The following is a 121,896-nucleotide window of genomic DNA, read 5'->3' as shown; positions in this document are numbered from 1 at the left end:
CAATGTTACTAAAACACATTTTTATCTCTTTGACATGTTAGCAGTGAGATACCAAAGCTTACCAGAAGACACCAGTCTTCCCAAACAGCTGACCGATGTTTTTCATTGGGAATTTCATAACTCTATCCCCTAGCTGATGTTGAAGAGTTCACCTTGCTAGAAACACTTTGATAGGAATTGAAGTGCCTACCTGATAAGAGAGGAGAGATCAGGAGGGTGGCCAAATTGTGGTCTGATATCAGAGTTGCATAACTGCAAGTAACAGCATGGCGTTCCTGAAAAATAAATTTCTAGGTTAATGAACACATCCCACCAGCCAATCAGCTTATACAAAGAAGCACAGTGTTGATGCTGAATTTAGTAATAATACCCAGAGACTGAGATAAATGACCTACAATCTGCCCTGCTTTAAACAAGGGATAAATTTTAAATTCCTGTCATGCAATAATGTCACTGTTGCGCGCAGGGAATGGCGAAAATCACGACATAAGTCTAGGTCAGATGATATGTCTGAAGTGACCTCGTTTAATCACCCGTACCTTTTATAGCACGGTTCGCAAAAGAGAAATTACGATTGGCCTATTGACCCATCACCTCTCAAGGTGACAGGTTGAGCAGTAAGACACCCATTTCCAAATATTATTCTCACAAGACTGAAAAAAATTCCACTGTTCTCACAACAACTTGCAGGTGTAGAAATGGTTTACATTCTCTCAAATTGTTGTCCATCCAGTTCTCATGAGAACGAAAGCTTTCACAGAGAAGCTGTGAGAAGCTGAATTTCTCTAACTGCTTTCTTATGAGAAAGAAAAGTTTTACAGGAAAATTCCTCTGCTAGCCCTTGCTAGCATCCACACAATAATATGATATTTTGTACATCAAAAAGACTATATGTGGGACATCACAAAAAGTACTTTTTAACTTGCAGCTTTAATTAATGCTTGATGTTACATAGACAATCTTCAAACCATGTAGAAAAATTTCATTGACTGTGCTTCTGCCCCTTTGGCAAAAACACCAGAGAGTAGCACATCATTTGACGCAGCAACTAAGAGAAGCTATTCATTTTTCCTTAGAGAACTAGTACCTGTGTGCTTCAGAGAAGAAACTTGAAGTTGCCAGAGAAGGCTGTTGTGATAAGTATACATTTCTTCCCACCTGAAAATCTTTCACCAGTGCTCAAAGTGCAAGTCTGTGAGAAGCCGTGGGGTCAACAAGACCTTGCTGGACATCCACAGTCAAACTCCTGGAAGGCTCGTGCTGCTTCCAGCCTTGACTGACGCAGGATCTTCAGTGGCTGCTTTGAGCCATAGCTGGTACACTTCTCTTGTTCTTCCAAGGTCCTGGCGACTGGGGGCAGAAGCTGAATGACCCCAATGTCAAATATATAGCTAGGGCCAGAAGGCTTGAAACAGAGAAAGGAGGATGAGACTAACACTGTAGCTTCATGATTGCTTTAAGCTGACGTAAGCTGGCTCCTTGACTGGGAGAAGCCATCCCAGCTCTCATTTCCCTGGTCACACATTTCTGCTCTCTTCCTCATCTGCCCACGATTAATCTTTTATCTTCACAGTGACTGAGCAACTGATTCTTGAGTGACTTTTAACTCAAAGGATTTCCATTATTTGATTCACCAGTCTACTGCACTAACATTAGTGCTGGCAAAATTCAAAGAGCTCCAGCTAGAGAGAGGCTGGATTTCACCTGTTGCCACTGAAGCTGTAGGTGTGAGCCATGAAAGTAGAGCTTTAGTGCTAAGGTGGTCAGTGTAAGTAGAATCCCAGCTGAGCGAGCATTCAGCCTGCTTATTCATAGCTCGGTCTGCCTTCTCTTGCAAGCCTCATTCATCACACACTGTCCAGCTCCTACAACAGATGAGGCAGACAGCAGCTTCTGGCACTATTTCATCCCAGAGCAGGTTAGACAAGGCACTAAGTGGTACCTTATTGGAAGAAGCAGAGTGAGACTGACTGACTGCAGAGAGAGAGGAGTTTCACAGTGCCTCCCCTCTGAGTGTTTAGTTTGTAAACTCAATGCCAAAATTTTCACCAAAAATAGCGTGCAATGTACATGTTTACAGTGTATTCACAACCCTTTGAAAGTTGATAGATAGCAAAGAGAAATGTGGTCCCATGGCTAATTGAAGTGAGCTGGATTTCAAGCTCTGCCACCCACACAGTTCTCCAAGTGACTTTTGGCAAGGCTCAGTCTCTCTGTGCTTCAAATTTCCTACCTACTCAATAAGAAGAACATATTTTTGGTTTGGGGATAATAAATTCACATTAGTGAGACACCTGAGTGCCAGAGGGATTGGAGCAGGCCTCAGAACAGCTCCGTTGTGTGCACATAAATGGAAGTGTAACTGTAGAAGGTTGTAACTCTGCAACTGCACTTCCCAGAGCACTGGGAATGCTCACAGATGCTGTAAGCATTCCATCATTTTCTGGCCAGGGAGAACATGCTGGAGAAGCCTGAAGTGTGCTGAAAGCTACACAAGGCATGTCATAGTCATCCATGACCTAATGACTAAATTGTGGCTTGGCAGTGATAACTTGTTCTGAGCAGATGCAGTTTGTTAAGTTGTCCTGATCACTCAAAGCTTTATTTTCTTCCCCCCAGTTAATTCTTGTCTATGGTTTAAATTCTTGTTGATTTAAAATGCATGGACACCTTTTCTTCATCAATTGGTACTATGTATTTCTCAAGACAGCTATTCTTATGAGATTACTAAGTGATCATCAGTGCTGTAAATCACAGATGAGATAAATACCAGTATCAATGACTAAATTAATTCCCAGCATGTTTTTAGGTTCAGTGGTGTTACACAAGAGTCATCCTGGGTCCCACAGATCACAAGTAATGACATAACTGCCCACAGAGTACCGGAATAAAATGAACAATGTTATTAATCCTAAGTACTTTTTAAAAGGAAATGCAATAAGATCATCATATCATCTAAGTAAGCTTTTAATGAAAGTATTTAATTGTTGAAGATATAATTTTTAAATTATATGTTGAGTGATCTATCTGAACATTTCTGGGGACATCACGAAGTGGCTCTGCTGTATATGACAAACCCCAAAGCCAGGCAATTACTCTGAATTTCATTCAAGACTACACATCAGATATTCCCATGTTTTAGTTACTGCAGTGCTGACTTTCTGTGAGCAAATGTTAAAGCTATCAAAAATTCGTACAAAATATAGTTTGGCTAACCCCTATACCTGCCTACTCTTTATCATCACTATCCAGTGGATCAGTTGACAATCTTTGTTGCCCAGTCTTCAGACATTTAACAGAAAATCAGAACAGAAATCCAACTTTATCCTAACATTATGCAAGAATAAAACACTGTTAGGTATGAACTAGAGATTTGTATCAAGTAGTGTGTTTAAAGTAGTCACTTACTCCTGGGATTTAATTTCTCTTGCTTGTGAGCTGACTGAATTCTCTGCAAACATAATACATCAATCACATCCCTTGAATACCACAAAGCTATGTGCAGGTGACTGCAGTGACAGCATTTTAATTCCACTGAAAGAGCTGGTAAACAAAACCATTTACAACCCAGGCGGCACTAAACATGGGCGTGTTCAGCATGGATGAGTTACATCGGGCCTTTTGCCTAAAACGGATGGGTTTAGATTGAATTCAGAACCACTTTTCTGTCCTAAGTATTTTCTGTTTATATGGTTAAATTTCCCTCTTCTACCTGTGGTTGCTACTACTACAGCACAAGCTGAAAAAGCGCACTGGAAATGGGGAAAATACTGCTATTATCCCCACACAATGACACATTTGGTTTCATAACCAACAGTATGAAGCTCAACAAGACCAGATGCTGGGTCCTACACTTTGGCCACAACTCCATGCAGTGCTACAGGCTGGGAGAGGAGTAGTTGGGAATTGGCCCAGTGGGAAAGGACCTGTGGGTGCTGGTCAGCAGCTGAACATGAGCCAGCTGTGCCCAGGTGGCCAAGAAAGACAATGGTATCCTGGCCTGAATCAGCAATAGTGTGGCCAGCAGGAGCAGGGCAAGGATTGTCCCCCCTGTACTTGGCACTGGTGAGGCTGCACCTCGAGTGCTGTGTCCAGTTCTGGGCTCCTCACTACAGGAGGGACATTGAGGAGCTGGGGAAGGGTCCGGAGCACAGGTCTGAGGAGGAGCAGCTGAGGGAGTGTGGGGGGGGGTGTTTAGCCTGGAGAAAAGGAGGCTCACGGGAGACCTTATTGCTCTCTACAACCACCAGAAAGGAGGCTGTAGCCAGGTGGGGGTTGCTCTTCTCCCAGGGAACTGGCTTCAAGCTGAGCCAGAGGAGGTTCAGGTTGGACATTAGAAGGAATTTTTTCACAGAAAGGGTGTTTAGATATTGGAACAGGCTGTCCAGGGAGGTGGTGGAGTCACCATCTTTGAAGGTGTTTAAGGAAAGACTGACGTGGCACTCAGTGCCATGGGGTAGTTGACAAGGCGGTGTCAGGTCATAGGTTGGACTCGATGATCTTGTAGGTCTTTTCCAACCCAACCGGTTCCGTGATTCTGTGTTACTGTGATTTTGAACACGCAGAGCCCGGCAGGGCAGGACCAGTCATGTGCTGGAGCTGCAAGCTGGCTCTCCAAAGATAAGGTGGTGCCGTATCGGACTCCCTCCCGAGGGGTCTCTCCCGGTCTCCCTCCCGCCGCCCTAGCCGAGCGCGGCTGCGTGGCCCTTCGGGCTCGCCGTAGCTTCCCCGCCTCCCCCTCAGCTCCCCCGCGGCCGGGGCGCGGCGGGGCCCGTGACGTGTCTGGGGCCGCGTGGCGGCCGCGCGGTGACGCACGCGGAAGGCGTCGCGCGGCGCTGGCGGCGGCTGTGCCACGGCAGCGGCGGCGCGCGGAGGAGGTGTCGGCACTGCGCGTGCGGCGCCGCGATGGAGCCGTGAGTGGGGGCGGGGAGGAGCGGCGGGCGCGGGGGGCGCCGCGAGCCTGAGGGGCGCCGCGAGCCTGAGGGGCGCCGCGAGCCTGAGGGGCGCCGGTTCGCTCGGGGCTGGGTCCGGGTCCGGGTCCGGGTCCGGGTCCGGGTGAAGAAACTCCTTCCTCGGAGGGAGGAGCTGAGTGTTGTCATTCGCAGAATCACAGAATGGGCAAAGCTGGAAGGGACCACAGTCATTGGCCGTCTGGTCCCACCTGCCTGCTCAAGCAGGGTCAGTCCCAGAGCACACGGCACAGGATCGTGTCTAGACGGGTCTTGAATATCTCCAGGGAGAGAGACTCCCCAGTCTCTTTGGGCAGTCTGAATCTAGTTCAGTTTATACACGTTATCCTCGTTAAGGAAATCAGCCCGCTGAGGGTTAAGTGAATGTTTCTGAGGCTGTGGTTCGCCACTCAGAAACCCGAGTGGTGACTGCCCTTTTCTTTAGAGGAACGCTGTAAGTTTCCCTTTCCTGTGGTGGATAAAACCTCCCCCCATCCACGGTATGTCCACTCTCAGATTGTTTGTTAAAAGAAAAAGAAAAACTTGTTTTCCCGGATATCTCTTTGCGTGGATAGAGCCATAGCCGTGACTAATTATTCAGACTTAAATGAATACAACAAACTGGAACTAAAAAAAAAAAAAAAAAAAAAAAAAAAAAGCCAAACCCACCCTGTGCGCACATATAGAGGTAAAGCATGGCCATGGTTATCTGTCAGTTGTCATATAGCAGTTCTGTATAGTACTGACAATGTTAATTTTATGCCTCTTTTTATGTAGTCATGTGCTGCCTCATTAGCTATTAACCGTTGTGGAATACATCTGCAAGAAGAAATTCAAGGTCTTCTGAGGGACACCGAAGCAAGCAATGTCTTTAAACCATGAGCAAGTGCAGGGTGTATGGATAGACCCCAGTACTGTGAACGTAGGTAGCATACATAATCATTCAAATCAAAGTGGGTTTGATGGTTCTATTTGTGAGTGAGCCTAAAATAGAGAAGAGCAGTTGGAGGCAGAGATGTTGAGGCTAGGATTTTAGAAAAACTGCTGTGCATAAAAGCGAGTTATTTCTGATTTTAATATCAACTGTGCCTACCTACTGCTTAATCTCAGTTTCGCCACAGCTTTCTCTTCTTTAAAGTCAGTCTTAAGTGAAGACTATTGTATAACAGGGTCTGTTTTTCGTGATGGTCTTCATTAAAGACTTTGTTGTACAGTCATGAGAAGTGATTTGAAGATGAGGAATATCCCGAGAAACATTTTCCTAAACCTTTTGAGACAGAACTTTACTCCAAGAGCAAGATGTAACTCACCTTTACATCTCATGTATGAATGGCTACTGAAAGAGTGCAGTTGTTATGAGTGTGCATTTCCAGATTTCACTCTGTCATGGGTTGCACTAGTGCAGTTTAGTTTTTATTGACTGCTATTTGAGATGTCTAAGTATAACATTTCTTTGTTTGTATCTTAGTGCTTTCTCCTCTTTTGCAGTCAGTTTCAGACATAAGTTAATTATAAACAGCTCTGAATTAGGATAAAGTTGAGTATAGGTGGTAAAAGATGCCTGAAAGAGTTGCAGACACTTGGATGGCTAGTCCTGAGCTTTTGACTGCTGTGGTTGGGCTGATTAAAGCATCTTCTGCTGGTAAAGCAAAGCACAGTTCTTTGCTTGTTTGAACAGGTGCTTCCAGAGGGAGGAACCTTTTAAAATTTTCTCATAAATGTGTTTCCAACATTTCATCCTTTATTGGGCCTTTCAAATGTAAGAAAGAAGCTGTCAGTGGGGGATCACCAACTTGCACTTATGTATATTCATAAACTTTATATAATCTCTTTCCCAAAGGCGGGTGTAAACAATGAACTTATGGGAAGGTGATTTTATCTGCTTTGTATATCAGCTGGTGATAGGTGCAACAAGACACTTAAATCTACACAAGAAGGTTCTGTGACTGCGGCAAGGGGCAACGAAGCGTGATAAAAATGCTATAAATTGTTGTTTGCCCTCTTGAGAAATGTAGTTAAGATTTGGCTGAGTTCTTACATTTGCTGTTAATAAAAGTGTCCATGTTGCCTTACTGACCTCTAAAGCAGCACATTTAGTCGGTGGCTTAAGTGAGACTTGAGGAGTACAGGTATGAATGAAAGGAAAACGCGGGGTATGTCCCTCCTCTCTGTGTCTCCACTCTGTGTTAGGTACCAGCGTCCCTGTTGGTAGGTAGGTGTACACCTACCCATTCTGACTGCCAGGTGTTGCACCATCTGGAGAGCAGCTGGAATAAAGAATGAGCCAGTGTCTGGAACATGTTTCTTCAAAAGCTCACAAGCACACATACTCTGGCATATGAGTAAATCAAGGTGCTAATTGCCAGTGATTGTAATACTCTGTTGGCTGGGTGGGGAACTGGTGACTGTCCTGTAAGGAGTGTGGAGAGGGAGCTGCTTTTCACGTTCACATCACGCATTTTGAAGTGTCTCCGAAAACTTTGAAATTAGGAAACTTATCAAAAGAACCAAGAGCATGCACAGCAAGTCAGAAGTATCCTACATCAGTCTGTAGCTGTCAAGTGGATGTCCAAATACACTTGTGCTGTTCTGAACAGCTTATATGTTATGCTTTACTGCAAACGTGATACTCTTCCAGTTGTCAGCTGTGCTCGACCCATGGACTTTCCTGTGTTGCGAGATCCTCAGTATGTGCTCTGCCATGAAGCATTTGGTATCCACTTGAACTCTTATAGTTAATTTAGGCGTGTCAACATTTTATGTACTGTTTTTATAAATCAAGGATTTTCTTGTTCAGATTAATACTTAGGTATCTCAAGATAGTATCCCATACTTGGTGTACTTCGGTAAACAGGGAATACCAGGTCATCTGTGGAACTGAATGAGCCCTGGAGCAGATAGAACAATGCACCTTAGTTATTTTTGTACTAGTACGGATTTAATAGCTTTCACATGGTTTAAAGGCATGAAGGCTGGGGTTTTAAGATATTGATTTAAGAAAAAGACTGCAGTTATATCCCTGCTAAAGTTGTGCAGACAAGTTCTGGTTTGAAATGCCTGTCTTAATTGGTGTTTTTAAAAGTCAAAATCATATTTGTCTGTGAGGCTTCTGTGCAATGATCTCTGACGGAGATCTGACGCTGCTTCTGTGGTAATTGCTTGGTAGTTTCATGTATGATTTGGCTTTTTTGGCTGTAAAATAAGCTGTTCTGACGTCTAGACTGATGCAGAGTTTCTGCTGTGGGTAAAGTATCTGCTGTATGGCAAGTATTTTGCAGGTGCTCTGCCTGGAGTTCTTCACGGCCAGTTTGTGCAGACTCATAACATTTGCAGTTACTTGCTTGCAGTTCTCATTACTTCTGTGGGGTTTCCCCCCTTTCCCACCTTCTTTGTGTGTTAATAAATTAAGATTTGGTTCTCTCAAACTTTACAGTGAAGGAATAATGTAATTTTTTTTTTTTTTGCTAGTGCTTCATTTGGAGAGAATGTAGTGATTCTCAAAGAAAACAGGCTGTTATTATTAAATCTTTGTACTGGTTTAAAGTGAATTGTTTGCTTTGCTTTTAAGGGCTGCCATGCATGCAGCATGTGGTACCTGGTCCCAGGGCTCAGGCTGGGCGTATGGGGAGGATTTTACCACCTTTTCTGCAATTCTTCGCTGGTGTGGTGAACCAGTAAGAGCACCATTCAGCTGGTGAAAAGAAGTTGTTTTATTCCAAGCTAAAAGGGAGCACTGTCATTAAAGTCTTACAGTTTCATTTCTTGCCATGATGGTGCTCATACACCCCATCAGCCCCTCAGTCCTACAGCTTTCCCATATAAACTGTACAGATTCCTATGATCATACCTACTGGAACAGCAGTAGAAAGCCAGGTATATAGTGGCTCACTTCTGGTGTAACTCAAGAACTTTTTGAATTGTGTGTTTAACAAAAAGGAAGACATAGGAAGAATACCTTATCTAGGATTAATTATTTGATCATGCTTCCCTTAGGCTAACAGAACTGGAAGTTACCTGTTCTCCAGGGAATGCAACTGGTATTTTGAATACACCCTGCCCTCCCCCCCTTCCATTTTGTCTTTAACCTAATGATAACCACCAAAGCATAGTGCAAGAGATGACATTGTTTGTACGTGTATTTGTATTTTAGGTGTCCAACAGTAAACTTAAGTTCAGGTTTCTATTTCCCAAGCTTTGGTGGGGCTCAGACAAGAATTCAAAGTCTGAGTATGCACATCTAGCAGATCTGGAGTTCTGCCCTACTCCTTGTTAGGGATGATCCTGCAGGGGTGAAGTATATTTATGGGGTATAGACAACTCTTCAAGATCCTGTGCAGGTAACTGGGTTCTTAGTGATGTCTGTCCCTTTAGATTAAGCTGTCATTGCAAGAGACATCGTGTCTTGGATGTTTAAATTATTTTATTTAATTATTTAATTATGTACGAAATAACAAAACCACAACTTTTTCTCCCTCTAACAAATGTTTTCTATTGCTCAAGTTTTAGGACAATAAAAACCCTAGCATAAAAAGAATGGGCAAAATTCATACATTGTGGCACAGATACTTATGCACATACATATGTTTAATAATTTGTGCTGTTAACCTTGCTCTATGAAGCAGCATTAATATTATTTTTCTTAGTGTTACATGTTACCTCAGAGTTTGGTTTAATTTTATTTGTTGAAGAATGAATGGAGTCTATTTTCTGACCCTTTAGAAATATGACCGACACTAATTCTGTGGTTTCTTTTGCTTCCTGTAGGCTGGCCCCGATGCGATTGTATACACTGTCCAAAAGGCATTTTGTTCTGGTCTTTGTAGTATTCTTTATTTGTTTTGGTCTGACAGTCTTCATAGGAATAGCAGGTAAGGATGTTCTCTTTTTAAAAGATTGCAGTTCTCCTACATTTTGTCTAAACCTGTTGGTATTTATGGATGTATTTAAGTGCTAATGAGCTTACTGCTCCTGAGATGTCTGAGCAAGGGACAGGGAAGTGTTTCTTCCATCTCACTTTTTCATGGGAGTACTACCTACAAAGAGTTAGCATTTTCAACTGCTTTGCAGGGGAGAGTCAGTAAAATGAAACAAAACAGCGTCATTGTAACACAATTTTTCAGCAGACTGCTACATTAATTCTTTTTCTTTGTATTTCTATCTGTAAAGTGGTGGTGCTAGTACTTTCCCGTGAGGACACTGATAACTGTTCATAAAGCCTTCTAAATGTTTGGGTGATAAATGCCACAGAAATAGAAAATATTTTAGTGTAAAACTACGAACTTCACTTGTCAAACGTGTGAGCTTAGGTCTCTGGTTTCGAAGATCTTTGGAAGAGTCCTGATGTGACCTGGGAGGCTAAGCAGTTAGTGCCTGGGTGCTTTTCCTGGAGATCAGAGGGATTTATGGTAGTCTGGTCAACAAAGATGCAGTGTCACTAGGGAGCTGAAAAGCGAGGGAGCCTTCTTTATTTCATGCCAGAGAGCTTTTCCAGGGCTAAAACATTCTTGAAAAATAAGTCAGTTTTCTGTCATGGCAGTGTTAAATATACTAATATTGTGCTGTCAGGAGAGCTTTATCAATACAGAAATGACAGACAGGTAGAGAGGAAAGGAGGGACTGCTAGTGATGCCTTAGGTTTTAGTTTTTATATTTTTCAAATCTGTACTGCCTAGTGTGTAACTCTGAAGTTTCTTGTGGCCTGCTAACTACTGTTCTCTCATGCTGGTTAGACATAACAGGCCTCTCCAAGCTTGCTCTCCAAGGACACCCAGGTTGTCCTAGGCCCAAAATGTGTAAACCAACGTCGTAAGAAGGGGAGTAAACTTGGGGAAGTTACATCATTAACTGAAGTTGTAATTGGAGAATTGATCCTGATATGCAAATGGACCAAACTTATAAAAGTGTGAAGAACTCGTGACCCAGGATCCATCTTGGGTGTAGCTTTTTGACTGCCCGAGGTGTACCTTTGAAGGCCCTTCAAATAAGTACCTTTATTCCCTTATCCTTGTCTAGTCTCTGTTTTTAGGTGGCCATCTCAGGCATCACTAGTCAGTAAGCAACCCACTCCCTATATAAGAATTACTTTAGGTTGTTATCATCTTCCCCTACTGTACTGCTGACTCCCACATCACCCAGCATGTCCAGTGTGTTTTCCTGTGCCTCTCTCTGACACTTTTTGACCTGTCTGTTGTGTTGTCTCTACCTCTGCCCTGTCCTTCACCTCCTTTAGAGTGAGAAGGGCTGCCCAGGCCTGGGAGCCATCCAGTCCTGCCGGCCTTGGAAAGAAGGGCAGATTAATTTGAGACAGCTGTTTGGGCTTTTTATGCCCATCTGTGCCTTGTAGGGAATAGATTTTTCATAATAGCCTTAAATAATAAAATTTTTCTGTGAAATAAAACCTTCTTTCCTGCTGTTTGATTTATTATAGCAGCCTAAGGCCTAAATATGCTTTCAGTTCATAAAGGTTAACTGCTGATATTCCTGTGACTTGCTGAAGGATGCTGAAGGGCATTATTTGGCCACTAAAATACTGCATAAACACATTTGCAAAAGCACATTTTATATGAATCATAAAGGGAAAAAAATGAATTATTTACTTTAGTGTAATTTGGCTTTAAAATTGAACCATATTTGTAGTTGTGTACTTATAATGCCAGGCTGCAAGAAATTAAAGAAAGTTGTTTTATGTAAGACTATGAAAAAGCAATGCTCCTGGAAGACAAAACGGAGTGTTTTGTTCTTAATCAGTAGCAGAACCTGAACTGGCATGGCTGTGGGATTCTCTTCCTTGTAAGATTGGTCTGCTGGATAGTTTGGCTGACATCATTCATTATAACTTAAATATTTTTAAAAGAATGCTGTTTACCTTGGGAGGAGACTCACAGAACAATTACTGTGATATTCCTCATGGCTTTTCTTGACAGCTGCTTGCTTCCTGTGAATAGGAGGGGCCCTAACAACAGAATGCTCTCTCATTAAAGGGTACAGTCTGAGAAAAGTTCACCAAACCCACTAAGTAAATGCAAGTGTGGGAAATACCCCATATTTTCTGTGCTACCTGAATATGCCCCTGACTACACTCAACATCTCTACTTGTAGTTCAGGAAGCCTGGCAGAAATCTTGCTTTTCATCTGAGAAATCAAGACAGTTCTTGTAACCCAAGACAGACAGACTTGTTTGGTCTTTTTTCCAAGTCGCACTCACTTCTTTCCCTTTTCCCAAAGGGTCTGTGTTATCTTTGGGGTGAGACAAGTGCAAAGGAAATCCAAGGCGCAGAACTCATTTTCTATAGCTGTGCAGTTCATCACCTCAGGGTGGTTCTTTGCCTTTGTCTGTGATTCTGTTAAGTGAGCAAGACTAAAAGAAAAACAATAACTATTTAAATTAGTCTTCATTTGTTAGTAACGCAGCCACAGCATCATTTTGGTCAGTTGCTTTAAAAAGCTTTTATATATCATTTTCTGGAGAAGTAGCAGTTATAGCACTAGAACTTCATTATTTGCTTGGTTGTTGTCCTTAAAAATTTGACTGTGATTTCTCTGTTCCAGTATTGGTTCCTATCTTCCGATTAAAAAAAAACAAACCTTAAAAAAGGCTAATTCTATTTGTTTTGTCAAGACTTAATTTCTAACATGTGATGACTCACCAACTGTGAACACCTACTGAAACTCAATTATGCTTTTTAAAACAAAAAATACCTTTCAAAAATCTGGTTTATATATACTTGAGAACTGAAAAGTTCAATGATGCAGAACTGATTTTATAGGGGGTGGCTGTTGGTGATGTTGCACTGCAAATCTAATATGAAATTCTGTCTGTGATGGCTGAAATTCTTAATTTTTCCTTTTTAGTCTGTAAGATGGTTAATATTGTTATTAGAGTGGTTGCAGGAGCCCAAGCAGTGCTGCACGTTTAGAGCTGTCATGACAGCTGACCTAAAATACTTCTTGCACAGTGATCCCATGTTGCTCATTTATAAACTTCCTTCTTTTCCATTGTTTCTCCGTAGTGACTTTGAAGTTTTTGGTTTTTGTGAGAAACTGCTTTTCTTGCATAATTTTTGTAATACTGAGTTTGTGATTGAAAGAGCATATTTTGAGGATTAATAAATTCCGTTAAATTGCCAGACCAAATATATACAGGGAGAGACCATTTGGACAGAGGGGTCTTACTGGCCCAAATACAGGTGTTTATGTCCTGCTCATGTCAGGAGAAATTGCTTATACAGCTCCCATGCAGTTATCCTGCTATACATCATTTGTGTGTGTGTTCACAACTTGCTGTATAGTCACAGATCTTTGCCTACTCTTCCCTGTCACTTTCCTGGTTTAGTCCTTTCATGTTTTGTGTACATAAAAACATGTGTGCATTCTTCTCCTCAGTACCACATGCTCCTGCAGATCAAAAGGGAAATTGGACCGCTGTCTGGAACCACCTTATCAGGGGATACACACAAGATGGGGCTTTTCTCAGAGGTGCATGATGATAGGGGGAAAGGCAACACAAGCTGGAACACAAGAAATTCCAGTTAGATATTAGGAAATTTTTCTCACTATAATGGTGGTTAAATACCATAACAGGTTTCCCAGACAGGTTGTGGGAGTCTCCGTCCTTAGAGATGTTAGAGACTTCACTGGACATGGTCCTCAGCAACCTGATCAAATTAAACAAGGGTGTGAACTAGATGTCCTCTGTATGTCTCTTCTAACATAAATTATGATTTTATTGCTTCCCCTTTACTGCATACAGTAGGGTGTGAGTGAATGTGTTGGTCAGTACATGCAAAGTGTGTGTGTGTCCATATCCAGAGTGATTGGAGGAGTGGTTGCAGAAAAGGTCTGATATCGAGCTGAGCATCTCTGACTACAATTGGACATGAAATTATTTATTAAGCAGATTGTCTTCTGCAGGAGAAATTGCTTATACAGTTTCCATGCAGTTATCTTTATTTATGTGATGATACACATAATATATGATAGCCCAGTTTTCTGTAGAAAAGGAAGGGGCCAATCTGAGTAAATTGAGAATTGTTGCTAAACAAATGTGATACCTTGGCTTAAACAGACCAATGCAATGAAAATCCATCATTAGTCAGAAAGTGCTGTTACTGTGATCGTATAGGCAAGTACTACACGTATTTAAAAAGGCTTTAGCATCATGCACCAAATACAATGGGATGCATTTGCCCTGGTGCCTGAGCCTTGAGTGCAGTGCATTACGGACACTGTGCTCCGTGTAAGCCAGGCAGTGCTAACAGTTTGGCCATGGAAAATTTGTACTGCTATTCACCATGCAGTTTTTTCAGGTGTTTTCTGCAGTCCTTGTTGAGCTTTGAGTTGCTGTAACAACAGAACCACTGGTGCTTAGCTAGCTTTTTCTGTAGCTGAGTGCTTTCATGACTGCACTCCCATAAAAACCTTGGGATATATGTATATAAATACTGTGTGGTTTGTTGTAGTAGTTTAGAGTACACGTTCAGGCTTCCGACATGGAGTTCTTGATTTATAATTTACTTCCAATTTAATCATTCCTAGAAATACTATGGCAGAGATGCTTAAAGGAACATGCAGGTCAGATTTATAAATTATATTGAAATATCCAAGCGCTTTACCCTTTATCCAAAACATCTGAAAAGTGGAATACTGTTTACCTGCTTTGCAGGGAGGTATTTTGTACAGTCTTTTGAAAGCCTGTATTTACATCATTATTTATCAGTAATATGTATACTTCAATATTATTTTCTCTCTTCCTTCTTATATACTGTAAAGGTCCTAATGTAATTGAAACTTCTGTAGCAAGAACTGACTTAAATAACAGCCTAAAGGTAAGAGTTAATAAATACTGTTGGATTATATGAATGGATTTATTTAATGTTAGTAATGTTAAACATTTCCCTCCTTTCCTCCAGTTATTCTAAATGTCTTAGTGGTGCTTTCCAGTTAGAAGCTGAACATGTAATATTGTACTACCACTGTGTTACCTCATGAGTAGCCCAGCAGCAATTTCTGGTCTCTTCCTGTTGCGAGCAGGTCAGGTGGAGAATTCTAGGATGTTTCTGCACTAGGCAGTTTCTGATAAAGAAATGCATGAGTTTTTCCCTGGTGAATTAATGTTGGAGATTCTTGTAGGGAGTTCAGAAACAGAAATTGAGAACATGCATTGAAAAATAATACACTCAGTGGCAACTAATGATGTCTCTCTTGTGATTTCCTGTTCTATCATCTGTAAAGAAATACTTCTTTCTCTTGTTATTTGTTCACTATCATGTGACCAAGACATGGGATCTGGCTTCCTAACAGGAAAATTCACATGTTCTTAAATGCTTTCATATTTTGGTTCTCAGTTCTTGCATTTTTGTTTGTCTGGCTCTTCACTATCAACCTAATATCTAAAGTATTTTTTGTGAAAGCACTAAAAAGGTTTTGTTGTGGATGTTTTTAAAATACTCTGGGACATTTCTTTTTTTTAACCTATTAGTCACTTCTATATATTTGGATTGATACAGTACTGTGGGTGGATTTTATTTTTTTTTAAATACATCTTGATTTCATATTAGAGAAGTCTTTCTTGCATGTAGGTTTTATCTTTAATGATGTCTTTCATTCTTTTGAACTGAATGTGGGATTTTTAGAAAACCTAGTGGAAAACAGGGCTTTTTTGTAATTATAGTTGAACAAGTTTAAAACTGTGTAGCAGATGAAGGCCCACAAATCTGACTTTTGATGTAAAGTGCTAAAATTATTTCTTATATTCAGGCTAGGCCTCAGGATTTTGTTTTTCATTTCTGAATTCCTGTTTTATTGCTGCTGCTTTGATGGGCTTTAGGTAGTCATACCTTTCCTTACTGCAGTACTGTGCAAAATAAATGTGCTGTTTAAGCTACTTCTCTGTAAGACTTCTATGTCAGTTGCTATCACACTGTCCATGGAGTAGCACATATAAATCTCTCCTCAAAAACATTCTCACAAACATGATTGACATGCCTTTCATCGTTGTAACTACAGCTATGTCATGTAACAGTGTAAAGGCTGGTGCTAACCTTGTGGGGTTTTTTACAGCTGAAGCCATTTAATTTAAGTTCGCCACCACTGTCAACTTACAACCAGCAGCTGTGGCTGACCTGTGTAGTTGAGTTGGATCAGCACGATGGTGAGAATCCTACCTAATTCTCAGGAAATTGCTATAGCAACCTGTCTTTAATTTCATCTGTTACACATGATCCTGTTGCTTTCTGGCTGTGGTTGGTGGGTTTTTCCTCTGATATGCTTTTCTTCCATTTTACCCCCCTCCTTTGGTGAAGACATGGACAGAACTGATTGACTTGGAAGCAACAGGAGTCGGGGAAAAGTTGTTATTTCTGTGAAAACAGTAGTATCTAAATAATCTATGTATCTCCTTCTTCATTTTGGGGGGAATTAAGTGTGTAGATTGTAATGATACTGATTTTTCAATAAAGCTTCCCTGAATATATGTGAGAAATACTGTATTAGTAATTGTTAATCTGTCAAGATTCAGTAAAGGGCTTGTGACTTACTGCCTACATATAAAAATACCCCACTCCAGTAATGTATAACTGAGTAAGTCTGAGTAGTATTTGGATAGCATATGAATTTTAAATGATTTTGGAACTCTGTGTGAGATTTCATTTCTGCATGTAGCAATAGATTAATGTTTTCTGTTTTAATTCCAGTATCCCTCAAGAAGAATGTGACTATGACAGTCAAAGTACTGGGAGTGGTGAAGGATGGAAGCACACCATATGTTAACAACCAGGTTCATAATCGGACAAGATTACTCAGTTGTGCCCAAGTATGTACTTGCTTAAAAAAAAGCTCTGGTGTACTGCATTTTCTTTAAATCTGTGTGTATGCTACTTACACTGCAAATAAGAAGAATGTGTCTGTTGAACACATCTCAGGAAAAAGTCTACAGAACAGCTTTATTTGTAGGGGCAATGTTGGCAGTGATGCTGACAAGACAGCTACCTGTCCATCACTTTTCTGTTTACTTCTGTGACTTCTGTCTATTGCCCGTTAAAGACCCCTTTTTCTTGTTAGAGTTGCTCTTTGTCAGTAAATCAATGGGTCCTGTTTGGTCACCTAAACAGATTTAGCAGTACTGAAGAAAGGAATTTTGTAGCAGAAGACTGGCTGTGAGCTTCCAGAGGAGAGAAAAATTCTTCTCCAATACCTTGTAGAGTCTGCTTGAAATCAGCTGGCAACTGTGTTCTGAAAAAGCTAAATTTTTTTGTCACTGTGAAGAAATGTTTGGATATTTTAATGTAATTTGCACTGAAATTTTTAAGATTAAAGACATCCAGACCAGCTTCTCCAGATGCAAATCCTTGAGGAAGGCCATAGCTGAAGTTTTTTATGATAAGCGTATCTAGTAAATCAAGTGTTTTGTTTTTATATAGATATATGCTCATATCTATGAAATTTGCAGAAATTAATTACTAGTGCTCCGTTAGGTTTAATTACACGGCCAAGAGAGCAATATACTTGGCTTTTATCTTTCCTCTTATTAACTTTTAAAAATGAATTGTACAGGATAGCCCCATCTCTTCAACTTGACTGACAGAGTTATTCAAATCCATCCTGGTGCTGAAAGCAGTTGCTTTCACCAGCTTAAGTGGAAAGCTGGCCCTGTGTATTGTTCAGTCATTGATCCACCTGACTGACTTTATCAGTATCTTCTGCTCTCTCTGGTATCTTTCAAGAAAGTCCTGATCAGACTGATTGAGATTGGTGAGATATATAATAAATATCATCAATATTGAACCATTTAGAAACAGATTCTCCAACCTATACTAAGAGCACATGTTCTGGAATAATTTGAAGCCTTCTATGTACTATTACTATTCTCTGTGTGTGTTCACAGAAATGCAGTGAAATCATTGTTGCTCATCTGGGCTACCTGAACTACACTCAGTACAACATATTTGTTAGCTTTGAAGATCTAAACAAGTTAACGTACACCATCCAGAATATTACTTTCACAGTAAGTATAAAGCTTTATACTAGTAAAAGAAGTCTCTTTAATGCCGTAGAAGTGTGCTTTAACTGTAACAAAGAAGTATCAGATTTTTGAAGATAAATTAAAAAATGCATCGTAATTATTTTTTCTGTCACTACTCATGTCAGAGCTGTTACAGCATTTACTGTTGATAAGGGTCTAGATCAATTTTTTAAACTCTGTAAGGAAAAATTCTTCTCTCAGAACTACTATGTTGCAGTGGGGATACTGCAACACGCCTATATCAAACCAGGAGTCCCGTGGAAAACAAATATATACGGACGGATTCTTGCTAGATGTTTCAGAGATGTTTATTTCCCCAGCCACATGGCCGGGCTCTGCTGAGGGACTACTGCAGTCAGGACCCGAGCTGCTTTGCCCGCGCAGGGGAACACAAACCAACCCATGGGGAACGAGGCTGAGCAGGGGCAGGGAAAAAACCCCGTGTGTCTGTGCCCTCAGGGCCCCTCTCCCAGGGCTACATGGCGGGGGAGGAGACCCCAACACTACTACTGCTGTTTTCTGTAACATAAATTTAGTCTGAATGCTGGGAGATACTTTCTACAATAGGCAAGCTAGATTAGAAATCCAACTTTCTGCATTTGCTTATAGAGATGTTGCCTGTCTGAAGGATGGTATTTTTGTCAGCCTCTCCAGGAGGTATATCAGAATTACCAAAATTTTCCAGACTTCATGAAAGTATGGGCTGGAAAGGTTTAACAAAGTCAAAGAAAAATGAAGAGATTTTTTGGGGGGTGCTGTGCTTATGAGGAAGAGAATTTTTATTTTTTTTCAGCTAACATAAGCAGGTTACTAAAATAACTCACTAAAATGACCTCCAGTGGAATAACTATCTCAGTTCATAGTGCTAAAGATTGCTTATAAAACACTTATATCATGTGTATTGATTGACTCCAGGAAGAAATTTAGAAACATTTGCATTGGGAGAAGAGGGAACTGAACCAAGTTTATAACACAGCTTACTATGGTATATAGCATTCAGTATGTGAGAGCAGGTAGCAATCAAAAATCTTACTGTAAAGGAATATTTTTAATATACTAAATTAACTTTCTAAATATTAATATTTTTAATATTCTAATGTGTAAAGCACATAATTAAAAATAAGCTCTAGGGGGAAAAACACCCCTAAGCTCACAGACTCTTTATTTAGTGCCAGATTTCAAACAGAACAAAGTGTTGGGGCATTTGTAGTTGTACATTTTATTATCTTGCTTTGCAGGCTGCCTTTAAGGCAGCCCTGTGTGTAACCCCAAAACCACCCCAACCCAAACTTTCCCGCAGCAACTTACATTGTCATATTTATTTCATTATTACAGTTTTTTAGGGTGATCTCAGTTGAAATCAATGGGCTGCCTTTTGCATAATAGGTTTCTCTACATATAATTTTCATTCTGCATTTACAATTTAAAAAGACAAGACAGAGGTTGACAGATTTAATACATTAAAAGGTAAAGCTTCTTGTTCATATGAGCATAGCATATATTGTGCCAGGGATTTAATACATTAAAAGGTAAAGCTTCTTGTTCATATGAGCATAGCATATATTGTGCCAGGGAGTTTACATTTCAAAAATGGCTTCAGAAGCATGCCAGGTATGAGATAAATTGTCAACAGAGCAGAGTTTATGCAAACTGACGTTATAATTAATATTTATGCCCTTCTAATAATTACAGTAGAAGAAGGAGTCTTTCCCCCTTAACCTATGTGAAGATTTCTGTGTTTGTAATAAGTTATCCTTCCTTTAACTTCTGAGACAAGTGAGGAAGCTTTAAGAAAACAAACCCCTTACAGAAGTACCCCTGTACCTTTTTGACCTCTTCATAATCAATTTATGCATCTGACCTTGGTAGTACAAAAGAACACACTGGATGTACTCATTTATTGGCATTCAAACTTTGATTGAAAGTGCAATTGAAATCAATGAAGACTATCTTTTTTGTCCTGAGAGTGCTTTAACATATGACAGCACTGAGTATGTTATGAAGTGGCAGGATAAAAGAGAAGCACTGCCATTAGGCTGCTTTGCTTATCTTTTTATCAGATAGTCCTGTGAGTACAAATTTATCTTTCCATGGTGACATAGTGGAATTTGGTTGTACCTTTAAATTTTGAAAAGCCACAGAACTTTTCAGTATCTGCATAAAGCGCTAATTATTGATGTCGTATGTAGTCTGTCAAAATACCATTCATTGGGCTCTTCTGTTTTCTTGTAGTGGAAGACCTATAATCCAACTTTTTCACAAGTGGAAATATGGTTCCGATTTGTCTTTGTAGTTCTTACTTTTATGGTCACGGTAAGATTTTGTTTCAGCTTTTCTGGAGTTTAGTATGGAGGCAGCTGCTCTGCAGTGCTGTGTTTAGTAATTTAACCCCAGGCAGCAGAGTTAACATATCACTGAACGGCTGTAAAACCATTTCTGAAACACTTAACGTATTTCATAGTTGCTGCTATTATGTTTTTACAAGTGGTATTGAAGGGACATTAAGAAAATAGGATAAATGGGAAAACTTGTTTTTCTAAACTCTGGTTTTGGATTAAACAGAAAAAAAAATTTGCTTAGACAAAGGAAATTGTGATGAGATGCTAAAGAAAAGTTGGTTGTTTTTTTTTTTTGCAGTGTAGGTAGGCTCAGACTTTGGAATAGGATGGCCAGAGTGTGGGCTCTTTGTCTCTGAAAATGAGCAAAACTCAGTTGAATATGACCTTGATCTAACATTAAAATTATCACTGCCTTGCATGTGAAGATGGGCCAGATGACCTCCAGCGGTCCCTTACAACCTAAATTATGCTATGATTTAGATGATGTATCCTTTCTAACCTGTCTTGCCTCCTGGAGAATAAGTGTTTGGAAAAAAAAAACCAACATAAAATCTAAAATCCAGAATTTCCAGAGTAGGGACACCAAAGTCCTGCACACTTGCATAGCATTTTTCTCACATAGATGATGCTGCTCGGGAGGTAACTGAATATAAAATGCAGTCTGCTTTGTAAAAAGTGAATTCAAGTGGAAGTTGTTGATAGTGTGTGACCAGTAACAAGGCAACATTTTGTTTTTTCCCATAATGTTGATTTTCATGTACTGGCTGATTTACTTCTCAGTTTGCTTGAGGAATTAAGCATTGAATTTGCATTGGGGTCAGCAAGCAAACTTGAAGTAGAAACGAGGAGACCTGGCTCCTGTTTTACAGTGTCCTCAGTGGCAAAGACCTCATGAAGTAGCCTTTGCAATGTGCTGTGCTCTCTCTTAGCTCTGGTTAAACCATTGAAGGCTGTATTCCTTCCTTACAAATTGTTGTTGTTGTTTTATAGTGTCTGTTTGCACATTCCCTGCGGAAATTCTCCATGAGAGACTGGGGTATTGAACAGAAGTGGATGTCCATCCTACTTCCTCTATTGCTACTTTACAATGGTACTTGTATCCTGGAATTTCTAGAAAGCCTCCTTTTTAAAAAAGAAGTAGAAAAAAGAAAGAGAAGGCAAAATGAAATTTCTCCTTGAACTTAGAAGCAGCTGTTTGTATGGCTTCAGAAAACTAAATTTAAAAAACCAACCCTTTCCAAGTGTAGCAAATTCAAGGGCATAAGGAGTAGGTTGATTTTGTTCTTCTCAGTCACATGAATGTCAACTATTTGTTTAAAGCTGTGATTGGAATAGGTGCCTACCATACTGAACCTTTCAATTTCTGTTTGTCTGCTGTCTTACTTCTTCATTTTTTAGATACTCACACTTTAGTTAAAAATGGAGGCTACTTTTAGTCCAGTAAAACACATCAAATTCTAGCACTTTCTATCAGTGCTATTCTATCAGAATATTTGTATCTTAGTCATGGTATGGTAATTTTTAGGTCATCACCTTTAACAGTGGTTTAGTAGAAAGTCTAATAAAACCTGACATCTTCTAGAAATGCTGGCAACCATTTGAGTTTCTACAGCAGAGCGGGTTGCTGCTGAAACTTCAGTTTCGTTTACTGGTGTAATTTGAAAAATCTGTAATTTGAAATTTTTTTGTTCTGCTGTAGATAGATTCTGCTTAACTTTTCATAACGAAAGCTTTTTTTTCCTCTCTGTTTAACTTCTTTTTTTTTTTTTTTTCCCCTTATTTTGTTACAGATCCATTTTTCCCCCTTTCTTTTCTGGTGAACAGCTGGTTTCCTGGAATGCTGGATGATCTATTCCAGTCACTGTTTCTGTGTGCATTGTTGTTGTTCTGGCTTTGTGTCTACCATGGTATAAGAGTACAGGTAAGGGATGCAACACTGTCTTCTACTTACTGAGGAGACAGGACTTGTTTTGTTCAGTTCTCTCAAAAGGTAAAAAAAATGAAACCAAATTCTTACAAAACAGACATTTATTTTATTCCTAAAATACAGTGTGGCATATGAAGCTTTGGAGTTAATGATTTATGGTGAAGTAGATTATTTTGAGTCTACCAAGCCTAAATGAAACAGACGGGACAGTCATCAGAATTATGATACCATTATGCTTTGTTCTTGCTTGAAGAGTTTTGATGTTGTATGTTGTAATTGATTGGTTTTTTAAACTACTTTAAAATACTGCGTAAGAGAAATAGGAATTCTGGAGCCTGGTCGTGTACTTGCATTATCAGTGAAATATGTGGGACCTTATAAATAGGATGCTCCAACTCTACTTCATCTTATGAACACAAATGATGATGCAATATAATGTCTTCTCTAGTCACTTGTGCAGGATAAAAATACAGAAGATGAATCTCTTAATCCAGTTTGTTGAGTGACACAAAGATGATAGTTATTTTGTTCTGTCAAGAATGAATAAAATCTCAAATGTGGGTTCACACCTTCACCACACTATTGTTTTCTTAACAGGGGGAAAGGAAGTGCTTAACTTTCTATCTGCCCAAATTCTTTATTGTTGGACTGTTGTGGCTGGCCTCTGTTACACTGGGAATATGGCAAACGTAAGTAATTTAAAATTCTGCAAATTGTGACTGATTGAAAACAGTTCTCCATGGACAAGCTAGTAGTAAATAATTTCATAAATCTGAGTGCGATCTAGAAATCACTACTTTATCAATATGTTGTGGCTCCCTACAAGGATCACTCTAGTGCTATGTCTCAATTTATTTAAATTTTAGTAGCTGAAGCAACAGTTTGTCTGTAGTTAACTATGACATAGTTTGACCAGACTTTCTGGACTATTTCACCTGCTCAGCTGGTACTGACATGGCTCAAGCTCTGCTCTCTTTACTCAAAACTCTGTTCTTTTGCTTCATTTAGTGGTTCTCCTTTTTTTCCAGTTTGTTGTGTCAACATAAAGGTGTCACTCTTCCCCACCCAGAAAACTTCATCCATTTTAGTACATTAATTGTTTCTATCCTGTTTTAGTCTCAAATGTTTGCCTCTTATTTTATCTCTCAGAAGGGAGATACCTTCTAACCTTCTCCTAGCCATTGTACCTTGTTGAAAGCAGTGCAGTTGCAGGAAATGCTCATGCTGTTAGTAAAATTGCTGTGAGGGAAGGCCTCATGCTGCAGTTTCCTAAGGATAAAATGTAAACACTGAATCCTGAAGACTTGTAGGAATCCTGAAAGTTTGTTGGAATTTACAAGACACACATTTTCTAAGAAACAAGTGGGGACATTAGACATGATCACAATTTAAATCCTCCATATTTTTTCAATTTTAGTTTGCTATATATGGTAAATTGTCGTGACTCCATTGGACTTAACGGCATTGCACCAACTTACACGGCCACACCCTTTTGTTATAAACTCTGCATAGGAACCTTAAACCTTTTCTTTGTGAGTGGGTTTCTTGGTCAGTATGTCTTTTTAACATTCTCTGGAATTGTGCATGTACCCCCTTTTAATTTTGAATCTCTTCTAGCGTGAATGAAGTACATGATCCTACATATCAATACAGGGTTGACACAGGTAATTTCCAGGTAAGTAAAAAATGTCTTCTTGCTGTCCAATTGTCAGGTGCAGTTAGACAATACAAGGAGATGGGGTTTGTTCTTCTATAAAAATCTATAACACAGTTTAGATGTGTTAGATGTACTGGTCAGATGGTCTTACTTTGACTAGAGTACTTTTGTTTTTGCATTAGATCATGCATAGACCATATTGAGATCCATCCCATTGAGAAAAGTAAATTGTCTTGCAGATCTGGAGACTAAACACCACAAGTTTAGTCACAGACTAAACTGACTAAACTGACTGTTTGGATTGAAAGAAAAAAAATTAAGTCTGTTGTTAAGTCAGTTTTGTACATCTTAACTCCTGCCAAGGTCCCCTACCCTAGTAAATTTCAGACTTTCTTGTTTTAAAGGAAAATTTGATGTACGTGGGTCCTTGTATTGTTCTTGGGAGCTGTGTTTTTAGAAAATTACTGAGATTCAGCCAACTCTGAACTCAGTTAACAAAATCTGGCTTCTATTAAGTTTCCTTTCTTTACATTCCCCAAAAACCTACCTGACTGTATTACCATCCTTGTTTCATGAGCCTACTTTCCCTGCATAAATGGACCATTCTGTGTTGTGCTTTTGGGGACTAATGATTTCTATTGATGGAAGAATAGATGAAATCTTATTAAATAATAAAACCTAACACTTTTCTTACAGGGAATGAAAATCTTCTTCCTTGTGGTGGCAACCACATACATTCTCTACCTTTTGTTCCTGATAGTGAGGGCATGCTCAGAACTTCGAAACATGCCTTATGTTGGTAAGGAATATTTCTTTTGATTCTTCCCAGTCAGGCTTGCTTCTCCTAGATGTAGGTGTAAATTCACTGATAACAACTTTTCTTAATCTTTTTCAGATCTCAGGTTGAAATTCTTGACTGCATTAACCTTTGTAGTGCTTGTCATTAGGTAAGGCTTTTCAAAGTACAATTGTCAGTACTGTAACTTTTCTAACCTTTTTTCAGGGCTTTGAATACATTTTGTTGCTAATAAAATAGTCAGTGAAACTGAAGAATGCCTTTTGATATTACTGTGATGGCAAGCATTTCCTAATTTTTTAACCCTTCTTGGGGCTTTTTGAGCCTACTTTATGTTATTTCGATTACCATGGCCGTGCACAAGATTTAGTTCACTTGGCAGAGCTCTTCTGGAGCTTTGTAGGCTTCACTTAGTCAAAGCAGAAGTTAAAACTTAATTTCTTACATTACTGTTAATATCTGTTTTCCCCACACCAAGCTGTTATTTCAAATAGCTGTTGACTATTGGACTGTCTGTAGTGGATGAAATCTAAGGATTTCCTCTTTTCTCAGCTGAGTACTAACTTTTAATCACAAACGAATCATTCTTAATTTAGACCTAGCAAAGCAAATGTATCTTAAAATAAATGGTCAGCATGTTAACATAATTATTCTCTCATACACTCTTCTATCAACCTGCTGTTTCAGTTTTGCAGCCTAAGGACACAGTACATCTATATGCTTTATTTTTTTCCCCACAGCATTGTTATACTGTACCTACGCTTTGGAGCACAAGTTCTACAGGACAACTTTGTTGCTGAGCTGTCAACTCATTATCAGAATTATATCCTTGTGTTGTGATACTGCTCAAGTGGGAATGTTAATCTGTTGTCATGCAGAAGGTACTTTAAAATGATGTACCTAGGACTGTGACCTTTGACTTCTAGGTGGACTCTTGAATCTGAGTCTGTTTTGTTTGAGATTTCCTGTCAGCATTTTGTAATGGCTCTTCGTAAAGGTTATAATCTAGAGAGTCTCAGTCTAGTGTGTCCACTATGGACACAATGAATCACAACTGGTTGTGATACTCTCCAAGAGGAATGAAGACTTAGATATGCATGCCTGGTGCAAATCTATCTAATTTTAATGAGATATTATGGCAAATTTGGCTGTATTTGCTGCCTTAGTTGTTTGCTCTATATTTACCAGTTGTCATGCAGCATACTAAAATATGAGAAATTAATAGTTTTGAAGCCACTGAAAATGCATTTGTGTATTGGTCCAAGTCTACATGTGATACAGGTCACAACAGATAATTTAAGTGCCTTGGGAGAGACTATTTCTGATGTCTGTTGACAACAGGATTATGACCTGTATTCCTGGCCCTGAACCTTGAGATCCTAATTCATTCTACTTTCTGAGAGTGCTTGTGTGACTGCAGCTGGTCTGGCTACTGATCAGCTTAGGTATGAGTTGGGAGGTAGGAGAAAACAATATGTAAAACCTTTAGTACTTACCCAAAACAGTGGCAAGAAGCCATCTTCAGAGTTCTATCCACCTGTAATCCTTTCTCCTTCCTTCTTCATCACTGTGCTAAGGAAGAACTTTTTAAAAAATAAACCAAACCAAACCCACCTGAACATCTAACTTACTCTGCTTTCTTTCAGCATTGAAAGCAGAGCTATTTGACTGATCATGCACTCCACTGCTCAAGAGCAGACTGTACTTGATGTTACTTGTGTTAAAGCTCTGTTTTCAGTGGGAGCTTTACCTTGAAATAGCTTGAGTACATTAGTTGTCACTGAATTTAAAACATGCAGTTTTGTTTAGCCATTCATGCTCTCAGTAAGGTAAACATTCTTTCCATTGAAACAGCCTGTGTATGGGTTGGGTCGTTTCCAAAGTTAATATGTATGGAACTATACTGAGCAATATCCTTGACACTTACTACCAGCAGAATTCTTATCATTTTACGGTTTATTGAACTTTTATCTCTACACATTAGCCTTCGTGTATTCTCCCTCCAAGAATGCACTGTATGGTAAGTGTGAGTCATTGTCTGGCAAATGTGGATGACAAGAGCTGCCATATTAGCAGATGCAGTGCAATGTCTTTGTATTTTGTTTGTCTCATTACTGTTCCGGTTTGCTTTGGGTTAACATAAGCAGAAGCTGCACTCACTGCTCCTGAGCAAATTAGTATTGGAAATATGAAGGAACACATAAAATCTAATCAACTGATTAGCTAGTATGATGTTTGCCTGTAATGCTTTGAGTCACCTTTAAAGTGACTCACAGAGAGCCCTTAAGGAACAACATCACTTCATTTGTACTTCTTTCTAACAAAAGTTAATACATTGGCATGCTGGCAAACTGGACTCTGAAATCAGTAACATGCTGTTGGAAAAGTAGGAGTGAAACTGATCTCTAATATGGGAAGAATTTTGGAGAACTTGCTGTGGGGTGGGCTGCACAGGGCCCATATAAAGTGAGATAAAGGATTGAGTGTCACTTCTGGTTTTTGATTCCTATGTAGAGGATACAGTCTGACTTACATGATGATTATAAAGCATTTCCCTCTCTTAACAGATAGAGATCTTTAAAAAAATATTTGTACTGAGTACATTCTCTGCTTTAAGCGTTCTGTTCAAATACAGAACCAAAGAAGAGCCCAGGTTGGAAGAGACCTGGAAAGATGCTGTGGCCCAGCCTTTCATGGGAAAGGAGGCTAGATGAGATTATCTAGCAGCCTGTCCAATCATATCTTGTATGCTGAGAGCCTGCAGGAGGAAGGCACTGAATAGTGGAGCTGGTCCTTTCTCTAAACTTATTAGAGTTCAGATGGACAGAGTTGTTTCAGGAAAATGCTATTTTTCCATCCAGAATGGAAAAAGAACTGGCTGCACGCAGATAAAGTTGAAAACCGTCTGCTGGGTTACAGAAATACTTGGTCATAGACAGCAGAAGGTAAAAGGCTGCCAGGAAAAAGATGCTATGGCAAATTGCTAGATTGGATTCCACTTGCATGTAACTATGAACTGCAGCTAAGCAGCATAGATTGTGCAAGAAATAAAGGCCTTAAGCTAGAGGGAATTGTCATAAACAGCAATTGGAAAGTACGTGTTTCTTTTCATCTCACCATAAATGTACAAGTCCTTCCTTCATCTCTTACAAGGATAGAAAGTAACTGGATAATCACTGACTTGCAGTCAAGGGATTCCAACTTTGGTCTGCTATATTTGTAGCTTAGAAATAACCAAGAAGGCTGTGCTTTTTAAATATCTATGACATTTCGATTAAGAATAATCAATTTATGTACAGGTTGAAATATGACACAAGAAATTGCACAGGGGAGGAAATGAACTTATCCAACATGGAGAATATCTGTCTAAAAATGAGATAATTATGTTGTCTCCTTAACTCTTAAGAACACTATAATTATGTGGCTGAATGGTAGAGAATTTAAAGGAGAGAATTCCTATTTGGATACAGTGTTGTTGAACTGTGGTTGTGACTGCCTTGGAAGTTGTTGTGTCTGTTGCTACAGTGTTGAGTTAGAACTACAGTAACATATTTAACACACTAAATTAACCCATATTTGTATTTTCCAGAATCACAGTTGAAAGACAATCCTGCTTTTTCTATGCTGAATGATTCAGATGATGATGTGATTTATGGGTAAGATTATAAAATACCTATGGAGAGTTACTTCTGGTGTGTTATTTTTGTAATACTCTTTGACATATTCATTAAGTGAAGGGTTTGTTAGTGAAAGTTTTCTGCCTAAAGAATAGAAATGTAGCCTTTTCTGAGACAGAAATACAATGAGAATGCATGTTTTTTCTTCTTTTTGGTTTCTGAAAGGGATTGCCGTGGCACTAATACAGACAGGTAAGAAAGTATTATGATGCTGGTAGGTCATGGAGTGAAAGCAGCAAGAGCTGTGAAAGGAAAGGGCTTCCTTTTTACACTGGGGAGGACAGCAGGAGTCAGACGGAATTAGCAAAGAGGCGGCTCACATGTAAATGCTTCAGGGAAGGAGAGTGGTGCTTCTTAAGTCTCCAGCACTTACTGAGTTACGAATAATCAAGTCTAGCAAAACTTCCTTGAATTGTGTGCTTTTGTGTAATACGAGAATTATAGTAGCACTTGAAACCCATTCCAATCAGGTGTCTCTGTGCTAGACAGTGAAACACACCCATGATGTTTTCACCTCTTACCAAAGATGCTGAAGTGACTGGAACAGTGAGGATGGGACCAACACTGCACTGACCTGAACAAGTTCATGCTGGGATAGCTTGCCTTTGGTTACTTAGATGAGTAGTGGTAGTGCCAGCTTGCTTCTGTGCAAATCCATGTGAAAAACGGCTTTCACTGGAATAACTTTTATTACGCATTGTCCTCTGGAGAAAAATCGTATGTTGTTCATAGCTCCATAAGGAAGAAAAACAGATACCAGCTTCTTACCCAAGTAACAATTTGATGCCTCAATGTAGTTTAGAACTTTACTGTTTATTTTCAACTTCTATCTGAACACCATGTTCAAAAGTTTCAACATGTGTCTGTTTCATAGGAGTGACTATGAAGAGATGCCCCTTCAGAACGGCCAAGCTATTAGAGCCAAATATAAAGAAGAGTCAGACAGTGATTGATTGAATAGCTTCAATTTAGACAGACTTGTTCATCTGGAGTTCAGCCAATTCTGAAGTTTTCCTAGATGGACAACTTCCTTGGCTTCCTTACAGTCTGCTGTCATCCGAACACCAACTCCCAGGAAGGACATCCTGCTTCTGTTTCTGTTTACAAGGATAAAACTGAGAAAACAAATGCTGTAATGGTTGTGGTGAAAACTGAAGAAACCAAAATTTTTACATGTCTTAAAAAATGCCTGATAGCAGGATGTCTGTGGACTAAAATCTTCATCTATTCCCATTTAAAAGTCTCACAGAGTATATACTGAGTTTCAAATTGCTTCCTTACTGCTTGGTTTTGGTTTTTTCTTTTTTTTTTCTCTTTAGGGTGATGTACAGCATACTGCCATTCATCTGTGGTATTTGCATTAGCTGTTTTGTATATTGTCTACTGCGGTATGAAGTGCCTCATTTCCCTTTCAATTTTCTACCTTAACCTTTTGGGCTGGAGGCAGGGAATGAAGTGGTCTTTTTTTTTTTTTTAAATCAGTGCAAGAAGACACAAGCTTTCTATTCTTCCTTCAAATAAGTGATATAGACTTAAGGCCATTTTAAAAATACATTTCAGTAAGTTTACTGGATTTATAAGTGCAAGATATGGGCAAATAGTCAAGTTGTAGTGAGCCAAGAAAGTCTCAGAGTGCGAAATTATTTGTATAATATATGTTTCATGACATGCTTTACTGCCACAGCAGAAGTGTCTCTACTGGTTTTTTTAAACAGCCCTTTCAAATGGAAGTATTTCAGCAACAACAAATCTCAGAAGGAAGCCAGTACTGGCTTCTTACTGGTCTTGTATGCTGGAGGAGATTGTTACTTGCAGAGAATAGAGTATGAAAGTTTTCTAAGGAATTACAATTTCAAATTTCCAAACATTTCATTTTTAAAGTTCTTTTTTCTACATGAATTTTCCCTTAAGTTGTATTAATAGATAGTTACTCTCTACATGCTAGGAACAATTGTGGTTGCTTGTGTATTGAACGTGCCTGAGAGTCAGCTTGTGAACTTGTTCTATGCACAGTTCAGCTTCTTTGTCATACCAGTCACCACCTGTATGATGGGAACTTTCACTAGCACATTTTGTGATTATCTGTATTCCAGTCTGTGCTGGAACAAAGTTATATGGGAATTAAGTATTCCTTGTACAATGCTGCTGCTTCTCCACTTAGAAGTTGTTTTTCTCCTACACCATTGTTCGGTTCTTTATTTAAGATATTTGTTTGTAACTACTTTTGTTTTCAGATACTTGACTTTTCTAAAAGTATCTCCTTTTTTCATGTATCTGTAACAGAGATTTACTCTTGTAAAATTTCTCTGGCCTGCTGCTGTAGAAGACTCTCAAAAGCACTGTTAATCTACTACAACATGGTGCTGGGTTGCACTAAGGAATTGTGCTCATCATTAAAGTAGCTTAGGCAGAATGGTGCAATGAAATCCTGCTAGACTTGCTGAATCATACTCGAGAAAAAGGAGATTTGTTGTGCTTTAATGCAACAACTGCTCTAGACTGTGCCCATTGCGATAACCTCTTGGTGGCTGTTCAAGATCATGAAGGGGAGACTTCACAAGGCAGCAACTCAGAGAGGACCAAAGGAGCTGCTTTATGTGGTTGTGCCCTTACTATCATAGAATAGTTCAGACTAAATCAGTGCTCTGATAAAGATGTGTCTTGAGACAGTGTGTGTGTGTGTGTGTGTGTGTGTGTGTGTGTGTGAGAGAGAGAAGGAAAACTTTCTAAAATTATGTAGAGCTGTGAAATTTTAGGAGAGTATCTGAAACCTTTTTGTGCCAGGGATCATTTCTTTGTTAGAAGCCAAAGCACTGTTGTATGGCTAAAGCAAGGACATTGCTGGGGAGGAAGAGAAGGTTTTTTCCCTTTAACTTCTTAATTGATATTACTTTAGAAGAATATATAGGAAAACATTAAAGAAGTATTTCAAGTTAGTAGTGATTTTCTTTCCAGTGAACTCTAGTAAAATGTATCCTCAGAACTTTATACAGTATTTTCATAGGGTATGAGAGATGTTCTGTATCCTAAAATTGTAGAGTCCATTCTCATTTTTACTATTCCTGAGATAACTCTCCCTATTTGAATGTGCAGAGTTAGACTTGGGAACCAACTTGGCACTGTTTACATAATCCAAATCCTTTCAAGTTCCATTGCAGTAACAGTGCGTACAGGAAGTAAGTTTTCAAAAACTGATACTTACACGATTCTTATATACTCAGATATTTTTCCTCTGATACTGTTCAATTCTCTCCTGAATTGTTATGAAGAGATAAAATTTGACCAATGTGCAAAGTACACTTAAGTTTCTTATCAGTCTGGTTGTTAACTGGTTGTTACGGTTAACTCTGAAACAGTGCTATGCTTTGGGATTTCATTGACTAAAAAGCTTATTTTTAATCTAACTTGGAGATTATTTTTTCTAAGCTGTTTTCAACCCATTTCTCTTGCTGTTTTGTTTGAATAAACTTCACTATGTAACTACATTTGAAGTGGAAATAGAAAAGCCAAGAATGGGAAATGTGTACTTAAAGTAAGTATCTTACTATGAAAATAGTGAGAAAATAACTTACTGTGGTCATTTTTAGAGATTATATTTAAGCAAGGTTTGCCATGCAAAATAGCCTTCTATTTTGGAAGTGCTACAGTGTTATGGTAGCTTGGTTGAATCACTGTTGCATCAAATTCAATACACAGTAAGATGACAGAAGCAGTGAAGCAGGTGAGGAACTAGTTTTGCTAGCAAGACTCCTCTTATTTCCATGATTGGAAAGCAGAGACAGTATTTGAAGAATATTCCAATATGGATTGTAAACAGCTGAGGAGTAGGTGGCATAAATTCACCTCTGAGTAAAGTATTGAAGTCTCAGGGTCAAACAGAAGAAATCTGTTTAGGAAGCTAGCCTGGCTTTTCTTTTATTTCTGCTAAAGTAGTTATTTCCATCACTACTGCAACTGTACAAAACAAGACAAGTACACGAAAAGGCCCCACAGCATACAGTGATCCTGCTCTAAAGGAGGCATCATCCATCAAGTAACTGCAAGACTTCCATGTACACAATGATTGCAAGGGACTTTTAAGAAATCAATAATTGAGCGCAGGCCAGTCACAGCAACTACTTTCTGTAGTACTTGCTTTACAAACACAAGTTGGTGTTGAAATTGGTGGAAAACTTTCCTAGGACTGGCAAAGAGGAAGCCTTAAGGCTTAACACCAGTGAGAAGCAGGTAGTGCATTGGATCTGTGGTACCAGTACTGGGGAGAATGGTTCCAGCTAGGAAAGACTTTGGTTTTTCTCTGAGCCAAATGACAACAACATTTTATCTATAGTCACCTAATTTCCCCACCCATTTCCTTTTGCTTATGCCAGTAATAACTTCTGCATTACTGTAAAAAATTTTTTAGGAGTTTGTAAATATGTAAAATGAAAATATGGAAAAATTGTGTACCAAAATGGTATAAAAATGTGTAAGATAAATGCTCTGTTTAATGAGAAGCTGTAATAAAATGCTACTTTGAGAAGGTGTGCATGAGGACATGTTAAATATTCAGTGTATCTGTAAGTTGTGCTAATAAGAGCAAATTATCCATTTATGTTGTAAAACTTCATGCTAATGTGGAATATGAAGGAAAACTGAGTATTTTACTTCAAGGAAGTTTCTTGGAACACTTTATGTGCATAATCATTGTTAAATATGTTCATAATAAAGTTTTATATCTTTATATTGTATCCTAGGTTTATTTTCCTTCTACTGAGTTTTACTTCTCATAAACTGTTTTCATGACTTACACATATATTTTCAGTTTACATGCATTTTCTTAAGCATATTTAAATTTGATTAATTGCATAAGGATGGGATCCAAGAGGCTGTGTCATCACAGATGTTTTATATTGTTTGTTGGGGGATTTTTTTATTACCCTGCCTGGAGTTCAAGGTGGAAGGACAGGTTGCTAAGTTTCCTAAATACACCAGCCAGGTTCCATAAGGGACCTGGCATTTTCAAATGGCTCAGTGGCTTTGCAAAGCCTGCTGTGGCCATGCTGGCAGTGAGAATTCTCCTGGTGAATGTTAGTGCCAGTAATAAAAGAAAAGGTTTAGAGATGGTGAAGATGCTGATGTCATTCATCAACTTCTTACAACTCTGTCTTCCAAAAGTCTGCTCATAGCTGGTAGACTGCAGAAGTGATGAGCACATCACTTGCTGTTTGGGGTGACACCATTTCTTGTACAAACTTGAGGACTCGAGACTGAATCTCTGTGCTGAATAAAATGGCCACAAACCTCTGTGCAAAAATGGATATGCACCTTACTCCTGGCTGGAGTATCAGATAGGGTAGTGCTCATTTAGCAGCAGCAGTTAATCCTGGAGCCATTTCCTTAGGTTTTACTTAACACAGGTCAGACTCCTCTGTGGCCATGACAGTAAATGGCTTCCCCCTTCCTCCTCCTCCCCTGCAGACTGGGGCTGCCATGCCCCCCCTTTCTATAGCTGTAATCATGTGCAGAGCCATGGCAATAAGCGGCAGACAAGAAAGACTGACTTTATAATTACCTTGAATGCTCCAGCCCACAATTTGTGGGGGTTTTTTTTAAGGCCAATTAATTACCTAGAACAAGGACTCTGCCAGCTCTTCACCCAAATGCTTTACTTTGGCACTGAGATGAGCTGGCCATCAGCCTCTGGAAAAAGTAATTAAAACTAAGGTGTTTGAAGGTAATGAAAAATTTAAATTGGTTCAGTAGAACACTGAAACGGTAATATGCAATTGCTATGCAATTTTAAAGAAAAGCACTATTTTAATCATGGGAGGGGGACACCAACACCCAAAAATCCACAACCTCTAAACCCCTTTCTGTAGTCCTAAAACTTACATTGGAAGTACTGGTTATTGCTCACATAAAACCATCTATAAAACTGTAGCTACCTTTCTGCAGCTCAATTGTTTTAATGCAGCAAGGGTTTCTCCTGCCATGCAGCCTTTACACTGACAAGCATCTCAAACATTTGGTTTTTTTTTTTTTTGCAGCTCATCATAGGCATCAACAAACAGCAAAGAATCAAGGGATTTGCTATTATTAACATGAACAAAGGACAAGGAATGGATGAATGGCTTGACCAAGAAGCAAACCACTCAAAGTGCACAAAACTTTATTTTACATGTAAATAAATAGCTCAGTAGGTGCTACACTGCCAGCATCATTCTGGTAGGATGGAAAGGAGATAAAGTAGCTAAACTGAAAAATTTCCTTAGCAACTCTAGAGGTCAAAGATTTATTCTTTTCATGACAAGTTTCTCTCTGACCCTGATGACTGTTTTAGGTATGTTATTCAATCTGGTTTTAATATTTTATTTTTACAGGTGTTGTATCATTTCTGACTGAAGACTGAGCCCATACTAAAGCTCTCTCCTACAGCAATGTAAGGTATGTGCTCCTCAGGCTAAGGTACATAACCTGTAGTGCTCACGAGGACATATGTGAGAAAAATGAAGTGGCTTGTCATGAAGGAAATGTGTTTACAGAGCTGTTTTGAAACTGGAATGTCAGCAGAAATACAGAATCCTTACAGCTCTATTAGAAGTCTCAAATCTACCAAGCCCAAAGCTGCTGGTGCATACACCTGTTTTGCCCTCCTGGCAGCAGACATGGATAGGGAGGAAGAGGGTCCAAGCCTTGCCTAGCACAGGGCTTTCCACAGTCTGACTACATTGAGCAGAGTTATCACAGAGCACATAACACTATGACAAACAAATCCTCTCCTGTCATTTGAATTTGCAGTATTACATCTTCCCAGCTCGTGGAATCATATTGCTACATTAGCAATCATCTCTCTCCTAAACAGCTCTAGCTGAGAGCCAGATTCTGAAAACATTAGACAGGGCTTCCTACAAAGAAGCAAATCACAGATTGCTCAGACTGACTCCAGCCCAGGGATACTTTCCCACATGGGTTTGTAATTCTTTCAGCTTCATTAGCAGTGAGCTACTGCTTGCAGAAGCAGCACAGCCATTTGCAGAGGTTTTCTGAAATTCATAGCATGCTCCCCTTTCTTTAATTAGCAGACAAAACAGTACCCAAGCCTATGCTGAAAACTTGTTTTACTTGTTATTCTTCTGCAACTTTACACTAGAAGACAAGAGACTTACTCATATTTAGTCACATCACCTCAAGGCGGTTTTTCCCTTTCAGAAAGGATCATGTTTCATCAACTGCCAGAACTCATCTCCCTCACCATCAGCAAAATTAACATGGACTGTAGCAAGTAAGTTCAAGACCTACTTAACACATATAACTGGCTGCAGACCAGGTGTAGCTTGCTGAGCACTTCCAGAATGTGAAAAATTTCTTATCTTTGTTAAATGAAAATTTTATGCCCTAAATACCACACAAAAAGATTAAACAGGTCCCAAAAATGCAGCCAAGTTGCTTTTTGATAAGCATATTTCTTGCAACTTTGTAGTGACTTTGGCAAAATTATGAAAGCACTTTGTTTTGCGGTATGCACCTCGACTATCTTGAAGAGAAGTGAAAAAACTGAAACTTTTTCCCCAATAACAGAAGATTTAAGTTTAAATGAATCACACCAACGGTTATGAATTTCAATAATTTAATGATAACCAAAAGTACAAAGTGTGAAAGTCAGTGTCTCATTTATATTGGTCTTAGAAAAGAAATCTAGAGAAAGTGTTTACACTGCAGCAGATTTCAGTATTAGCACCTTGAAGAGAAGTTTTGAAGTAATAGAAAAGTATAGCAAATACTGGTATGGTACTAGGTACAAACATAAAACATGTAACAGCATATTTTCAAATTTCTACCTTTGAAGAAAAGTTATTTTAAAAATGCATTAAAAACAAGTTGTTCAGGTATTCACAGTTTGAGTGGAGATGGAATCAAGTGCAGGAATAGAAAAGAGAAGAATGAATGATTTCAAGGCAATTATAATGCAAGTCCAAAGGCACTGACAATACAGTACATGGTCTTATTCTCCCATCTCACGGTGCAGGTTCCTGCAAATACAAAAAAGGGGTTCAGAAACAGAAGGAAGTTACAGTGATTAGATGCATGCCCCTATATGCATTTTTATACTTGCTTCCTTTAAGAATCTTAAGAATGAAGCTTTCAGAACAGTCAAGCATTTCATATGTAGCCCAGTTAGCATCACAGCCAGATAATACCAAAATATACCAAAAATACCAAATACAAAAAAATACCAAACAGTATGCTATTACTCCAAAACTACAGCACTTGGGGGAAATAAAAGTATGCTGCCTAGTGTTAAAGAGACTGGCATTAAGCTGCAAGTTGGAAAATCCAAGAGTTGTGTTCCTTACCATCACTGGAGTTGTCCCAGAAGCAAGAGCTTGCTGTATGTAGCCCAGCACCATTCTTTTGCATAATCACACAAGTCACTGTTAGTCAGTAGAGAAGCTTTGATTAATTTCTCGCTAACATTAACATTTAGCTCCATTTTTGCTCAGCTTAGCACACACACACACACGTAAATATGAATGCTTGTGAGCAGTTTACAGACAAGGTTCTTCCTAAGATCCTCCCCCACCCCCCACCTATCGGTGCACTTGACTGTCCCAGCTTTCACAGAGAAGGGGAAGCTGAGCTCACCGATGTACTTGAAGGGCTTCCCCAGCTTTGTGAGCTGGCTCAGGGTTTGTTCCACCACGCTTGTTGTCCACTGGTTCACTTTGCTGTGCTGGTAGGCATTGCCACCGATAGCACCCTCGATGGCCTGGGGGGGACAAACAGGTAAAGGAGCTGCACTGCTGTCAACTGCAAGGCACCCATTAACCTTCTTCAACATGGACCCCATACCATAGAAAAATCCTAAATACTGCTGGTCCACACTGGCTGTGGGAAGTGTTTTCAATTATTAAAAACATGCAGGTCAGAGTCTGAGCCAGGCATAGGGGAAATCACCACAGATCCCATGCTCTGTTCATTTTGTGATATTTAGATTATTTGTAATGTCATACAGCCAGAGTTATGAAAAGGGTCCTGCATTTAAACAGTCCTGAAGAGAATTTTAAAAGGCACAATAGTACAATAGCTCATTCACACATATTCTTCGACAGAAATGAAATTCAGATTTTTGAGCAGAATTGGTTTTGGGAAACAAACCCCCAGATTAAAACAAAAGACCCAGGTAGTACTGGTTACTAACAGAGCAGAAGCCTCCAGCCGAATAATCCATTTTACTTATGAGGATAGTTTCCCCTTTAAGATAGCAATAAAAGTATGTTAAAGTTACATGTTTTTCATTGGCACATTTTTTCATCACAGAAATTATTTAAAAAATAACCACAAAATTATTCTGAATTTGGAAGAGACAGGAGCATGTATTAAGGCATGTGTATTCAATTTACAGAGTCTGACCAAAACAGTTATTTTGCAACAAGAAAAAGATTATACTAGTTTACAAGAGGAATTCCAAATCCCACTGGAAATTTTCTAGACAGAAAATTCAAGTTTCTTAGCAACAAGAGTAGTTCAGTCATTCCAAACAAACAAGAACTCACTTTGGAGAAGGGCATCTTGAAAGAACACAGTTACATGCATATGCAATCTATAAAACACTCCTGTATTTTACTAAAATACAAAATCTATTTCTATGGGGTTTACCATAAAATATCCCCCTAGAAATTCTAATAGGGATGCACTGCAACCAGAGAGGGGTGTATGAAATTACTTTAAATGTGTCTTGGATTTGCAATATAAATCGCAGCTAAAGCTTGGTATCATTTCCACTGAAGTCCACACACTGGTTAAATCAACATTTAGCTGTACGTTGAGAGCAACCTATCTAGAAATCTATTACGTATCAGTTATCGTATTTTACTGAATGCCTTTCAGTACACAGCAGACAACATCTGAAATTTCACATCAACAAAGGGAAAATGTTTAAATTACCTCTTTAATGATGCTACTGACTTCATCAACAACAAAGGCAGTCTACAAGAGAAAAAGTAGAATTTTAAATAATCAGTGGACACATTCTTCTGTTTATGATGTTCAAGCTCTCTTAAGAATATGCACTCAAAATTTAATTTATGCTTGTCAGATTTCTGGCAAGTCAGAAGATACCAAGTCTGCCTTCATTTGCATATATACATACTCAGGCTCCTTCTGCCCAGTCAAGTTAACCTTCTTAGAAATGTAACAAAAAGTAAGAAATGAACTAGTATTGGCTGGCCTTTTGAGTCAAGAAAGCTTCCCAATTTTAACTTGGAAGCATTAATAGCATGTATAGCACTTGTGTACATATATATTCCCCTTTCCCAGCAAGCACTAATGTCCGCACATCACAGTGGGCTCACGGAGATAACCTCAGCTTGCAGTTAAATGGAACCGACATCTCCAGGGCATCGATGTGGACAAAATATCAATTCAGAGCTGAAGGAAAAACTGTCATGACAATCTCAGCTGGGGATAAGAATAAAGCTGCCCCTTGGAAATCAAAGGGGAAATGTAGCTAGCTGACCTTCAGCCTTCAGGGAACACAGATTAAGCACGTGGAATCAAGAGAGAGAATGCCCCAACATCCACTAATCCCAAAACTCCCAACCATTTACATGTATGGTTAATAGTTTACATTTTCTTGTTTTATTCCCTCTGCTCCTGCTGCCTCCCATGTCAGGGGGTTAGAACAAGCTGCTCCCACTGCTGGGGTGGCCACTCAGGGCCAGAGAGCACTGACAGGGGGAGCCCCACGAGGTGCAGCAGCAAGTCAGGCACCACCCTGTCACTGCTGGTGTCTCAGAGTCTCACCTCACAAACTAGGACAGAAGAAGAGCATGTAAAGGCAAACTGATTAATTTCAAAAGACCAAATAAGAATGCAAGAATGAACCTAACCAGGTGTATGTTGACTGGGTTTTCACTGAGAGGTCAGTCAGCTTCCCCAGCTGACAAAAATGAACAATAGCATAATTCATGTGTGCAGGCAGGATGCAGTGACACCTGCTCAGGAGAACTTCAACATCACATTCATAAACCTTTGGCCAGAAGGTCAACAGTCTAGCCAGCTTCAGTGACATGTGACATTCAGAAAAATGAAAGCAACTGATCATTCTCTGTGACAGAAGAAACAGCACACCCTGGGAGACATACTGGGCAATTCCTTTTCTATACCTATTTGGAGGCACCAACTTGCTTGCAAAATTCAACATTTTTAAAAGCTTTTATGTGCTGTGGCACATTGCCTTTTACTTTCACCTTCTTGACTTTAATTTTAACATGCTTCGCTTATTTTCATGGTACTACCTTTTACAGGTGCATACATTTTAAGGTGCACCCATGTATTTAACAAAACAAGGGCTACAGTTACCAAAAAACATTCTCCCACAGAGCTTAAGTTAAGAATATGCATTCCAGACATGCTATGCTGGCAGACATGAAGACTGCTGTCAAGCAAGAAGATAAACCACATACAGTTTTATTCTTCATGAAGTCTGCTCAGAAATGCCTTTGAGTGAGTACAAACATGGTTCACACCAAAGTAAAATGACTTAAAGTCAACCCAGGTTCTCAAAGGTGTTTCGATATCTAATTTGTACTGAAACAATAAAGAGATTTGAGAATTATCTTCTAGGGCTGCTGTTACTTTTCAACCTTCTTCCTTTTTTGGAATGAAAAAAATGAACACAAATTCCTGATATCCAGATTTGGGATATATGTGCTGTAACTGAACTATGAAATAATACAACACTACCCGTTTTATCATTATGTCATCTTTTAATAAGATGGCATAAAAACTTTTTTTGGGGGGGAAAAATAGTCGGTTACTTTACAGCTTCCCTGTGGTACCTCTCTGGCACAAAGCAAGCAGACAATGTTTCCAACACCTTGTATAAAAGGGGTGCTCCCAAGGCAACATATGCCAACTGCAGAGCAGTACTAGTCTTTAGTAATTCTGAAGACGTTTTTGAAAACAGCTGTAAAAATTACGTTCGAGCATGTTAATTGCGTATTTAAAAAAAAAAAAATTGTCTGTGACCCTAACACAGGCCAGGCCCGGCCATCAGGACGAGGCTTTTAGAACAGGACAAGCCTGACACACCTTCGCCCCTCTCGCTGCTTCGCTATTGTCTCACCCAGTCACATCGCGGCCGTGCAACAGTGTCACAGCTCACAGACACTGTCCCTCTGCAAAAGCAGCACTGGCTGCTTCCTCCTTAGCGGGGGGACATCAGGGGGTCATTCGGCACGATAACTGATTGAGACCCTTGATTTATCGCACTCGGTATCTTGTGAACGGGGTGTGACGCCCCATCAGTGCGCCTGCAGCACGCAGACCAGAGGCTTGGACTCCTCTTTCCGCACAGCAACAGCTTGCTCGAGTCTTCCCCTGACCTCAGCAGCGCCGGCCACCCTCCCACCACGGCGCTCGGCTCCTCCGGCGGGGGCAGCCCGAAGCCGCGACACCACACCCCTCACGCCTTTCCCCCGAGGGACCTGCAGCGGCAGGAGTAGAAGCCAGGGTCGAGGAGCCCAGGGAACACCCGGACAAGGGGCCAGCTCCCGGAGGGCAGCAGAACAAAGGCTGGGTCCGTCTCCCGCCCGTGCCCAGGACACACGGCTCCACCCTGGGGGAGGGCGACAGGGATGGCGGCGGGGGACGCCGAGGGGTGAGGTCCGGGGCGGACGGGCACCGCCTGAGACCCTCCGCCGGCCCTGAACGGCGACGCCAGGCGGGAAGCTGTGCTCCCCCTGCCCCCCGTCCCGTTACCTCCTCTCCCGTCTGGAATTCGTCCATGTTCCCGGCGGAGCCGCTCGCGCCGCCACCGACCCCCAGCACCGCCCCCGCGCCGCTGAGCCCCTCGCCGGCAGCCGCCCGCACTGCGCCTGCGCGTCAGCGCCAGCGCCCGCCGGGGCTGGGCTCGGCCCGGCGCCCTCCAAGATGGCGCGGTTCCCGTAGCGACAGCGGCCCGCAGCCGGGCGGGAGATGGCGCTCCAGGGGGCCGCTGCCGTGGTGGTGTTAAACATCCCAAAGCCTGTGGCTGAGAGAGGCCGCGGGCTGCTTGTCACGGCTGTGCTTTTCATGCGGATAGCTTGGCATTCGGGTTCAGCTACCCAAGAGGTCCTTCCCTGCTTCCCAAGGAGGGAAGGAGAATCTGCATCTTGTTTCTGGAAACAGCTTGAAAAGAAGGCCTGCCTATGTCACAAACTGAAAAACATGGAAAAAACTCTCCCTGTCTTTTCATTATATTTCCCCCCACCTCAGCCGGAGGGAAGTGACAAGGCAGATTTGGTTGGCATCTGGCATCCAGATAGGGTCAACCCACCACAGAAGAAAATCTGAATTCTTACAGTTCTAAGCAGATCACATGATTTTTAGCAGACATAGTAAGAAATTAAAGGGCACACTTGTCACAGTTCCTGGATGTCGTGTGTGTGCAGTGTTTACACTGTTGTCCAAATCACTGATGCTACCAGCCCCTGAGAGCTGCTCTAGGGAGTTGAAGACACTGTTCACACTCAGAGGGGCCTGGATGAACTGCAGAAAGAGTCTGGATGGAGGAAGAAATAACTTACTGAGGACAAGTGCAAAGGGCTATATGGAGACAGGAATAACTAGCTCTACAAGTGCAGAACCAGCTCAGTTGGTAGCTGTTCCATAGACACATAGAATAGGGAGGTGTTTAGGTAGAATTTAATCTCAATTTATCATATGGTGCTGTTAAAAGAAAAAGACAAAAAAAAAGACAGAGAACCTGGAAGCAGTATTCCTATTGCCCTCTCTGCAGTAGGGCTGCACAAGGAATACCGTGTCCAGTTTTGGGCATTGTATTTCAAGAAAGTTGAGGGAGTTACAGCTCCAGGGCTTGAGGGTGCTGACCGATATGGTTTGATGTTGTCTCCAGTCTGCTGTCAGGCTCTGCCTCCTGTTTCTCCTGAAAAAGGAGACCCTGACCAACCACTTCACTTTGGGGCTCTGCAGGCACCCTGCGGGCAGCACCAGCTCCCCTCACCCCAGAGGGATACGGTGGGTCTGTGGCTGGATGCTGAGCACATCCTCAGCCCCATTCCAAGTCTGGTGTTTGCTGCTTCCAGAAAGCAGAGACAAATAGGTAAGGGCTATGGGAAGACTGACAAGTGGTACTTGTTTGAACAAAAGCATAAATGGCTTTTATAACCATATATTTGGTTATATTCTTAGCATGTATAAAATATCTCAGCAGTTTTTCACGTCCAGGGATGAGAGGGAAAAATACAAGTTACATATGTGGCAATTAAGTGTTTGATTAAATATTAGGGGGAAGCTGATAGTAGGGCTAATGTTCCTCAGCCTGGATTTGGGATACAACTCATCTGTCACTGTGGGTATTTATAATCTTCAGGTTATTTCTGGCCTCTTTGTCAGTTAAAGTTTTGCCTGAAATTGAGGCCCACATTATCCAAATATGGTGCATATCTGCATAGCCCTGTGCCCCACTAGCAGTTGCTTCCTCTTCCATGATGCAGCTGAAGAAGGTGATTAAACTTGACATACACAGGTAGAAATGTTTGAACCTATTTAGCTTAATGAGGTTATAAAATGCAGGCTCTTAAACTTTGCCATGTGAGTAGAATTGCAGTGCTTTGTTTAATCTTACTAGAAATCATGAATCTTAAAACACCTGAAACAGTTAAGAAGGGCTTTTGTGCTATATGCACAGTTCGGTAGAGCCAGGAACAAGAAGGGGATTGAACTGTAAGAGTAGCCTCTTCCCCCCCCCCCCCCCCCCCCCCCCAGATTTTGAAATAATTGGGATGTGATTTTGAACTTTATTACCCACACTCAATTCTGTAGTAGGCTGACTTAGGATATCCAATCTGAATAATGTTTTAATTTTCAATTGTTATGTGAGATCAGATTTCCAGTTGTGAGGTAAAATAACCTCCTCCTTGCAGATGTATAAAAACATAATTCTGTGTAATTTTTATCTGTACTAATTGCTTTATCATGCAGACCTCAGTAGAAAACTGTTCTGTTTCCAGGAAAGAACTGTTTATGATACAAACCAAGGTTTCTGTGCAAGTCCTGGAGATATTGAGGTTAGAAGCATTTTCACATTTATGGTGTCAGAAAAAGAAACTATATAGAACTCAAAGCCACTTCTCTTCCTGTGTGTGGCTTGAAGACTGAGCATATTTTGGTATATCAGTCAGCTTTTTTAGTCTCCTGTGCTGAGTCTCCTTTTTATGTTAGAAAAACAAATATCTTTGCTTCTGGCTGGTAACAAAACCAGAGACCTGGCAAAAGCTGTTGTAACACTAGAGCTCTTTGTTAAGTGCATTTGCTTTCAGCTGCTTTGGGGTGCTCCTCTGATCTGTGGTATCGGTGCCCAAAGGAAGGAAAGGGGGTGGAGAACAGCCACCAGTTTTCTTTAAGGAGAGGTAGTTAAATAATTAGAGTGCTACTCATCTTTTATAAGCAGTTTGCTTCCTGGTGTCTCTCTTTGATGGCTGCTGAAGAGGTAAGGATGTCATTTTACTCTATTCTGTATGACATAGCACAGGGGGATGCATTTTTATTTACTGGCATGGTGTTTTTCAAACTGAAAAATATTTAATGAAAAAGTGACACCTGCAACTTAATTGTTTGTGTTGACCTTAGTTGTTTGGTTTTATTTTTACTTTGAATTCTGGGGTGGGATGTTATTAATATCACAGACTTAATTTCGGTAAAGCATTATCAAAGAACTTAAATAATTTTCACATGCATATGCAGGGATGTGAAAGTTAAACTGCTGTAGCCAGGTAGTACAAAATAACACTTGTAATTTTCTTAACTAAGAATGAATTTATGTGATTGGTCTCAGCAGAATAGAAAATAGCCGCAAATTGGAATAGCTTTTGAGACTGGTTTTACTCTGAACTTCCTTAATCTGTTCCTCGCTACTCATGTATTACATCCATCTCCTGGGTTAATGGATGAATGAATCCAATTATCTCAAGTAAATGAAGACTGCGACTTTAGAAGATCTGTTAACTTATAATTATTTAATTGTCATTATTTTGCTAATGCTTAAGGATCGGAAAGGATTTTAATAATACATTACAGGTAAAGTTGCTTTGAGGAAAAGCTTGCTAAGCCAGGCTTTTTAAGTTTAAAAACTTAAAAAAGTAGCTGGTTTTGCAAACTTAATCTAGTGTTAGGTAGGCCTTTTGCTTGATCTTCAGTAACATAACTGCATACTATTTTATCCTGACAGAAAAAACCCCTGGATTTTTGAGGTTGCACTCTGTGCGTGCACGAATCCCTCTCCTGAGGCATAGCCACACTGGTCATCCCTGCTCCCTTACAATGGCTTTGGGATTTCTTGCGATATTTTCAAGAAGTTACTGATCCATCTGCAAGGTGCCTGACACTGCATTACTTTAAATACAAAATGTAATAATAAATAATGATAAATATATAATTTAAAATAATGCTTGAACAGAATATTTTTTGCAAACTTTGTGCTGAAAAGGAAGAAGTGTTGTGGTATTTACTAAAGAGCTTGCTGCTGCTTTTGATTTTACATAGAAGATGCTCAGTTTTGAGGTTAGCTGACTGTGTAAAACAGCTTGCTAGCTGGATTCAGTGGGTGACCATGAAAGGAGGGCATCTCTGAAGGTTTATGAGGTTGTTTTCCTGTCTAAGAAGGTCATTACTGAAAACACTTCTTTATTACTGCGAAAAAACTACTCTAGTGCAGACAGCTTTAGTGTAAGAGAAAAGTTCTTATTTCACAATGGTAGAGAGCTTTTCAGTCCAGTTTGAACACCTCTGTGAAATGATTACAAGTTCAAGTTTGTTGTGGGGCCAAGGATTATCTCCCATTTTGGGAGTTGTAATACTTTTATAGTACATTATTTATTCTTACAGCTACCTCATCATTAAGCTAGATTTTGAGTTTTCTTTGGTTGTGCAAGAAATACTGACAGAACCCAATGATTGTCAGAGTTGAAATCTTCATGAATGTTAAAAAAAACAACTGTAGGAGTATTCAGGTGCAATATTGCTATAGTTGCTGGCTGTGTGGTGTATTTTAAGCTTTACTGTCTGCAGTGTATGATCATCTTGCTCAGTGATGAGAGAGCCATGAGTGGCTTTCCCCCTGTCTGCATAGTGCAGATACTGTAGGATAGAGGACCCCCGGCACTTTACTCTGCAGAAAGTTTGTTCTGTTGTTTAGTAGCAGAAGATGATCCATCCTTTCCATCCTTGTCCCTGTTGGCACTCTACTGCTGGCATTAGATTCAGTGCTTATGATTTATCACTCAGAATAGGGCATGAAGTGTAGCTAGTTTGAAGTGTCATCTGAAACCCATTTGCCCAAACAGACAGGCTTGATGTATGGAAATCTTTGTGCTCTTCTGTGAAGAAGAGAGGTAATCCTTTTTAAAAGAATTTGAAGGAGACATCAAATAGCAATTCTTTCTGTGCTTGCTTAACTGCAGGTATTGCTCTTTGTAACTGTTTTACTGTGGCACATTCTTAATAGCTCTGTAAGACATTAATGTATTTTCTGTAAGATCACCAGAGCAGTTTTATTGGATCCACTTAGTATTGACTGTCATGCACTTGCTAGCTTTTACTGATGCTTTAGTGGGATTTTCTGATGGTGTTTGAGATATGCCAGAATCTTAGGAGTTTATGGCAAATGTACCTTGCCCTGTAGTGGATGTTTTGGTATCCTGTGTAGGGCAGAGTGGCCAGAGTTTGTGCTGACTCCTCTTTAGATTATGTTGACTTAAATGGAGTTGATGGCTTTAAACATGCTCATCAATCCCAGCAGGTATTCATAAGGTAAAAGATGAAAGCATGTGAAGGATGCAGAAGCCTTTGAAATGACATATTGTGTTAAAAAAAAAATGCTCAGGCTTTTTATGTTTCAAATGAGTAATTTCCTGTGAAACTGCAGTTGGTAAGGAAATAAAATATGATTATGCCTATCTCTGTCTCTTTTGTTTCCACAGGAAACCAATCTTTTTTTTTTTTTCTTGAACACAAGCTTCTGTGAAATGCTTTGTCCTTTTGGTGTCTGTTGAAGGGTTTCACAAAAAAAAACCCATACACAAATGGAATGCAACCTGTTTATGTATACATACTATCATCCTCTGCTTTTTCTGGGGGAAAATTAAGTAACTTAATTGGGGTAAGCTGCATGTAAAGTAATTCCCTGCACTGACAAAAGTACAGTATCACTATATGTCTGAAGTTTTAGTGGGTTCTTTTGGTGGTTTAGGTTTTTATTTGTTTTAAATTTAAAACTTAGCATTTGAAAATAATGATCCGGCAATGCAGATGGTCGATCAGATTCTCAGCTGACGTCCATCAGTGAAGTGTCAGTAACTGCTCTGGGAAAGCTTTACCCTTCTGTCCTAGTGTCTACACCTGCCTAGAGCCTGACTGTGTGTATCTACTTCAGATTAAGTTTGAAAACACTTAACTGGTTTCCATATACACACCTTTAATATTGGTATACCATAAGTGGAATTGTATTGCAGTTCTAGTAATATGCACTAACATGAGACAGTGATGTTGAAAATTAATGTTGTGTGTAAGCTGGTTTAAGTTGAATAATCTTCTTTCTCGACTTTGCTGCAAAGCATATTAAAATTATTTTATATTTTAGTGGGGGTTTTGCAGAAGTGAAGGTCACAGAATATATCCAAACTACAGTTGTGGTTCTGTTTTAATTTTAGACTTCTCATATATTAGTATGTTAGTTTTATCAGTTTGGGACCAAAATTGTTAGTGCACTCAGCTGGAAATAATATATATATCTTAACTTTTTAGTGTTTCTGTGTATTAGCAAAGATAATAGCATTATTTGGTGTCAAACTGTTTATCTGGACTTAACAGACACAGGTGATTGATGGAAGTGACTCAGAGGTCTTTTTTTCCCCTCTTAGTCTTGTGATGTCTTGTCTTTTCAATAAAATGAGATTAGAAAGGGACATTTTTTCTCCAAAATTTTGTCTCAAGCAATATGACAGTCGTGGGGTCTGTAGGCCTATGTTCAAAACTAACTTAAGCTTTTTTATTGGTCGTTTTATGTTGACTGTATGAAAAATGTGAAGGTATGTGCCTGAGTGCAAATGGACAATATGGTGAGCCTCCCTGGAGAACAGGACTATCTTAAAACCTCTCCTGTGTCCAAATTACTGCATGAAAGGTTTGAGTGTAACAAAATATATCCTTCACAATATATGCAATGTCTTGAAGAGATAATGTATTTTTTTTTCCTTAGGCACAGAAATCCTACGTCTACAAGACCAGATAAAGAAACCCAAACCATTTCTGCCACTCCTTACTTCATCTCTTGACAAATTGTCCCTCCATCTGGTGCCAATTCAAGCCCTATCTGGGACATTGCTGCGAGCTCTCATCTGTTTTGGAGCAACTTTCAGTTGAGAAAAGAAAAGGAAGTTAAAAGACGTGAAAAAGTCAAGACTGCTGTGACCTGGATAATTGTTCATATTCCCTGGGTAGCAGAGAATGATGATCTGTGCAGAGACAGACAAAGTTACTTTTCTTGTCAATGGTATGACACTGTGAAACACATCAACAATCAAGTAAGAGCACAGGCATTTAGGAAACACCCAGACCATCATTCTGGATGTAGTGGAACCCATAGGACAGGAGTCTTATGAAACAAGTGAAATAGTGGAATTTGGCAAAAATGGCCTGTGAATTTAATCTGAACTTCCTGAAGGAATTGGAACGAGAGGCTGTTCTGGAAGTCCTATACCGTGACCAGATGGTGAGAAAAACAGAGGAGGAAAGAATAAGGTATCTGCTGTTCCCCTATTCTGTTTTCTGTTCTTTTTCTTTTTTTCCTTCTCAATTACTCTTCTTCCACTTTGTTGTCCTTCTAAATGTACTCCCCTTTTGACTTCTTGTTAGCTAATGCCTTTGTATTCTCTGGGAAATCTAAGGTTATCCAGAGCCTCCTGACTTTGCCATTCTATTGACTCTACACTAAAGATCAGCAAATCCTGTTCACTGAATAATCTACTTGGTGAATTTTACTTCCAGCCTTCATAGAAAGTTCAGTTGCTGGCTGTATTTTTTCTCTTAAGGCTTTATGGCATTCTCATAATGTTCCTATGTATGCATGTATAGTCTTGGTAACATGGAACATGTTCAGATCTTTGGCTGGCTTGTTTAGCTTACATTGTTCCGAGACTGGAGTTAAGAATCATTGGATACTTTTTCATTGTGCTAAATCCATCACTGTCCTTTCTCACACACAGCAGGTGGCAAGCACACCGTGCTGCCTTGGAGGTTGTTACTTGTGTCAATAGGTGTCATTGGTTAGGAAAGGATTTTATTTACTAACTTCACACTGTGCAAGTATCTCAGCTAGGGAGGGTAAAGGATAATTCTCCAGCACTTTATTTGATTTATATCTTGGCTAGGACAAGGATTTCCTAGTACCTTGTTTCCTGCTTTGTGATATTGCATCCCCCTGGAAAACTAGGTATTGGTGTGGATAAGATATAAATTTTTAAATCCCTTAAATATGGAAACTTAAACTTTGTCTACATCAAACATTTATGTAAGTATTACGGGACATATTAAATAAAAATAATAATAATAATGTGTAGGATTATATAGAAAGTCTGAATTGGTTAGAAAATTCCTTTCAGCTGGCGATGATGTTACTAACAATTAAAAACACAGGTCTTGATTATTGGTACATGCACTGGAAGCAAAGTTAACAACAAGGAGAGATTTTGTTAGTTTTGGCTGGTGTGCTTTTTTGTTTTGGTTTGGTTTTTTAGCTTTCAGATGATGCATTTGTTATGATTTTTTTTTTTTTTTACTTGGTGGAATATTTAGTTCTTGGATAAATATGATTAAAAAACATCAAATGGAAGGGAGCACTGTTTAGTCTCAGTTTTTGTAAGTGAATGCATAATCACTTACATAAAATGATTTCAGCACCCTGCCCTGAGTGGGCCTGAAATGAACAAAACCCCATTTACACTTAACTATTTCTCTGTTAGTATGCACAGTTCTGGTCACACACACACAGTCACTGCAAAAATGCTGTGTGTGGATGTTTTCAAACAGTGCTCAACAGAGGTCACACTTGAGGGCATATCTCCTTCCCACTAGAAATGGTATTGCACAACCAGGGTATTATTAACTTGTGCTTTACATGAGGATTTTGTCTTCTGTAATTTTTTTTTTCTTTTCCTTTCTTACCCATGGGATTAGGAAAATGAAACTGCAGCTGCAGCAACTTCGGTGGAAAGGGGCAAAAAATGCAAGGCATGAATACCAGGAGAGATCTTGTGCTCGCTGTCAGAAGTCACTGGGCATGTTGATGAACAGAGGCGCAGTGTGCAATGGATGCAGTCATCGGGTGTGCTCGGAATGCCGTGTCTGCCTGAACCCCTGCCTTTGGAAATGCACCATTTGTTATGCTCATGGGTAAGGAATTTTGCTGGTTTGCACCAGTCATCCAATGGATGCCCACTGGTTTTGTGTATCTGTTGCTTAAACAATTAATGAAACAAAGCCATTGGTGTAATGAAAATGTTGGCTGAAGTCCTGGTAGTGATGAAATGGTTGAGAACTTCGTGTGATACTTCACGTAGTCGGTATTTCCCTTCCTGTGTTTAGCAAAATGAATCCTCAGGGTAGGCCAGAGGTACTGTGAGTGTGATGAAGGTGAGAACAGCGAAGAATAGAAACAGTCGTGAGTTTGAGCCACACAGAGAACTCCTTCCCCTGACTCAATGTTGAACCAGTGCATCCTCACAACCTGCTGAAGGCACTGTGCTTTGATGTAGTATAGCCAATTTCTTGACAATTTCCTAATCATTATTTTCTGCCTCTTACCACAGGAATGAGAAACCAGGATCAATGAGTAATTTGAAGTCATGCTTTATAAAATTTTAAAAAGTGAAACTAATTAATAACATTACTAAGATTTATTCAAATATGGTCAGAAATCCAAACTTGTTTACTTTGAGTTAGCTGGTTTTTTCTTTTACTGTATCACATTTTTGTATTTCAGGATACAGGAAACAATCTTTCTTTTATTGTACTAGTACTTTTTTAATATCAAAATATTCCTTCGTGGTCCATTCTATTCATTACAATCTTTCTAAGCAAAATGGTTTAGATATATTTCCACATTTGCTAAAAATAATACATAGGCAAAGAATGAGAGTTTTGGAAATTATTAAAAAGCTCTGCTGGATTATATATATCCCTGTAGAAGGGGTGAGGATTTGGATGAAAATTTATTTTATGCCACTACAAGATGAATCCGCCACTCCCTCTGCAGGTGCAAAAATGAGATTAAAATAAAGGGAAATATAAGGCAAAGTATTGGTCTCAAGTTAAACAAATTTGTACTAGTTTGAAGTAATTTTTTATAGTTTGTAAGAGAGTTATAAACTATCCCCAACAAGATATTTTCTGAATCTTCAGTTTATTTAGCAACTAATATGCAAAATAGGTAGATCAGCTCTATTTATACTTGATACAAAACAGTTACTAGACTTTGGTGCATGTGTTTTGCTGTGTTTCAAACTATATGCATTAAACTGAAAATTCAGAAGTTAACTTTCCATATCCTTCTCTAGGTAACCCTCTCCACTTCTTCTTGGTTTAAATTAGTTTCCAGTTATTTGGTGGCCACTGTGGAAATCCCCTATTGAGAGTGGTTGGTTGTTAAGCTGCTTTGTGTAGTGCTGCACACCTTTAAGTATTTCATAAGCTTGTCCAGATATTTAATGGTAAAACCAGGACAACATTATTTAGATTAATTAAAAGATCTTTTTACTTTTTTTTTTCAGGAAATTACCTTTTTTAAATTTTGCTAGTACAGATGGATATGTCAGCTGTTAGTGAATTTCTCTTTATAACGAAGAGAGAGCACATTTGATCTTCAGTCATGATGTAAAGTCAATTAAATTCAGTCAGAATTCTTCCATTGCCTTCAGTGAGCTTTACATCAAAGCTGCGAATCTCAAGAAGGATAGGGAGTGCAGCAATGTGGTAGATGCTACTCAGCACCTTTTGTTTATCCTGGTGAGGGGAGAATAGGGTGGCTAAGAAAGGTAAGAGCTTATTTACAAGTCTCAAGTAACTCTAATTTTGAGTCTTGTTTATCACTAGAGTAATTTTTTCCTGAACCAAACAGCAGCAGCAGCACTATGTAGATTCTCCCCTAGACACTGGGATCATGTTTGTAAGGAACTTGCTTATACACCTCAGTGAAAGAGCAAGCAGGGATAAGCAAATTTTGTATTTCTTAAAAAATAAGAAAATATGAAAGCCTTGTGAACTGACAAAGTTTATATCCTTCACCTGGAAGAGACAGCTCGTGTGGAAGAAGTTGGTATAGCGTGTTGGGGTTTTTTTAAAGGAATTCTATCTTCTAGGAGTCTAGAATGATTTTCTTTGGAGGAGTTTAGTCTATTTTACCTGATAAAGGTTCTTTATTAGGTTTGTTTTCATACTTTTGGTTAACGCAATACACTCTTTATCCACGAAAAAAAAAGGTATTTTCATTCTGTGTGTGGTCGAATTATCATAGAATGGTTTGGGTTGGAAGGGACCTTAAAGATCATTTGGGTTCCACCCACCCTGCCATGGGCAGAGACACTTTTCCCTAGACCAGGTTGCTTAGAGCCTCATCCAGCCTGGCACTGAACACCTCCAAGGAAGGGGTGTCCAGAACTTCTCCAGGTAGATTCAATTATCACATGAATCAGTGCAGAATTGGAGATTAAACTCTGACAGATAACAAGGGGGTAGTGGGAATAACATAAAGGGAAGGCTGGGGTTGAAAATCAAAGCACTATACCAATGCAAAGCCCTTGAAGACAGAGATTACAGACATTTGTTAGTTAATAGATCTCCATCCAAGATAAGTAAGTATCCTGTCTCAGTTATTTAAACCTAATTTTCAGACTCACCTGTGTTCAGTTATGCACAAGGATCTATGGTTAGGTATGAAAATAAATTGTACATTTTGCATGGGTAGTGGGATTTTTTTTAATATTCTACATTGCTACTTACAAAGTTACAATTTAAATGTCTAAAGGCTTTAAAATCAAGCCACAGAAAGAGCAAAAAGCATCCTACCTATAGTTTGTCTGTTTCGACACAGAATAAGGGGAGGTATGAAATGACAGACCCAGGGGTTTTGTTGCCTGGCCATTGGTGGATATCACTTTAGCTCTTATGTTTAGAGATTTTGCTTTCTTAGGAAGATAAGCCCTACACGAATTTACTGTTTACATGCTGTTGCCAATTTCAAGCCATTTTGGCAGAGGTAATGGTAATAAAGAGATTAATTTTATAGAAGGAAAATCAACTACTGGGTAGAGAAGAAAGTTTAGTAGTGCCTGCACCGAGGAAATTTTTGCAGTGAGACTTCATCTTATAATAAGCATCACAAAATTCACAAGGAAGGGAGATATGTCATATACAAATTAGTAAGACATTTAGGTGAGAATTTGGAACCTGAAGAATCCAGAGAATCCTATCATCAGTTAATTTCTTTTTTTTTTAATCTCTCTTTAATAATGGCTGAGTTCCAATTGCGGCCTTCAGCAAGAGTAAGATTTGCTGAAAACCTGATCTTGACAGAGCTATTTAATCTGATATAATTTTGTACTTGTTAATCATTACTTTTCTGATCCTGTGGTCCTGGTGCCTTTGACATTGATGTAACTGATGGTAGTCTCCACAAAATGAATTGATGGGCCATGAAGCACTTGTGCTGTCAGGCCTGTGGAGCTCAGTGCTCCCTGGTAGCCATCCCAAGTTCTTCTTGGAACCGTGTCCTCTACCACAGCCACTCCCCACTTGTCAGAGAAGCTGCAGCTGTAAGCAGCCAGCACCCCAGTCAGCACAAGTGCCTGTGCTGCTTTGCAAGTAGCTTGTACAGACTGGAGTGCACCCAGGACTCCTGCCTTCAGAGCAATGCCTAGAGCAGTGGGTATCACATTCCATGGGCAGTCCTACATTGCAAAAAGGAAAACAAACTATCAAACAAAACCCCTGTCAAAACCAAACTAAAAGTCCCCAAAGGATTCCTCCCTTCTGTGTTTTTTTTCAGACCCACAGCAAAACCAGTCAGTGGATTGAGTAGTCATGAAATCTTAGTTTTATGTTAGGATTAAGAAAGGATGTTGGATTGTTATGCAGTTACTGAAAACTTGAAGAAATGTACTTGCAAACATTTTGATTTAAATATCTTTTGATTGTTTTTCAGAGATGTGAAAGTAAAGGCTGGTGAATGGTTCTTTGAGGAACGAGCAAAGAAATATCCAGGTGAAGGTAATCCTTGGGACAGATCATAAACTGCTATATAATGTGTAGTTGTCATCTAAGTGAAACACAGAATGTAGTCTGACACTGTATCTAATGTTTCTTCCATTCTACCATGCAGTCCATCTGTCTGTGCAGTAAATAAAACATGAAGACAAATTAACAGAATGCATTTAAGGGTAGAATTTATTTTGTCTGAGTAATAAAAATAAGAAAATCGCTGACCCTGTAAATTTGAATTAATGAGCATGTAAGACTTCTAAGAAATACAATGGCATTAAATTAATATAGAAATGTTATATGTACAGGAAGAAAATGATCTTGCATTCATCATTTGCAAAGTTAAAATTTCAGTTGTTTTCACTGAGGAAGTTCTAAAGTTTAAAGAAATGAGAGAATAGAATACCCCCCCCCCCCCCCCCCCCCATTTATAGCTATAAATCAGCAGAGAGCTAAATGCTTACTGTTTCATTACCTCCAACCAGCTGGCTGTGCCATTGCCTTGTGCTGGGGTCTTTTAAGTGCCATTGAAAGTGCAAAGCCCGAAATGAAATTATAGAGGATGTGGATGGATTGCTCTATGGGGAATGTGTTTTGCCAGCCAAGGAGCTATTATTTTTTGTTTTCACCTACAATAATTAACGAGGTGGAGGGGATTTCTTTCCTCTATCCCTTGAAGTGCCACTTCAGATAGGCATCTGTTTAATTTTGTGCCTGACTGTAGTTAAATGATACAGTTTCACTTCAGTATCTGCATCTATGTTTAGGAGTAGTTGGTGAAAAGGAAGCAACTGGGCCTTAAATCTCTCTTGGGAAGCTTGAATAGGAAGAACTTTATAAATGGAAGAGGATAACCCGGCAAAGTTTGGGTTCTAGGTGTTTGTGAAAGGCAGAAGGCAGCATATTAAGAAACTAAAGTTTCTATTGAAACAATTAATTTAAAATTTGAAAGATCCGACTGAAGTCCATTCTAGCTAACACAATTTCTCATTTTGAAATGTTAGTTGGCTGATTTTTTTAAAGCACAGTTTCATCCAATAACTGTTGATAATAATTTCCCCTCATTCTTCTCAGCGAGTCTAAAGCTGGTAATTTTATCAATCTCTCTATTACTGGAAAATTTTGTTCTCAGATACTGAATCTGATATTGCAAGGCACTGACTGTCTGTTTTCCCAGCAAAATAAATCAGATCTCACTTTGAATTATCAAAGCTTTATGGGTGCTTGAAGCATTTTGCTTAGTTAGTCTAATGGTAATACTGTTGAAATCACAAAGATCTAAGGATATACAGAAGATAAACCTGCAGGGAGAAATGTTTTGTTTAGTTCCTTTGATTAGACCAACTGATATATTTAAAGGGGTTAAAAACGTGACAAATTTTGAAACACAGCGGCCATTATGTATCCTTCAATCCTGGAGGGACAGTGCCCTCTTTTGGTTTGAAAACATAGCATAACTGAAGTAATCACTGGAAAGTAAGTTTAACTGAAAAAAAAATATTTTACAGTGAAGTTTCTCATGTTGTAGAGTAAAAAAAAATTACACTGTTATGCTTTTTATTAATCTTTTTGTAGCTTCTACCTAAAGAAAAAGATTAATATTTTCATAAAAGTGGTAGATTGGTCACTAAAGGCAATCAATTTAAAATCTAAGATAGCAAATGCTACTTATCAATAAAAGAGAATTCTGGAGTTCTGATTGAAAATTGTAACATCTATGAACTGATTATTGTTTCTACCACTACTAAGGTCTATTTCTTTTATGTAAGTAATGTTATAATTAATGACATCATCAGCAAAACATGGATCACATGCATGTATCAGGAATTACTAGCGATTAAAGTCCCTCCAGATAATTTCTGTTGGCCATTTGTTACATGCTTTTAGCCCTTTATTATATTTGTGATCCCCCAGGAACAAACTACAGTTTTATGAGTCTTCATTGTTTGTGTCTGATGGAGCTCTTGCTCCTTGGTGTCTTCACATCATGTGGCTGCTCACCTGAGGAATGTGCTGTGGTTGCCATTTCCCTGCAAGAGATGCTCTTGGCAAAGGGTCCTGCTCATGTTTGTGAGCTAGTCAAGCATTTTCATCATTGCTCAGGTCTCTAGTAGGAAAAGTGAAAAGAATTTTTCATGAGATGCAAGAGTTGACCATGTGCCTGCTCTTGTACACGTTTTCAAGCTTCCCTTAGTGTTTGAGCTTTGTGGTTAAAGTGCGCTTTAGTGCAGTGGGCCTGTGCACCACCTGCCTCCTGGACCCTTGGAGGCTGAGAGCACTTAGCAACCCGTAGGAATGGGCTTGTAGGCATCTGTATATGATTGTCCTGAACATTTGTGACGAGTTCATCTGAATGTGTCACCTGCAACAGGGGAGGAGGAAATCATGGTACGGTTTGAGATGTTTGAGGTACAGGAGAAACTTGTGTGTTGCTTGGTGTGTGTGCTGATACATTAGTTGGGAATTGACTTCACTCGTGACTTGCATGTGCATGAGCTTCTGTAAATACAGGCCAGTTCCTGAAAGGCACTGATTTTAAAAAATGTTATACAGGCATAAGTAGCTGCTGTTGCTGCTAAATGATCTTTGGAATTTTTTTTTACGTCCTTCATAGGCAGACATGAAACAGTTGGTGCAAAGCTCTTGAAATCTTACCAGAATCTGAGGTAAGGCTCATAAAAGGACAAGCAGTCTTAGGACACTGAGAATTTGTATAGGTGATCTATTTTATGTTATGAACCAGCCAGCAGTTTGTATTCCTTTATTATGAAAAAAAATCAATACTTTTGGAGTTCAAATGATAAAAGCATAGAAAATGTTTCCCTTTTAGCTGCCAGCAATCCATAGAACAGATCTGATGTACAACAGAATACTTTACTCTATGTTTAGAATAATAGTATCCTACTTGAAACGAAGGGGCATGCATTATTTTTGTTTCATCTGCTTATGTTTTTTTGCATAACTATTTATACAATTATCTGCTAAACTTGCAAAATACTTTCAAATTATTGGAAATGCAACTTATTTACTAGCTGTCATAATAGCATCATTATTTGTTCAATGGGAGATATTGCTGATATGATAGTTTTACAATAAATAGTAGACAAGAAGTTAGACACTTTCACTTACCATACTTTAAAAAAATAAAAAATCTAGTTTACAGCGAATAAGTACTTTGACTAGAGGCTGAAGCATGACCATACTTAAGTTATTACCAGTGATATATAATGATGTAACAGTCTGCTTAAACGATGTTATTTAAGTAACCCTCTGCCTTAAAATAAACCAAACCAAAAAAACACAACACCAAACAGCAACAACAAAAACTGCTACCAAAACTCAAACCAACTAAAAAAACCCCCAAAAGCCACATGTAAAATAAGATACGAAGAAATGGTTTCAGTTTAATATAATTGTCTGGCAAGGCACAGCTGCATAAGAAAGAAACTTATATTCAGCTGGATAAGATCCTAACCAGGACTCGCTTTTACCTGGGTGTGGCAAAACTAAAAGAGAATCAAAAAGGAAGTTCACCAGCTACCTTAGGATCTGTGATTGTGCTGTGATAACAGAATCAGTCAGATTGTTTTTTTCACAGACCAGGGCTATTTACCACAGATGGAATGACAGGAATGTTTAAAGGGTCTTTAACAGCTCTGAACCCAGGCAAGGAAGGATCCTTTTGGTATTGTAAATAAAGATGACTGTTGTCTGAAAACATCTCTGGAGGAGACATGGGGTGTGTTTTACAGGAATTGTGATTCAGAGCACAGGACACAGACTGTAATACTACCAGCCATATAGAAGTCTAGGGAGCCTATCCTAAATTAGGTCTTCCTGATAGTTCTAATTTAATAATTTTACCTGGAGCACCCCAAGATTGAGAAAATAGAAAGGTTATTCATCTGTTGGCATAATATATTAATTGTTGCACTGTTTATCTCTTAAATTTCTAGTAAAATTTCTGTTGTACCTCCAACTCCACCTCCTTTCACAGAATCAGCAGCAGGAACCAGTGTGATGGTAAATGTATATATCTGTAGAATACACATATAAGTGCACCACTTAGAGTGTCATTCATATGAAAAGGTCAGCCACAGCAATGTGGTAAATAACTGCTGTAACATCACCCTGCAATATATGTGCAGCCTTTTGTTGATTTGTCTTTATTTTTATTCTGCATTGGTACTAGGAAAGAAGGTTTAGAGGCTATGAGGGTTGTTTTCCTTTAGTTTTCAGTTTTTGAGGGAAGTGGCTAACCACTCTACTTCACACTAGAATGTTGCATCGAGTTTTTGGTGCCTCATCACAGGAAGATTGGACTGAAATCTGAGCACCATTAGGACCTGAAGGATCCCATGTTCCCATGATGTTCAATAATCGTGTCACTTTCATTACTGAATGAAAGACAATGAATTTGATGGATGCCTTTGCATTCCAGTTTCTAGTGACAGAATAGTAGAACGTGGCTTTGAAACCCATAGAAATTGCACTAAATTACTGTTTCATTTAGTTTTGGATCCTCAGGCCCTGGTTTTGAAGCCCACTGCGTTTCTGTAAACATTTTTATGTGCTTATCTGGAGTTTGATGAAAACTCTTTGATTTGGAGACACAGGAGCATCTTTAATAGATAAAAGTATTAATACCTTGCAACAAATCAGTGATGTAATTAGTTGTATTTATGAACTCGCTATGTGATCTTTCTGCAAGGAGTTCCACTTCTATGTGAAAGACCATGGAACTGAAAAGATTACTTTCCATCTTCATCCATTAGTGTGACAGTTTCCAACCATGTCAATGTATGTCCTCAGAAGTATTTGTCTACAGAAGTGAGCAAAAGGCTGCAGCCTTACCATCTGATTGTTATGTGGTCTGTAGATATGTAATCATGGAAACTTTAAAATTACAAATATTTTGTGTTTTCTTACTCTTTGCGTCTCCTATTTGCAGGAACTTGGTGAATCTAAAAGGTTTAATAAATCTGTGGAAAACTTGTTTTTGTCTCTCACGACACATATAAAAAGTAAGTAGCTTTCATTGTCTTGTCATTCCAGAATAATGTAGTCAAATGTTTCAATTTTTTGGCCACAGTGTTGGCCAAGAAATCATTATTAAAAAAGGCTATTGAGTAATGGCTGAAACAATTAATGCCATGGCTGTGCCAACCTGAAAAATAATACAGTATATCTAATTCTCCTAGTATTCTGCCAGTTGTTAAATAACCTGATTATATCAACCCAGAACACCTTTCTTGTAAAGATGTGAAAAGACTGTATAATGTTTTTCTTTTAAATTGACCAGGTGTTCAGATGCAGTATATTTAATTCATGTTAGAGTAATAACCAATTTCTGATCTTCATGTTATCTGGCTGAACCCCAGCTGACCCTGTCAAAGAGTCTATCATTTAACAGGAGTTCAATATTTTCATTAACTAGCAGTATTCATGAGGACTTCCTTCCTCTTTCTCAGTCTAGTTGTGTGGAAATTTTCAGTGCACATTTCTAAGTGCTATCCAGTCCTAACAACTCTTGTTCCATTCTGATGCTTTTGGTTCCTTCCATTCTCTTGCACTGCCTGCTGTTCCTAGGGGTGCAGGACTGTGTGTGCACCTCTAAGGCTAACTACATTGACGACAGTCAGCCTTTGTGCAAAACAAATTAAAGACATCAGTGACCAGAGGAAAACAACTTCTGAGCCTTAGGAAGATTACAGAGGCTTGCACATTTGCATGGATTTGAACAAACCGTAGTATTTTCTTACTAGCTTCAACTTACACAACCCCACATGGGAGATTAGACCTGAACAAATCTGGCTTTAGTGCCTTTCTGCCTTTCCCCCTAACTCTTTTCTTAGCTTTTGTTTGATCTTTCCTTGAGCTTCTTCCACCCATCCTAAAGACCTATTCCCCTTTAACTATGCAAATTTAATGTTGTATTTGTGTGAACACATAGTAAAGCTATACAGAGACATGGTGACTTGCTCCTAAACAGAAGTATATGGTGCTGTAGGACAATACTGCTGGAAGCAGTAATACTGGCAGCACAGAATGAGATGCAGAGTAATTTATTCAGCTTTCTGTTAGTTTGAAGCCTGGCCATATCCCAGAGTTACTGGTAAAGAGTGTCAGGACTGCAGCAGTGATTTATTAATTCACTGCTACCAAAAGGAAGGTCCTTCTCCACTCACATCTTTCTTCTCTCTCTGTTTCTAGCCTTATGCTGCCATAATTAGCATCTGGGACCTTCTATAAACTGGTTTTTGCTAATTTAAAGGGCAGACAAAACTAGACAAAACACATAGGTACTTTTCTGCTGTTTTAGTGTGGGCTCAAGGTAAGATATATGTTGGAACATGTGCAGCAGAGAGTGCTGGTCCATGTGATCAGGAGCTAGGGATGGAGAAGAGCAGAGCAGTGGTTGCAGAGGGAGATGGAAGCAAGTTTTTAGTTCAGTTCAGCTGTGGATGAAACCCCACTCAGGTGCTCTCATCCTCAGTTACTGTGGAGCAGTTTAATTTGGGAGAAAATAACAGGCTGTTGCAATCATTGAACTCAGTAATTAAAAAGTATAGGAAGTCTTACAGAGAGAAAGACTTGGGTTTCTTGACTTAAGAAACCAGATTTTTCAGACAATATGGCCTCTCAATGAAACCTGGTACTGTGCTGCTAAATGTTTTTTGTGGCAAGTGTCTGTAGTTTATCTTGACAAAAATGTCCTGGTTTGCAGAGGTATTTAATATACCCAGCTCTTGTTTATTGCAGTAAATAAACCTGGAGAACCTTGTTCTGCCTCTGACTCTCTCACTGGAGCCAGTGTGTGTGTGTGTGTGAGAGCAGTGGGAACGAGGGATCAGCACATGCAGCACAAAGCTGCCATTGTACAGTCTGCTCCTGTATGCTGTTACCTCCTGTTCCAGTGTGGCTTGGCAGCAAGACGAGATTATAATCCAGTGCTTGCCATTTGGTAAATGCAAAATGAATTACTGGTTGTAGTTTTATTTGCAATGAAAAATTCCTCTTGGCACTAGAGAGAGTGTCAGTCTTACTGACATTTGGGTAGAGAAGCCAAAAGAGGAATAGATATGAAAACTAAACATTTGTGTTTTCCCACAATAACCTGTTCTGTAACCTGTTCATTCTAAGAGAATGTGAGGCAAGCTGGTGTTGCTGCCTCTTCTGCTGGTCAAGCTACTCAGATTGTATCTATTCCATTAGAATTCTCAATTCTGCTCTCTTTTATGATCTCTGATTTCACTGTGTATGTTAAAAACCTGGTTTCATTTACAGAGATGGCTTAATTGAGCTTGCCTTTGAATAGGTCACATGGTGCCTTAATGGTGTACGCAGAGTACAGTAAACATCTGAGGACTGATTGCTGCTAAGAACAAAACTAACCCAGAGTGTCTTTAAAAATCACACTTGAGAGCCATTGTTTTTGAATACCATAATGTTGTATTGTCTGCTGTCTGAGGTTTTTCCACAGAGACTCATGTTGTGAGAGAAGTGTTTATTTCTTCTGTATGAATTAAACATATGATAGCTATTTCATGTACTACTTATAAATTTTTAATTCTTCATGAGAATCTATCTGGGATTGACAACAAAGTATCTACAGCTAAGCCTGCTCATATTCAACTTCAGAAGTCATGGATGAGTGCTGCCCTTCCCTTTAAGTGAAATTCTGAGTGTACACTGAGGAATAAGAAGTGAAAAGTGGAGCATTAAATATCCAGTTGTCCTGTAGATTTATTTGCCGATAAACTACATGTTACTGAAGTGCTAATTCAACAAGGTGCTAAAGTATGAACATAAGCTTATCCATATGAGTAATGTTATTGAAGTCAATGAGGGCTATTCACATTCTTAAAATTATATGTGGTTTGGGACCAGTGTGTACTACCCCTCCTGTCACCTATATTTTGGATACATTTCTAAATATTTTCCAGTATGATCTTCTTTCTACTTTTCATTGTCGTGTTGCTTTATGTTGTTATAACAGTCTTGCTTTTATCCTGAACCAAACCAAACTGCTTTACAAATCAAACTATACATAGGGACTCCTTTCTGCAAGGAAACTGTATTTGATGGCTTGCATTTCCTTCTAGTGGCTGTAATGATAGGGAGCAAGGAGTATAATTTCCAGTTGAAACAGCATGAAAGATTTAGGCAGGCAAAATATAATTATATACAATATGACAAGCACTTGTCTTCCTATTTCTTTCTTACTCTTAGAGATCAATGCTAAAGGTGCAGGATGACAGTTTGAAAGTTACAGAATTAGCCTATAAATCTATAGCATTGCTAGCAGAGTTTGTTACAGTGACTTTTCTCTATATTTTCACTTCAGAAATATCAAAGTCCCAGAATGATATGGCTGACAGGTGTGTCCTAACCACAGATTATGGGAAGAATGTGGAAAGAAGAAAGCAAAGAAGGAGCCAGTCTGACACTGCAATCAACATTACAAGCAGGGTATCTATATTATTATACACAGTCTCTAACTGTAAGAGCTGTTTCAGGAGTGAAATATATTTGTGAGAGCAATCTGATGTACACAGTGAAATTTTGCATTTATTTTATGAACAGGATGTAGCTGATGTTCACTGACTGTGGTCAGAACTCTGATTCTTCACAAGGTTTTTGACGGATTCTGCACGATCAGTTTCAGCTCAGAGCTGAAATACTAGACTGAGATTTTTGCAAAGGGAGGGAAAGATTGATGGGATGGGACATTTTGTTCTTAGATGCTCACAGACTCTCTTGAGGTTGACTTGATATCTGTTCTATGTGATTGTTGGGCTGCAGAGAGGTGCTCTGTCTTGTCTTCTTCCTGCCCCTTTTGCTGCTGAACAGGACAAGCTATGACTATCCCAAACCCATCCTGATGTTTTCAGAGCATTTTTTAAGTTGGCAGGGAGAAAACATTGCTGTTTGTTGCTATGCAACTTCCCTTTTCCTTTTGCTTTGGTTACAGTCTCTAGCTTTCAGTATTTCCTTGAGAAGTTTGAGAAAAATCCAGTCATCTGTTTTCCTACGAATTGTGCAGGGCTGAAGATGATGTCACATTTCTGTTTTAGAGTTACACTGAAGATTTTGTTTTGTACACTTTCAGCTCTCTCAAGTGACTGAACTTTGTCCATATTTAGTTTTCCACATAGTGCGTACTTACTGAATTGCCTTGTTCATCTGAATGAGGTCAATGTGGTTTGCTAAGTGCCTGGATTAGATGCTGAGAAAAGGCCTTGCTTTGGGCCAGACCTCGTGGGACACATTACTCACAGCTCCCTTGTGCACTTCTCTTTCCTCAGAAGGGTTAGGTGCTGATAAATGGAAGAGACAGGATGTCAGACTGCATGGACTGGGCAGTTTGAACTGGCCCAGCAAGGTCTGAGAACTCCGTGAAATTTGTTCTGGTATTTTTGTATGCAATTAAATTATCAACAGAATTGGCAACAATTATTAGTTACCTGAGTGCTGCTTTCATTGTAGCCAGCCACACTTTGATGTTAACTTTATTCCACAGGTAGAGCACTGCTCTTCTGGTGTGTTGAAAAATGTTACAGTTGGAGAAAATATGAATTTAGACTAGGCTTCATTGCATGCTGATCACAAACAGTCTGCCACATTTAAAAGATGGATATGGAGTCTTTGTCTTCAGAAATGAATTAGCAGAAAAATCCAAATTATTTGTATGGGTTTTTAATTGCCCATTTAAAGATTTAGGACTTATGTCCACACTTTGTATTGCAGGTTTTGAAAGATAGATTTCAATATTTGTGTGAATCATTTGAATGAGTTGGACTATATTTAAGCTAGAATTTTAGTTTTTCTAGAAGTACTGTTGATTTTTTCCTTGTAAATGTCATTCATCTTTGTTTTCCTTAGGAAGGGTAGCTGTTTACATCCTTACTAGAGCTATGCCTTAAGTTATGGGACAGAACCTGTTTTAAATTACACTTGCAAAACAACTAATTATATTTATAAGAAATATAAGAAAGATATTTATAAGAAAATATCATGTTGAAATATTACTTGTTGTGATTTCCACCCCAGAAAGAACTTTCATTTTCAGAGAATGAATCAGAGCAGAGGGTTTTCCTCCTAGAAATAGTGTATTTTTCTTTTAGGAATGACTGTGAAGTAATAACTGTAACCACACGTTTGAATGTGCAGTGTGTAAGGCTGAGGCACTACTTAAGCCTCGAGAACACTGTCTGTTTTTTAAGTAAGCTTTCTAAATTTGTGATGTGTGCAGAACTTGATTCCTTCAGATTAAAGTTGAAAGAGATCATATTTAACCTCAGTATTAGTGAAAAAACCCAATCCAATGGCATGAAGTACCAGCCAGTGCAAAATCTGGATTTGGGAAGTAAATAGTGTTTTCAAGGGCCTCTCATCATCAGAATCCCTAAGTTTATTAAGGGAAGTGCAGTTATATCTGCCTCACTGGGGGAACAAGCAGGCATGTGCCACGTTTGGGAGCTGTTTGTGGTGCATTGGTAGCTGTGGGATACCTCTCCTGTGGCAACAGAAACAGACATTAGAGCTGGGCTGGGCTTGTGACCGGATGCTGAGTTTAGCACTGGTAGCTGTGTTGCTTTGTCAGTCTCTTAAGTTCTGTACTGCACAAGAGAGAAGTCTTTCTGATCCAAGTAGAAGCTAAAATTCAGTGTGTAGTAGGTTGTTTTGGTTAGCAAGCGAAACTGATTGTGTTTCAGCTTTTATAAAGCAGAAGACAGTTTCTCTGCTAGGCAATACTATTTTGGGTTTGCTTGGGGGTTTTTTGAGGCTGTATTCTGAATGCATTTTCTGTCTGTTTCCCTCTCACAAGGTAACTTAATTCTTGTATCTATTCTTAAGGTAGGACACTTAATAGACGTAACAATTTCTGTGTGTTTTAATAACAGCAGACTGGTTAGGATTTTGCACATCCTGTTTTTTTCAGAAGTAATCTCCATCTATTATCTCATCTCTCGTTGTCGTTCTCTAGTGCCTTCTGTTGACTGTGCAGGAGGGATTCTCTCACATTTTCTGTTTCTTTTATGCAAAGAAGTCCTAATCCTTTCTATTGACTCAGTCACACTACATTCTTTTTAGTCTTTCAGGTAATCTGTTACAAAACCTTTTGAAAGAAATAATTTTCTTAGATCCTAACTATATAAAATTTTACCTTGCTTTTTTCCTATCCATTGAGGTGTTAACATACTTTTCATAGATTGTATTATCCCCAGGAAGTGGTGTGCCAGAAGCACCAATATTTTGAGCATATTTCCAGCCCTGTGTATTTGTGTTTCAGCACTTCATTCCATTAACTGTTGTTCTTGGTAACAGAGGTGGCTGAAGATAAATCTCAAGGAGTTTTGATTGATATATATATATATAACTCTCTCAGAAATTAGCAGGGTTTTCATGGGAAAATTGGAAAGGTGAGTGGACTTAAGTCAAAGGAAAGTCAAGCAAAATAAGAACTTGGAAGTCTGTTTCTATTTTCAAATCTCTTTCCATTTATGTTCATTCTTGCATAGGTAAACACAGGCATGTGTCATGCATATTGCAAAATATAGTTTTTTATTTCCTGGAGTCAAGACTATTTTTTTCTTCCAAAATTACTGTTTTGTTAAGGCCTAATAAGGACTTTTATTAGTATATTGCTACTTTTGGTGTGTTATTAGTAGATGGCTGTTAGTAATTGCTGTGGTTGTGATACTTAGATTAGCTGGTGGTATGCTGATTTTAGAGAATTATTAATATAATGAGTGTACCAATAACTGGGTTGAGAGAGTTATAAATCAACATTTAAATTAAGTTACTACATTATCTTTGAAGGTGTGCCACCTGCATGACCTTAATCAGTGTCAATTGTAGCCATTTACTGAATTTTCTCCTGAAGAAATCGGGACATTTTTCTTATATTAGAAAAAAAAAAACACAACTTTCTGAATTTCTTACAGATGAAAAGTACACCCAGTCTGCAGCAGCTCATCACTGGGACCCAAAATGACAGTGAAACTCAGAGCAAAAGTAGTTGCAAGGAGGAAGAAGACATGACAACCAGTCCCACAAGTGATACAGTTTTCTGTGATGGCAGAAAGCATGTAAGTTAAGGGTGAAACACAACAGAAGAAGTGTTTAAAGGGAACAGATATAAAAGCTTGTGCAGAATGTTGGTGTACTTTGGATTATATTACAAAATGAAAGAGGAATTGTACTTGAGTTTGTATCTGATGAAAGACTGATGCCTTTGGCAAGGTCCTCATAGTAACACTGTGAACTTTCTGAAGCATAAGGCAAATTAAATTAATAATGGATAATTGATGGATATATCCACTGATAATGAATAATTGATAGAGCAGCTTCTTATGAATTTTGCAAATGCAACTAACATTTTTCCCATTTGATTATTAGGATTGGGGCTATGAATGTGGTACTTTCTCACCTAGTATCTGGCTTTTTCTCTTCAAGCTTCATTTACTAGAAGGGTTTTGTCAGTCTGCAAGAACTGTGGCACTGGAAATGTCAGTGGAAATTCAAATGTCAGAATGTGAGTGAATGAAGAGGAAACTGACAGTGATGGAAGCCAGGGGAGCGGTTCATAGGCTTAGGGGATGACATTGAATCATCCTCTGTTGGATGGCATTTTGAATACTGCAAATGAGAGAGAAGGAAGCCGGTTATAAATGAATTCAGCACATGCTTTAAAGCCTCTATGATTAACTGTGGAAGCTAATTTCTCTCTGTTAGTGATGAGGTTAAGCAAGGTGAAGTATCCAAAGAATTCGTGACTGATCTTGTAAAGAAGGGAGCTAAAATGGCTTAGGGAATCAGAATTAAACCAGGCTACTCACTTGACAGAGAAGCAAACACACACACAGGGGCCTTGGTCTTCTCTCATAGTTTACTGCACTGTGGAGTCTGAGGTGTTAAGCTGACAAATGGAAAACAATTTTGTATTACACTTGTGATTCTCATGACAACCATTTGAGCTGGGCTATAGAAAGCTCAGGCTTAAAACTGAAATATTTTCTACTATCTTATAAATGTGGAGGTCAAATTCCATTGAACTTCCCTTTATGGGTAATTGTTGGATGTTGAAGGCAACTCCATAAAAAATATGTCTTCCAAAACATCAGATGGCATTGCTTCCAGTTATGCTAGCAGAAGTATGATATGTTAAGTCATTGCTAAATCCTTGCTCACTGAATCAAAAGGGGTGACTTCCACCCATCCATGGGATGCCTTATCAGGTGTGAGGCATATGTAATGATATTCAGTCCAAACATTGTTAATCATAACACCTATCCAGCCTTCCTAAATAAATAGGGTGTTCTGTGAAATAAATATTAGGGACTTTTGCAGAACTTTTTTTTAGGACATATGAGCTTAGGAAAAAACTCTGTTTGCATTCCATTGCCATAAAGGATTTTGGTGGAAAATAAGCATTTTCTGGTCTGGGTGAATAAAAATATGTCAGTGAATGAAAGAGCAGAGCTGAACAAAGCTGCAAGGGAGATTGATTACACTGATACACGTCTTGTGGAGGGGGCAATATTATATGCAACAAGCATCCAGTCAAAGCAATCCTTACATTTCTTATGACCTCCTCAGTAAGCACTCTAACCCTTCTTTTGACACACGTGTGTTGCTTAGAGCTTAAAAGAGAGAGCAGATAGCCTCTTTAATAAATCTTTTGGTGTGAATTGAGTATTTGGCATGCTGTACAAAAGAAGAAAAGCATCTCCATAGAAGAGAGATACGATCTTGCAAACACTACTTTGCACTCGTAGCTGCTGGGTTGTGCAATGCAGAACTCCTTGGTCAACCAGTCCTGTGTGGGTTGGTGTTTATTTTCAGGGGGAGGAGTGATCTAACACAGATCTCTTAGCAATCTAGGGCTCTAGGGCAGTGTTGCTGAGAAACTGATCCCAACAACAGTGGTGCCTTCGTGACAAATGCTGTGTAAAAAGTTTCTAGGGCTCACCTTAAAGAATATCATTATAAATGAATGGAGACCAAACTGTTCTGAGTTGATAATTTGTTACAGTGAAGGCAAGATAGCACCCTAAAGTTAAATGTCTGGGCTGAGCCACACGAAGGATTAGTCTCTTCCTTCTTTGCAGTGTCCTGGCTTCTGTAAATGCTAGACATAAGTACTCTTTATATGTGTGGATGGACCATACATAAAGCATACAAATCTTTGCCCCAAAGGTGAAAGTAGATGAAGGGAGAACAAAAGGCTGAGGTGAGCTAGGGGACATCATCTTTATGCACCCATATACAACAGCAGGAAGTATTAATATTTTAGTCTCTCCTGAATGGTCTGCAATACAGAGTATGTCATTTTTATATAGAATTGGGACATCTTGTAAAGTATTTACTGGATGTGCAGGTCACTTTGGTATATTCCTCTAATACATGGTAGAACTGAATGTCTTGGTAGTGTACCCTACTATGAGCTATGTATTAAAAGCAGTCTAAATCAATGGGGTTTTAATGTTTTTTAGATTTCAGAGGGTGTTTTCATTCCCTTTCAGATACTTACCCCATTTTTCTCATGGGAAGTGACATAGCAGTTTTATATAAAGACAGGTTCTAAATCTAGAAATTACTTCAAGCATTTTCTCAGGCTAGAGAGTTTACTGAAGAGAAGGGGGCAAAGCAGTAGAATTGCAATTACAGTCATAATTTTCAGGGATGTTATGAAAGCAGTGGAATGTTTTATACAGATTACCTTTAATTTCATGATTTGCAGTAGCTTTACAGTCATGTCTGTAAAGGTACTGGCTATTGAGGGAAATAAATGTTTTTTCCTGTTTGATCTGAAACTGCTTTTACCAGACATTTGTCTTTTCTTAGGGGAGTTTGTATAGTCTTAACAGCACTTGCACTGAGTCTGGCAATTTTGGCAAGGCTAACATCACAGGAGAAATAGAGTTTGCCCTAAAGTACAACTTCAGAGCTTGCATCTTGGAAGTTTGCATCAAGGGATGCAGGAACCTGGCTTATGGAGAAGAGAAGAAGAAAAAGTGTAACCCGTAAGTATTTCTGTAGAGAAGGAGAAGAAAAGTAAGGAAAATATTCTGCTTTTTACAATACTCATGTATGTTCAGAGTGAAACAGATTTATATATGATTGTATGCTGAATTGGCACCTTCAGAACATCCAACATACACACCAACACTTTGCACACATACACACTGCAAGACAAACAGGTTTCATACCAGTGCTTATTCCATTTTGACTATTTTCTGCTAGGAATTCTCTTTCCCTGCTTGTGTGCAGGCAGTTGGGCATGTGTGTTGCTGGTGAGTACCTTTGGGCTTCAGGAATAGCTGTTCACTTTTTAGTTCTTAAGTTGTGGCTGAAACATGAGATGTCCTGTTTCTAATTTGACTGCTGACCCACTGTGGGGCACTGGGTGATTGCTAAACTACTTGGGTGCTTCCATCTTCTGTGATAAAAGTAGAAATTTCAGGTGCTGCAATGTATTTTAAAATCGAAAGCTGTTTAATGATTATGTACCATTGTAAGAGGAACAAATATCTGCTTCTGTGATTAAATGTGCCATAGAAAATGTTGGTTAGATTAAGCCTTAGTGATTTCTCTCTTTATTACTAAAGAGTCTTCTCTGACCATGCAGTAACCATTGATAGAAAATCACCAGGTAGAATCCCTAACTACCTATTCTTGCCCCTGCTGTCTCACTGTATTTGAGCATTTGAGTGCCCACATTGGAATTGTGGACTTGCAGTCACCTTCACTCAGAAGGATGATGGATTTTGTGCATCTTGCAGAGAATACTCATAAAGACAAGCTTGGTGATGAGCAGTGCCTTGCTGGAAGAGCAGCCCGTGGAGAAGGGCTGTTTGGGAGCACTTCAGAAGTGGGTCAAGGTTCTCTAAGTCCCCTGGTAATTAAGCCAGGCAAACACTTGCAGGAGGCCTGAAGGGCAATGTGGGAAGTGCTGTGTAGCAAACGTTATGTTCTCTGTGGGTATATATTCATACATTTCTGTTGGTTTCCAAGCCAACTGAAAGAGTACAGCACAGTTATTTGACATGCTTGCTGGAAAGCAGGCTTTTAACTGATGTTTAAAACCTGATGAATTATTTAGCTTATTTGCTGGTTTGAAGTCTGACTGGCTGTGTTTTAATTAAAATGATCTAGGTTCATGGAACAAGAAGCTAAATCTTCTAGTACCTGTATATTTTAAAAAGTAGCTTTACCTATGGATCAGTTTGGAAAAAGTAGGGAATATGTGTAAGTTCTGCACAGATAATGAGATACACCTGATTTTGTTTACCCAGTAAGTTAATCAAGAGGCTGTTTTAAAATTCATTTAAGTCATAATATCTGAAATATGTATATCTACGGTTTAAAAATGGTTTGTATTATGTAAACAACCACTCCTTTCCCTGACAAGCTGGGAGAACTCTCTATTGCTGAAACTCTTTAGTTTTAAAGCCATAACACAAGTACAGCACACTGAACTGATATTAAGGGGAATATTTAAGTATTAGTGTTCACTTGACCTACACTTGAGAAACTTTGGGTATAAATCATTGGTGCTTGACAATGGTCCAACTCAGCTTCCAGAAATTTTTTGGCTGGTTTTCTTTGAATCAATGTTAGGGCAATTTTGAGCCCTTTAGACAATCTCCCATTTTCATTCTAGTGACTATTAGAACAATTAGCATTTTTAAGACCTATGAATTATTCTGTATTATTTATATGATAATGCCATTTTCTCTACATGGTACCTGATGTTGTGAAGATGAGATTTTCTTCATGAACAAGCAGCAGTAACCCTAAAGTTGATTGAGTTTATATATATGGCATTTTTTTGAGCACATAATATGCTGTTTGTTTTCATTATAAAGCTGTCCCTACAGCTGACAAGGTGACTTCTTTAGGGGGCTGTTTTATCAGAGCCAAGAGTATGACAACAGGATTCCTATTCAGTTCCTAATCCTTTCCCAAGTACAATGGAATTGAAGAACATTAACTTGGTACACAAGGATCCTTATAGTCTAGCTGCTTTTATTGAGAAAATATATAAATCACATTTTGCCATTTTATTGCTTGGGAACTTACAAAGTCAAAGTTGTTTAAGAATTAAGAAAAATCTCCTCTCATCTAATTGTTTTTCTCATTTGATCCTCCCTACCCCTTCTGATCACTTTCCATGTATCTTTCCCTTTTATCTCCAAGGTATGTGAAGGTTTATTTACTTCCTGATAAATCTCCTTGGAGTAAGCGGAAGACAGCTGTCAAAAAGAGCACAGTGGATCCAGAGTTTGATGAGACGTTGAAGGTAAGGTTTGCAATTCCATGCTAAGTGTGCTTCTCTGTGGTACAACCCTGCAAGTTCCAAACTGACCTGATGGGGCAAATTTAGGAGTCACTGACAATAATAATTTTAAAAATTATGTTTTTCTGTCTAAATAAAACAGAGCTGCAACAGTAAATTGCAAACCATTAGAAACGTCTGCCTTTGTTCAAGAGAATACTTTTAGTGAATACCAGTATTGTTCTGATTTACCTTGTGGCAAAAGTGTCTTCCACAGATGGTTTTACTTGTACAGTCAGAAACTGGGTGTGTTGCAGAACAGCTGGAATTTTACACAAGTATCCCTTTCAAGTGATCCCCCTTTGGTCAGTGCCACTGGAAGTGTCTCTCTACAGTTAACTGTATGCCTACTGAAACCTCTAAAACATTGTCTGCTTCCTTTTCACTGTGCAACTGATGCCAGGCCATTTCTTTGTACTGTCTAATATCAAACATTAATAATTCCACCAGAGAAGGGTAGTTATGATTTCAGCTCCTTAATGCATCTCGGTCTTGCTTTGCATCCTTGTTAGAATTCTGCATAGGAAATGGGAGCCATTATTCTTACTTCACAGATGCTTCATGAAATATGAAGCTGTCAGCTGGGAGAGCCTGCATTAGTTGGTTGTTCCCAGCTTTCCCAGCTCCACTTTTGTACTCAGATCACTGTAAACCATTTTTTTTGTGTGTGCTGTGGCGAGCTGCAGTAGAACATAAGATGATGAGTTCTTCAGTAATATATTGTCTTGGAAGAGATAAAAGAAAGTTAGTGGATGGGCAAACTTGTAGTGTTGCTTCTTGAACTACACAAAAGTTTCAGTGTTACCCCCAACTCTTGGTGTGTATGAATATCAAGAATCAGTAGTGAGTGAAACAAGCAAAATGTTTGTAAAGACCATAGTTAAAAGTTTCATAATAACAAAAAAGGATTTTTGTAACGTATGTGGTTCTTATACAGCCCAAAGCCTGTCTGTAGGGTTTAAGTTGGGAGAAAAAAAGAGCCAGAAGTTGAAATCATTGGTCCTAATTTTATAGTCCTTTTTCAATGCCAGAGTCGTGCAGAAGTGATAAAAGGCAAGTGAGAACCATGCCTGAGCTGACTGCATAAACTCTAAAGGTGTTAGAAATACTTAAAAGTAGTTTAATTATTAGTTTATCCAGAGTAACAAAAATGGTCAAAAATGCACAGCACTACTGCAGGTAAATTCCCATCATGACACTGAGATCCATCTGCGTGGGATTCAGCTGCAGGTTAAGGTAGCTGCATGTGTGAGAGCTGTGCAAGTGCTCTTGGCAGTCATTGGAGCTCAGGGTGACTCAGGGCCATCAGCCACAGAGCCCACACCCAGCCTGTGATTCAGCAGCCTAAATATGGGTACTGATTTCCTTGCCTGTGCCATTGCCTCCAGCTTTCCATGCAGGTCACCTATGGGCTGGGTTTGCCAGTCTCAGTGGGTATATTTGATACCCAGCAATGTCTCAAAGGGTTCTCTAATTATGTTTGGAGAGTGGATCAAGGTCTTAATTAGTGAGCAGCTGAATTGCTTCCTTGCCCCTGCTGACTGCATTGAAGTAATGCCCACTGACCAGAATGTGAGTTTAAGCACCATCATTAGATGTCTTCATCTTGAACTGGCTTTCAGAGCAGCCATGTTCTATTGGGAGTCTAAACAGAAATATATACATATATATAAACAACAAAGCCACACACATAAACTCCCCCCCCCCCCCCCCAAAACCAAACAAAAAAAACACCTCAAAAACCCAAACAAAAAAACTCCCCCAAAACCCCAGCAAAAGTGGTCAAGACTTATTTAAAGTTCTGAATTAATAATCAAAAACTTTAGCAAGGCAAGTCAAGGTATTCCTTGAACGTTGTTTCCTATTTGAAGGAGCATTATTCAGCATTTAAGTAATTGGGGTTTTTTCAGGCTGCAAAGCACACTCAGACAACATGGTTCTGTCTGCATCCCGAGACCTTCAGTCATGCTGTGCCTGGCCTTCATGGGAGCAGGTCATGAGCATGGGCCTGCATTCATCCTGTGCATTGCTCTGTAAATGCTGTTTATCTTTCTAGTACAAGATTGAATACTCACAGCTAAGAAGTCGGCAACTTCAGATCTCTGTGTGGCATGCAGGAGCCCTCAAATACAGGGTGTTTTTGGGGGAAGTGGTGATTCCCCTGGCAGCGTGGAATTTCGAAGAGGACTCAATGCAGTTGTTGGACTGGTACCCACTCAAACCCAAGGTGACTCTTAAGTTTTCATGCTTAGTTGTACCTTAAGAGCATGATGTAGTGAAAGCCATGAGAAAAATCACCCCTATGAGATTATTGAGGGGAAAATGCTGTCAATCCAGCCCATTGGCAAGATATGTTGGAAACACAAATAAGCTGAGAGAAGGATGTGGAAGAGAATGATTGCAATAATACAGACTCCTGTATGTCCCTTTCTTCAGCTTGAGAAGCCTGAAGATGAGCTTATCCAGTACAGCGGTGAGCTCCTCGTGTCTGCAAGGCTGTCGGTGCCAGCCCAGTATCAAAATCTCCAGTTTGAAGGTATAAAATGTTTTGGCATACATGAGTACTTAACAATTGCTCTTAATGACCTTAGAGGTCTTTTCCAACATAAATGATTCTATGATTCTGTGAATTCTTTGGCTAGAAAGGAATTGAGACCCATGAAGGACTGGAAAAGTGTCTATGTAATATTCCTGTATGGATTTTTTAACTACTACAGCAAATGGTGCTTTTTGGTATTTTATATCTTAGATTATTTAAAATCAAAACATTTTCAAGCTTTGTATATTTGTTGTTTTTAATGCCAACAAAAGTTGTACATTATAATGGCAGCAGTATGATGCATCCAGCTGTTTTCCAAACTTGTGCCTGTCATGATGTTACTAGTAGCGATAATTCTGGAGGTGAAACAGCAGTTCTGCTGTCCAAGGCAGAGATTGCCAATTTAGGGAAAAAATGGAAGGGAAGTATCTGCAGGGGGTACCAGACCACTGAGTATTGCTGTAGTATGTCAGAGCAGCAAGCACCTGCTGGTGGAAATAAACACTTTGGGAGGGAGGGATAGGAAAACCTCCTTTTCCTTACCTCCCTAGACCTTAGTGAGGTGTACAGATGTTCAAAGCTCTAATAGTGCTCTCTGTGTCAGGACCACAGCAGCAGGTAGATACCAATAGGAAGCTCTAATTAGCTGTTTTGTTATTTTTGTTCCCTTTTCTTTACCAAATCACCCTAAAGTTAGTTACCAGCTCAGTATCTTCCCTATGCCCACCTGTTTTGGGTCTCTGCTCTGTCCCTCGATCTGTGAGCGGAGCAGTATCACACCATGGGTTTGGCTCTCTCCCCTCTTCTGACTGTTCCAGAGAAATGCTTCTGTGTGTACTGCCCCGTGTTTACTTTTCACAAACACAACAGAAAGCTTTGTCTTTGGAACAGGGATCACAAAGCAGCCAGCTACTCACTGCTTGGTTTTCTTTGTGTGTGAATCATTCACTGTACAAACGTTCAAATCTTTCAAATGTTCCTAGTCCAGCCTTATGACTCCTTATCTCAGTAGTGCCACTTAGGCATTCCCCTACTTACTTTTAGCAGCCTTAAGCTATGAGCTGAACTAACTGGGCATTTCATGTAATAAGTGCTCCTTTTTCAGGAAACAGAGACCAAGGGGTTCTCAACTGCCAGCTTCAGGTTATGATATTTGGGGCCAAGAACTTGCCCATGCTGAGATCTGCTGGAATGCTGAACTCCTTTGTTAAAGGGTATGTCTGAGGCCTAACATGTCAAATAGAGAATGTCACACATGTTCTGTCCAAATGTACATATTAACATGTTTTCAGCAGGAGACTGGCTTGGGAAAGTGGCATTGCCCCACACTCTTAGTCAGACTTCCTATTAATGGTGACCCTTGGGTGTCTGCAGAACAGCAGCAGTTTGCAGGGTGGTGACAAGTCCCACCTGCCCTTTTTGGTCTTGAACTTTAGATTTTAATTATGACATTAGATTTAGAGTTCTCTAGTTTAGGTATGTGCTCTTAGATATTAGGGGAGAGGGAAAAAAAGGTGCAAATGAAGAGGGTGTTGTCACAGTTTCAGCTGTGCCTTTGCAGAATTAAGTATAGCTCTGGATACACTGAAACTTTTATCCTCTTCATTCTTGACATTTTAAAGAGAAGGAACTGAATTTTTCTTCGGTGTGCTGAGTAGCTTGTATGTGGGATTATTTTACTTCCTTGCTGTCGGGCATCAGATGCCACTGGAAGTATGATACTGGGGTAAACTTACATCTCATAAAGCCATTTCACCTCTTGTGGCACCCACCTTTGGTGAAATGGGTGAGCATTTAATCTCCTGAAAGGCAGGTTTCAGGCACTATTGGGTAGCAGCACGTAGAGCAAAGATGCCTTCAGCAGTCAGTGACAGCAGAGCCAAAGCAGACTACAAGAGCTGACTTGCACCTGCACTAAAGGCTGGCAGGAAAAGGTGCAAGTCCCAAAATAAACACAAGAGCACCATGTTCTACCTTGCACTAAGGCTGTACTTTTTTCCTATCTAAGGCAAATGAAAGGGCCCTAGTTGGTTATTGAAAATGTTCCATTTTCTGGTTGAGAAGTCAGTAACCTTGCTGAACTGTTATTTTTTGGGGGAAGTTGTCTTATCATTCCAGACCAAGCAGAGGTAAAGCAAAAGTCTCCTGTCCTGAAGAAAGAAGCCTGTCCACAGTGGAAACACTTGTTTGTCTTTGATGGTGTGACCCTAGCTCAGCTGCAGCAGTCCTGTCTACACCTGACTGTCTGGCACAAGTCAACTTTCAGCTCAAGTGATCAATTCCTAGGAGGAGCCAAGCTTGGTGCAAGTAAGTTCTTTATCACTGAAAGGTGAAAGTAATTTGGGAAAAAGTTCATTTAGTTTATATCCCAAGCAATAATAATTACACTGTACTATTTATTGCTTGCTATCATGTGCCTAGACATACAGTCCCAGCCTCTTTCCTAAGCAACTTGCAGTCTTGGGCTCTGATCCTGCAAGGACTGATGCAGGTGCTTCAGTTCAGGTCTGTGCAGAAGATCAAGGTTGTCAGCGGAAATTTTCAGGAAAGCCATTTGTTAGCATGGTGACTTTTAGAGTCAGAGCCATGCTAAGACAAGCACAGAAATGGTGTGGCTCTAACTCACACAGAGCTCTACATATTTTTAAAGACTTTATTCCTTTGTTTTCTATGAATTGGCTTATTTAAAATAACTTCTCATCAAAAGGAAGCAGGAGAACTAATAATCTCATAGACTCTAACCTTGCTTATGTTTGTCCTTATTATTTTACATCCACAAATCAATCCAATCAAATAAATACAGGAGGTGGAACTTGCTCCAAAGGGGCTGTTGGATGTTTGAAGTTTTGGCCTCTGCTCTAGCAGAAGAGTGAGCTCTCTTTCTCAAGGCTGAGCAATGTCTGAGAAATCCTCTCCTCACTGAATAGGCCCTGTTTCACTGGTAGTTGAGCAGGGCAGCATTGTCCCTTGAAGGCTGCCCTACAGTCTCCCACCCTTGTCCTCCCGGTGCGTTAAGTGCTGTGGGTTTCAGTATTTGAGAGGAAAGGATCAAATGCTGTTTTGGTATCAGCATGCACTTTACAAGGGTATTATCACTGGTGGTAACTCAGTGTCATGCAGGCTTCCTTATGAACTTTTTTTGCTTATCCTATCTAGCATTTGCCTTTCTGCTAGAGCAGGGGCTATCTTCTTGTAAGTGATCCAAGCCCTAAGCCTGGAAATGCATTGAAGTCAATGAAGATAAACTGAAGCAGGACAACACTTATCAGAATTGCACTATTATGGGCATGCACACTTGGCTCTTCTGCTTTTAGTCATACAACCAAAAACTTTTTCTTTGCTGCAAGTTGCACTCTTCAGAGAGTGATTCCAGTTTAACAGGATGTAAATAATTGTACGAAAGTATAAACACTGTTTTTTGCTATTAGTGCCTTAGGAATTACAGAACAGCTGAAATGACTGTAGCAGGGGGTGAAAGGGTTGGCCAGAAGCTGGGTAAGGCCAAGTGAAAAGTAACTCTGTGATCTTTCCTTTTGCTTTCTTGCAGAGGAATTTTTTGGCTCTATGGACCTTGTGTCTCAGGCAGTGCTCCAATGGCAGGAAGTGCTCTGCAACCCAAACACGTGGATGGACTTCACACTTGTACTGCATTCAAATAAGGAAAACTTTAAATCATGAGAGGTTATCACACAACAATTTTCTTTCCCCACATCTGATGTTTTAAACTGAAGTAGTACATGCACTTCAGGTCTAGGAAAACAGACACTGCAACAGCATCTATTTCAGTTTTTGGGGAATAGAATTATGTATTTGAACATGTGTCAGAGTCTGAATGTTTTATTTCTTCAAAAGTTAAGGCTTTAACCTCTGTCTCTAGCTGGAATGCAGGAGTGACAGCCCCAGTGTGAGATGTATTATGCTGACAAAGCAACAGTAGCCAGACAATATGCAGCTTTCTATTTCCAGGCCTAGCAGAACTGTTACAATTTAATTTAAAGCACAACTTGGACTACTTCAGAAAAAATAACTGTTACAGCCAGGAAATGACATTATTTCACTCTGCTGTTGATGTTTTAGGCACAGAATTCAAAACCAGCTTATCTTTGTCTGCTTGCTGCAAATGGGTGATGCTAATATCTCTGTGCTTCAGCATTATCGACACTGCCACTATTTCATGTGACCCTACAAAGCTTTGGCCTGTGGCCATGTCTCTCAAATGTGTGCTATAGCATGTGCTTAGAAAGTTAAAAGTATAAATTATCAGTAGCAGTGTGGGACCACAGCCAGTGGAATAAGGGTGGGCATAACAAGTTCCTTCTTATCACCTGCCACTGTAAGACATGGAGTTGTACAGCACATGGCAAGAGTTTAGCTAAGTTCATCATTTCTTCATGTGAACAAGCTTAGGGCCAAATTCCTGTGTCAGTTTGCCGTGCCTTGGATGTAGCTTTACAGTCAGCAGAAACTTCTTGTGTACAACTGTACCAAGTGCTGCTGAGTTATACTTTCAGTCCTTACTGCAAGTATTCCCCCTTCTTCCTTTCTAGGTCAGTGTGGCTTTTAAGTATTTGAGATTCAAAGACACAGGGACTCATAAGCTAAGCTCCGGAACTAAAAAAGCAGTAGCACAACTTACACAAAATACACCCCACACAAGAAACACTTCACTCCATCACCTTTGTTACTTTGCAGATCTTTTATTTAGATGGTTGCTGCTGCAAATAAAAAAAAACACCCCACACAAGATTCAACTCAAGTAACGCAGCATAGATATTGTAAATGGAAGAGAAGAGGTGACAACATACTGTATCTCACTTTCTAACAGATTTTCAAGGAAAAAGGGGAGAGTTGGGGAAGGATGGTCACAGAAATGCTCTCTACTAGAGAGAATACAACTGTGATATAAACAAGCAGTCCCTTCATCTTTGGAGTCTGAAACTTTAAATCAAACACTTAAAAAAATTAGAAAATTTGTTAGAAAAATAGGTGCAGTAAAATTGTATATATTGGATCATATGTATATCTAAGTTTCCATTAAGTAAAAAAAAGATCTTTACAAATAATGCTTTATACTAAATAATCAGTTGCACTGTATCAGACTACAGTCTTGTTTAGGCATTTTTACAGATGCAAGTCTTATTAAATCTGAAAAGTAACAAAATATACAGAGCAAAACTATTTCCCTTTAACTAGTAATGCAATTCACGTATTGCATGTTTTATATATATATATATAAATACTACACTATAAGTGATCAGTAATGAAGCTGGAATGCAAACACAGTGGTCTTAAATTCCAGGAGTATTTGCTTCTTGTTACATGAAGAAGGTATCAGTGTCCCTATGCCACTTCTGAGCCATCACTGCACAGTTTCTCCAGTTGAGAACAGCAACCAGAAAATACCTAATTTCTACACAAAGTAGGGCTGAGGTGTTGTCAGTTCTTTTGTGTGGGGGGGGGCAGGGGAGGGAACATGGGCATCAAGACCAAGGGAAAAACAGGGTGTACAAGCACCTGTGTGTGGAGGAACAACACCCATACAGGTGCTTGCAAATCCTAAGTTCTACAACCTGTCTTCTCAGCTCTCACACTTTACACTGTAGCTAATAATACAAAGACATATGGCACAAAATTCACCCACAGATGCTTATCTTTTAGACCAGGCTGAATCCAGCACCTGCACAGGACACATGTCTTTAAATAGAAGCATGCCCTGTTGAAATTTTCTTGCTTAAAGAGAGATGTGACATAAGGCCTTTTGGCACTCAGCAAAGGCATGAGCAAGTTACCAGGATCTGTGGTACAATAAGTTTTAAACTATACCAAATTTCACAGAAGGTTCAGAATAAAAGGGAGATTCAAACACCTCTGGGTTTAGAGAACATTTAAGTGTCATACAGTGACCCCTCTTCAGAGAAAAAAATACCAAACCAAAAAACCAATACAACAAAACCCCAAAACAAGAACACAGCATTAAGATCTGCCTTTCCCACAGTCCTGTCCTCTTACAAGCATCTTTACATTGCCTCAAACTCATCAATTCTCTGCTTGGTGTTGCCTTGCCGGATCTGCCGCAGCGTCTTGTACTTGTCCCGTCCCTGGCGCATGTTCTCCGAGTGGATGATATCGTTTTGGGTCCTCTTGTTCTCATCTCGAGCCTGGGCCAGCTCATCTGTCAGTGCCTGCAACATGAAGAACATTAAATACAGGGTAGATGTGAGAAGCTCTCAGCTCCTGACAGTTGTTAATGCCCGGACAGAGAAATGACGTGGCTACAACACACAGGCTTTCTATTAACAATGTGGATGATTTAAGCAATGTCAAAGCTTGAGCAATGAGAGTAATCTTTTATATACGTTGCCTTTATTTCAAACTTCCTATAGGAACTGTAAACAGAGAGAAACTGCCACACTTTTTGTGTTTAACCAAGTGGAATGATTGTTTCAATTGCTCTGCCTCCTCCAAGAAATGCCTTACCCTCAGCTGGCTCTGTACACGTGCGTTCTTCTCTGCCTCAGTGATGCGCTTCTCCTCGTTGCGGTCATTCCTGATGCCCTCGCTGGAGAACTCAGCGCTGTAGGCAGAGTACTCAGAGCCCTCATCTTGCAAGTTGTCATGGACATGGTAGTTCACTGGCTCATAGACAGGGGGTGGGGGTGGAGGTGGAGCAGTCATTACCAAGTGTAACTCCTCCTTGGTCTTTACCAGATCCTCTTGTGCTTCCCTGGCCTTTGGGAAAAGAGTGAAAAATATTTTAAATGCATTTCTTGCTTTAAATCAGCTTCATGAACACTTAAATGCTTATCTTCCCAGTTTTTTTCAATCTACTGTGAAAAGCAAGAGGATTCAATGTCTGCAGCTGTAGGTACTCTATTACTAGGGAACTTTTTTTTGCGCTAGCAATGCTATCATCATCATCAGCCACTATGTAATGTTCAGGGGTCTGAAAAAAGAATATTCATCCAATAAAACAGCCCAGGAAAAGGTTCTATGGAAAGCTACAGTTATCTTCATTCTGTTCTCCATCCATGAAGAGCTGTAGGCTGAAGAGACATGTGTTTCACAGAGTAAGAACTTGGGAATCTAAGTTTGCATTTTTAATGAAATTACACACCAGGCAGTCACATTCCCTGCAGTGGTTCTGCCCTCCCATGTGTCCCACGGCCCTTGCTGGGGGACACTGGGAGCCAACACTCCAAGCCTTGTGGGGTTTGTCTTTGGTTTTAGTGCAACACTTTATTAAATGCTCCTGATCCAGGTACCAGGAAGCCACTGACAACAGCACTCACTCCTCAAAACAGATACTTGCAGTGTGGCTGCATCTGCAGCATCTCTGGACTGACGTAATATTTTCAGACATTATATCATGGATTACATGCATTATTTATTCATGTGCTCCTTCCTCTCTAAGGCTCCAAGACAATGATCACATTTTTAGGTTTTATACAGGCTTTCATTCTGACTTTTGACTGAAGGGTTTTTAGAAGAAAGGTGTTTTTTCAGGCATATTGCACATCCATCACAAGTTTGCCCTTCTTCAGTGCTGTACAGATGTTTGCCTCCACATGTTTGAGAATTCACACTGGGCTAAGCACCACAGTATGCTCTGTGTAAGCACATACCTTTAGAGCAACTTGTAAAGAAGATACTCACTCTGATTTGCCACTCTTCAACCTCACTCTCTTTACGCTTCCTTGCCTCTTCAAGAAGTGCTATCTTGGCTGTATACTCTGCAAGCTCTGTAGCCTGTTGAATAATAAAATGGGAATTATAAGGACTCAACCCTCAACCCAAGCAAAAAACCAAACACAACAAAAAATACATATATATATATATATATATATATAAAACACATATATATTAAATAGAGTAATAGAGACTGAATAGGAAACAAAGAACTAAAAATTACATTGCTTATAATAGAAACCAGTGCTACAATCATGCCATGACATGGTCTAGTACTTCACTGCACTATGTTTGTCCCTGGACACAATGGCTTTGCCTTACTTAAGGGCACAGTAATATGCCTGTATATCTTGTTCTCAAAATAACTGGGTCTTACCAGCTGTTCCTGGCTCTTTATCTGGTCCATAGTTTGTCTCTCCAGCTCTTCCTTGGCCTGCAGAGCTGCCAAACGATCAGCTTCCAGGCGTTCTGCCTCCTCCTGGGCTCGTTTCCTCTCCTCCTCCAGCTGAATAGCTCTTTGGATCTGATCTGACAGCTCTGCAAAGAGACAGGTCAATGTGGTTAGTCCACAGGTCGAGTCAAAGCTAAGGAACTTCAGTCTCTTAGGTAACTGCAGAAGTCATGACAGGACTTTACTCCCTTCACTGTGCACCTCAAAGTAATTATTTGCATAACACACCAAGTAACTGGATTCAGAAGTAGTCAGATGGACACTGTAATTAAATCTTCTGTGAGATGTTTATACTGAAGTCTGTAACATTGACAAGACCCTGCTGCCCTTAATTGACAGTTTGCTGCATGGACCAGATGTTGTTGCCTCCAATGTGCTCTTCTGTGCTTTGAAACAGAAGCGTCCATTTCACTGGAAAGACTTGTTCCCAAAGTATGTTTTCTGTTAGGAGTTAGTAAAAAGTACTTGAGGGCTGAACTCTTGCTCACTGCTGGAAGAGGCTGTGCTACTTAAATCCTCCTGGCAACAGGGGAGAAGAGAGTTCCTGCTCTTTGGTTCCCAATTAAATCTGCAGATTTTATGCTACTTTCATATTTTGGATGCACATCTGTATATCTAGCTGTATAGGCAGACATTAGTAAGTCTTGCCAAGCGATCCCAGTGTCACCAGATTTAGGCAAGGCATAGGCAGCAACCCATACAACCCCTCTATGGAGGGCAATACACATGGTCTGGTCAGCCAGGACAAGTACTTTACCTTTCTCTGCTTTCTGAGTCTTCACTTCATACTCTTGTAGCCTCACCAGCAGCTCCTCCTTCTCCCTCAGCATTTGCTCTTTCTCCCTCTCAATTGTCTCTCTCCTCCTCTTTTCATCTTCTAGTTGTTTCCTGTTAGAAACACATTTCATGCTGGAAGCTCACTTTCAGACCCAAGCTACTGCCAGACAAGAAAGCAGGCTGGGAATCTATCCAGGCAGCTGAATGGGAAAGAAGCTGCCACAAAACAGGAGCCAGCAGACAGAAATAGGCCATTCCTTCATCTCTTCAGAATTTTTGCTCAGTTTTAGATGCCCCGTTCCATAAAAACATTTGTATTTTTGTTGGTTACCACAGAAATTTAGAACACCAAACAGCTGCTAGACCCAGAGAAGAAAAACAGGACTTGTACTGCAAGGCAGAGGAGATGTAACTTTGTTACTTCTGTGGTATGGAACATCAAGGAGGGGTGAAAACAACAGCACTGAGGGAATGGGGACAAACAATCCACAAGTACAGCAGAAAAGCAGCACAATTTCTTGAATCATAAGCAACCTGCAGCCAGTGGTAGAATTGCTATTCCCATTTCCTTGCCTGTACTCCTGTTCCTTCTGTCTTTATAGCATACACACGTGCTCCCTGTGAAGGTTTCCCCTTACTCCCAACCATCCCATGGCCCAGCACATAAATCAGATACCAACACTCAAGAGTCAGGAAAACCCTTCTCTAGGCGCACAACACCACACCAGAGCCTGCCGTGCCTTTACTTGCACATTTCCTTGCAGCTCTTGAGGCTGCAGCCAGGACAGGTGACTGTGTAGACACAGGGCCAAGCAGGAGGAGTAACACAGTCCCACTGCAGGACACCCTGTGATCCCCCCTGTACTCCAGAGTTCCAGGACCACACGTGCTCCTCGTGAGCCTGGGATGGCTCAGAGCCTCTCCCAAGTGATACCCCTGTTACTGACACCTGCCCAGCAGGTACAGCTGCTTGCTGAACCCCGGCACTTCGGGGTCATCGATTTCTGCCACCCCATGTCAGCTGCCTTTATCCAAGCCCACCTTTCCAGTTGTTTCTGGTGCTTCTCCTCCCGGGCCTGGGCTTTCATCTGCTGCACCTCAATGGTGTCGGGCTTCCTGCGCCGCATGTACAGTTCATGGTTGCCCATGCAGAGCTGCAGGATCCTCTTGTTAATTCTCAGACGAGGGGCGTAAAACACAAAGTCCTAGGAGAGAGACACCACAGTCCTTTTTTTCCAAACACACTTTCTCTTCTCCCAGCTAACTGCAGACAACATCTTGCTACTAATTTCATTCTAATTCAGACATACATGCAAGACCATTTAAACAATAACAGCAGGGACTGCAAATATGATCTGAAGCCAAAACTATTGTGATTTATATTCCCCATTTAAAGTCTACATAGAACCGACAAGTTACTCTTCCAGAAAAAGCATCTTTCAGAGAAAATCCCAAGTTGATGAAGTCTCATTTAAATGGAGATTGTTAGATGTTGGAGAAGATTCTGGGCTGACAGGTAAACAGACCTCTAGTACTGAGTAGTTTTGCAGTTTGGTGACTGAAAGACAAAGCACAAACTACAAATGTAACTGTAGAATTTCTTGATCTATCTGAATCAACCTTCAAGGCCCCACATGTGTTTTTTCAGAGAAAAATGCCTTTCAATATAATTCTTTTCCGTTCCATGGCATTTCCTAGTTAAGTTGACCGAGGCTGTTACAAGAGCATCAAATGAAAAATAATTTTTAACCACCAACCACATGGGTTATTTGGAACATCAGGTTGCAGGCAGTAACAAAACACAAGATATTCTAAAATTTCTGGTTCAGTAAAAAGGACATTCCCAAATTTCTTATTATATGTTATAATCGGACTTTTACAGAAACTATAAACCAGATTAGATTTTCTAGAAGAAAACCAGCTAAGGAAGGGATACAAGAGGCCTGAGTTCATTACCTCCCTGATGATTTTTCTGAATCCACAACCACACACATTTACAACACAGGCTGAACTTACACAGTAGACAAACATTCTTGTCCTTTTTCTGTGTACTACAGGGACAGTGGGCAAGATGCCACATTACCACCATAAACCAGTGCCCATTCCTTGGAATCACTCTCCTGTGGATTGCCTCACTTTTAGCCATAGATGGAGCCAGGAATGGAAGCACTGATCATGTTTTTAATTGCTTGAGCTCAGAAGCACAACTGTGGCTGTCTCTGGGAAGACTGGAAGTCACACTAGAACAATTAAAAGCTCCCTAAGTGGTATTAAAATGAATGTGCTGACAAAGACTGATTTTCTCTGATGCATTTCCCTAATGCACACACAGGCTACAGAAGAGGCAGTCAGGGCAGTGTGTTGTGCTCTCCCACTAAATCCTGCCGGAGCCATTCCGAGCTGCACAGGTCTGATCCTGTGATCCTGATAACTGACTGTAAGCTGCTCATCCAACCTCCTACTTCTGACAAGTAATTGTGAAAACAAACTGTGCTCATTGTGATGAACAAGTCCTATGCTGAGGCAAAGCTCACTTACATGGAAGTAAATACTGAGGGCATGGATGGTGCTTGCATTTGTCATTTAAGGCCATAATCAAGGGACAAAATATTCAAATAAGAATATAAAAGAATTCCTTTCTTTCCTCGTCCCCAGCCTACTCTAGATCTCACATAACTGGGAGCATTGCACGTCAGTATTTTAAAGATAATGTGCTGAAGACCTTGGAGTAAATGGGCAGACAAGCATAAAAGTTAAAAAGCTCATTCTGGGCAAGGTGCCATAGGACTCTACCCTCTACATTACTGTCAATTTAAATACAAGCATGTAGAATCCTCCAAATTAAAAGAGCTTCCAACCCACATCTTGGTTGGACTGAGTATTTTGCTGTAGTTATAATGCCTTTATCCTTTTTAAAAGGAGACACAAGCACATGAAAAGACCCAGACAACTTCCTGAATATTCAGAATTAGTGCCCAGATAAATTCTTTTTTTAGGCACAGCTTTAAACATACCACCAGCCAGAGGGAAAAGAACAACTGACAGAGAAGGAGGAAACATAACTGAGGTTTTCAGTGCTAACACCTTTCTGCATCAGCCTTTTGAAAGCCTTCCATTTCAAACTCAGTCAGATTTACCCTCTGGGGAGTGGGTGGCAAGCCATGATGTGTGTTTTATAATTATGTACAACACATGCAAGAGGCTCTTCTATTGAGAAAAGCATGCCTGACAGACCAGCTTTCTGTCTCTGGGGAGTTTTGTCGGTTTTCACTAACAGCATCACAGAAAAAAGCTCCTCTCCCCCAGGTTCTTATCTGGGGGAAGGAAGAAATCCCTGCAGCACACTGTACATTAGTATCATTTCAATTACTGCAAGGATATTTTTCTGTTAGAGATATTTATAAGCCATCATCCTTTGCCAAAGCCAGGCTGCTTATTATTTCTCAGGGCTGTACTTACCCACCAAGGCCAAGTACTGGGGTGGGGGAAGAGCAGAGGAGGTCTTTCTCAACTACTCCAATAATTTCACAAGACTGACAGAATGACATCCACCTATACCAGTTATTCCACCTTATGTTCTCAACAGGTCAAAGTAAGTTTCTAACTCCTCACTAAACTAACTTTGAAAACATACTTTTAAATACTGAAAAGCAACATTCACAGGTACCTACATTTCAGTTCTCCACCAAAGTCATATCCCTGAGATTTACCTTGGTGTTCAAGAAAGTAAATGAACACCACATTTTACTTTCTCAGTAGTGTGGAAGTGAGCAGTGATGGATGGGAAGCCATATGTGTCCACGTGGTTTTGCAGTAGCATTTGAACTACTTTTGTAATTTTTTTAATGAACATTTTTGATGTTTGGGTTTTTTTAAATGAAAAAACAAAAATAAAATTTTTGCTTTCAGTGCAGCTTCCATGCACTGAAAGAAATGCATAGAGGACTCTCAGAACTAGCAAAGAATTTCAAATTTGAGCATGAAGTTACCTAGTTTGCTACAAAAAAAGAGACTCTGCAATTGTAAAATCCTTATCTTTTTCCACATTAGCTATCACTATAAGCCCTTCATTTATGCTGCACAGAAAAACAGACAGCTCTAAGTACACTCTAAATATGAATGCTTATTTTGCTTCTAGAATATCTGTGGCTTTCTCCTCTCACAAGACTACTTTATTTTGAGAAGAAACAGTATCACTTGTTCAAATGCAATATCCAGGAATCCTTTCTAGATATACTTACTGGTGCCTTCTTATCAATAGGCTTTATAACAAACTTCTTGTCATTGAAAGAGATGTTTCTGATTTCACTCCAGGGGAACCCAATCTTCGGGGTTAGTCTGAAAAGAAGAAAAACTTGTTTTAAGAGATGAGGCAATGAACATTTTTCTCCCATATTGCTTCTAACACACAGACTTGGTGGAATGCAATGCTTCACAAAGCTCTCCCAACAGAGAGAAGACAGTAACTGAACCAGAATACCACAGGGAATAGGAAAAGACAAGTAGCCTCCCTTTCTGAGTCTCTTCTAATTTTCATCAGCCACCCTACTGACCTTTGACTATGTAATAGGGATGGTGTCTACTGAAGCCACATGCTCACCTGCTTTTAAGCTTGTTTTTTTGAAATCCGGGCCCAAAATCCACAGCATGCAGACTTTACGTGCAGTGCTTCCCAGAGGCCTCTCGCACACCATTGGGAGGCATAAGCCAAAGTAACTGAGCTGCTCCCCACACCTTACAGCAGCCACAGACAAACCTACCCTGCTGTGTTACAGCTAGCCTAGTCACCTCCATGATGCTTTCACCCTGAAGTGCTGGACAGGCACAATTAGTAGGAGAAGATTTATTTTCTTTTGTTTCACAGAATCACAGAATGGGTCAGGTTGGAAGGGACCACAGTGGGTCACCTGGTCCAACCTCCCTGCTCAAGCAGGGTCATCCTAGAGCTCATGGTACGGGATTGTGTCCTGAATATCTCCAGTCAGGGAGACTCCACAACCTCTCTGGGCAACCTGTTCCAGTGCATGGTCACCCTCATGGTAAAGAAGTTCTTCCTCATATTCAGGTGGAACTTCCTGTGCATCTGTGTCTGCTCCTTGCCCCTTGTCCTATTGCTCAGCACCACCAAGAGCAGCCTGGCTTCATCCTCTTGACACCCTCCCTTCACATTTCTCCTCCCCTAGATTACAGGAAATGTTAGTAACAAAGGGCCCTGTTCTTTCCTTCCATACAAACTGCTCTTTCAGCCGATCCCATGAGTCACCAAGCAGAACTTTACTCACTGGTCATGCAACGAGCTGTGCCACGTGGCTCCCCACTACTGAAAAGCTCCCCTATGAAGCAAAGGGCAAGATTCAGACTCCCAGCTCTTCCTTGCTGCTGAGGAGTCCCCAGGTCTGTTGATTTGTTTGAAATTGTTTCTATAAGACTCACTAAATATTTTAGATTTTCCTCTGCCTGAATTTCTCCAGACTTTTGCATATAAAAAGCATCCAGTTTGTCATGAGATCAACTGTTTCTGAGCCAGTCCAATACTTCACCTTCACACACCTGATCAGCTCTGGAGCCAGTTCTAACATTACAAGGACTCATGTATTTGACTATAATAAAGTCCTTTAATTCCCCCAACCAAATATTTTGTTTTTATATTTAATATCACATTATTATTCTTTTATTCTTCTCTTATCAAGGGAGGGTATATTCTCTAGAGATAACTGTTAATGATTAAGAATTGTGTCTTACATAAAAGATAGTACCAATGAGCAATCTTCTTGTTATTGTCTAACCCCTCCAACATGCGTCTCTATCACAATTATTCTTGCAAATGATTTTAATACACAAGTATTTAATGTTTAGCACTTAAAGAAATGTCTATCATCACAGTGGACCACTCGAATTCTGTAAGATTTCTATGGACTACATTGATTAAAGAAAAAAAGAGCAATTTTGGGAGGAATTTCACTCAAAGAGATGTAAAGCTACTACATCACAAGATCTTGCTGGGTCCAAGCACAAAAAACCCTTTTTTAAAATTCAGACTTCAAGAATAAAATTCATCCTCTTCAGAACTTTCCACTCCCTAACCTCTAACTCAACTGCAAGATTATGCAAGTGTGTGTGTATAACATTAAGAACTGTAAAGAAAATTATTTGATTAGACTAAGATTAACTAATTACTCCAGCCTCCATCATATTAGTACAAGTGCTTAAATTCTAGATAATACAGTACGACAGACAACTAAAATAATTCACTCATTAGTAAGTTCTACTGCAGATTCTCCTCTTTAATGCATGAAAAAAAAAATAAGCTTGAATATGCCTGGAAACAGGACACTGACATGCACTGCAGTATAGAGGCTCACACACCTACAAGCACAGCCTCATTTTCCTCACATTGAACTTCAACAATGAAATCTCTGCTTTTTCACCTTTGCCCTCAGTCCACAAATTTTGCACCTACAAACCAGAGGTGCCATACACATCACTATTTTTCTAGTCCCCATATCTGCTGGAAAGACTTAATTATATTGTGGCAAGAGTTACAGCAGAAATAAGCAGTTTATTCCAGCACTGTATTTGTTTTGCAAACGCTCTCGATAGCTCTTTACAGTCAATGGCTACACGCTGCTTCTGCAGCTCGAAAAACCTGTTTGGGTGACCATGGTTACATAGCAAGACCAGTCATTCAAGACTGGAGTATTACATGAACGAAACTACTTCTCTTTCAAGTGACACTCCTTGTTTTCTGGGTGACAGCACATATTAGCATTGCAGAAAAGACTGCTTTCTCTTTGCCTTATCAAGTGAAGCTCCAGAGAGTTCCAATTAATATTTGGGTTGCATTCAAAGCTTTTTGGAGGCAAAGATATAGAACAGGTGAAATCCCTTCTGCATTTCAGTGATAGCCTGTTACAGATTAGTGACATGAAACAAAGGTTTGAAACATCAAGGGGAGGAAAAGAAAGCAGTCTAGACAGCAATGCTCCATCTAAAAAATATCTATTTTATCTCCCTTCAATCCTTCAGTTGCAGAGTATTAGAAGAGACTAGCAGGCTTAGACACAGCTGTTCTCACCTTCTTATTATGTTTATTTATAGATGTAGTCTATCATTTCCCACCTACTATCCAATTAATAATGGCTCTGCCTTTACCAGAAGGGCTGATTAAAGCTGTGCATACCTCAGCAAGCCCTCATTTCATTCCTTGTTCACAGTAACTATATAGGTTAGCTCCTCCCTGAGTTCTGGGTGTCACCCAGCTTTGCTTTTGTGTCCACCCCATAATCTGCCTTTTTCAGAACCAGGCAGCTGCACACACATCCATCATTAACTTCAGGACAGGAGTGTCCTTAGGTGTCTGAACACTGCAGATACCTTAGCCTAGCCAGGTTCTTGTGTTGTGACCACTGATGGCAAACTTGGTGACCTGACTCAAGGAAAAGCCTGGTAAACTCCTCAGTTTGGGGTTCAGCTCCACCACTGCACACTATTACGAAGATGGCACTGTACAACTGACATCTCTCTTTATACAGCAGGTACTGTTAGCAGGTCGGGAAAGACATGAAAGCACAGGTGATGTGAAAGCCCATTTCCTAGCTTCACCTACTGATTCAAAACTCAAACACAAGCATTCTTGTAAATGAGAAATGTCCCATATCAGCCCTTTTTGGAAGACCAAAGGTGAAAACCAAAGTCTTACTTATCATCCTTTTCATAGATATTGAGCCCCAAGGCATCGACTCCCAGCCAAAGGTCAGTTCCTTTCTTATTTTTGATTTCAAAGTAGTTGATTCCATACATCTCCAGGTCTTGGGCAATCTTCAGGTATTCCAGCATGGCATTCTCTCTGGTTGAGACAAGAAAAAGTCAGATAAATGAGAAACCAACATCTGCTCTATCTCAGAAAACACAAACACCTCAGAAGAAAAAAATAATTTTTCCTAAACCTCACTTCAAACACAGAAGTTAAAACTGAACATTAACCATTTGGGATTCACTTTAGAAGTTATGATATCACATCTATCAGCAGACACAGACAGAGTATTCCCATTTACCAATCCCTAGTATTTCCAGACAGAAAATTAGCATCTTTCATCTCTCTCAGCATTCATCCTTGTCTCATAGTACAGTGAGTAGGAAAGGCATAGTATCTGAGCTTTCCCCATCTGTCAATGGAAATGCTTCAATGACTCTAAGGTTTGACATACACCTTTACTCTCTTTCCCACTCAAAGCTATCACTAATACAACATACACAGGTCCAAGATTTTCAGGAAGCCACACTGTTGTCAGCACCAGTACAAAATATACTGCTGTGTTTTGCCATGTGGTTCAATACTGAACTAAAAAAACACACCAGGAGTAGGCTCACACAGGCAGCTCAGAGTCTAAACCACAGAGTAACAAAACCACATTGCAGAAATGCAAACTTAAGGTAATCAAACAAGCAGCAAGGTGACCGAGGACCAGCACAAAACACTCACTTGAGCATGCCACTGTGTTCAGCATGCCACACCTGGATCCGTTCTTCCCACTGCTCTCTGGAGAGCTTATGCTGGTCCATCACCCTATACAAGGAAACAGACATGAGCGAGATTAGATATTCTGCAGCATCCATTGATGGGGATCTTTGCTATGGTCTTATTCTCACCCTGGTGGAAGCCTTACTGTAGCCAAAAGGAGAACCCTACTCAGCCTACAGGTGTTCTCTGTGAAGCAGAGCAACTCAGAACAAACAATAACCCTCTGCAAAGCCATTCTGGTCACTGACCAGACACATGAGAGGTGTAAGCAAAACACTGCAAACGAATCACACACATATTGTAGACACCAGGGGATTAAAGCACAGCAAAAGTTGGTGCAATCCCTGGAATCAAGACATTGCTGCAGTGTAAGCAGAAGCCATTGGTCTGATAACATCCACTGATCCTGTGTGGGGATGGACTGTGTAGCTGCAAGACATGCTTTCCACATAGAAGATTTTTAGGATTGTACATTAGGATTAAGGACACACAACCCAACCTTCTTCAGGAATGACATATCCTTGATTTAATGCTGCTCTTTTCTTCTTAAAGAGGAGACATTCCTACTGCTACAGTTACCAGTACAGCAGCAGTGTTTAAGAAATAAAAGCTGAATACGAAACTATATTTCCTCTCTCTAACCAACCAAGGAGAAGCAAAAACATACTCAAATATGACAGGTAGAAATAAAATAAGGGAGAACCCCAATTGTATACAGTTCAATTAAAAAAACCAAACCAAACCCAAGCATGCTTTCAAATGAAATTCTTTGTATTTAACTAGAATTCAGATTTTAAAAAAGACTGCATCAGCCAATTCCTTCACCTTTGTGGGATCAGACGCTCTGAATTGAGGTATCCAGGCTTGTGCACCTCTTTGTTGTAATCTCCAAATTTGGCCTGCACAGCATAGGAGCCAAGAAGTACTGCTGTTTCAGGAGGACAGTAGATCTCATCACTGAGGATCCCCTCCTTCACCTGCAGGAAGAACAGCTTCTGCGTGATGTCCTGAATCAGCTCTTCAGACACATCCTCAGGGAAGAACTTGGCACGGAATCTGAACTGGAGGGGATTCTCCTTTCTGATTTCTTGAGCAGAAACCTGAGGACAGAGGTGACACCACAAATGAGCAGGTGTTTTTTTGCAAACACTAGAATAGATTGCTTTCACACAGAAAAAAGGATTTGGGGCATTTGCCATAAGAGGCGAGTGACTGCCAATTCCTTAGTGGAATTCCTTAATTCTGGCTGTTTACTGGTATGAGAACACAGGGGAGATGCATTATGTTTTCCAAATAAGCCAGTTAAATACTGTCTGTACAGCAAATACTGGTCAGTGGAGAATGATTTACTGTGCTGTATCAGACGGCAAACACATCCAGCATTGTGTGCTTGACAGAGAGCAGCCCCCTGACACTAAACAGGTGTGTCACTGACTGCCCCATCAAGAAAAGCAGTCCATGCCCTCATAAGAGCTGGGAATACACAAACAGCAGCACATCAGAGGTGTCAGCACTTGACTGCCCGGCCTGGAAGTGCCCCTTTACCAATTAGTGCACAACTGATCCTACACTGGCAGGGCCTAAGCCCATCATCAGCCAAGGTGCTCCTCCAGCCACAGAAAGCGCAGCTGCTTCGTCCCAACAAAGTACAGTATCAAGCTGCTGCTGCACATCTGGCAAATGCTTCCTGCAACTCAGAGAGTGAAAGGGCAAACTTCTACCATGCCACACCTCACCAATGGAGATCACAAAGTTAACTCTATAAACAATCCTGGAATTATGAAAATTAGGGAGCAATCAACGACAGGCACAAGGTGTATAAAGTTGCAGCCAATAACACATCAGGAAACTACAAGCTTTAACCTTTGGCCAGCAATTACCCCAAAGTCTGTTACCTTTTTATCAAGCTTCAGCCAGGTCTGGAATCCTTTGTTGTCCACATACTGCAGACCGAAGTACCACACTTCTCGCAAACCTATGGTTTTAACCACCTGCAACACAAAGGTAAAAAAAGAAAAAGTTATTGCAGCTGAAACTTCGCTTGAGGTCCAGGTATCCTTTCGAGTCCCATGTCACCTGTGATGGGTGCAGGCAACAGCCTAAACCTACTCATTTGGCATCTCTTAATTTCACCTTGTAGACAAAGATACCCATCTGCCATAGCAGATGACAGCATAGGCTAAGGTACTTGTCCCACCCAGTTTCTAGAAGATGATGATCTTGGGGAAGCCAGGTGAGACAAACACCAAGTGACAGGCCACCAGCTGCTGGACTGATACACTGGCAGCAGGTGGGGCTTCTGCTTGCCTTTATCTACTGTCCCATCTTAAAACTGTACTTAGTGAAGCAGACAAATTATGTCACCAAAGTTGTTGGTGGGATGGTCTCTAATGGTGTTAGTACTAACTACAACTGGTCAGCAGTACTATTGGCTCAAGTGATCTTGTCTGCCAGTCACCAGAAATTATTCCTTCGGGAGGAAGCACCTGAGAGATGCTTCATACCACTGCTGTGTGGCTCAGAGTTATAACAAGATGCAAGTATTCTCAGTCAAGGTTATTATTTTTTTAAACTCCCAAGAAGGGAGTTTATGAAGGACAAAAATACATTGATGGCCCCACATTAGGACAACTTTCATTTCATATATTGTAAATACTAACCAGCTGAAAGATGCAGAAACACCACCCATTGACTGGATGGCACACCTACTAGGAAAAACAGTCCTGTTTGTACATGTTACTTTTCCTCAGTGGAGGATAGAGCCCAACTGGTCCCTGACCTCCTCCTACTCTTGACAACTTGTTCTTACAGCCAAGTGCTTGGCTGCCAGCTCATCTACCTGTAAAGCTGTGCTCTAGACACAGCCAAAATCTGCAAAGATCTACTATGTACACAGCTGGATCACTTCCAAGATGTTATTTGCAGAGTAGCCCCTCAAAAAGTGATGTAGGCATTGCTACAGGGAGTTCAACTGAGTGGAAGGCAAGAAGTTTTTAAAACCACTTTGCAGGTTAGGGAAGTGTGACAGACTCGAGAATGTGTAGTTACCCGTGCTCAGCAAGTCTAAGATCTCAACCAAGGATCTGTTTCACCCCCACATTTATGTTATTGCTGGAGACACTCTGGCTGGAGAGCAGACTTGAGAGAAACAATGTTATGTTAGCTAAGACTAACTAGAGTTCACCAAAAAGACAATAAAACCCACCAATCCAACAACAACAAAACAACCCCAAGACCCATGTTCTTTTAAAAAGAGCTGGGGTCTGAAAATAATTGAGCTTTAACTTGACTAAAATTCCTTTTCCTTCCTCCCTCAAAGTGGCTTGTTTCATCATGGAAGAGACAAGTTTTCTGACAGCTGGATGTATTTTTATGAAGTCTAGCAGAAAAGTGGGGGTATGTTGAGTGTGGTACTTCCTGTTGCACAAAAGAGTGTTGCAACTTTGTTAAAATAAAAAGTTGCATAAATCAAGCAGTTATCAGGTCATTATCTCCGAATGTCTCTTCCAAGAGAAAAAGTACACTCTTCCTAAAAACAGAGTTAGAAATCTTGCAGAAATTATGACCCCTCAAGTTCTTCCCAAAAACTTAAAAGCAAGGAAGAAGAAAGTATTGAGCCAAACTTCACAATTTGACTGTTTGAGTTCCAATACAAAGAACAAAGAATGTTCTAGCTGTACTGGGAAATGCTCTGTAAACTTCCTCCGTGGCAAAACAAGGAAGAAATAAGAAATGAGGCATTATATACAAGATGGGAGACACCTCCTCTGCTTCCTCAAATGCATGAAGCAGCAAATCTTAAGTCTGCCCATTCCACCCAGTAATGCATTTACTTCCAGAAAATGCCAGTTACACTCTCTTTCATTTGAATTTCTTTTACTCATGGTCAGGAGGGCACATTACTACCTGGGAGATACTCCAGCAAGCTGCAGAATCCAGGGGGTTGGTTCTTGGGACACCTCAGACCTCACTCTCTACAGGACAGGCTTGAGTGGAGCGGAACTTAATATTCCCAGGTTTCCACTATTTTCCCTCTCCTATAAAAGGAGCTCTGATACACCTTACACACAGGATACAGTCATGCTAGCAAAGCCTAAAACACAAGGGCACTGCCAGAGTAGCTCTGCTAGCCAACAACCAGGCCAAGAAATCACCCTGTAGTTTTTAAAAATAGCTGGCTTCTTCAAAACCCCCACAGTGGTTCTGCAGTTCCACTTGGGCCACTCCCCATACCTGTGAAAACCTGTTGCCACCACAGGCTCTATCTGAGTGTAAACTCCACCCAAGACAAGGGCCTAGTGAAAGGTTTGCTCAACAGAACTGAAGAGAGAATGTATGGTCTTCACCTTTTCTGGTTTTGTGCTGCACACTTCTACCTCAGCCTTCCCTTGATATGCAGAAGTACCCCCAAAAAGGTATGAAATATGGATAAGAACTTCCAATCACAGCTTTTAAACCCAAGCCATTGGATATAAGGAGCAAATCTTTATGAGGAGTGCATTATTGGGATAGATCTACTAAGTGCTGTGACAAGCATTCTTCAGAAATCCCAAACTACCCAGACAGCAAGCTACAATAGAAGTATCTTCAATCTGAAACATCTGCCTTTTCCATGTCTCAGGATTTTGAACTTTTCAGCTGAAGGCAGAGAAAGTAGCTTCTCTTCTGCCAGAGAGATGACCCTGTCTCTTAACAGATGTAAACATTAGTTAATATATATGGGGGGGTGGGGGGGGTGGGGTGGAGGGAAGTACTTGTTGAATGCTTGTCATAAGGACATACTTACAGTCTAATCTAAAGCACTGCTTTTAAAAGCCTGGCTTTCAGTACTTTGGATTTGTACTGTCAGGGATGAAATCTGATTTCTTTGTTTTGGATTAACATGAATGGGCTGGGGGAAGAAGTTACTCTGAGGCAATGGTGACCAGCAGTGAATGGAATCATAGAATGGCCTGGGTTGGAAGGGACCTTAAAGATCACCTAGTTCCACCCCCCTGCCACGTACAGGGACACCTTCCACTACACCAGATTGCTCAGAGCTCCATCCAAGCAGGCCTTGAACACTTCCAGGGGTGGGGCATCCACAGCTTCTCTGGGCAACCTGTTCCAGTGCCTCATCACCCTCAGAGAAAAGAATTCCTTCCTAATATCTAATCTAAACCTGCTTCTTTCAGGTTGAATCCATTCCCCCTTACCCTGTCACTAATGCCCTTGTAAATAGTCTCTTTCCAACTTTTTTGAGGGTTCCTTTCAGGTACTGGAAGGCTGCAGTTGGGTCATCCCGAAGCCTTCTCTTCTCCAAGCTGAATAATCACAATTCTCAGCCTTTCCTCATAGGAGAGGTGACCCATCTTCGTAATCAACTTGGTGACCCTCCTCTGGACAATCAAACACCAAATGCTGGTTCCATAAAAATGCAAGTTTCAAATGCTCTTCAGCAAATTTCCAGTCACAGAATCATAGAATATTCTGAGTTGGAAGGAACCCACAAGGATCATCTCTAAATGTTCAACTCTAAAATGAATGAATCACATGGGGATTGAACCCTTGACCTCTGTGTTCAATGAATACTTGGTCTTTATCCCACAGCAGTAGTAATCAAAAGGAATTAAAGTTATACTTAATGCTAAACCCAAGCTGGAGTACTCGGTTTTGTACTGTGAAGTTCTGCAGTGATTAGAATTTGATTTCCTTCTTTCACTCCTTTCAAGAACCCACTAAAAGTGTTTTTGCCCTATTTGTTTGTTGGGGGGTTTGGAATTTTGTTTATTTTTTAAACTGGTTTGTGGGTTGTTTGTTTTGAGGGGTTTTTTGGGTTTTCTTTTTAAGTACTTCTTAATGCACAATTGCCATAAGGCCTAGCAAGTTCTAGCTAACTCACTGAAACAAGAAATCGTACCAACAACAGTTCAGAAGGAATGGACATTGTTTAGCTGGTACTGCCTACTTGAGTTAAAGCTCAACCACCCTTTGCTATCAAGGTTAGTGGGTACAAGGGGAGAAGTGCAAATAACAGTTTGTGACTACCTTAAAATGTGTGACTGAAATCTGCATAGATTAAGTCTTATTTTTCCGGTCTACAGTAGAAATGGCTAGAAGCAAGTATTTTCTTTTTTTTTTTTTTTTTTTGAGTTTCAGAGCAGAAAGTAAATGTTTTCTGCTGAAATCTAGGCCTTGCTTCAGTGTTATAACAGCAAGCTACTTAAGACAATAATAACAAAGTTTGACAAATAGCACATTGTTTGTTTTAGTTGTCTTTATCTGACCTTTGTAGGTCCATCTTCAAACAGACCTGTACATTGTTAATGCAGTAACAGGAAGAATAACAGTAAGGGAGAAGAGTCTTGGCCACTCATGCCCTCCACTTCCCTGGGAATCCCTGAAGGCAGGCTGCACAAATCTCTGCTCTGTCCCGTTGCACAGGGGCTTCTTACAAGGCACGTTGCCTGTAAATGCTGCACAGAGATCACAAGCTCTTCTGGTTTTCCAGTACTATGACAAACTCAAACACCTGTGGCAAGTGGTTCCTCAAACCCAGCATTTGAATGAATGGAGCCGTGCCAACACCCTCATCAACCACCTGAAGACCTGATTCTGAAGAGTTTTATGCACAAGAGCATAAAACCTTAGAAGCCTTAGAACCATTTTAACCTTAGAAGTTAAGAGCTATATAAGAACTCAGCTGTATTTCAAAGCAAGAGGTTCATTTTTACATGCTACCTATGCTGTCTAAGCATTTTAGATCCCTTGTGACACTTCATCATCCAACATGCTAGGAAGACAGGTTTCACTGGAACACAACATACCTGCAACAGTTTTTACCTTTTACTGTGATGAAATTTAGAGATCTTAGTTCAGACTGGGACCCTTTGATTAGGAGGTAGAGAGAAGAAAGACAGGTTTGGAATCCAGTCTTAAGAAAACATTATAGTCCAAAACATACTCCAAAATTAAATGACAAGAGCCCACACCAACCCTTCACTGACCTGGTCAAACAGCTGTTTGCCTGTAGTGTTTGGCTGGATGGCAAACTCCAGCTCTGCATCCATAGTAACAACTCGAACGTTGATCTAAGGAGAAAAACAAAAAGCATTGTTTAAGATGCATTGGAAGTTTTTCTAGGTGTTAACACAGTACTTTGTGTACAAGAGTCTCCACGCGTTGATGCACTCCTGTAACCTCTATAATAAACACACTTAAGCCTCAATTAGAATTGTGTTATCACACCAGCAAACTTAATTGGGGCACTCATTCTGCTGTTTTAACCAAATTGCACCACAGGTTTTCCTACTCAACACAGGATTGGACAGATCTTCTGGTTCAACAGGAGGGTATTTTAGACTTGACCCTTTCCAGGCCTAAACCCTCTTGGACTAAGAGCTACTGTGAGTGCACAGTATAGCTGCCTGCAGGCCCTCCCTTGGATTACGAAAGGCCCTAATGACTAAATTAAATTTAAGACTTATAATTTAACTTCCATTTATATTAGAGCTGGAATTAATCTGAGGTTTTAAAGGCAAAAGGCTGCAGATTATTCTTATAAAGCAATCAACATTAACCAGATAAACATTCATTCTTTCCCTCATAAAAATCTAGTCAGCACATAAAAACAGCAGTAACAGGTACTGAATGATGCTACAGGGCAAGAGTTCAATAAGCTCTTGCTGTCAGTGAAGAAACAACATAACTGGATTTACTGCAATGGCACTGGACTGCAAGACAGAGGTTACTACTGAATGCAGAAGGCAAGAGTGTTTAATTACTAGAAAAAGTCTACTAGCAGTTAATCAGGAGGCAAAAGCAGCACCTAATCTTGCAGGGAATGGCATAAGGACCAGCAAAATGGAAAATTGGGAAAGGATTAATCTCCAAATGTTCTGACTATAGCTTGCAATATCATACTACTTCTTAAAAAACCCAACAATCCCCCCAAAAAATCTAAAAACCCCAAACATGGATGATTGTGTGGTATGGTTATGCTAACAACTAGCTTTTTAGCTCAATATTTTCAACAAGAGAGACAAAAAAGTGGACATGTAAATACAAGGCCAGACAACAGGTAAGACACAGGCAGATGAGATTTCATGACAATTTCCCAACAGCTTGTAAATGTCACATTACAAAAAGCCAGGGCTAAGAGACCAGGAGAGCCTGGCACACCTCTGAAGAAATGAGAGGTAAAAGAGGCAGGAGAGGAATAGAATCACTCTCTACAAAGCTTTGACCTTCAGCAGTTCCCAGCAACTTAATTGTGTATGTTTAAACTCTAGGATAAATGTCAGATGTAAGAATGTTACAATTAACACAGAATGTGAATAAAACAAGTTACTTCAGCTACTTTTAGTAAAATATGTTAGAAAGTTTTGCATTCCTTTTTCAGTGAGACACAATGTTTAACCAACATTCTTCAGTTTAATGGTGGATCTGGCAATGTTAGGGTAATGGCTGAACTTGATCTTAGAGATCTTTTCCAAACTAAGTGATTCTATGAAGGCATCAAGTATCTTTAGAGAATTGTTTCTTTCTTCTGTGCTCTCCCACCTGACAGAGGACTCTCCCAAAGAAAGATGACTGAAGGCAGTTTCCAAGTCATGGGACCCCAGAACTGAACCAGAGAAGGTGACTTAGTGATGCCACTTTCAAGTTGTATTTTTAGAGCGCTGTCTAAATTAGGATTTGAAAAAAAAATCTCTAAATGCAAGATTAAAGAATAAGCAAGAAGGTAAAAGGAGATCTTGGAAAACCTAACTGTAGCATTTGGGATCATAATGGAGCATGGAATTATGCTTAAGATTTTCTTCCCATGCCTTAAGAACCAAAGGTTTCCCAAGAAGTGTTTCCAGTGTAGGAAGGGAGGGGAAATTCAGTATCCAATTCTCTGGAACAGCAAGGCTGCAATTCAAAGATGTGACCTTAAAAAACACCTGTTGCTTAATCCCTCTCAACAATAAATCCCTAATCATATTCTAATCCCTTTCTACCCACTTCAAGAAAACATATGCTTGTCGTCTTCAGTTTTGTGCTGTGTAAGTTATTTGTACTTCTGGCTGGAACACCACAGTGGTGTAAAATAAGTATCCCTTTACAAGCTAAAGAACTTAAAATGAAGTGCTTCCTACTGCTTACCAGAAAACCTGCAGAATGATGGCTGAGTACAAAGTTCCAGCTAGTACCAATATGTATGTGTTTTCCTCTATCTCTCCTTAGTGGTTAATCTGGTAGTAAAAAAAGTTAAAACTCCCTAGTCCTGTTTTACTACAACACTAAAAGACTGTAGGATCAGCTATATAGTGAGCTATTTGGTGCTAAAGCCATTTAGCTGTTCCATATTTTGAAAATTATTTTAGTATTTAGACCAAAAATTGTAGTAATGTGCTTTTCCACTTCAATCATCATTTAAAGTCAGAAGCATGCAGGAACATGACTACTTACTTGGTTATCCAAAAAGCTTTCAAGGACACTTGGGCCCTGCAGTAAAGGTTAATTTCTGTGTTCTTTAAGGGCTGCATAACCATCAGGACAAAGAGGAATTCCCTGGTGTGCCCTCAGACAGACTGCCAGCCACATGATAGGCAGAGCAAGAAGAGACAGGGCCTTCTGTCCCTTCAGTGAGTTGGTGACTGCCTGGGAATATCCTTTGAGTCTCCTTCCTGCCCTATTAAGCCCTTCTGCTTCTCATCTCCAAACCTTAACCTTGACTTCAAGAACATAATAGTTTTAACAGTGTTTCTAAATGGATGTCCTACAACCACTCCATACAAGCTTTTAGCCACAGAGAAGCTCATAGTAAAGCAGCAAACAGAGCTTAATCCACATGAAACCCTGGTTTAGACAGTCTGAAGAAACCTTGATGCCTGTTACATTGAGAGTCAATCAGTTTGGGACTCAGGTCAGACCAGATGAAACTCCCCATGGCGCCAAGATGATTAAATCAACACCCAAAGTGCTAACCAACTCCGGTATGGTTGGGGAGGAAAACAGGGAACAACTCAAACTAATTTCCATGAGCAACAAAAAGAGCAAGACACAGTTAACACAACTTTCACAAGTGAAGTCCTGCTCACCCTGTCTAGGCAAGGCATGTCCTTTGTAAGATCCTACCAAATCCTGGCAATAATCCAGGACAATGTTGAAGCCATAACCAAAATGAAAACAGTTTTTCATTTTTAAGAGCACAGGGGTGTGGAGGGAAGAGAACAGCATATGCCTGTTATACATGAAATAAGGGTTATATTAAAAATGTGTGCATTTAAGCACACAAAGCATGCTAAAAATCCTGGACATCATCAAGATGTGACTTCTTTCTTGATAGGCCAATGTCATAACACTTTATTATTCTTGGGGTTGGAAATAGATTATATTTAAGGTCCCTTACAACCTTAAATACTCAGTAATTCTACTTTTATGTCTGAGGCTAACACACTTAAAATGAGAAATAGGGCCTTTAAGGCTTCCTTGTGCATACAAAAACATTACAGAACACAAGTTTTTCCTCTTTGCCTGTCTTAGGATGCATAAAATTGCTAACAAATTGGATCCAGAAGAGCATGCTGTGTAAGAGGCAATGCCATTTTCATTAAAAGGAGAAACTCCATGAAGCTGAAGATCTAAGTGCACTGAAAGACTGAACACCAGTTCCATGACTTCAGACTGGACTGCAACATGTTAGCCACCTTACCAGCCCGAGCAAGAGAGTAGAAGATGAAGGCCAGAGCCAGAGAGAACTTCAGAGTAAAGTTTAAATAGTTGTAACACTATGGAAAGCTATGGTAGTTAGAATGGAATCTTCTGTGCTTCAGCAATGCCCTTAAGTCATGCATTTGTTCTTACTTTTGTTGTTGTTAAAACAACATCTTTTCTAATGCTAAGTCAGTAGATCAATCTGTAGGGCAGGTGCAGCCTTTCAAAGTCCATGCACATCAGTAGAGCATCTAACTTGAAAAATTGAAGTGCCATTTGAAAAACATTCAAAGGAGGCAACACACTGCCAACCAGTTGAGTGGCACCATCTCTGTGGAAGAATCAAGGCCCAGATAGGAACCCAAGATGACATTGCCTCTTCAATCCCTTTCTGTCACAAAAGCCCAGTTTCTAGGTGTGTTGGACACTATGAATGCACAGCTGTAGTTTTTTCTAACATCTGACTCTTGAGTGCCTTGGTGCAGAATCTGTCTCTGTTTGCAGGCAACACGGTATCTTTGAAGTTAACCATCCTCTCCTGATACTGCAGCTCCACTGAAAAAGATCCAACACTGAAGGGAAAAGGGCAGGCAGAACAGGGAAAAAAAAAAAAAACAAATCCACAGCTCTCAGACACACTATGCCATTGTGGATATTTTGCACCCTGATGCATGTAATCTAATAGTTCACTTGCATAATAAAATAGCTCAGTGAAACCATGAAGTTGTGCAAGTAATTTAAGTAAGACCATACAATTCAATTTCAGTGAATACACAAGATAAAGGGCAGTAAATACCAACTTTTACCCATTAACACAGGACTAACCGGTACATAACTGTGTCATTTATCATTATCATTAGCAGCTCTAAATGCCTTAGACAATGCTCAGGAATGTTTTCTTCCTCTTTCCAAGGAGGAAGAAAGACCAGTCTCCTAAACAGCCGGTTTCCAAGTGCAGTATCTTTCCAAGTGGTGGCAATTAGGAGCAGAGAGCCTAGATAGACACACCTCCTTTCTTCAGTCGATGGGTGTCTGGAAATCCCAGGAGTCACTGGTACGTTTAAGCAAATCAGCCACATTTTGAAGTGCTGCACTGCACAGCACACTCTATGAAGAACAGCGTGCAGAGCTGTTGAGCCTTCTCGTGCACACACAAAGTGACTGTGTACATATGGACTTGCTTGTGCTGAAGAAATAACGAAGTCTTAACAAGCAAGAGGAAGCAGTGGCACTAATAATACTGTTAAGAAAGTAGTAGCATCAATCCTCACTCCTGCAGGTCTACTCTTTCACCACACAAGCAGCAACTTCTAATGGAATAAATAACAGGCAAGCTTCTTGGCCTGGGCTGCAATGCATCTGCAAGGACAAAGTAATCTCATTTTGACCTTAGCAACCAGAGCTGTTCATAGACGCGTGTAGTGATTAAGTATCTGGTAATAGGAAAAACAACTTCATGTAGCAGCATCAGAAGGGCACTGCAACTGCTCTCTGTTCTTCCACATTCCATTCAGTAGTGTCCACGGGTTCCAGGTCCAATAACAAAGAAAGATATTGTGCTAACTGATGAAGTAACTGTTGTCCCAGCTCCTGGAAACTGTTATGGGAAAATTTTCAACTTAGACTAGGGAAAAAAATCTTAGAGGCTTCAGAGCTCAGAGCTAGTCTGCTAACACTTCAGTATCTGCATTCCTCTGTCCTCCACAAGTTACTTAAGTCAACAGGTAATGGTTCAGAGACTGTGCAGAGGAGAAGACAACTCTGAGAAGGTAAATACCACAAATAACACAGAAGCAACTGCAGAAATATTAGTTCAATTTATGATATTCTTCTTAAGAGCTTATGAACACCAGCATGTCAAGAACACAACACCTGGAGACAATTCTGTTTCTTTTCTGACAGAATAACCTGCCTGATGGAGCAAATCTCATCTAGTAACATATTTGACATGGTGCCATACAACATAGACTAGGCATAAAACAAATCTGAGCCATGTGAAATTACAACCAAATGACACGTTGTGCACCCACATTCTCCACAGCTTCTTTCAGAGCAGGAGACAAATGTCATGAATATCAAACAAATGATCAATTCCATTTGCTGCTGCAGGATTGCAAAAACACAGCTCCCCTCCCAGTTGGGCTCAGCATCTTCATCTAGCTGGCACTATTTCAGGGACACATACTCTGACCTTTTCCTGTCAAGCCAAGGTCTTGGAAAAGGGGATGTGAGTCTAGTGGGATTGAGGAATTAGAAAACAAAGTATTCTCACAAAGTAAGATCACGAACAGCACCTAGTCAAAAACAAGTAAGAAAGACTTTTGGGAGGACAGGGCTGCAATTCAAATATCTTCGTAGGTCTGAAAAATAAGTTACACGTGTTACACTTGGAGAGGTGGGAATGGACAAAGGGCAGAGATGAACAAATTACAGGCTTGCCAACAATGGGCTACAGCAGGACTGTAGACAAGGATGTGTTCTATTATAATCCCCAGAAAAACACCACATTTCCTGGTGCGATGCTATTACATAGAAGGGAAAATTACATTCTTGAGTGTATTTGTCACCGGAAGCATTACAGAAGGTGACTATTCTGTTCGGCCTGCCTGATGACTTGCTAGTTGGAATGCTGTCACCCAAATTTGAATGCTTCTTTTGGAAGGGGGGCAAGTTCATCAAGGAAAAGCTACACTAATCTACAGGTCAATAGTTTCTGGGTTGCTTGCCAGTTGGTTTTCTTTTTTAATCTGTGTGTCTATGAGGTTCTTGGTTTGTGGGGTTTTTTTTTGTTTGTTTCAAACTAGATTTTATTTTTAAACATCTCACTGATCCCCTTCCAAATGCGAATTGTCTGAAACATGACACATTTTATATAGAAGACAGCAACTTCTAAAGCCACATGGAGAAAACCAGTAAAAACTGCTCTTGCTGCAGGCTGAGTAATATGACAAGAAACAATAATTGCTGGAGTGGTAAGATACTATGATATTATGTAACCACTTCCATGCAGCCTTCAGAAAACACAAGTTCAACTCCTTCTCAGTGCTACATTTTTATGATTTAAATGATGTCCAAGAACCTGAAATGAGAAGACAAATGACAGACCCACCATTTCTCTTCAGTGGGAAGGAGAATCCAATTTCAATGAGAATGGGAAAGAACTGCACAGCACCAAAAAAAGCCTTTCACATGCTCCACCCTGCTCCCATGGCAGAACCTGTCATGCACTGCCTGCCCAACATGGAGCATTTCAGAGAGGGCAGCGGCAGCACAGCACAGCAGCCATGAGCCTTCCCCCACACACTGGGGAGCACAGTTTGCTGACAAGGAAGAAAAGAGCCTCAGCAGTTCACAAAATGTGAACAGGGGATGGCCTCACTGGCATCTGCTTGGCTGACAAGGCAACCTGGTTGCACTCATTTGACCGGCCCAGTTTCTCAAGTATACCACGCTAAATTGAAATGCCCGTCTGTGAACTGAAGGACGTGTTCCATTTCAGACCTCATTGTGTTAAACATTGCTTCCTCATTGCAAATAAATGGGAACATTAAGTTATGTTCCAATGGAATTCCTCAGAGTCTATGAAGCAGTTAGGTATTGCTGCATTTGCAACAGGTAAAATTAGAGATGAGTAGGCTGGTCTTTGCTCCTTAAAACCTTGCTTACCTTCCCAGGAAAGGGAGAAATACCACTGAGGGTAAATTGAGTTGTATATAATGATCTGTAATCTAGTAGTTACTTTAAAATTGTCCAATATGATTGTTAGCCTTAACTACTAGTCAGCTTTAATGCAACATCTTGCACAACCATATTTTTGGGGGTACTAGTCCTCAATATTTAAGGAGCAATAGTTATATCAGTTATACTTAACTGAAATTTCTTAAGTTTAGTCAAGACAATAGGAGCCCAGGTATTTGCTGCTCTCCTGTATGGTGAAAAAGACTCATGACTTCTTCTGTGGCAGTTTTTCAGAAGAGGAAATAAAGTACTTTGAGGGGAAGCCAAGAAACATTTTGGAGTGAAATCTGAAAGCTAGACTTCTGGATGAAGTGGAGGGAGGGGAGGGGGGATCATATGAGCAGGAAAACGTTCAATACCCAGATGTGGGGAGTCAGACAGAAATTCCAGTTTTAACAAAGCAGGTGGAATTTTCAGAATGAACTTCCTCCTCCCTGCCAGCACACACGAACAGGTCACAAGAAAGCAAACCATCAAGTTTGGTATTGCAGCCATGTCACTTAACTCTTCTTTGTAAGATAACATGAAACCTTTCTTATCATTAAACATGAACATAATCCTAGAATGCAAATTCAAACTTTTTTATGTTTAGATGTGCAGAAGATGCCAAACTAAATTACATGCCTATCTCAGTTCCCTTAATGAAGGCTTGCTACCTCTTCTGTCAGCATGTACTAACTGCATAGTAGGCACCTGCATGAAAAATCAAGAAGCAGCCATGGCTGCAATTCAGTTCTTTATCTTAGGTCAAGCAATAACACTTTGCATGCCAAAAGATCATGAAGATTTCATGCAGGCGTGGCAAGTGCAAGTGACAGTACATCTCTGATAGCCCAGGCTCCCACATGCCTAGGCCGCAGACAGACTGCCAGCATTCTCCACCTTTGGTCAGCTCTGTGCAGTTAACAATAACTGCTCAGTGAAACAGTAAATCCAAGCAAGCACTCTTCCCAGGGAAAGGGTAAAAAAAAAAAAAAAAAAAGTCTTTCTCCAGTCACTGAAGATTCCCCAGCTCTTTCCTAACAAGCAATCTGCATCATTCTGCATCTCGAGCTAGGAACAAGTTGAAAAACTGAGAGATAGAGGCTTATCTAAAACTTTAAAATTCAATTTTTTTTAAAAAATGTAAAATTATCTAGGAACAGTTCTGTGTTCTGGCAAAACATAAAGCAATGCAGAGTAAGTCTGAAAGGCCCCAGGATACTGCCCTTAAACAAAGCCCTGTACACTTAGGGAGCCCAGGTGTTTTTCATGCAAAACACTTGCCCTCACTCTATGTGGAGGATGTAAGAATGATTTACTTTGAACATGATATTATGAAGAAGCAGGAGGGTTTATGGTGTTTCATTGAAATACATTAATGTTCACTTTAAAGACTCTCTGATGCTGTATGATACTCCATTAGCATTTTCAGAATATCTGTGTACAAGCAGCAGTCTGTTCTTTAAAGAAGGAACACACAGCCAGCGACAACAGGCTCAATGTAGCACCACTGCCTGGATGTGTCACTTGCCCTCAATGGATGCTAGGATGGATTTAGGAACACAGAGTGCAGCAACAATAGCTCCTTTGTACATAAAGAATAAATACAGAGGAAAGCTAGAGGCCACTGGATCAAACTCCTGCATACACAGACTGTTTTATCATGACAGCTGTTGCATCTAATTAAACATAATGAAGTAGCAAGACTAAGGCTTTACACATGAAGTTTAAAGCAAGCCCCACAAACAATCCTCAAATATGCTTTATCTCAAGAAGTTGCTCAGAGTCCAGAATGGATCAGATCTTCTGCCATCTTACATCAGAAATATAAGCACGGGCCCAAGTGCAGATAATATAGAGGTTTGAGAGCTCAAGTTTTACAGTAATTTCAGAGTCTTCTAAACAATTTAACATCTCCAATATTTACACTACATAAAGCAATATCATCCTTCTGCAATCCCCATGAGAGAAAATAAAAAATAAATGAGTATCTTATGTCTTGATCTGGAACACAAACACCATTTCATACCTCTGCTTGGCTTTTTCACTTGAAAGCAACAAACACACAACAATTTCTGCAAAAGGTGAACTTCACAGTACCAACTCACAACCACCAGGGCAGGATCTGAAGGTGTGTACAACCTAAATAAAAGCTACAATAGCCTCAGAGCTTCCCCTGAATTCAAGCACCAATACTGGTGCCTTTTATTCCAATGCTTGTGCAGAGATCTATGTTCCAGAGGGCAATGTGCATGGAAAACCTAGAGCCATTACAGAGTTAGAAGTCTGACAGCAGAAACACAGCCTGACAGCACACAGTTCTCAACACTTTCAGTAGACCCTGTGGTGGTTGTTCTGGGGTGGAAGAGCCACATTGCCATGGAACAGGGTGAGCTGAGTGAACAAAAGGATTCTTATCTGTGACTTACTCTCTCATAGGAGTATGACCTGGGAGTTTAAGGCATCCAAGAAACAACTGTTGGAGAAATGTTCTCAGTAACTGTACTCTTCCAAGATGGAGATGTTACAGGATGCAAAGAAGTATTTTCATCAGATGTGAACTGGAAGAAGGTCAAGGATGCTCAAATAATTACCATGCAAGGATCGGCTAAGCTAGCTAGACTTCTCAGTTTGGAAGAAAATTAACTGAGGCTAGGACAAGAGCATATAAACTCCTGAGCTGCATGAACAGACTAGACAAGGAACGTGTGTTCATGGTTCTACCAACAAAACAACTACAGGGCACCAGTACTGAACAAGAAAAAAAAAAATCAAATAGCACTGTAGCAAGGTTTGTAGATCACTTTCCAAACAATGTGAAGGTTATCTAGGACAGCCTTTGTTAAAGTATACTGTGGATGCTGGAGTTCACAGGGTTTCAAAGGGAGACTGGACAAGTTCACAGAAATCCATTTAGTAACTCATTATATAGGACCTTTCAACCTCCAATACCTCAGAGGAAAGCAATGGTGCGTATCTTTGAAATATTCTTCCTCAGGCATCAGCTTTTGGCCAACATCAGAGATGTACTATTACTACATATTACTACAAGGGCTTCTGCCTGACCTACAAGGCCAGCCACGTTCATATAGACATCAAAGTGCAGAAGAAAAACGAACTCCATTTACTTAGGGAGAAATAGCAACGCAAAAAGTCACACAAGGCCCAGTAATGATGTTTGTTCACTCTGCATTCTAGATACAAATCCTTTTGTCAGAGATATTTTTTTTGTTTGATATCTCACCCTTCTGTTTTACCTCTTCTGTACCAGCCTCTTTCATTTTACTCACAGACTTCAGTGGAACATACTGCATGGCATTTGTGCAATTCATCAGTGGGGTTATGTGATGTGATTGCCTCTGACAGCTTGATAATCTGATCTATGTGCAATACACTACACTGCTTCCACTTCTCAAGAAGGTACTTCAAACAGCATGCAACAGGTACTATTTGCTCCCAGATAAAGATAGGTCCTAGCAAGTCCTGGAATGTCACCTAAGCACAAAGATATTGCTCTTGAGCAGTTACAGATCATAAAGGAAAAGTGATTGCAAGGATTGGCCAAGTACCCCTTCCTAACCCCTAAAACAGGTTAAGGGCTTCTGAGATGAAACTCTTCCCACTCCCCTTATTATAGATCTATGATGGCAAACAAGTATGCTCCAGCGGTTCCCAAAGTATACCCTGAGCACAAGGAGGGCAGAAAAAGTACCTTTCACAGCTGTGACAGTTGTTGTGGAGGAGAAACTATTCTCCCCCACACTGAGATCATAGAGTATCAATTATGCAAATCACCCCACCAATTCACACCACAGTTTGTGCAGCAGGAACTTTGTATAATCACTTATCTCTACAAAGACAAAAAGTCCAGCCAGCTAAGTGTATTCAGCTAGGTGCTGAAGAACAACTTTAGCTCCCACAAAAGACTCTGAAGCCCAGAAATTACAGTACAGGCTTGAAGTTACCTACTAGGCTACACAGGCTAAATTCAGGTGCCTGGGTACAAAGGTGAGATTAAAAATCTCTACTTCTTTAGGTAGCAGGTAGCTCACAGATCTCTCTGTATCGACACAGCAGTGGTCTCTTGGCAGAACCGAGCCACTCTAGAGTAATTTTGTAAGCCTGCTCAAGATTCAGCAACAGGACATCTGTCCACTCATCCCCAGAGAGCTCTCTCTCACACTCATTTTGTGCTGAGGCTAGAACAACTATATCAAAGCTTGGACTTCTTCATGCAAAAACAAGAGAGGAAGAGATGGTGATAGTGACACCTCAGAGTTTTACACTATAGCTACAGCACTTGCTCATGAAAGTGACAGGGAGAAGTAAATGAACACAAACCAAATAGGGCAATCACACACTCCCTTCTCAAAGGTAGCAAAAGGCTACAGGCCTTGTGTAGGGGAGTCAGTATTGCTTCCACTGAGCCTACACAGTAGGTAGCCAAATACAAGTCCATGGTCATCAAGCAACAGTTTCTCTTACTTACTCAAGTAGAAGGCAGACTCCTGCATGTTAATGCTTAGAGTTGGGATTTTTACTTTAATGGACAGCTGTTATCATGAGGTGTCCATCAGCCCCAGATGAGCACATGGCTGCTACTCATGCTCTTTCAAAGATGAGAGCAGATGCAGAGAAGGCAAGTGAATTTCCCCACTATGAAATAGGAACTAGAAAGAGAAACAAAATCTGGATCTGAACAGATGAGCAATATGGAGGCAGCATGGTTAGTTGTTACACTGAGCTATGCCTTGTTTCCAGCCTCATATAGCAACAATTTTCCCTTCTCCTCTGTGCAAGGATCCTATACACTGCTGTTCTCCTGCAAAGAGCTGTACTTCTGAGCTCACTGGCTAAGTGTTATCTGTTGCAGAAACCAGGCCTCAAAGCAAGCACACAACACAGCTAAAGTACATTACTTAACAGTGTGCAGCGTGGTTCAGTGATCTTGGGCAGCACTGCCTTCCATCAAGGTCAATCGAGTGATTAGGGGATTTACAGTCCATGTAAAGCTCTTTGGGCACAGTGTGGCAAACAAGAATGACACTGATGTGGAAATCTTCAGTGGTCATCAAACAGTCTTATTCTCAAAAAGTCCTGACGTATCACAGCTTTTTTTCATGGACAAAGAAGATGTTCATGTGGGTGGAGGAAGGGAGCCGAACAGGAAGGCTTATCTCCCTCCTTTTGACCTTTAAGAAGGCTAAGAAATTCTTTAATTAGTGACTAACATAACAGTTAACACCCTTGGTTTCTCTGTAGCAGCTAACATCCCACAAGAAACTGCCCTCGGAAATGCTTACTCAGCTCATGCAGTAAATAAGGGTTTTGGCAAAACTGTGAACTCATTCTCTGATAACTTTAGTCATCTCCTTAAATTTACTACTCATAGAATCCTGCACTTTTCTTTTGCAGCAGTGAGTGACACTTACATTTGGCAAATGGAAGCTTCCTTGGGTTTCCATTTTGCCAAAGAGTGAGCATTCATCTCCTGGTATCAAATACACCACACACTGTATCACCTGATGAACTGCAAGTGGTGCTTACAAGGGCAATATTTTATTCCTGACTAAATCTATAGCCATCCATAAGCTAAGAGTATTTTAGTTGATTATGAACACTTGAGGATATGAAAAAGTATTTTTACTTCAGTCCAGTTATAGCAATCTGCTGTGAAGAGCTCTGAGATAAAACCACTGTGTGTAGTTAGAAGATATACAGTCAAGAATAAATTGAGAAGATCTGGGAATGATCATTATTATTAATTGCTTATATTTAGAAATAAATTCCTGTCACTACACTTGCATATTTTTTGGGCTGGCTTATCGAAAACTTGTTAGATTTTAATGCCATAGTCTGTTCAGAGACAGGTAAAGGTTTGGCCGAAGACTTGTATTCTGAAAAAAACAACTTGAAGACAGCATGCATGTATATTCAACATCAAACAGGTATGGAGGACTTGTCTAACCACTTAATGCCTAGCAAAAACCAGCACCTTAACAACACAGGGCTGGGAAAAACCTTGTGAGACATCAGTTCCAGTTCCCCATTCCTACAAGCAGCAGCATTAAATTGTGTACTTGTCAAAATTTATCTTAAGGGATGTTAGGTCTTGGGATAGTCTTCTAATAAGATCAACAAGGAAGGCTAAAAAAAATCCTACCCACCCACAAAAAAAAACCCCACCACACACACTTAACTGTTCTAAAGCTTTAAAATCTCTTAAACCACAAATTCTGCTTAAAGCAATTCTTTCTCCTCTTTGGTATTTAAATCCCTTACATTTTACACAGGTGAAGGAAGAGATAACTCCTTGAATTCTACCAGGCTAAATTAGCCAAGCACCCTCTTATCTTAAGGTGGATTTTTGTCTCTGGTCATCCCAAAACCCCTCGCTAGGTTTTTCTTTGAATTTGTCTCTACTGGACAGAGGTAAGTACCTACGTTAAAGGAAAGCTCTTGCTAGAACCTTCTATTGATGCTTTCTGATAGAGAAGCCCTACACATTGCAGATGACATTCACAACAGGGACAGTTGTACTACCACTGATTAATCCATCTCCTTCCACCCTATCCTAGTGAGAGACCTTCTTTCCCCACCCCTGCACGTTTAGCTATATGCAAAGGGACCTTATTACCCCAGTCCTTCAATCCCCTTTATATGTTGGCCCTCTGCATCAATAATACCACCCCCACAACAGCATGGCACTAACAGATTTCATGACTATGCTCAGCTTTCTGACCACATGCCATTAATGAAGGTATTAAAAAAAGATGCCTCTGGATATTAATCACTTGTATTTTCCCTTTAGCACCAGAAGTTGGGAGACTGCATTTACTGCTGTCCTCTCTTTACACAGTTTTATACACATTCAAACAAGTATTAAAAGTTCTTGTGCAACACCACATCAATCAAATGCTATGTTGCAAAGTTGACTTAATTTCTTGTGAAGTTTTATGTTTTTTTCCCCCCAAAAGGAAACAGAAAAAAACCCAAACTAAACCCACCAAACAAAAAAATCCACCTGCAATAAAGTAACCGAGAATGCTGGTAGATCAGATCAAATTAACAGCTCTATAGACCTGAGATCACATTTCCTTCTCCTTCGGTAAGCACTGTTCATTAGCCCGCAGCCGCGCTGTTCTAGCCACAATTTATTAGATTGGTTTGTTTTGCAAGAGGATATAATTCACCTAAAACATCATCCATTCAAAGAGTCAAAAGAAATAAACTAGTACCATGAATCTAGGAAAAATGCAGCAGAGAGCACACAGATACTCCAGTAATGAAAAGAAGCAAGGCTGAGCAAGTAAGTTTATTTAGCATTTCACTCCTTTTCAGATAACACAGCAAGATTTGGACAAGATGATGCTTTTTGCATTTCCTTACAAAATAATTCACTACCTGTAAAGCCTAACAAACCTCTGTACAGACTCTATGGAAATCATGCATCTGAACTGTTGATGAACTCCCAGCCATAAACCCTCATGAACTGGGTATAGGTTATATATTTATAGCTTACCTTGGAGAGATCTCTTTACTTTGTAACTGTTACACGTGGCAGAATGTCTGTGTTAAATTACATATTAAAATGTGTCTATATTAACAAATATACTAATTTCACAATTATTTTCTGGACTTTTACTAAAATTTATTTTGAGCATGGTAAACACGCATCACATACTACGAACTATGACCAAATGTTACCCCAGAACTGGGAATACAGTTGGCTTTCTGGCACTTCACTTTGGTACTCAATTAAAATGCAAAATCACTAATGCTCTCGTGTTAATGGACTCACTAGTTGTTTACTGTGAAATAATAAATTACAAACATGATCCGTAAGCTTTGTGTGTGCATTTATAATTTTTCTTTAAACATTAGTTTCGTACAAAAGTTTAGCTTATTGGGTTGGGGGGGGGGGGCAAGAGGGGAAGTTGTTGCCAAAATTTTGCTTTCTGTCATCATCATCTTTACTTGCAAATAACTGATGACCAGTGTGTGAGACTTCACACACAGCAGCATGAAGTCTGCCAAGCAACACCGTATTTACTTATGCCATGCAGACAAGACACATGCAAACAAGCACAGGTAATAAATATTTAGCATCCATGTCAAGTACCCAGCAGAAACACCCTGCTTCTCTGTGCATCCCAAGAGGTAGTGCTATCATTCCTCACACATGCCAAAGGCTGTTGTCACATTCGTCCTGAGCACAGTTCTGCCACTGGAGTGACAGCTTTACATCCTCTCTCCATGCAAACTGACACGAATCCTATTTAGCTGTATTAAGATTAAATGAGCGGAGTTGGGAAGGATCCAAATCCAGTCTCAGTCTAAAGGAGACAGACTGAACAGTGTGTTTTACTAAAATAACCTCTGCAAAATTCCTCTTTTCCGTTTACAAAAAGGTGGCAGTTAGTCCTCCTGAACAGCAGATCAAATTTTAAAAAAAGCTTATATTTAGAAAGTATTTACATAGAGTCTTGTCCATAAATCCCAGCCTGTAGGTCACATCTCAGAAGTCTTTACAGTACTACTGTCCTTTCCCAGTGGAAGGTGGTTTACACCATCCACCTTTGTTATTCACTGGCTAGTCAGCCAAGAAACAAAGAAAAATCACCATTTCTGAGGGAATATAAACATAGCCCTGCCAAGCAAAAGGATAAACACAGCTGTATTTTTTTAAGAGATTAAAGAGTTTTTGTATACCTATCCATGACTTCCAGTGCAACTTAGTCCTAAACCAGGATTTCAGATTATTCTAACCAGGATATTTCAAGAAAGCACTCTGTAATTAGCAAACAGCTAACAAAGCAGAAAGAGATTATTCACACACAATCCTTTATATCCATACTTTGTAAAAGATATATTTGCTTCCCCAGTTACAGAAGGGTCCTTTCAGTTAGACATTATTATATGCAGCAATATATCACCTCCTACTGATGAAATACAGCCAGGGGTACTGAAGATTTATCAGTTCTTAAAAGGACTGAGCACAGTTTGGTTTTGGCACGTTTTTGTCTTTTGCTGATTTGTTGGTTTTGTTGGGGGTTTTTTTGTTTGTTTGTTTTCTGATAGGTTTACAGGAACTGCAATGTAAGTTACCCTAAACACTTAAAAAAAACAAAGAAAAAAGTTCAACTAACTTTAATATTATGGTGGTAAGGCATCAATTACTTATTACCACAAAGATAAGCTTGTTTGCTCTTATTTCACATTTCATTTATGTGAGCTAATACTCACATAAGTCCTTCACTGCATTGCATTTTAAGAAATATTGCCTCTGTTGAAAACAGGTAGTAACAACAATCTGTTCTGATTATGCTCTTCAAAGTTCAAAAGTGCGTCTGCTCCAACGAGTGCTCAAAGCTCTGCATTAGGCAGTTGGCTCCCCAAGGGAATTACCGTCTCTAACCGGCACAGTAGCAACAGACTTTAAAATAAAACAAACAAAAAAACCACTAGAAGGTCGGAGGGAGAGGCGGTGAGGTGGTGCTGGTGTCAAGAGAAAGAAGGAGGCATGAAAAAGACCGTTCCATTAAAAAAAAAAAAAAAAAAAAAAAAAAAAAAAAAAAAAGCCAAAACCAGAAATAGGTCTTTGGTAATGACTAGTGAAGACCAGTGTGGAGAACTTTATTAAGAGTCCTCGGCATTTAGTTTTTAGATCGCGGAACAAGGTTTCTCCTATGTTTACAGACGCATACATGTGTCCTGTAGATAAATGCATAGGCCACAAGCATACTAAATGGCAGCCAGCGCAGTTGTATCATTTCTCGTTACGCGGGAGTGTGATGAAAGCTCTTCTTTCGAGAGTTGCTTGGGAGCTCTGTGCGTGTCTAGCACGGAAGCGCTACACAAGACGGAGCAATCCACCGCCTGATCTCTGGAGCACAGTTCCCGGGGCTCCGTGCCCCCTTCCCGGCGGCGGGACGGCGAGGTGATCCTCCAGCCCACCCGAGGCGCCTCTGTCCTGCCCGCGGCCCTGCGCCCGCAGGCAGCCGCCCTAGCGATCCCTCCCGCTCCAAGCAGCCGCTGATGTGGCTCCCGAGCGGGGTGCCCGCCGCTCCCTCCCGGCGCCGCGCAGAACTTCCCAGGGCGCTCGAGTAGAAACGCCCCTTCCCGGGCAGCGGGGACCGGGACTCAGCCCTTCCAGCCCGGTAAAAGCCCACGCCGCGGCACCCGGAGGTGACCGCCCCGCCGGGCGCTCGGGCTCGGGCAGCCCCCAGCGCCGGGCGGGCGGGCCCCGGTGCGGCCCCGCGGAGCGCCTCCCTCCCGCCGCTCCCCACTCACCGGCTTCGGCATTTTGAGGGCTGCTGGTGCTTCTGCTACTCCCGAGACAAACGTTCATGCAGCGCCTGCCGCGCCTCTGCCGAGCGCCCCGTGCGGAGAAGGTGGAGGAGGAAGGAGCCGCTCCCGGCCACAGCGGCAGCACAGCCCGCGAATGCGGCGCCGGCCTCCCGGCGGCGGGTTAAGTACGGCAGGTGGGGCCCGGCGGTGACTCACCGCCGCCGGCCATTGCCCGCCGCTCCCCCCGGCGCCTGCCGAGCGCGGCACCGGCCTCGCCCAACCGCCGGGCACCCCCGCCGGCTTCGCTTCGACGTTCCCGGGGCGCAGGGGGCACCGCGGCCCGGAGCCTCTGGTAGCCCCCGCGCCCCTCGCTGTGAGGGCCGGGCGGGGCCGCCCGCGAACCGGCGGGCAACAGGTGCCGGAGCGCGGGGGCGGCTCCCGATCCCCGGGCACGGCCGAGCCGCGCGGGGCCTCCCTGCGTGGCCCGCTCCCCGCACGGCGCCGACCCCCGCGGGGAGACCCCCGCCCCACCGCCACGCCCGCACCTGCCGGGGCCGCGCCGGGGCCAGCGAGCAATGCGCCGTCCGGGGCTAGCGCCGGGGTCGGCGCTTCCCAAGCCGGTGGATGGCACGGGGAAGGCGTCCGCCATAGGGGAGACAGAGGACCCTGAGGAACGGCTGTCGTACGTGGGCTCACCGAGTCCCCAACTGCCCCGGCCTTCATCGGGCCCGGGGAACGGGGAATGAGTTCCAGCTTTCTCTAGTGATGGGCATCGTCGCTGGCCTAAAATAACCGTCACTGTGTTTCTTGAAGAGCAAGGTCGGAAAATATGATTACTTAACAAAATGCAGGCTTGCTTTGTGTAGTAAACCATATTTTCAGCAATGTCAGCAAAAGAGAAAACTTCGAAAATCCATCTAAGCTCGGAAACTGTAAAGCATAGGGTATACTTCAGTTGGTTCTGACTTTGCATAAAGCACAAAAAAGCTCATGCAAGTAGCCTAACAGTTGATAGGCATACACAGAAAACAAAGTTTGTGTCTCTGCCCCTCGTTCCTTCTCCCTCCTCACCCATTAATGTAAGGCACTGCTGTGGATAGTGTCTGCCAGGAGCCGCTGGCCTCCCACTGCATCTCCTTGCTTGGCTGGTCACAAGAGCACATTGATTTACATAATCATGGGCAACGGCCTGTAGGACACAGCTCTTCCACTGTGCCAGCAATGGCATGTAGTTGAGCTGTGAGATTGAGGAAATTGTGCAGCCTGTACTGAAACTGCTGTCTTCAACATCCCACTTCAACCAGTGTCTGTCTGTTTGGCACAGGACATAGCACAGGAACAGGGAGGCACAGAACAAGGAGAATAACAACCCACTACATGGAAAATATATAGGGCAGGAGAGAGCCTGGGAAATATCAAGGGATGGTGACAAAAAGGACGGCCCAAACAATACAGGTCCTGCTTTGGCAGAGATCCAAATGCTGTCATCCCTCAGAGAGTCCACCAAGCAGCAACTGGTTGTGCCACATTAAAATAAAAGAATCATTACTGTGTCAGATCTGTGAAAGAAAGGGGAGGGGAGCTGAGCTGAAGGCTGAGAGAATTCATGGTAATATTCCTTTCTTGTTGCATGATCCTCGTAGATTAGAGGTGGCTTTACCATCAAAACAGAGCCATGGGGGTGGCAGCTTGCAACAGCAGGTGGGAAGAAATAGTCTAAGCTGAACAGCTTCCAAGAAAAGAGCCATGGGATCAAACACCCTTGGGAAACAGATATGGCCTCCATTTTCAGTTGAAACAATTCCACTGAGATTTACTTGGGTCAGGTTAATTTAACAAAATATACTGACATTCACTTGGATCACGTTAATTTAACAAAAATATGATTTGTGGGGACACTTTCTATGCTCTTCTGTTAAGCAATAAGTTTATGGTGGGATTCATGCCTTATTCAGTAGGATGACACTGGAAATGAACCAGACCAAATTATCACAGTGTTTTGGGTAGGCTGCCAAGCACAAGGAACAACTGTTCCAAATAAGAAGTGCTGTAAGAACCCAGCTTCTGCAGCTCTCACTCAGATGAGTTATTTTCATGCCTTAAAATCCAGTCTTAAAATCCATATTTTGTCTGTGATTGGAAAAAGAAAATCAAAATAAATATGTGTCTGCATCCCCTTGAAACAAAGCATTGCACAGATGTAATGGGAAGCCCATTGCCATTCTGAGAGATTTTCATTCCCCAAATCTCTTCCTGTCCCTAGCTCAACATGGGCTCAGAGACCATCATCCTGGGGCTTCATGTTGAAGCAACTCCATGTCAGAGAGATGTCTCATTTAATAGATCATATTTAGTCAGGCAAGTATTTGTTTCCATATGTTAGTTACATATCCAAGCTTAAACCCCTGTTTTTGTTGGGTTTTTGTTGGGGTTTTTTGTTTGTTTGTTTTTTTCCTTCTAGCCATTGCTTCCTAACCACACAGACCTAGGGGCAAAAGGAATTTAGGTGACTAATAATTAAGTGTGGCAACATACAATCTCTAGGTTCCTGTTTGCCACAGCACATAGCCTTGTGCTATTCTCCCACAGTCACCTGCAATACATGGGGAAAGGTAGGTACCTCAATGGCATCCGTAACTACCAGCTTGCCCAATACCGCTCCACCCAAAACCGGCCACTGTGAACATACTGAGCTTACACAGGAAGAATTGTCCTCAGTGGAAGGAACCAGAACAATTGCCAGCTTGGAGTATGTGTTAGACATCCTTCACCTCCTTCCTGGGCTTTTGCCTTGTGCTAGGTGTGTTTTCAAACCCTCTTGCCTGCAGAGCTCCGTACCTTATTGTACACTTGGCTGGGTAGGTGTCTCTGTGACAGTATGAAACTCTCTTCTATAGCTGGGTCACTCAGCTCCTTCCTTTGTCATTCTCTCCCAACCTCCCCCCTAGAAGGATGGGAACGTCTATAATGCAAGCCCCTTCTTCCTTTTTATACAGGAGCATTCTCATCCTTTCCAGACACAAACCAGTTCCCCTCTGCTCCACAGTGGGGGTAAAAGCCCTCAGTTCTCTGTTTTTCCTGAGAGTGTCCTGAAAATTGGTATGTTGAACTTTGGGAGTATGGACATCATGTATAATACCAATAAGCATTGTCAAAGAATGCTTAGAGACTGGATCCCCTTTGGAATGTGTGTGAGGGAATATTGGAGAAGGCATGAAATGGGCACAAAACAATCAACCCACATCAAGACATCCTGAGGCAGAAGTACAAATATAGAAAAAAGAGATACAAATATATAATCTGGAGAAAATTCCACATGAAAACTCCATAGAATTTGGCTGCTTCTAGATTTAGGCATTAGCAAAGCAAGAGAGAGCTTTTATGGCCACCCTAACATCATCTTCAGTCAGACCTCACAATTAAGCATAAGACCCAAATCAAAATGAAGCCTTTAAGTTACAGGATTAAGATCTGCCTTAATCCAGCACTTACTCTTAACCTGCTTTATTAAGAGGATAGCATTACTAACCATTTACAGGAATTAATAAGGCAGAGGAGGTGATGAAAGAATCCCGATTGCTCAGCAGGTCAGTAGCAGAACCCAGTTTCTGTCTTCTTCCCTGTAACAGTTCCTGTGACTTACTGACCCCTAACCAAACTGTGTAATCCTCATCAAGCCTGCCTTCCCTGTTTTAGAGAGAAGACCCATTTAATTTTCCTCTTATACTTTAATCTGTAATAACATTTAAACTTGATGTGGGTCATTTATGTATTCCAAGTACTTGCCTGAGTTTGCTCAAGGAAGTCCTTTCACTATAAAGTGGCTTTTGCTTAGCAGGCTTCATGCCAGCCAATTTTTAGTCAACATAAAACTTCCTAAGCCAGCTCATCCTGGAACTGGGAAACATGGAATCTCGTGCCCTAAATCCATCATTCTTGGTTGCTCTTGCAGAACAGATAGACCTAAACTCCCTGTTTCTTGAATAGAAAGCTTCATCCAGGTAAGGTCAGGCATAGCTGGAAGAGTTTTGCAGCATCTCTGCTGGTTTGTTTGCAGATTTACTCCAGGGATATTTTATTAACAAAAATCTATAGTAGCTAACTCTGTCCTCCTGACAACTCATAGACTGTGCATTTAGTATAGCAGCTAAAAGAAAGGATATTCATTAGAGCAGTTAATGGAAATGATGCCATGTTCTGAGACATGTTGTATAGATTTAAGGAGGCTTGCTGTCATGCAGGACAGTCAAGAGTCTTTGATTTTCTTTGTCAACTGGAAGAGTTTTAAAAGAAAAAAGAACCAGATGGTATTACTGACAATAGTTTCTCTTTCATTGTGCATAACTGAATAAGCAGCTTATTACCCATTGCACTTTCTGAAATTTTAGCATTATAATTCCTGAAATGTCAGACTTCAGGAAGAAGAGAGAGCTTTTATGGCCACCCTAACCACATCATCTTCAGTCAGACCTCACAATTAAGCATAAGACCCAAATCAAAATGAAGCCTTTAAGTTACAGGATTAAGAAGCCATTCAGGAAAAATGACCAAGGACCTGGCAAGTTATAGTTCTATCTGCACTGAGGGCTACTTCCCCCACTACCCCCACTGAGCTTACTGAAAACCTGACGGATTGAGGTCACAGTGGACCAGCATCTATTGACAAAGCACTCTTGAGACATTCTCTGGGTTTCTTATGAAGGGGACAAATGGTGAAAAAGAGCGCAAGGCTTGTGCCTCATTTTTGCATTTTGTTCCTACAAGAAGCTGCTGCTGCCAAGTTCAGTTGTTTGTTGTTTTGCTGTATTTTTTTTCAGTAAGCATAGATTGTTTTTTTTTTCCCTGCACCAACAAGAGGTTAGGTGCATTCAGGCCTGGAAATAAACCTCATTAAATGATCCAATGGTTACATGCTGGGAGATCCTTATCTTTGCAACCATTCTGTCTTCCAGCAGCACCCCCAAGTAGTCCTTGGGATTATGTGACTCTCTGATTGACCGTCATGGAGCCCTATGAGGACATGGTAGATTATGAAGAAAAGTATATATGATTAAGTTTATGAAGGATTATTTTAAAATGTTGTAAGAAAGAAAAGTTAGCAGACAAGACTTCATGCTTTTATCTGCTTTGTTCTTACCCATCATAAAAGGAGAAAAAAATCTTCAAGGAAGATTATGAGAATGTTTCTTCTCAGCAATTTTTGAGAAGTCCCAGTTTGCTTTCAGTTCCCATGAGAGTTGTCTTAGTAACCACTCTAGTAACACATTCTTCTTCCACAGGAAACTTTCACAGGGAGTGATGCAAAGTGTGCAATAAAATCTTCTTTTCAACTGAAACAAAACATAATCTGGCATTTACATTTTGTGTACACTGAGACTGAGAAATTATTTACAATGGATGGGGAAGGCAAGACTTAGTGGTAGGTAAAATATAGATAAAATATTACTCACAGTAAAGGCAGGTTTAAACATGAATGTGACCAGGGAAGGAAATTCTATGGTAATCATCTTTGTAACTGAAATCCACAATGAATTATTGATTTACCAACAAATAAACAAATAGAAAAAGCACTGAGAGTTTTCTGAATCTCTTTAATGAGAACAATCATGTCATAAACCATTGTTTAAAAATCTGTAAAATGATGAATGAAGTTCATGACATACTGAATTTGTAGAGATTATACCACATGTGTAAATCCAGCCATGTTTGTCCAAGGCTCAAAGCAAATGGAAACTAAGGCCAACGCAGCCTTTACGTCTTAAAATGAAATTATGATCTTAATGCTTATGATAAGAAAGGAAAGAGGAAGGGAGTTCCCCTGGTTAAGTAATCTCTATTTCACCTTGATATCTTCCTTTGTGCTTTCTATTTGAAATCTGATTAAAAGCAGAGCTGAGTGCCATACACTGCAAATACCCCCTGCACATATGAGCACTTTATATGGGACCAGCTCTTTTAGTGGCTTTTTTTTTTTTTTTTTTTTTTTTTTTTTTTGCTGGTGGTGTTTTTGTTGTTTTTTTCATTTGGTTGGTTTTGGTTTTTAACATCAAAGTAAGATTTGTTAAGATGGTGCTGAAGAAAACTGCATGTCAAATAACATTAACTTAGTTCATGTGCTTCGTAGACAGAGCACAGATCTGTGTTCAGAGCAAGATGAGAGTGGTAAGGAAGGTGGAGGCAAAACAAATGCCCACTGGTTGATAGAGGGAAAAATAGTTAATAGTCTATG

General features: G+C 40.3%; 4 protein-coding genes across 15 annotated transcripts; 2 read left to right on the top strand and 2 right to left on the bottom strand.

Annotated features, from left to right (window-relative positions):
* Positions 1 to 4,253: 4,253 nt before the first annotated feature.
* TMEM181 (transmembrane protein 181) lies at positions 4,254 to 33,093 on the top strand. 7 transcript variants are annotated; one of them, XM_069010577.1, is made up of 18 exons: positions 4,805 to 4,913; positions 5,727 to 5,871; positions 9,714 to 9,817; positions 14,718 to 14,773; positions 16,008 to 16,098; positions 16,640 to 16,758; positions 17,830 to 17,949; positions 20,200 to 20,280; positions 21,297 to 21,396; positions 22,097 to 22,227; positions 22,831 to 22,922; positions 23,851 to 23,908; positions 24,587 to 24,689; positions 24,786 to 24,837; positions 25,427 to 25,509; positions 26,617 to 26,706; positions 28,276 to 28,342; positions 29,238 to 33,093. In XM_069010577.1, the coding sequence occupies exons 3-18, from the start codon at positions 9,724 to 9,726 to the stop codon at positions 29,314 to 29,316; spliced, it is 1,416 nt and encodes a 471-aa protein (XP_068866678.1). In that variant the 5' UTR covers positions 4,805 to 4,913; positions 5,727 to 5,871; positions 9,714 to 9,723; the 3' UTR covers positions 29,317 to 33,093. The 7 variants fall into 7 exon arrangements, with proteins under 7 accessions (XP_068866679.1, XP_068866678.1, XP_068866676.1 ...); XM_069010578.1 differs by lacking the exons at positions 4,805 to 4,913; positions 5,727 to 5,871 and adding an exon at positions 4,254 to 4,268; XM_069010575.1 differs by lacking the exon at positions 5,727 to 5,871.
* A 2,862-nt stretch (positions 33,094 to 35,955) lies between these two features.
* DYNLT1 (dynein light chain Tctex-type 1) lies at positions 35,956 to 41,233 on the bottom strand. The gene is made up of 5 exons (XM_069010574.1): positions 41,108 to 41,233; positions 38,291 to 38,332; positions 36,989 to 37,112; positions 36,700 to 36,777; positions 35,956 to 36,375 (listed from the first exon to the last, which is right to left on the bottom strand). Exons 1-5 carry the CDS (start codon positions 41,132 to 41,134, stop codon positions 36,305 to 36,307), a joined length of 342 nt encoding a protein of 113 aa, XP_068866675.1. The 5' UTR covers positions 41,135 to 41,233; the 3' UTR covers positions 35,956 to 36,304.
* Positions 41,234 to 42,956: 1,723 nt separating this feature from the next.
* SYTL3 (synaptotagmin like 3) lies at positions 42,957 to 77,357 on the top strand. Of its 6 annotated transcripts, XM_069010568.1 has the most exons (19): positions 42,957 to 43,072; positions 43,331 to 43,416; positions 43,797 to 43,838; positions 44,577 to 44,722; positions 47,604 to 48,145; positions 49,580 to 49,795; positions 53,601 to 53,665; positions 56,271 to 56,322; positions 57,613 to 57,679; positions 58,608 to 58,680; positions 62,004 to 62,128; positions 65,608 to 65,751; positions 68,510 to 68,688; positions 70,865 to 70,967; positions 73,060 to 73,230; positions 73,440 to 73,539; positions 74,648 to 74,756; positions 75,644 to 75,849; positions 77,090 to 77,357. In XM_069010568.1, exons 5-19 carry the CDS (start codon positions 48,036 to 48,038, stop codon positions 77,218 to 77,220), a joined length of 1,851 nt encoding a protein of 616 aa, XP_068866669.1. In that variant the 5' UTR covers positions 42,957 to 43,072; positions 43,331 to 43,416; positions 43,797 to 43,838; positions 44,577 to 44,722; positions 47,604 to 48,035; the 3' UTR covers positions 77,221 to 77,357. The 6 variants fall into 6 exon arrangements, with proteins under 6 accessions (XP_068866669.1, XP_068866668.1, XP_068866672.1 ...); XM_069010567.1 differs by lacking the exon at positions 43,331 to 43,416 and having other exon boundaries at positions 43,800 to 43,838; XM_069010571.1 differs by lacking the exons at positions 42,957 to 43,072; positions 43,331 to 43,416 and having other exon boundaries at positions 43,429 to 43,838; positions 53,601 to 53,659.
* Positions 77,358 to 78,219: 862 nt separating this feature from the next.
* EZR (ezrin) lies at positions 78,220 to 115,865 on the bottom strand. The gene is made up of 13 exons (XM_069010573.1): positions 115,671 to 115,865; positions 97,964 to 98,047; positions 92,873 to 92,968; positions 91,803 to 92,077; positions 90,939 to 91,022; positions 90,156 to 90,302; positions 86,698 to 86,794; positions 83,498 to 83,661; positions 82,437 to 82,567; positions 81,605 to 81,765; positions 81,196 to 81,288; positions 80,020 to 80,271; positions 78,220 to 79,724 (listed from the first exon to the last, which is right to left on the bottom strand). The coding sequence occupies exons 1-13, from the start codon at positions 115,680 to 115,682 to the stop codon at positions 79,560 to 79,562; spliced, it is 1,761 nt and encodes a 586-aa protein (XP_068866674.1). The 5' UTR covers positions 115,683 to 115,865; the 3' UTR covers positions 78,220 to 79,559.
* Between the last annotated feature and the right edge of the window lie 6,031 nt (positions 115,866 to 121,896).

The sequence above is a fragment of the Aphelocoma coerulescens genome, chromosome 3 (genome assembly GCF_041296385.1).
Source record: "Aphelocoma coerulescens isolate FSJ_1873_10779 chromosome 3, UR_Acoe_1.0, whole genome shotgun sequence".
NCBI classification, from domain to species: Eukaryota; Metazoa; Chordata; class Aves; order Passeriformes; family Corvidae; genus Aphelocoma; species Aphelocoma coerulescens.
The sequence above is the reverse complement of the archived record's forward strand: the minus strand, read 5'-3'. Positions and strand labels throughout refer to the sequence as shown.

What these genes read in the sequence shown, in the direction of transcription:
- EZR (XM_069010573.1), bottom strand. An exon ending in ATCTATGAAAAGGATGATAA is followed by an intron (nt 86,795 to 90,155) that starts GTAAGACTTTGG and finishes TCTTCTTTTCAG; the next exon opens with ACTAACCCCGAAGATTGGGT. An exon ending in CACCAGAAACAACTGGAAAG is followed by an intron (nt 82,568 to 83,497) that starts GTGGGCTTGGAT and finishes TGTTTCTAACAG; the next exon opens with GAAACAACTAGAAGATGAAA.
- TMEM181 (XM_069010575.1), top strand. An exon ending in TTTGTAGTGCTTGTCATTAG is followed by an intron (nt 24,838 to 25,426) that starts GTAAGGCTTTTC and finishes TTTTCCCCACAG; the next exon opens with CATTGTTATACTGTACCTAC. An exon ending in GTCAACTCATTATCAGAATT is followed by an intron (nt 25,510 to 26,616) that starts ATATCCTTGTGT and finishes GACACTTACTAC; the next exon opens with CAGCAGAATTCTTATCATTT.
- SYTL3 (XM_069010567.1), top strand. Translation starts at nt 48,036, where the DNA reads ATGGCCTGTGAATTTAATCTGAACTTCCTGAAGGAATTGGAACGAGAG. An exon ending in ACAGAGGAGGAAAGAATAAG is followed by an intron (nt 48,146 to 49,579) that starts GTATCTGCTGTT and finishes CCATGGGATTAG; the next exon opens with GAAAATGAAACTGCAGCTGC. An exon ending in CTGAACTCCTTTGTTAAAGG is followed by an intron (nt 74,757 to 75,643) that starts GTATGTCTGAGG and finishes TTTTGGGGGAAG; the next exon opens with TTGTCTTATCATTCCAGACC.
- DYNLT1 (XM_069010574.1), bottom strand. Translation starts at nt 41,134, where the DNA reads ATGGACGAATTCCAGACGGGAGAGGAG. An exon ending in TCAGTAGCATCATTAAAGAG is followed by an intron (nt 37,113 to 38,290) that starts GTAATTTAAACA and finishes TGTCCCCCCCAG; the next exon opens with GCCATCGAGGGTGCTATCGG. An exon ending in GAAGCCCTTCAAGTACATCG is followed by an intron (nt 36,778 to 36,988) that starts GTGAGCTCAGCT and finishes ACTGACTAACAG; the next exon opens with TGACTTGTGTGATTATGCAA.